The sequence below is a fragment of the Gopherus flavomarginatus genome, chromosome 1 (genome assembly GCF_025201925.1).
Source record: "Gopherus flavomarginatus isolate rGopFla2 chromosome 1, rGopFla2.mat.asm, whole genome shotgun sequence".
Taxonomy (NCBI): domain Eukaryota; kingdom Metazoa; phylum Chordata; order Testudines; family Testudinidae; genus Gopherus; species Gopherus flavomarginatus.
In genome coordinates this window covers 150448178-150589738 of record NC_066617.1, presented here as the reverse complement: position 1 = coordinate 150589738, position 141561 = coordinate 150448178, and the positions used below count along the sequence as shown (strand labels likewise).

At 49.5% G+C, this 141561-nt stretch overlaps 3 protein-coding genes, 1 long non-coding RNA gene, 5 other non-coding genes and 1 pseudogene across 10 annotated transcripts; 6 read left to right on the top strand and 4 right to left on the bottom strand.

Moving 5' to 3' along the window:
• Nucleotides 1-21502: 21502 nt before the first annotated feature.
• On the bottom strand, nt 21503-21575 carry TRNAF-GAA (transfer RNA phenylalanine (anticodon GAA)). Its single transcript has one exon. It is a non-coding gene; the product is annotated as a tRNA-Phe (tRNA).
• Nucleotides 21576-23099: 1524 nt separating this feature from the next.
• TRNAS-UGA (transfer RNA serine (anticodon UGA)) lies at nt 23100-23184 on the bottom strand. The gene has a single exon. It is a non-coding gene; the product is annotated as a tRNA-Ser (tRNA).
• An 8812-nt stretch (nt 23185-31996) lies between these two features.
• On the bottom strand, nt 31997-53986 carry LOC127043084 (zinc finger protein 883-like). Its single transcript, XM_050936790.1, has 6 exons — nt 53927-53986; nt 51285-51337; nt 50830-50860; nt 43477-43603; nt 36201-36314; nt 31997-34248 (listed from the first exon to the last, which is right to left on the bottom strand). Exons 1-6 carry the CDS (start codon nt 53984-53986, stop codon nt 32702-32704), a joined length of 1932 nt encoding a protein of 643 aa, XP_050792747.1. The 3' UTR covers nt 31997-32701.
• A 990-nt stretch (nt 53987-54976) lies between these two features.
• LOC127046896 (zinc finger protein 79-like) lies at nt 54977-67784 on the top strand. The gene is made up of 2 exons (XM_050944543.1): nt 54977-54991; nt 65022-67784. The coding sequence occupies exon 2, from the start codon at nt 65030-65032 to the stop codon at nt 65909-65911; it is 882 nt and encodes a 293-aa protein (XP_050800500.1). The 5' UTR covers nt 54977-54991; nt 65022-65029; the 3' UTR covers nt 65912-67784.
• Nucleotides 59758-67784, top strand: LOC127046700 (zinc finger MYM-type protein 1-like; annotated as a pseudogene).
• A 10115-nt stretch (nt 67785-77899) lies between these two features.
• On the top strand, nt 77900-77972 carry TRNAQ-CUG (transfer RNA glutamine (anticodon CUG)). The gene has a single exon. It is a non-coding gene; the product is annotated as a tRNA-Gln (tRNA).
• A 10010-nt stretch (nt 77973-87982) lies between these two features.
• LOC127047306 (uncharacterized) lies at nt 87983-89106 on the top strand. The gene is made up of 2 exons (XR_007773382.1): nt 87983-88120; nt 89037-89106. It is a non-coding gene; the product is annotated as an uncharacterized LOC127047306 (long non-coding RNA).
• A 388-nt stretch (nt 89107-89494) lies between these two features.
• Nucleotides 89495-89576, bottom strand: TRNAS-AGA (transfer RNA serine (anticodon AGA)). The gene has a single exon. It is a non-coding gene; the product is annotated as a tRNA-Ser (tRNA).
• An 11041-nt stretch (nt 89577-100617) lies between these two features.
• On the top strand, nt 100618-100691 carry TRNAT-AGU (transfer RNA threonine (anticodon AGU)). Its single transcript has one exon. It is a non-coding gene; the product is annotated as a tRNA-Thr (tRNA).
• A 10429-nt stretch (nt 100692-111120) lies between these two features.
• On the top strand, nt 111121-113995 carry LOC127047157 (cytosolic purine 5'-nucleotidase-like). 2 transcript variants are annotated; one of them, XM_050945165.1, is made up of 2 exons: nt 111121-111362; nt 113358-113995. In XM_050945165.1, the coding sequence occupies exons 1-2, from the start codon at nt 111133-111135 to the stop codon at nt 113395-113397; spliced, it is 270 nt and encodes an 89-aa protein (XP_050801122.1). In that variant the 5' UTR covers nt 111121-111132; the 3' UTR covers nt 113398-113995. The 2 variants fall into 2 exon arrangements, with proteins under 2 accessions (XP_050801122.1, XP_050801112.1); XM_050945155.1 differs by lacking the exon at nt 113358-113995 and adding an exon at nt 112276-112380.
• The last annotated feature ends 27566 nt before the right edge of the window (nt 113996-141561 follow it).

The following is a 141561-nucleotide window of genomic DNA, read 5'->3' as shown; positions in this document are numbered from 1 at the left end:
CTGTTGGACATGCGGCTCTGAGCGGCATGGTAAGGGGTCTGGAGCTGGGGGGGTTGGATAAGGGCTGGGGAGTCCCGGGAGGCAGTCAGGAGACAGGGAGCAGGGGACAGCTGGATGCGGTGGAGGTTCTGGGAGGCGGTCAGGGAATGGGGGAGTTGGATAAACCTGAGAGTCCTGGGGGGCCTGTCAGGGGGCGGGGGTGTGGATAGGGGTCAGGGCAGTCAGGGGACTGGGAGGAGAGGGTTTGGATAGGGAGTGAGGTCCTGAGGGCAGTTAGGGGCAGGGGTTCCTGGGAGGGGGCAGTCAGGGGACAAGGAGCAGAGGGGTTTGGATGGGTCAAGTGTTCTGAGAGAGGCAGTCATGGGATGGGAAGTGGGAGGGAGTGGATGCCAGGCTGTTTGGGGAGGCACAGCCTTCCCTATCCAACCCTCCGTACAGTTTTGCAACCCCAAAGTGGCCCTCGGGACAAAAAGTTTGCCCACTCCTGTAGTAGAGCCTCCACTCCCTTACTTTTCATTTTCACTTCTGGTGGAATCCATGTACCTCCCTCATTAGGCTTCAGATAGAAAGGGGCACTGTCCATTTAGTCCACCCAATTCCTTCTTTGGGGGCTGCCAGCTGAGATCATACCAGCATCCCTAATCCAGCCTGGGGAAGTCTCCTGAGGGTGATATCTGGGCCAAAGCCTCCTACTCGTTGGGCAAAATTGTTCCCCATTCATACTGCCACCCCCTTCTAGCAGCCAGCTCTCCATCCACAGCAAGCTGTGATGCATGGGGTCTCAGTGCCCCCTTCCCAGGTCCCTTTCCTGTGGCTAGCTGCCAGGGAATGCTGGGAAATGTAGTTCCTTCTCTGCTCCAGGGCTGGCTCTATAGGCAGGGATCTGGCCAAGGAACTACAGCTCCCAGGGCCCCTTGGGTTCTCAGCTCCCAGGCTGGATCCCTGCTGCTCCGAAGGAGGCTGTGCTCCTGCAGTGCTGTGAGAGAGGAGGAAGTGAGTGCTATGGGACCCTCCTGAGCTTGGGCCTGGCACTATGAAGCCATTGATGCCATGGTAAATCCAGTACTGATTGCTGGAACTTTTCTCCTAACTGCTCAATTTTTCATCAGTGACAATCGAAAGGAAGGTAACAGGAGAGTAACTCTCCATTTCCTGCACGACCTGCAGAGATTGCATAGACATCTCCAGCGAATCACAAAGACATGTGGCCCAGGCTCGTGTTGCAGCAATTGCACTCAAAGCAACTATCATGACAATGCCAGTCACAGCAGCCTTTTCATCATCTCCAGGCTTGTGATTTGAGTCTTTCCAATGCTCCTCTCCAAAGAGCCTTTTCCTTAGCAAGCAATTACTTGGATTGCCAAGAGAAGTCTCTTCTGTCTCCTAGAAAGACAGAGGAAAACGTGAGCAGAGGAGACAGAAGCTACACAGGCACCACTGGGCGTTGATCCCACGATCTTCAGTTTACTAAACAGAGGCTTTAGCCAGCTAAGCCACAGTGTCTGCTGCAAGAGTTTGGATGCAATTGTTCCACTTAATGGTCTAAGACAACACCTTCACATTCCAAAGTACAGATATTCCCCATTTCCCTCAAGACTTGCAGACCTTCAAGTGTCTGGCTCTCTGTGCACAGAAAACCACAGCTGAGTTGACAGAGGGCTTCTAACATGCGCTTTTCCCACCAGCCACTGTGATCATATATCAGAGGGGTAGCCGTGTTGGTCTGGAACTGTAAAAAGCGACAAAGAGTCGTGTGGCACCTTATAGACTAACAGATGTTTTGGAGCATAAGCTTTCATGGGTGAATACTCACTTCGTCAGATGCGTGTAGTGGAAATTTCCAGAGGCAGGTATAAATATGCAAGCAAGAATCAGTCTAGAGATAACAAGGTTAGTTCAATCAGGGAGGATGAGGCCCCCTTCTAGCAGTTGAGGTGTGAACACCAAGGGAGGAGAAACTGCTTTTGTAGTTGGCTAGCCATTCATTATGTGTCGTTGGTGTAGATATGTGGGCAGTGTTGGCATCGAGATTTGTTGCATGGATTGGTTCCCGAGTTAGAGTTACTATGGTGTGGTGTGTGGTTGCTGGTGACAATATGCTTAAGGTTGGTGGGTTTTCTGTGGGTGAGGACTGGCCTGCCTCCCAAGGCATGTGAAAGTGAGGGATCATTGTCCAGGATGGGTTGTAGATCACTGATGATGCATTGGAGAGGTTTTAGCTGGGGACTGTATGTGATGGCCAGTGGAGTTCTGTTGGTTTTTTCTTGGGCTTGTCTTGCAGCAGGAGGCTTCTGGGTACACTTCTGGCTCTGTTGATTTGTTTCCTTATTTCCTCGTGCAGGTATCATAGTTTTGAGAATGCTTGGTGAAAATCTTGTAGGTGTTGGTCTCTGTCTGTGGGATTGGAGCAAATGTGGTTGTACTTCAGTGCTTGGCTGTAGACTATGGATTGTGTGTTGTGTCCAGGATGGAAGCTGGAGGCATGAAGGTAGGTATAGCGGTTGGTGGATTTTCAGTACAGCGTGGTGTTAACATGACAGTCACTTATTCCTACCGTCGTATCTGGGAGAGGACCTCCCATGTAGATTGATTCAGGCTGAGGTTGATGGTGGGTTGGAAGCTGTTGAAATCATGGTGGAATTCTTCCAGAGTCTCCTTCCCATGGGTCCAGAAGATGAAAATGTCATCAATGTAGCATAGGTAGAGAAGGGGCGTGAGTGGACGAGAGCTGAGGAAGTGTTGTTCCAGGCCAGCCATAAAAACGTTGGCATATTGTGGGGCCATGCGGGTGCCCATGGTGTTGCTGGTCTGGAGGTATAGATTGTCACCAAATTTGAAATAATTGTGCGTGAGGATAAAGTCAGAGAGCTCAGCAACCAGTTGTGCTGTGGCATCATCAGGGATATTGTTCCTAACAGCTTGTATTCCATCTGTGTGTGGGATGTTCGTGTAGAGAGCCTCCACATCCATGTTGGCTAGGATGGTGTTTTCTGGAAGATCACCAATGGATTGTAGTTTTCTCTGGAAATCAGTGGTGTCCTGAAGATAGCTGGGAGTGCTGGTGAGGTAGGGTCTGAGTAGAGAGTCCACATATCTGGACAGACCTTCAGTGAGAGTGCCAATTCCAGAGATGATGGGGCATCCAGGATTTCCAGGTTTGTGGATCTTGGGTAGTAGATAGAATAATCCCAGGCGGGGCTCTAAGGGTATGTTGATTTTTTCTGGTGTTAGTGTAGGAAGTGTCCTGAGTAGACGGTGCAGTTTCTTAGTATATTCCTCAGTGGGATCTGAGGAAAGAGGCCTGTAGAATTTGGTATTGGAGAGTTGTCTGGCAGCCTCCTTTTGGTAGTCAGACCTGTTCATGATGACAACAGCACCTCCTTTATCAGCCTCTTTGATTATAATGTCTGGGTTGTTTCTGAGGCTGTGGATGGCATTGCGTTCTACACAACTTAGGTTATGAGGCAAGCGATGTTGTTTTTCCACAATTTCTGCCTGTGCACATAGGCGGAAACATTCTATATATAGGTCCAGACATCATTTCAAGAACTACCCTCGTTATCTCTAGACTGATTCTTGCCTGCATATTTATACCTGCCTCTGGGAATTTCCACTGCATGTGCCTGACGAAGTGGGTATAAACCCAAGAAAACTTATGCTCCAATATAAGGTGCCACAGGACTTTATTGCTTTAGATCCAGACTAACACGGCTACCTCTCTGATACCTATCCTAATAAGTTAAGTGATAAAGTCTTAAACAATATAATCTGTTTATACAACACATTTGATATTTCTCCAATGCCAATGAAAACACACTTCAGTTCAAGGTATTAAAGGTGTAAAGATTCAAAACAAGAAAACAAATTTAAAAATTGAATTTGCATTTACAAATGACTGATCTAAAAGTCTGTTGTAGCCTCTGGAAACTGTTCAGTTCTACAATGTAATATAGGAATCCTGAGTATGTATCTACAGTGACCCAACTGGATGTTTCTTTACCATGCCTTAATGAAAATACAATATGACACTCTATATGGTCAATGTTATTAAGCAATTTGCCCTCTAAAAACCATTGTTTTCAAGGGCACACTCAAATATTAAGGAAGTTAGTAAAGAGACCTGTTCTAAGGCTGGAACAAGCTGGTTAGACACTTCATACTCACCACAGCTCTGGTGGGAGTGTGGAGCAGCCGTTCGTTTTCCTGTTCGCACTCCTCTGCGGTGTGAAAATTGGGGAGGGGAGGTAGAAGCCCCACTTCCCTCTGTAAATGATGCCCAGTGGGGGAAGCCAGGACAACAGGGTGGGTCGGCAAGTGGTGGCCATACTCTCACCACCAGGGTCTAGTCTAGCTCAGGGTCCAGCTCAACCTCCTCCCCGTGCCACTGGCCCCCAGTCCCCTTCCAGCACCAGGTCAGCCTGGGAACTGAGGCAGGAATGGGGTGAGGAAGCAAGTCAAGCTGAGCAAGGCAGGCAAAAGTGAGACTTGTCTTCATGGGCTGCTCACAATGATGTCTTTTTTGTGTGCAACTGCTGCAAAAACATCCTGACCAGAGAAGCATCAAACACAGGCATCTTATGTAGCTGCCAAAGTAGCTCAGTTGGGAGAGCATTAGACTGAAGGTCCCTGGTTCAATCTCAGGCTTTGGCAGGCCCATTCATCCCTCTTTGTGCATGGGCAGCTTGTTCTCTGGGAGGGCAACAGCACCTTCACCTGAGGCAAGTACCTGAGTTTGAGTTCCCCAGCAGGACAACAGAGTGTGGGCTTCTGCCCCTAGTTAGCCCACCTGACCTGTAACAATGAGGAACAGGAGCTGTCTCTTCCACATGACTTATTGGTAGACCCAATATGGTGGGAAAAGAGTGAGATAGAATGGTCATTGGAGATGATGCCAGAGGGGGCAGGGACTGGGGAGGAAAGCTCCTCTGCAAAGCACAGGAAGGGCAGTACTAGGGAAGGGGCATCTGTTAAAGTGGCCACATGGAATGTAGCAGGGATTCAGGGGCCAGGAGGAGGTGTTTGATATTCAGTGCCTTGGAGCAGCTGGACTTGGAGATGGTGGGTGTTCAGAAAATGCACATTAACAACTCTAGGGTAGCTTGGTGGGCAGAGGGTGACTGGAGGAAGGGCCTGTCTTTCTGGGCCAAGGAAGAAGGATGGGGTTGGATTCTTGTTCTTAACATTCACGGTGCAAGTACAGAAGGTGGTGGAGCTCCAACCAGGGAGCTAATTACTGTTGGACTTAGTGCTCCATGGCACTGGTTACCGCTATATTAGTGTTTATGGTTCCCAGTTAAGGTGTGAAAGGAAAGATCTATAGTAGGAACTGGCTCCTTTCCTCTGGGCCACACAGTGTTTGGGGTTGGGGCAGATTTTAATTGTGTCAGCCGGCCTGAGGACCGCTGGTCCCGTTTTCCCGACCGTCAGAGGAAATGTTTTTACAGTGACCATTACCTGGTGCAGGTCTGTAGTGAGGTCGGCTTAGAGAACGTGTTTCTGCACAGTGGAACCAGTGGCGGGTGGGCAGTAACCTCCTATTCCTCTGACCCAAGCTCACACCAGCCACAGAGGGGATACACCTTTCTGCGGGGACAGACCAGGAGTCACACTGACCGGATTTACGTGAAGGAGAGCACATCAACAGCCCAGTGCAGGGTCGTGCCAATGGACTGTTCGGATCACACAGCTCTCACCGTATGCTCAATGTGGGCAATTCCCTGACCCACAACAGAGGATATTGGAAGCTGAACATCCAGAGCTTTCAAGATAAAGGAGCAGGCTGGTGTGGCCTGGCAGTGTTGGCAGAACGGGAAAGCATCAGAGGATTCTATGGCAACCAAGGGGATTGGTGGGAGTCTGTGAGGGAGGAGTTGGTGGCTTTGTTCCAGCGGTCAGATAAACACCACAACATTAATGAAACCAACAGTGCCAGGTCCTGCAGCATAACTTGTGGGATTTCCACAAGAGCATCCAGGCTGGGGAGCCAGTCAGCGTGTAGCTGTATGATGGGATCAAGCGACAGCTGACCGAGTTCCAGGAGATGAGGCTGCAGCTGTCCGATATGAGCAGGAGCACCGAGTGAAGGGAGGGGCAGCCTCCCCTGACATTTTTGTGGCCTGCAGGGAATGGCGACAAAGCAGGGGGATGGGAGAATTCAGAGCAAGACCCGCAGATCTGGTAGAGCAGGACTATAGTCATGGATCATAGATTATTAGGGTTGGAAGGGACCTCAAGAGATCATCTAGTCCAACCCCCTGCTCAAAGCAGGACCAATCCACAAATGGCCCCCTCAAGGATTGAACTCACAGGAGGAGGAGAGAGAGTCCTGTGAGAGGAAGCTGTTGGTGGAAAGCAATAAGTGCAGAGCAAAAAACAGCCAGTTGAGAGTGACAGGGGTCTAGAAACTAAAACAGCAACAGGTCCCATGGTGTAATGATCAGGACTCTGAATCCTAGAATCTGAGTTCAAATCTCAGTGGGACCTTCTGGAGATATGTTGGTTTGCTGCAAAACCCTGCAACTCAATATACTTGGCTATCCTCTCTTAAGATGAACTAGAGTGAGTTTTTTCCCTCCTGCTGGGTGAGTGATGCCCACTGGAGATAGGTCTTTGGTCTGGCTTATTCAATGGGCTGGTGGCTTTAGGTTGGGGTCCTAGAACTTAACAGTCTGACTAGAGATTCCTGTGGGTTGACCATATGGTTGTTTCTCGCTGCTTCACCTGATGTCCACAACTTTGGTCCCTGTAGCTGCAGCTCTTCCTCTTGCCTACATGACATTTAAAGGAAGGAGTGCCAGGGCCAGGCTTCATAGTCAGGGCTAGGCAGGAGGAAGGCAGAGTCCCAGGCTGGAGCCCAGCACACCTTTCATGCTCTGGGCACCTAGAGCAGAGGCGGCTGGTGCTGACAGCTCCAAAGGAAGGCTTAAAAGCCACAGAGCAACCAAGGGCAGGGCAAGAGGAGGGCAGGACCATGTCTATGCGTGGCCAGCAGACAGCCACAAAGACTCCTGGCCAGCCTGTTCCTTGCTCCCTGGCATGCTGAACCCCCACTGAAGGCCACCCTCTCTGTTCTGGGACGTCTTGTGGTCCCACCAGGAGCAGTATAGGCTCCCTAAAAGCAGGGCCACCCAGAAGATTCGGGGGCCTGAGGCAAAGCGGGGGAGCGGACATTAAAAAAGGCGCCACCCGCTGTGACGCTTGTACTCGCTGGGGTGGCGCTCCAAGTCTTCAGTGGCAGCAGGTCCTTCACTCGTGCTGTGTCTTCGGCAGCACCGAAGGACCCGCCGCGGAAGTGCATCCGAAGACCCAGAGCGAGGGAAGGGCCCGCCGCCGAAGTGAGTAAAAATTAAGAAGGCGCCTCTAGCCAGGCAAGGGATTCTTGGCCAGGGTTTGCGGGGCCCCTGTGGGGCCTGGGGCAAATTGCCCCACTTTCGCCCCCCCGGGTGGTCCTGCCTAAACGTAGCGGCCACCAGAGCCTGAACAGTAGCCCCATCCCTTCCTCTCGAGGCCACACCCCTGCCCCACCCCTCTCCCCAAGGCCTCACTCCTATGCTGCCTCTTCCCCCAAGACCCCGCCTGCCGCTCACTTCTCTCCGCCTCCTCCCCACCCTCACTCGCCCTTACAGTCACTACAAAGTGGCAAGCAGAGCCCTCTCATTTTTAAAAGTCCTGGGGTGTTGTTACCCCCTGTTCAGGCATCCCTGGGGCCCTGCACTTCACACAGCTCTCACTGATTTCAGCTGTTAGTGAGGAAGCCTCACTGCTAGTGCAGTGTTGGCAGTTTCTTGCATGAGAGACACTGTCCCAAAGCAGGACTAATGCTTAGGTTACACTAGTCTACAATTTTTGAGAAATCATCTGCTTCAGAGATAAAATGTGATATTTATTATGTATTTTGATGTGCTGAATTCAAATATGACAATTAAAAGAACTGATTGGCTACTGTTTCTAAGATATTTAAGTTTTTACATTTTATGTCTATGTCTATTGTGTAGATAGTAGAGTTTTAATCATAAATTGTAAACCTAGGTATTTTCATGTGCTTATGGTTGCTTTACATGATAATATTTCACCTGTCCTGTTTATGTAACACTTTAAAAATCAGCAAAAGGGTTATATAAATAAAATTTATTATGAAACAAAAGGCAAAAAAACTATTATGTACATAGTTTAGTCCTATTCAGTGTCTACTCGGCGCTTCTTGGCTTGTGTCTTGTATTCATTAAATGGAGCATCTCTTGTCACTGTCCAGCAATAGTCTGCAAGCATTGATGGGCTCCATTTGCCCTGATAGCCTGCCAGGAGATTCCACTGCTGTAGTCTGGAGCCCAACAGCTCTGCCTTACTCTTGGGTAGTTCCAAATCCCTGACAAGGTCATTCAGTTCACCTTGTGTTATGAGGTGTGGTTCAGAGGAGGAGGATGGGAGAAAATGTGGGTCCTGTGACATAGATGGTTCAGGACCAGAAGTTTCATTCTCTTCCTCTTCCTCATCTGACTCAAGTGAGAATGATTCTGGTGCATCAGGAACCAGCAGTCCTTCTCCATGGGGTACTGGGCATATAGCTGATGGAATGTTTGGATAATGCACAGTCCACTTTTTCTTCTTTGACACACCTTTCCCAACTGGAGGCACCATGCAGAAGTAACAATTGCTGGTATGAACTGTTGGCTCTCTCCAAATCATTGACACTGCAAAAGGCATAGATTTCCTTTTCCTGTTCAACCACTGGCAAAGATTTGTTGCACAAGTGTTGCAGCATATGTGTGGGGCCCACCTCTTGTCCTGATCTCCAATTTTGCAGCCAAAAGAAAGGTGATAGGCTTTCTTAACCAGAGAGATTAGACTGCGCTTTTGTGATGCAAAAGTCACTTCACCACAAACATAGCAGAAATTATTTGCACTGTTCACACAAGTACGAGGCGTCTCTGCTCACTTTGGCTAAACAGAAATGCGTCCCTTTGCAAAATCAAACACTGACAAATAAGAGAGCACAACACTGTATGATTTCTAGAGCTGATATAGGGCAATTTGTTCAGCAGAGTGATGTAAGCTTCATTATGATTGCATCATCCATGACTTCTAGGAATAACATGATGCAATTCGTATCATGTATGATGCAATACCAGCTTCAGATTGCATCATTCATTGTTTTGCCTAAAAAGCAAGTACTGTCCAAACCCAGTCACAGATTTATTCATAGATCCAGTCAAAGATGTATTTTAGTCATTTCTGGTTTAAATTGAGATCCCTTCCCTTTATAACTCACTTACCCTCCGCCATTCCCAAGTCAAGGGTCGTATATACTGACCCAATAGCATATCTTGAAAACTAGAGCCAATCAACAATTTTAAGCATCATTTTCGTTCTCAGTGACCCAGAATTAGTAAAGTTGGACTACATTTATTTCAGAAGCATTTTGGCTGTAGAGCAGCGTTATCAGTGATTTCAGATCTGTTGGTCTGCAGCAAGACTCTACATTGAGTCTTAATCAGCTCTATTATTACACAGGGAAGAGCAAAAGGGTCAAATGGTGCCTGGAATCCTTAAGAAGAATCCACCCCACCAAGTATCAACACCTGTCACTACCTGCTCTCATCTCCACTGAGAATGTTTTGGGGTCACTCCTTGCCTTTGTCAACCTAGAGGTCTCAGAGAATCATAACTAAGAGGTCCTCTAGTGGTGCAATTGGTTAGCACACAGCCCTTCTAAGGCAGTGCTGAGAGGAGCTATGCTGAGGTTGTGAGTTCAAACCTCACCTGGAGCACTGGTTTTCATTAACCAAGTGGCATCACCCCCTCATTTGCCCTGTGGAATGTAGAATATCAGCCCAGGGGACACTGAGAAATGGAGGAGTCAAAAATGCCACCTTGAATTATTACCTCCTTTCCAGAGTGCAAGTCAGAATCTACAATCCTTTCTCCCTCACTAGCCCCTGTGCCAGGATCCCTCAAGCAGAGTCTAGAGTCCACCCCTGGCATTTGTACTATTGACAAAGACAAAGTAACAGGGAAAAAACACTCAAATCCTGCCTGGTGTGGGCAGCCAGGTTTGCTAGTCAAATTCTGTCGTTGGTACATTTCCAGGTCTGGGAATTTCCCACAACAGCATTTAATGGGAAGCTGCCTGCAGAACAGTTACACCGCACAGAGCTCCTGTGGAGGAGGGGTGGGAATTAGTAACATTTTGAGGATTGTTTGGGAAATGAGCCTTTGCTGACAAGGTTTGTCTCTGTTCATATTTCACCTTCAGGTGTTATGTAGAGGGATCTTTAGTATATTTTTGTAAGATTAATAACTATCACCTCAACTTTATTTACTCAACTTAAAAATTGGTGTCACTTGATTTTTGCATCTCCCTGTGAAAATACAACTGACACGTGTGGCTTTCTCCAGGGTGTCATGATGTTAAAGTTGGGGAATTCAGTCTCTGTACTTGTGTGTGTGTGTGGGGGTGTTGCTTTTTTACAGCTGCCTCACGGCCAGGCACAACGGGCTGTTAGTTGCACCCACTGTCCTTGCCAGGGGCCCTGCTGAAACCTGGGGCTGCACTGCAGTGCTGGGGTGACTCTGCAGGGGGAGAAGCTGCTGTGGAGCAATGTAGAGCAGGTACAGGAAGGAGACGGGGTCACTATTTACATCCTGAACTGCACAATTTTCCATATTTGGGAATGGCTGAAAACAATACTAGGGGGAGGTGAATGTAGAGCAGTGACACTGGAGGTGCCCAGATCTCCAATGGGGGCGGCGTGGAAATTAATAATGGAACGATTATTTGCAAAATTGGTCATCACTGAGAAGATTTCTCTCCGTTCTTATTTCATGTTGTAGTGTTATTTAGAGGAATCAGAACATATTTTTACTATATTAATTAAACACTTAATTTTATTTAACCAAGCCAAAAACTTAGTGTCACTTATTTTTCCTCTGTCCTAGCAAGAATGAATTGAATTTTGTGACTTTTTGGAAAATGTGGAGAGATTAAATGTGGGGAATTCAGTTTCTGTGTTTGTGAGCTGATGTTTTCCTCTCACAGGTCAGTGCCTTCATTGAAATACCAAGAGGGATCTAAGTGCTGGTGTATGCTGGGCACTTAACTGGCAGAGCGATGTCTCTCAGGGTGTGAACCCCTACTCCCACAACCCATACAGTTAAGGTGACCGAAGTCTTGGTTAGATAGTGCTAAAGAAAAGGAAGAATTCTTCTGTCAATGTAGCTATCACAGGGATGGGAAAACCCCTCTAGTCACTATCTACTCATAAGTGCTATAGCAGTGCCACAGCAGCCTTTTAAGTGTAGACAGAGGGAAACCAGATCTGACCCCAGTTCATGCTGTGGATGCTCAGGTACTAAGACTAGAGTAATAACAGTGCTTCTGTAGTTGGCAGGATTTGAACCTACATAGAGAGACCCAAATTAATTTCTAGTCCACTGCCTTAACCACTCAGCCACAACTACTTGAAGGCCGTTTGTTTCATTACATGATGATTCTGTTCTCACCGAATTGTCACTTCAAATTGCTTGCTCAGACCAGCTTCCCCAGCACACTCACGGCTGTGCATCAGTGTAAGTGTGTCCTTGACTGAACAGTGACAATTCCTGCCCATTTCCCTTCCTGCTGGAGCAGGATGAGAGTGTGTTTGTGTGAACGACATTGCTGTAGATTGTTGTTCATTCCCCACGCTGACAATTCAGACAATCCCTTGTCTGAATGTGGGTGAAGGGCTTGGCTGAGAAATGATTTAACGGGTTTGTTTCAATTTATTGCCCTGATTAAAATCTATGGCTAAAAGGCAACCATGTTTTTAGTACTTGTACCTGTATAGGGACACCCCAGTGGGTGTCAAGTCCATTGCCTTCACCAGGGGCAGTCGATTATTTTATCAAGGCACAAATTTCTTGGTCAAGGCCTAGACTCCAGAGAAAAGAATACACCGATGATAAGAAGAAGTATATAAAAAGATTTTGCAGACACCATGGGCATAAGTGTGAGGTGCCGTGTTTCACTCTTTATATCTGGCACCACCTCCTTTCCCTTTAGCCTTGTAGTTGACCAAGGGCAAAGCTAAACGTCTCTTCAGATACCAGGGAGTGTTTATGTCCATTCCTGTGAGCTACACAAAGGTTTGATGTTGCTGCTTTCAGTCCTCTGGCTCTGCTGGGATAAGGAACAATTCAGGCTGTCACTGAACTGAAGGAGGAAGATCATTTTTTGACAGGGAGAGGGACGCCCCCTCTTAAAGGTGTTTGTCTGGCTGGCAGTCCTGGTTCCCAAGTCTTACCCGTGGGGCTCCAGAAGTTTTGGGACCAGGTCAATCCCTTGGCCCCACCTGCCGCCCCCAGGCGCTCCCCCTAGGGGCCCCGGCTGTGCAGCAGGGTAGGGCTCTGCCTCCACGTGCTGCCGCTGCCCTGAGCCCCTGCAGCCAATGGGACACTGCGGGGGTGATGCCTGGGGGCAGCAGCACATGGAGGCCCCCCCAGCCCGCCCTACCTAGGAGCCCCAGGTAAACGCTGCACCCCTGACTCCCTCCCATAGCCTGCACCACTACCCCCTCCCCACATACCCTCTCCTTCCCCCAAACTCCCTCCCAGAGCCTGCACCCCCCTCCACACATGCCTGCCCCCAACTCTCTCCCACAGCCTGCACCCCCTCCCTCAACACCCCCCCTCCCGCACACCCCAAATCTCCCTCCCAGAGCCTGCACCCCAGAAACCCTCCCCCACCCAAACTCCCTCCCAGAGACCAGCCTCTCACCCCTTCTGCACCCAAACTCCCCCCAGAGCCTGCATCCTTCCTGCACCCCAATCCCCAGCCCCAACCCAGGGCCTAAACCCTAGACCTCCTCCCCCCACCCAAACTACCTCCCAGAGCCTTAGGCAGGAGGTGCAGAGTTTTGGGGGGTGGGTTCTGGGCAGTATGAGTGACATTATTGGCCCACTGGGAGGATTGGAGGATTGGCACTGGCCCTAAGATAAATTGAGGCTGAGACTCTGCTTTAAGGGATTGGAGCAATGCTGGAGAAACTGACGGGCATGGAGCTGGGGAGCTGTGTGTGCTCCAAGGAGAGTTGTTGTTGTGCTCTGGTGACACAGAGTGCTTGTGGGGATTTTGTAAGCTGCGGTGTTTGAATAAAGTTTACTAATGCCCAGGTTAAAAACTGTACCTGCTCTGGGCCATAAGACTCTCTTTGTTGAGAGTATAGATCAGTAGTTGATTGTTTGCTTGCATGATAATGGGTTTCTAGTTCCAATCCAAGTGATTCTCTTAAAAAACTTTTTCAAATGAAACTTGGTTTCCAGACCCATCTCTAGTATGTTCAGGAGTTCGCTGAATGGGAGGGGCTTGAAATGAATTTAAACACTCAGCATTTTCCTATGCAAATGAATAAAAACCTAGCAGAGCAGTCCAGCAGCTGAAATCAGTTCCAGTCCTCGGCATCTCTAAGAGGAACACTCTGTATCTGAGGCATGTGGGACACCTCTATGGTGATGAAAGGTGAAAAAATGCTGGATTCAATGAAAGATGAGACCATAGGAGGGGAAGGTGAATGGCAGCACCACACAGGGTCATAACACTCAGACATGGGACTTCACTGTCACTGCCTCTGTGTTTTCCATCATTTATATCCTAAGAAACACACCCTCCCCCTCCCCCACACACTGTCACACACAACCTTCTCCCCTTGAGCCCAATCCAACCCTCCCCCTCTCCCACACACACTCCATGGGACACAGCCTCTCGGTGATTCACCCAGATGGGGGCTTGTCTCTGCACTTCCCAAACAAGGTAGCAGAGAGCCAAAAGGGCCACAGGAGACCAAGGGAGCTAGGCAGGAATAGAAAAGACTTCCCGCCTCTTCTCTAGAGTCCTGTTAATCTCACCCATGGGATGTTCCAGCACCAGGTGGGTTCAAAACACCAACCTTCCCCTCAGCAATAGAAGGGGGAACCAGCTCTATCACATAGAAGGAGGCTCCCCATCTCTGCTGCTGCTATCCTGCATTCTTTAATATGGATTTGTTTTAGCTAATGCAAGACCTCCACTCCTCTAATCTATCCATGAAACATGGAGACAAGACCTTATCTGTGGGCTCCAGTGGTGCAATTGCTTAGCCTACAGTACTTATGTTGTTGTGAGTTCAAATCTCATCTAGAGCACTAGTTTTCTTTAAGCAAATGGCTTCTGACAATCATTTTGCCCAGCAGAAAATACAATTCCAGCTCAGAAGACACCAAGGTCCCCTTGCTTTACAGAGAGCAGGGCAGATTCCACAGATCTACCAGGGTTTGCTCTCCACCAGCCGCCTGTGCCAGGAGGGGTCGAGCAGAGCCCAGAGCACTGCCCCCGACTCCCCCTCAATCTTTGCTCCCCAAACCACCTTTGTGCTCACCCTCTTCGCTGTGAGACTCAAACCCTGCCCAGCTTTCTGTATGTTGATGTGGTTTTCATCTGTCATGTTGATGTGCATGTGGGTCCTGTGTGATTTTGGTGGATGCATTGCATAGTTTTGTGTGTGTGTGTGGATGATTTTTGCACGGAGATTGTTTTTTTTTTTGCTTAGTATTCTTTTGGTATGTGGGTTTTGTGTTTCTTGTTGTGGGCTTTTGCTGTATTTTTTGGTGTGGATTTGTTCTTTCTATGTTTTGTGTGGTTTTCCCTTTTGGGTATATGGCTCTGTGTGCTGTGGGGGTTTGGTTTTTGTTTATGTCTGTGTGGGCCTGTGCAGTGTGTGATTTTCTCATTCTCTCTGTGTGTTTGTCTCTCTGTTTGTATCTTCATGTGTAAATTCACTGGAACTTTTCAAAATCTCCACAGCTTTGCCAATTTTCACCAGGAATTTTTCTCCATTAACAAATTCTCACTTGTTCCCTACCAGTTAGTGACCATTGCCCCAGGGGCATGTCAGTGTCAGGGTCCTGATTTCCCCTTGACCCTTCCCCCTTCTATTGGGACTGGGAACTAGCCAACCAAACCCTCCACTAAGTTTTAGTAAAGGGCCAATAGTCCCTTACACAAGACAGCCTTGTAAGAGTCACTCATGTCCAGAGAAGGTAGCGTAAGCTGGTCCCATAGTGTAATAGGCAGCAGTCTGAATCCTGCAATCTGAGTTCAAATCTCAGTGGGAACTTGTGTTAGCTTGTGGCAAAGGCCTAGTTCTCAAAGTGCTTTCCTGTCTTCAGCTATATAAGAGTGAGTCATTTCCCTCCTGCTGGGTGAATCCTCCTCACTGGAGCCAGGTCTTTGGTTGTGGTCTAGAACTGGCTATGGCTGCCTGGTGGTTGGGATTCTCACTGCTTCACCGGATGCCCACAAGTTGGTGCTTGTGGCTGCACTTTTCCTCTTGCCCACATGGCACTTGAAGAAAGGTGTGCCAGGGCCAGGCTTGATAGGCAGGAGGGAAGAAGAGTCTCATGCTGGAGCCCAGCACACCTCTCCTCCTCTGGGCACCTAGAGCAGAGGCAGCTGGTGCTGACAGCTCAAAGGGAAGGCTTAAAAGCCACAGAGCAATAATAATAATTGGAGATATACCTATCTCCTAGAAGTGGAAAAGAAAGGCCATCAAGTCCAGCCCCCTATCTTCATTAGCAGAACCAGTATTGATTTTTGCCTCAGATCCCTAAGTAGCCTCCTCAAGAATTGAACTCATAGCCCTAAGTTTAGCAAGCTAATGCTCAAACTACTGAGCTATTCCCCCCCGAGAATGGGGCTACATAATGGCAGGACCATGCTTATGTGTGGCCAGCAGACTGGCAAGAAGACTCCCAGCCAGCCTGCTCCCTGCCATGTCAAACACCTGCTGAAGGCCGCCCACAGACCAGCATGCGGGGCAGCTGCTGCTGCTGCTGCTCTGTGGCCAACATCAGAAGAAGGTAGGAAAGCAGAGCCAACCCCCTTGATGGGGCCTCTGTCCGTTCCCACTCACGGTGCTCACTTTGGCAGTGGGGCAGGAGATTTTACCCCAAGAGGCTTTTCCCTAGCTGGCGAGAAGCAGAGAAACACTCAGGCTCCCAAGGCGCTATGTAGCAATCCCCCTCAAGCACAGGGACAGGCGCACATTTGGAAGAGGGAAACTGCTCTACACACTAGCCCAGGTAGCCACCCATTTTCTTTGGCAAGTCAGGAATGGCAAAGGCTAGACTGGAAGCACATGGGGCTCATGCTCCAGCCTTTGTGACACCCAACCCCCAACTCCTTCCCGGGGCTCTAGCTGAAGCCAGAGCATTGGCCTGAGCCGCCAAGAAGAGGTTCCAGCCCTGAACGGAGCAGGACTTTCAGTATGAAGGTAAAACTGCAGAAACACAACCACAAAGGGACTTGAGCCTTCACTCTCTTGATCCAAAGTCAGATGCCTTATCTGTTAGACCATGTGGTCACAGGAGCAATGCTACTTCACGCATTTCTTTGGAAAAGGTGGACACTGTGTTTCTAGGGTCATCTACTGAAGGGGGCAAGACCCTCTGGGCACAAGAAGTAGAGTTCCCAGTGACATGTGTCACGGAGTCCGCGGGCGATGCTCTGGAACTGCTCCCCATCAAGCCAGTCAGGACTTTGGGGAGCCTCCTCTCCCTTGGAGCAGACTTTTTCAGGGCAAGAAGCTCACACGTCTTCACCTCCTGAGTCTCTCTTTGGAGCATTCAGCATCCTCTGCCCCTCCGTGCACTTCCCACAGCGAGTCCGCCCAGGCAGGGTCCTGGGGAAGCCACCAGGTCCTGCACTCGCACTTTGCAGTCAGACGTGACTCTTAGCCAACCAGTAAAACAGAGGTTTATTTAGATGACAGGAACACAGTCCAAAACAGGTCTTGCCGGTACAGACAACAGGATCCCCTTTAGTTAGGTCCATCTGGGGCCCCAGGGAGGCCACAGCCCCGTTGGGAGGCTCGAGGCCCACGGGGACTCCCCTCCATTTCCCAGTCAGCTTCCAAAACTGCCAACCCCCCTCCAGCCCTTGGTATGTTTCCAAGTTAACCAGTTTGCATCAAGCTCAGAAGCCCTCAATCCTGAATTTTGGGGGTGTGCAAGGGGCCAGCACATCTGGGAAGAGGAGAGCACATAGGGGCTAGCACAGACGTGTCAGCCAATGCAGGGTCCCTTCACTGGGATACCTTGTAACCGCGATGGTTTATAATGTCAGAACGCAATGAGGCACCTGAGGGGAGAGATCAAACAGCTGGTTTTTGGATCTGCAGAGTGAAGTTCAGCCTCACAGTTGGATCCCACGTGCATCGACCCTGTCCTCTAAGCGAAGGTGGACTGGACCCAGGAAGGGTTGGAGAGGGAGGACTCCACCATCCTATTTCCAGCCATGCTCCTTTCCCGAGCTCACGGTGGGCGGTGAGACCCCACACAACACGAGCCCTGGGAGAGCTCCCCCGTGTCGGGGTGTAGCTGACAGTGGGGGAGACACAACAGATATATAGATCCTGTCCAGACATTCTTATAAACTCCTGGGTAAGGAATTGACAGCGGACTGGCAGGGATCTGGATCCGGATCAGTTCAGTACCAGGGCAGGGTCCTTGCTGACAATGTTCCCCCAGAGATGGCATGTTTCTGCTCATGGAGGGGATCCAAGCTCAAGAATGGGTCTGTGGTTCCACTCAGTGCATCAGCGGCCACTCGGCTGTTGCACTTCGCAGCCACATCTTCATTGCAGTGCTAGATCAGGGGAGAGAGAGGAAAAGGACCCCGCTAATGCAAGGTTTTGTGCACCCCTGTCCATCCAGCAGGGCAGAGTCTAGGGAAGGCAAGTTGTGTGGTTGGATGTGGTCTATGGGGGTTTAAGAGTGGTTTACTTGGTCCTGCAGACAATCGCCCTGTTCACCGCTATGGAAGCGGTGTGCGAAGCAACCGCAGCTCACCCAGCGGGGATGTCACCATGTGGAAGAGCTGATTGGAGGTCAAAGGAGAGAAAACTCAGTGTCAGCCTGGGGCAAGCTGCTGCTTACACGTGTTGGGACTCCCCCAGCCAGCCAGGCGTGCTCAGGAATCCAATCCGACAGTGTCATGCAGGGATCGACAAGGATCTGTGCTGACTTCTCTCTCATGAGAGCAGGATCAGGGCCTCGGATGGCGGAGAGAGTCCCAGACCTGTGTCACACGTGCTAAGTTTAGCTGAGAAACATCTTTGGGGGCAGCTCCTCAGATGGTGGGAATGGTCAGAGCTGAAGTCATGTCAATTCACAGCAGTTGAGGACTGGCCGCTGCTTTCCTTTGGTCTTTTGCAGAGCGATCAGAGCCGCAAAGGGGGAGGGGGTTCCCAAACCCAAGTGCCTTAAAGTGCAGCCTTGCTAGCAAACGAGCCTCCAGTAACTTGTGCGGGTTATTGTCTAGCTGCGGTAAAACAACAAACAGAAAAACATCCCCAGCAGTAAGTGTAAATCATAGCTGCTTGGATGCAAACCACGCTAGTGTTATGGAAGAGGAGAGAGGGATTTGGGAGCTGAACTGTCCAGGTGAGGCTTTTTCATGGCTCTGGAACAGACTGAGCAGCACCCCCAGACCCCATTGTCCTAACCCCACTCCCTTTTGATCTGTAGGATATTTCCCAACCCTAGACATGTGAGGCATTCGCTGCAGGAGCAGGTTACTGGAAGGACGGTGCTGATGGGAAAGCGGGGACTGGGGGGTCAGAGGACATTCCTTCCAATTAAGGTGAAAGGGAAAGACACCAGGAACCTTTTACCAAAAGGAGAGAGAAGCGAGGAAAGAAACACTGGTGGTTTTTAGACTTTAAGGAGTGAAACTCTCTGATCTCGCTTCCAGTCTGGGTGGAAAGTGAAGTTGGAGGGGCATGCGCTGAAAGAAGAGCAAATGCAAAAGAGATTCTCCTTTAATAAGACAAGTTGGCCCCCTTAAACCAAGTAACGAATACAAGCCCCATCTTTCTTTTCAATCCAAGAGATGCCCTTGGAATGAGGTTAAAGAGCTATCAGCAGCCATTGCTGAGCAGAGTGGAAAACAACGCAAATCAGGGGCTGTGCAAACATCTGTAAAAGCCACAAAAAAGTGGGAGGGGGTGCAAATTTTTTTTTCCAAAACGACTAGAGCCGGATCTGCTTGGGTCACTGCAACACTGAATACTTCAATTGGATGGGGGCCCCAGCACCATGGCTATTCCCTGCCCCCCAGTGCTCACAGGGGGCGGATTGGGGGCACAGGGGTGCATGATCCAGTGCCAGCCAAGGGGGAGTTAGAGGTGGGGATGGGGGGGCCATGGTTTCTGCACCACTCAGTTCCTGGCACAGGCTCCTTTGAGGATTTGCATTTCTTGGTAGTTTTCACCCCATCACCACCTCACTTCGTCCAGGTATTGAGCTCCGTGTGGGAGTGGCGATGGATGGCACCATCAAGGTAGGCTCTGGAGATGGTACTCCAGGTGCAGGCATCTCAGCTCCAACTGGCACTGAGCTCACATTGGGCTGCGTTCAGTCCCTCTCTCTGGTGTGCACCCCAGCTCCACAAATGCCCCCACCCCCTGCTCTTTCCTTCTGGTACAAAAAAAATCCTCTTCCTTCGCCCCAGAGAAAGACACCCACGGTGCTGCTCAGCACATGCCTTCCCCCTGCCTTCCCCCACCTTCCCAGGAGCATGCAGGAAGGGGGTCAGAATTGGGGAGAGCCCACGTCCCGAGGGGAGGGTATGCAGGGCCAACAAGAGGTGGGGTAAGCTGATACAAATTATTGGAGCCCAGTGGTCCAGAAGGGGGCCCAGGATCTGGCTCCCCTGGCTTCATCAGCCCTGTTTAGCTGGCCCACCCTTGCTGGGGGGCCCAAAACCAAATTTTCACTTGGGCCCAAACCTGCTCTCGGTGGTCCTGAGGGTATGGGAGGGCTCGCCCCCTCCACAGAGCATGGGGGTGCCAATAGGCAGGGCCAGGACAGAAATGGGGGGCCTGTGACCCCAACATGGAGAATCTGGGGTATAACCTTGCTTAACAGGTCAGTCTGTCCTTTCTCTGACTGTCCCATTCCAGCTTCAACTAGCGCTTGTGGTTCATTTGTTCTTTTTCATTCCTTTCCTTCTCTAGCTTGTATGTTCTTGCTTTCTTTTTCCCTCTCTACTGTTTTCTTTCTTTCCTTCTTTTTCTAGTATTTTTTCCTCTCCCTTTATTTCTTTCTCTGTCTTTCACATTCTTTTCACTCTCTCTCTCAGGTTATTTTTTTCACTCACTCTTTTTTCACACCAGAGTAGAAAGAGAGTCCTTGGGGTCAGGCAGGCAGGGCCGGCTTTAGGAAGTGCAGGGCCCAATTCGAACAGTTTCGGTGAGGTCCTGGCAGGGATGAATTAAAAAAAATGTAAAAAAACACGCAGTGCTCTGAGTCTTCTGCAGCACTTCGGCAGCGGGCCCTTCACTTGCTCCAGGTCTTTGGCGGCACTGAAGGACCCACCTGCAGACCATGAAAATGTCAGGGGAGGCCGCCCCTCCCTTCACTCAGTGGTCACGCTCAAATCAGCCAGCTGCAGCCTCATGTCTTAGAACTCGGCCAGCTGTCGCTTGATCCGGTCGTACAAGTCACACGCTGACCAGCTCCGCTGCCTGGATGCTCTTGTGGAAATCCCACAGGTGACGCTGCAGGACTTGGCACCGTTGGTTTCTTTAATATTGCGGTGTTTGCCCGACTGCTGGAACAAAGCCGCCAACTCCTCCCTCACTGACTCCCACCAATCCCCCTGGTTGCCATAGAACCCTCTGATGCTTTCCCGTTCTGCCAACACCGCCAGGCTTTGCCGTCCTTCTCCTTTATCTTGCAAGCTCTGGATGTTCAGCTTCCAATATCCTCTGCCGTGGGTCAGGGATAGAGGTGGCTCCAAGCACCATCACACCAAGTGCATGCTTGGGGTGACCTGCTGGTTGCTGTGAGGCTGGCAGTCAGGCTGCCTGCACCGGCAGGCTTGCAGGAGATCTGCCAGTCCTGCTTTGGCAGCAATTTGGCAGTGGGTATGCCGAAGGCGCGGGACCAGCAGACCTCCCGCAGGCATGCCACCGAAAGCTGCTTGACTGCTGTGCTTGGGGTGGCAAAATAAATAGAGTTGCACCTGGTCAGGGAATTGCCCACATTGAGCACATGATGAGAGCTGCGTGATCCGAACAGTCCATTGGCACCATCCTGCACTGGGCTGTCAACGTGCTCTCCTTCACGTAAATCCAGTCAATGCAAATCCTGGTCTGTCCCCACAGAAAGGTGAACCCCCTCTGCAGCTGGTATGAGCTCCTCTAAGCTGACCTCACTACAGACCTGCACCAGGTAGTGTTCATTGTAAAAATGTTTCCTCTGACAGTCGAGAAAACAGGACTAGCAGTCCTCAGGCTGGCTGACACAATTAAAATCCCCCCAACACCAAACATCATGCAGTCCAGAGGAAGGGAACCAGTCCCTTTTATTGATCTTCCCTTTCACTCCTTAACCAGGGACCACAAACACTAATAGAGCAGCAATCAGTGCCACAGAGCTGTGCTCCCAGAAAACAACCCACCTCTGCACAAAGAGAGATGAAAGGACCTGCCAAAGCCTGGGATTGAACCAGGGCCCTTTAGATCTTCAGTCTAATGCTCACCCTACTAAGATACTTTGGCAGCTCTGCTTCTCTGGGATGTTTTTGCAGCAGTTGCACACAAAAAGGATGTCATTGTGAACAGCCATGAAGACAAGACTTGCTTTGGCCTGCCTTGCTCAGCTTGACTTGCTTCCTCATCCCGTTCCTGCCTGAGTTTCCGGGTTCACCTGGTGGTGGAAGGGGACTGGGGGCCAGTGATGTGAGGAGGAGGTTGAGCTGGACCCTGAGCTAGATTAGACCCTGGCAGTGCGAGTCGGGTCACGACTTGCTGCCCCATCCTGTTGTCCTGGCTTCCCCCACTGGGCGTCATTTCGGGCGGGAAGTGGGGCTTCTGCCTCCCCTCCCCGATTTTCACATCGCAGAGGAGTGCGAACAGGAAAACGAATGGCTGCTCCACACCCCCACCGGAGGAACCTGACACCCTTAGCTGTGGTGAGTAAGAAGTGACTGTTGGCTGACAGGGCCTGTCCCCAAGGAGCTGGAACAGCAGCTGCTGCCTGCCCCTCGGCTCCAGGCTGTGGGAAATGCTCATTGCGGGGCTGCTGCTCCATGCTCTGGAGAGCGTCTGTATTGCTCTGTCAACCCCCTGTCTTCACTGAGCCAGTCTGGTAAGGTCCCAAGTGCCCCCTCCGGCTCGGCAGCTGAGAGTCTGTGCAGATATCAGCCCCCCTGTCAGCCCCCACAGGCAGCAGCAGCGCCAGACCCCCAGCACTGCAGGGGCACTCAATACACTTCCTGTGGGGAAATGGCTCCTTGGCGTCCAGCTGCTAGAGTGAGAGCCAGGAGAGATCAGTGTCTGGCTCACCGTGGAGGAAGAGAAGAGAGCTGGTGAGTGTGGATCTCCCTCAGCCTCCCCCGCAATGCTGGTCAGTTTTATTGTCACTGTAAAAGTCAGTGCTTCCCTTCAGGGCCGGCCCTAGAGGGGTCCGGGGTCCGGAACAAATCCCCCCTTCCCATCCCAGGCCCTGCCCGCACTCCAACTCTTCCCCCAAGCCCCCACCCCGTCCCGTCCCGTCCCGTCCCATCTCATCTCTTCCCATCTTGCACCTTCCTGCCCCACTCCTCTCCCTCTTCCACCGTCCCTGCTCCTGCCCCTCCCTGCCCAGTGCCTCCTGCACCCCACTGAGCAGCTGATCACTGGCAAGTGGGAGGCACTGAAGGGGAAGAGGAGGAGCTTGTCGGCAAAGCCTGTAGTGGGGGGTGGGGGAGCTGGCTGCCAGTGGGTGCTGAGCACCTATTTTTTCTCTGTTGCTTCTGCAGCCCTGTAGCTCCCATGGAGTAGCTGACTTGGCTCCTTTCACATGCTAGAGATAGGAGCAGAACCAGGGCTATGGCTGATCTAAGGGGCACTAGGTGAGTGGCAGAGGCTTCAGGTGCTGAGAGCTTTCCTGAAACCTCAGGAACACAGTGTGAGGTGGTGTCCCAGGCATCTCTATGAAAGGAGCAGAACAGGATTTACTTGGGGTGGGGAGAGAACTGAGAGTGTCTCAAGGGGTTGTACAGAGGTATTGCCCGGGTGAGAGACTGGCTAAAACACAGGCCTCACTGTAAGCAGGACTTGAACCTGCACAGGGGAACCCCATTGGATTTCAACTCCAATACCTTAACCACTCAGCCATCAGCACAGTAATACCTCAATGCCAGAGAAACTGGTAAAGAATCACAATGCTCAGGAGTGTAGTCAGCTGAACTACAGAATTCCCACAGTAAACCTGGCTCCCAAAGCACGGCGGGGATTTGAGGTTTGTTCTCTTTGCTGAGCCATGTGCAGTCACACAGAGAGCGCGTTTAAAAGTCTCCTCTCCCACAGAGCAGGAATGGGAAATTATTCTGAACTGGAAGCTTGATGTGAATGAGGATGTCTGGACCACAGGGACTGGTCTTTGCTATAGAAACCAGTGACATATAGAGCCAGGCTTAGGAAAATGTTTCCTGGAGTCAATAACTGGAACAGCAGCAGTATTGTGCAGAGAAATTTCTCACAAGAGGAGTCAGCGCACTGGTGGTTCGGTAGCAGAAGTCACAACTACAGCGGGGGAGGTCTAGCTTTGGTTTCTGGCCAACAGAGGAATGAGTTTTATTGTCTCCAAATTTCAGTAGAAAAATTCAGACCCAATCCGTGTGTCGTGGGGGTTTCTCTGGTTTTCATTTGGTTTGATTTGTTTTTCTCATTTGAAATATCCTTGATAACTTGTCTGGGTAAACTATTTGGACAAGGCCAAGGAAGAGTAAGAACAATTACAAATCTCCATGGGAGTGAGGGGGTCTCTCAACACTAGGGGAGGGGTGGAGATTTTCATGGAGGGGAGTTGGGATAAATGAGAGTCTTTTGCTCCAGCAGAGGGAGGGGCTTGGAAGTTTCATTTTTTCCAAGTGAATCCTACCGCCCCCACATACACACATTGCTCCCCTGCTGCTGCTACCCCAGCTCAAACCCCACTGTCACCCCCAGCATGTGACCTACAGCTTCCTTCTGACAAAGCCCTTATATATTAGACACAAAATCCCCTCATCTGCCCCTTCTCCCAGCTGAGCCCTCCCCCCCCCCCCGCCTACAGAGCCCAGGACAACCCTGACCTAGCCATGCCGGGGGTTCAGGCTTAATCTTCAAGGCTGAGCACAAAACCTTCAGCCAGGCACGTTTCGCTCCCTTCCCACCTTGGCCCAAGTGGAAAGGGAGAAACGGATGAGACACGCCGGCTGGAAGATGCCTCTCTCCCACTTCTCTATAGCCTTCCGTGACATTATTAATATGAACTGGGACCATAGAGATCATTGTTGCCACCACTCTTATATATATGCAGCAAATATTGTGCAAAGGTTGGTTTGTGAGGTGTCTATGACAAGTTTATGATTTGCTGGTTATAATTATGCTGGCTGTATGTGTGCACCATTTTTGTATTTGAAGTTATGAATATGGGCTATGTACTTGTATCTCAAATGTATTTGATTCCAAGTAGCCTTAGTATCATCAGCTCCCAACTCCTTCAGGTGTCCATAGCAAAGAGAACCCCCACACACACTGTCCTGGACTCCCTGGGAGATGCCTCCCACCCACCCCACCCCACCCCAACCCAATGGAGCACCAAGGATTAAAGTGGCAGCATCTAATGTCAGTGGGGTTCAGTGGCTCAGGCCAGACACCTGAGCTGGGGACCCGCCCCCATAGCACTGCTTGAGGGCCTGGGTCCAGGGTGTTCACAGCCTCCTCCACACCCCTCCCTGAGCCCAGCCTGGCTCCTCACCTGGAACAAAGCAGAAGTGTCTGTCGGCCTCGCTGCTGTCCGAGTCTCAGGCACTCTTGCTGTCCCATGGGGAGTGGGCTTAGCTGCTGGGGCTGGGAGAGGAATCATCTACCTCCTGCCCTGAGAAAGCTGGAAGGTCCCCACTAACCGGGCAGGGCGATGCATCCTGCTGGAAATCGGGGCTGGGCTCCTGGTGCTGCTTCCAGAAGGCTGGGCACTTCCACCTCCTGGCCCAGTCGAGAGCTCCTTCCCCACCAGTGGGGACGGAGGGGCTGCTCTGCTCCCGGGGAAGATGGCAGCTGCTTCCCTCAGGCAGAGCCTTCTTCCTGAACATCCTCAGGAGCCCGGCCATCCTGGAACCGAGCGGGGAGCAGGCATGACTCTGGGGTCAAGGCAGCCTCTCACTAACCAGCCTTTTTGGTCGTTCCCCATCCCTGCCGCAGTCAGAGCAGCTCCTCCTCCCCCCACAGAGGTGCAGGGAGTGCAAGCTACACACACTGGCAGGAGTTCATTGCTCCTCATCATCCCTGGGGCTGCAAGATCCGGGGAGTCTCATCCTTTTGGAGCACTGGGGTCAGTCACAAAGACCATCGGTCACTTTGGACAAGCAGCTCCCTCCTGCCAGCCCAGGACACACTCACACTTCCCCCCACCCCCTGCACAGGCTAGAGAAGGAACAGAACCCAGGTGTCCGGACTACTCCTGGGGAACCATTCCCCACTTCAAAGTCCCTCGGCATAGTAAGGCCAGGGCCCCCTCGGTTCCCACTGATTTCCTTGCTCAGCAGCTCACCGGGTCTGGCCCAGCTCAGAGACTCTCAGCCTGGGGAACAGTCTCCCGCAAGGGAAGGGCTGGGAGCCCCATTGCTGGGACCTTGCCAAACACACTGGAGACGGCTCTGGAGAAGCCCCTCCCCGGTCTGAGAGTGAGGGGTTCCTGGGGGCGGTTTGCAAATCCAATCTCCTTTGGGAAAGATTCTTTCCCCCTCCTTCTGCCTCTCCCCAGACAGACAGGGGATGCCATCAAGGAACCCTAATGCCACTCACTTGCTCTGGTGATGGAGCGATGGATGGAGGATGTTCAGTGTCATCCCTTGCCCTTCTCACTCTCCAAGCCTAAGGCAGGCTGGAGAGGTGGGGTGGTGACCTGAGGAGTTATCCTGCCCAGCCATCAGGCAGGGTGATGACACTGGGCAATTGGCTGGCTGGGAAAACAAGAATCTGTCTTATTGCTAGGGAAAGGAGAAACGTGGCCAGCAGCAGGGGGTGCAGAACAGCAGCCTAGTGCGGGGGTGACAGCACCTCTGGGATCCTGAAATCCCAGCACTTTACACACCTTCCTGGAGCCTCCCAACCCCCCTGGGCTGTCAGGACTGCGACACCAACCCTACTGATGAGAAACAGGCCTGGGGAGGGGAAGCTACTGGCTCAGGGTCACATCAAGTGTCAGAAGGATGGATGGGACCCAGCAGTCCTTCTTTCCAGGCCCCTTCGCTAACCACTGCTGCACATTCCCTCTCACAGCTGGCAATTACAAGCAGGCCCTCATGGCCGCTCCCCCTGCCTTTGAGATGGAGTGTGCTCCACTGGAGTGACCAGACCAGGGGATTGGGAGTCAGGACTCCTGAGTTCCATTTCTGGGTTTCCTATCGGTTCCACTGCTGGTTGTTTTCCTTTTCCTGTGGGACATTGGGCAAGTTGCTCCCCCCTCTAGGGCTCTGTCCCCAGCAGTCAAAAGGGGATTAAATACTTTCCCGCTATTGGAAAGTGCTGGGAGACTCCCCCAGCCAAAGCTGTTCTGACAGTGCTAAGCAGCATCTGACCATTCAAGGTCGGAGCACACTGCCCAGGAGGAGGAGTGTTTGGCTCTGGAGTTTCACTTCAGCCCAGTCTAGAGAGAGGGGCCCAGCCACGGAGTTTAGCTCAAGAGGACCAATTCTCCAATTTGTTAAGGGCGTTTTGAATTCCAGTCCTGTGCTCCAAAGTGCTTGGTGTCATTTGCAAATTTTAGAAGCATGCTCTCCACTCCATTTTCCAAATCATTCATGAAAATATTGAACAGTACCGGACCCCAGACTGATCCCTGTCAGAACCACTAGGTGCACCCACTCCATTGGACAGCCAAACATGGAGAAGGGCTCGGAGTCTGGGCTTTCAACCAGTTCTGCATCCACATTACACTGATTCCAGCTAGACCACATTTCCCTTGTTCGCTTATGAGAATGTCCTACGGGACAGTGTCAAAAGCCTTAGTAACACCGAGATAGATCCCATCTACTGTTTACCCACCTCCACTAGGCCCGGAATCCTGCCAAAGAAGGAAAGAGGATTGGTTTGGAATGAATTGTTCTTGACAAATCCATGCTCACTAGTCCTAAGAACCAAATTATCCTGCAGGTGCTGCTGACAAACTGATTGTTGAAGAATGTATTCCAGTATCTCCCCAGCTGTGGAAGTGAGGCTAGCTAGTCTGTAAATCCCAGGGTTCTCTTTGTTCCCCTTTGAAAGATAGGTCCTGTCTTGTTCATGGATGGGAAGATGTTCTTTTTCAGAGATCTTAGACGAGAACTGGGGCACAACACCTGGTTTGTTAAGGCCACAAAAACAGAGGCAGGAACCTCTTCTCTCCTGCTGGCAAAGAACGCCAGGTACCTAAGAGACAGGGACTCACATCCCTGAATGGGCTTTAAAGAAGGCAGTGGTTAAAAAGTTTGGTCTCAACCATTTCTTGTTTTCTCAGACTAGACATTTTAGCAAATTTTAGAATTTCTTGGTGCTAAACACCATGAAACTCCCCTTTCTCCTTCACAGAGGGCTTTATCGCCCCTTATCTCACTCAGGCTCATGACTGCCCAGAGTTCAAGAACTGTTCCTGTTCCCATTGGACAGATGGGGAGGAGCCTGAGGTGCAGAGAAGGGAATTGACCTACCCAAGGGCCTACACAGCAAGGCGGTGGCAGAGAAAGAAAGAGAAGCCACCGGTCCTGACTCCTGTTCTAACTGACAACAAACCCCCAGAGGCAGGGATCGGGCCCAGGAATCGAGATGGTGGGGAAATTTCATTGAAACCGTTTCTGTCAGAAAATCTCATTCAGACTAAACCACTTTGTTTATCGAAATCATAACAAGTGGGATGAAAGTTCTTTGCAAAAATATGTTGTTGCAAAACAAAAGCATCTAATGTTTGTCAGAGTGTGTTAAATTGTCTCATCGCGCACAGAGGAGACACTTAGATCTCAAAAATTAGATAAGATGCTTCAGTCTGAGCTAAGTAGTTGCTGCTCTTAACTTCAAAATAAAAAAAAATACAAATAAAATAGACTATTTCAGCTATTCTATTATGTCATAATCTGCTCTGAGTAAACATGATAGGACACCTCATATTATGCGCTACTCCTAGTGACACTCTCCAATGGATCCCCATTCTCCACCCACCATGAGGTAGGTAGGAGAGCATCATTATTATACTTATTTAAAAGAGGGAGAAGCTAAAGCTGAGAAAGGAGAATTGACTTGTCTTAGGTCACAGAGCCAGTGGCAGAGTTGGGAATAGGACCCAAGAGCCATGATTTTCAGACTAACTATTGGATCTTGAATTTCAGACATTGAATGACCTGAATAAAGTGCTCTCACATGAGCTCCAGACCAACAACAGTGCACAGTAATTATTCAGCAAGTATTTCAGGAGAACTGCAATGTTAGAGAGAATCATGAACTGCTCAGAGACAATTAATGCGGAAAGCAACAAAATTCATCAAACATACAAATGTTTATGACTTATTTACTTGGTTTTAAAAGAGAAAAACAAGGACCTGAGTCTCCTTCCTGTCAATAACTCCCTGCTCAGCAAATCAGGGTAGAGACTGAGGACAGGAGGCTGAAGGTTCTCACCAGAGAGCCCAAAGGATGGCCCAGGTCACCGGTGGGGCTCACTGCCCGAGCAGTACTTCAGCCCCAAATTTTGGGTGGACCTCCCACAGTGGGAGCTGCCAAGCATTCCCCCACAAAAGACACACACACAGACGCACATCCGCTCCTGGTGTTGAGAGGGAAATAGGAGAAAGGACAAAAGAAGCAAGAGACAAAGAGAAAGGCAGGAGGGAGGGATGGAGGAAAAGGTGAAACAAAAAGGACAAACCCTAATGTCCCCAGTAATTCTAAGGGACAAAATCCCAGGTGCGCAATAAAATTCTGCTTCCTTAAACTCATGTTTTCCATGCCTAGAATTCAACTGTCACCAGATGGATCAGACTGAATAGGTTTCAAACCTCCAGGAGGCTCTTACCTTCTAAACAGGGACGGCTGTTTTCTAGTAAAATCACTAAAAGGGAAGGAGAAAACTCAAAAGAGGTTCCTCCTGGCAGCTCATGTACGTGAACCTGAATACTCTCTCAGCCCTCAAAGAGAGACCTGGAGAAGGAGACTTGCTGAAGCAAAGCCACAGGGGACTCTGAGGTTTCCCTGGCCCCTCGCCCCTGTCCTGCCTGGATGATGTCAGCATCTCTCTGTGAGGTCACCACCTCCCCACCACCTTTGACCAATAGTCTGAGGTCATGCAAAAGACCTTTGTGATGTCACTGCCACACCCCTCCCTTGCTCTGCCATGTCCTGCCCCTGGCCAGGCACTTTGGAGGTTTGAGCTACTCCCTGTGGATCACCCCACTCAAGGAGCGTTCGTTCTAGGAAGCAAGCCGGCTAGAGAGGAAAACATCAGACGCTGCTCCCAATGTTACACGCAGTTTTTCAGAAATTAGTAAACTTTATAGCCAGAAGAGACCATTAGAGCAGCTAATCTGACCCCCTGCATATCACAGGCCTCCTGTATGACACAATAGCTACTTTTGGGGCAAACACATTCCAGAAAGGCAGCTAGTCTTCATTAAATGACATCAGGAGATGGCAAATCCATCACTTTCCTCGGTAGCTTGTTCCTTTGGTGAATCATCCTCGCTGTTGAATATTTGTGTCTTATTTGTAATATGAATTTGTCTCTTTTCACCTTCCAGCCATTGGGTCTTGTTATGCCTTTCTCTGCTAGATTAAAGAGCCATTTCATAGCCAATATTTTCTCTCCATTAAGGCCCTTCAACACTTCAATGAAGTCACCTTTCAATCTTCATTTGGTAAATTAAACAGGTTGAGCTCTTTCAATAGCTTACTAGAAGGCATTTTTCTCCAGCCCTCAGAACATTTGTTGGCTCTTTGGACATCAGACTCCTGAAGTGCAGCTGGATGTGGTTCTTGTTCTTCTGCACAGCATAGCTCCTGGAGAAGAGGGATCTGCAAATGTACATTCATATGATACCTTTGTTTAATTGATGAAAACATAAACTAGACACTTAGAGGATTGGAACTGATTTTAGCTGATGGACAGGTTTGCTAGGTTTTTATGCATTTGGACAGCAAAATGTTGTGTTTACATTCATATCAAGCACCCCCTTATAGTGGAGCTCCTGAACATAATGGAGAATGGAAATGAAAACGTTTTCCTTTTTTTTTAAAAAAAAGAAAGAAAGTTATAAGAGAACAGTGGGGTTTAAACCAAGGACAACTTGATCAGCAATCAAGCACTCTATCACTGAGCTATACCCCAATGAGAACACTATCATGGAATCATGATTTCCAGGACTTTGAAGGACAGACCCTGCTTCATCGTGGTCCTTTGCCATTCCCAGACCACAGGGGGTTTTAAAAATGGGGTTTGATTAAACTTCCTAAATGTGGTAAACAGCACAGCTTGCACATCCACCGATATAGCTTCTCCCACTGACAGAGCTGCCACCTCTTGGGAAGTGGATTAACTACACCGACAGGAAAACTCTGTCCCATCAGTACAGAGCAGTGTTTCTCAAACTGTGAGTCAGGACCCCAAAGTGGGTCATAACGTTGTTTTAATGGTGTCACCAGGGCTGGCATTAGACTTTTGGCTTCAGCACCAGGCCCCAACAAGTCTGAGCCCCACCACCGAGGGCTGAATCCCTCAAGCTCTGGCTTTGCCCTCCCCCAACTGGGACAGGGCTCAGGCTTTCTCTCCCCTGCCTCTGCCCAGTGTGGAGGGGCTTGGTCCCTCTTTCCAGGGCCATGTAGTAAGTTTTTTTTGGCAGAAGGGGGTTGCAGTGAAAGGAAGCTGGAGAAACCCTGGCATAGAGCCTTTGAATATGTCTAGACTTGGCTCCCTGTGGCACTGTGGGTGATCAGATACTGAAAGTACAGCCATGGAGACATCACACACCAGCCTTGCCCAGAACGTGTGAATCAAACCTCCACAGAAAGACGCCCACTGCTTTCTAACCCATCTCCCTAAGCACTCAGCCACAACCACTTAACAAAGGGGCTTTTCTACACCATGGTTCTGTTCTCACTGGTCATTTCCAATTGTTTGCTCAGACCAGCATTAGGGAAAATGGTGCCCTGGGCAAAGCTTGTACTTTGGCACTTCCCCATTGCCCCTGGACAATCCCCACTCCCCCTTTACTGCTAGCTCCTGCACTCCCAAACCTTGTATCTCCTTCATCCCTATCTCCTGCCCCTCCTGTGCCCCCTTTGCCCTTAACTCCCTGTGCCACCAGCCATTGCCCCTCTCCTGCAGCCTCTTCACACGGTTCCAGTGCTGGGGGCCCCGCACTTGTTCTCCCTTTCCCTAGGCTTTGGCATCACTAGGCCCTGATTAGCGAGTAGGGTTCAGTGGTCCCCAAAATATGCGGCATGACTCCTAGGGGGACACAGAGGAACATTCATGGGGGTACCTCAGGGCCGGAGCCAGCCCCCATGGAGGTAGCACCACTCAGCCCCACTCTGTCCTAGCTCTTCTCCAACCCCACTCTCAGCCTGGGCCTCTGGCTCCCAGCTTAGCCTCGACCCCCTTACCCCTGTCTGCACCCCTCTCCATAGCAAGCAACAGCCCCACTCCCAGTCTTGGTTCTTGACTATGGCTTCCGAGGGTCCACAGCCATGGATAAGAGGATGTCAGGCGTGTCTGGCAGCAAAGGTCCAAATCCAGCTTGCTACTCACCCTGACCCAGGGCCTATGGGCAGTCCTCCACCGAAAACCCAAATAGAGATTTAAAAGGTCTCTCACCTGTCATATTCTGGCTGGGTTCGGTGGGGAACGGTCCGTGGTTTTCTGGTCTGGTGGACAGTCTGTGGATCTGAGTCACGGCACCAAGATTGTCATGGAAAAACGACCACGCACTGTGTTTGGATCAGAATCGCCTGAGGCCCCTTTATTTTCAAGCATGAAGGGGGGTGGGGGGTACCAGGAGACTGGCAGTCCCTCCAAATACAGATTTTTCAACAGCTTATATAGCAAAAAAAAAAACACAATTAGTAATACATACTTCCTGTGACAAAGTTCCTCCTCTACCTTGGTGGGTTCCTGTGCTTATTGGCAGATTTGCTCACCTCAGTGATCTTCCCCACAATCTGGGTCAATTCCTCCTCTGTCTGATCAGGAGTTGGGAGGTTTTGGGGGAACCCGGGCCCACCCTCTACTCTGGGTTCCAGCCGAGGGCCCTGTGGATTGCAGCTGTCTATAGTGCCTCCTGTACAGCTACAACTCCCTGGGCTACTTCCAGACTCCTGTACCTCACCGGTTTGGGTCTGTCACATTCTTTGTTGACATTTTTCCAATAATTGGAATACACTTTCCATAAAAGGAAGACAGCACCAGCCAGCTTTCCTGTTATTCCCAGTTCACCCTTTGTGGTATAAGCTTCCTCTAACACTAGTCGTAGGCAGTTATATTTTGCAAGCCTAGTGATTACAGAACATTCTGCTTTTGTACTTTTCCTTCACCCTGTCTCCAGAACCATAAAAAGGGGGTAATCATGACTATTGTTCAGGTCTCAATCAAAGTTTTAGGCCTGAGCCAACAAAGTTTAGGTCTGAACCAACTGATAGCCCTAGAGGTTTTTATGGTGCTGATCTCCCTTGCAGATTCTCTGATGCCTAAAATGGGCTGAGTGCCAAGAGAAGGTTTTCCCACACTCGCTGCATTCATAGGGCCTCTCTCCTGTGTGGATCCTCTGATGTTCAGAAAGGGCTGAGCTGCTAGTGAAGCTTTTCCCACATTCACTGCATTCACAGGGCCTCTCTCCTGTGTGGATTTTCTGATGCCTAATAAGGTGCGAGCTGCGAATGAAGGTTTTCCCACACTCATTGCATTCATAGGGTCTCTTCCCTGTGTGGATTTGCTGATGTTTAGAAAGGACTGATTTGCTAGTGAAGCATTTTCCACACTCATGGCATTCAAAGGGCCTCTCTCCTGTGTGCATTCTCTGATGTTCAGAAAGGCCTGATCTGTGAGTGAAGTTTTTCCCACACTCACTGCATTCATAGGGCCTCTCCCCTGTGTGGATTCTCTGATGTTCTGAAAGGGCTGACCTGCTAGTGAAGGTTTTCCCACACTCACTGCATTCATAGGGCCTCTCTCCTGTGTGGATTCTCAGATGTTGAAAAAGGCCTGATCTGCGAGTGAAGTCTTTCCCACACTCACTGCATTCATAGGGCCTCTCCCCTGTGTGGATTCTCTTATGTTCAGAAAGGGCTGAACTGTTAGTGAAGCTTTCCCCACACTCACTGCATTCATAGGGCCTCTCCCCCGTATGGATTCTCTGATGCCTAATAAGGTGTGAGCTACGACTGAAAGTTTTCCCACACTGATTGCATTCATAGGGCCTCTCCCCTCTGTGACTTATCTGATGGAGAAAAAGTCCTGCTCTCTGAGTGAAGTTTTTCCCACATTCACTGCATTCATAGGGCCTCTCCCCAGTGTGTATTCTCTGATGTTCAGAAAGGGCTGAGCTGCATTTGAAGGTTTTCCCACACTCACAGCATTCATAGGGACTCTCCCCTGTGTGGATTCTCAGATGTTGAAAAAGGCCTGATCTGTAAGTGAAGTTTTTCCCACACTCACTGCATTCATAGGGCCTCTCCCCTGTGTGGATTCTCTGATGTTCAGAAAGGGCTGAGCTCTTAGTGAAGCATTTTCCACACTCACTGCATTCATAGGGCCTCTCACCTGTGTGGATTCTCCAATGTTCAGAAAGGGCTGAGCTCTTAGTGAAGCATTTCCCACACTCACTGCATTCATAGGGCCTCACCCCTGTGCAGATTCTCTGATGCTTTGTAATGACTGAGTAGTCACTTAAGTTTTTCCCACACTCACTGAATGTATTTTTTCTCTTTCTCTTGAGGATTTCCTGCAGTGTTGTGGTTTCCTTGAGGTCCTTCTGAGTTCTCCGACAGGAAATACATTTACCCACTTTCTCCCCTGGATGGTTTCCGTGCTCTCTTTCTGATTTCTGCTGAATCTCACAGGATTGTCCCTGATCATGACTCCTGGTCACACTGCTTTTTGATCTTTGCGATAATGCTCTGTGTTTATCCACTTGCTCAACATTTTCCTGCTGACAAGTCTGCTCCTCTTTCTCACATACCATTGCGTCACCTGATGTGATAGAGACAGAAAACTCAAACAGGGATGGAAAGGGGAAGGCCAAACTGAAACAAGTGCTGGAGGGAGGTCAAATAAAAATCAGGAACTGAACTCCCCCAAACTCTTCCCCCAAATGTAGTTGTAGGATTTTATGTTTGTATTTTATATAATTTGGAATGAAGGATAACGAATAATTATGTAGCATGCATTAAGTGTATTGGTGTATGATCTGAGCACATCCTGCCAGCCACCCTTTTTGAGTAACAGAAAGGAATGGCCTAATGGGCCAACGGGCAGAGATACATCAGCCAGGATCTGTGTCTGGACTGATTTCAAGGCAGTAACAGACCTTTTTGTTGTAGGTTTAGCATTTTAAAATAAGTAAAAGAATGCCATGATTGTTTTCTTTTGCATGGCAATTTGATGTTCCTGTTCAAAATGTTGTATGTAAATTAATTCTGTTTTGTGTGTGAATGAGAAACGTAGGTATTAAGAGATAAGTGTGAAGGCCATCACTGAACCAAATGTACAAGGGAGGAACCAAAGACAGATGCAAGGGTGCCAGGAGGCTGCAACACACTCCTACTGAAATGTCAAAGGAGGTAGATTGACAACTCTAAAGATGAGACAGGCACCTATCAATGGGGACAAGACAGCTCTGATCAAAACCAGCCTGGGATAACTCCCTGAGGATCTTGATGAAAGAACAAAATAAAGGATGAGAAGGACAATTTAAGAAAACAAGCACTCATCAAACAACAATTGATTACAGCATGATAGTGCAAAACTCATTGGTCGCAATGAAGGAAAATCACTATATAAACAGAGTGCCTTGCCATGAAACTTTGGGTTCATTCTCCAAGACTTCCCCAGAGAATCATGTTGCAACCAACAGAACCCAGCTCCTCCTACATGTGATCAACCTAGCTGGCCCCCAGATTGATCTGGACTCTGGACTGGTAACTGTAACATCGACTGGCAGGACAGTGTGTGTGTGTGTGCTGTTATTGAATGCGTATGTTAATTGTTGTATCTTCACTAAACGCAGTGTATTGCCTTTTCCCCTGAAAAAGATCCTATGTGCTTATTATAAGCATAACACAAATAGGAGAGAGGAGGGGATCAATTTGGCCTTCACATCCCATCCAAATTTGCAAGGGGAAGGGAAGAAGCTACTGCCTGGTGTCTACTAGGATCTACAGCAGGCCCGCACAACTCGTAAAGCAGCGAGGGTCATATTACTTCAAAGAAAACAGCTGACGGCCGACCCCTCCCGGCCCCGCCGCCCCCCCGAAACACTACACCCTCCAGTGCTGCCCAGCCCCCCAAAATACTCCTCCCTGACCAGCACCGGCCACCCTAAGGAAACAAACCCTCCTTCCCCAGGGCTGCCCCACCAAAACAGCGGTATTGAACCTTGGTAATATGTTATAGTGGGTCCCTAAGGTAGTATAATTAAGGTAAAAGAAAAATGTCTTTTTGCTAGAAGTAGAATAAGATCTTCCCTCAACTAGGTAATCAATTGCCCTGTTGAATGAATGAGGTGTAAATGAAGAAGGCGTGGAAGGTAGGACCTCCAGACAGCTGCAACCCTTGGAGAGGGGATGGGAGCCAAACCAAATCAGTAGAAAAGGTCAGCCACCAACTCACAGCTCACCTCCTTAGCCTCCCTCCCCTGCCACTGGCTCACCCGCCCTGCAACTGCCTGCCCATACGCCTACTGACCCCCTGTGGGCCACACAATGAGCCCACCTACTCATCCCCTGCGGGCTGCACAGTGAGCCCAAGTGGGCCGCATGTTGTGCAGGCCTAATCTACAGGAAACCATGAACTAATTTACCCCGAGGATATGACCCCTGCTAGGGATAATAATGAACTGACAGAGCTCCAAAGGGCTTTGTAGGGGTTCCCAGATGTTTCCTTCAGGCACTTACAGATTCTGAGTTGGTTTAATGTTTCCTCACCTGTGCAGGGAGCTCTCAGGATCTCTCTTTCCTCTGAACCCTGGAGGTCTGGGACCAATGGCTCTTCCCATTGTTCCAGCTCTGAGATCACATCAGGTTTGAAAACTGGAAGCCCTGCTCAGATGAAAGGAAATAAAGGAGTTCACTTGATTTCATAACTTTGTCATAAAAAGTAAATCTATTCATTTAACTTCAGTGCTTAGTGTGAGCTGGTGTGCCTGGGTCAGTCCTCACTGAAAATGCCAGGGTCAGGGCAGGCTGAAAAAGGCAGAGCAGTTGCTCTCAAAACTGGTGGTTAACACTGAAGTTAAACTCACTGACCGGTCACAAACTGTGCTTCTGATTCCCCAAACTCGTTACTGAGAAGCTGAAAAAAGAAATCACACAGCCCTGTTTATTGCATCCCAGTTCTCTGACTCCCATTCAGCACCTAGGTCCACTACAGTGAGAGGTTATTTAAAAACTCTGCGTGCATAGACAAACTGTTCTTCTGACCCCAAAGGGTCAGCCACATCACCAGGTCGGTATATGTTTGGATCTCACTAAAGGACTGGCAGGCAACACGGTATTTTGTGAATCTAAACTAAAGGTTTATTATAAAAGAAAGAAAAAAGAAGGAATCTTTTAAATGGGAAAGGAGTCAGATACATTCCGAAATCTATATATCAGGTTCTTAGCAGTATTGGTGAGTTGCTGGCTTGAAAGTCCATTTGGAACACATCCACAGTTTGGATGGGTCATTCTGTCCTTTGTTCCAGGCTTCAGTTTGCAGAAAAGTTAAACTGTATGGGGAGACTTTGGCAAACCAGTAAAGTGCCTAAAACCACTATGGCTTACTGTTAAAAAGCAACCTAGTCAGCAAGCTGTAAATTGATCATTCAGCAAACTCAGCTTGACCAAGGCAGGAGGGGGTGGTTTTGGGTGCCACGGAGAGGGCAGCTTGACCCCGCATCCTTCCTGATAAGACTCCTGTTGAAGTTGTTGATACATGCATGTTAAAAAGAGTAGGAATGTTTATTAGGGGTCTCAGAACTGCAGACTCTGGAAAACCCACACCTGGTTAATCAATAGTCAGAAAGAACCTCTTGCTTGAACATGACAAGGTTTCTTTAAGGGATACGTCATTCTATTACTAATGTATAAATAAGGGGAAAAAGCTTGAGATAGTTGGACTCGTTTGGGGACTCTTTTGGACTCTCCCTCTGGATACATCTTGCAGTCCCCACCGGCAGATGGAAGATTTGGCCACCGGAAGCCTGCTGCTGTGTCACTCGAGAACCACACTCAGCTTTGGTAATTATCAAGAGTTCGGGGTATTTTACTAACTTGTTGCGGACGTGTGTAAGTGCTTGAGAGTGAAAGCCCTCTTGTGTTGTCCTGTTTGTGCCAGCCATCTATCGGTCAGATGGCCGTGTCTCCCCTGATTTATTTCCTGACACCTCCTCGCATAGAGTAAAGTTACCAAGAGCTTGGGGTTGAAAGAACTCCGGGTAACAGCTCCAGAGGGTTTGAAGACAAAATGGAGATGATGCAGCTGTCCTTTATATTCCTTTGGCCTTGTAGCTTCTACTTCCTGTGTCAAAAACACAAGCTTCACAGCACATGGCATGGAAAAGCCTTGCAGTTCTCAGTACACAGGCTGTGATGCACAAGGGAGTGGGGCAGATTGACCTGGGAATGTCGCTGGGGAGTTTTACTGGGACTGTCTGCATTAGGGATGGGATAGCAGGGGATGACTTCACTTGAGAGATGATACCTGAGCCTGTAACCTGAGCCAGGAGGGGAGCTGGGGCCAGGGGAACTGGACACGTTTGCCCAGAAAACTGGACAAAGGCTGGAGGAGGAACTGGGGGAAGGCTGGATGAGACTGCTAGAGGAGGTTTTCAGTTTGGAGCAGTCTGGGGAAGCAGAGGGAACCCCAAGGTTGGGGTCTAAACTCCTTGCCCCTCCCCTCCCCCCGGGACCTGACTGAGGGGTCCTGGCTGTACCTACAAGCTGTTTGGGACTGTGTTCCTGTCATCTAATAAACCTTCTGGTTTACTGGCTGGCTGAGAGTCATGGTGAATGAAAGGAAGTGAGGGTGCAGGGCTCTGACTCCCCCATACTCTGTGACAACTCGTGGCAGTGGTGGGATGTACTGCACCCCGTGGATAGCACTTCCTGCAGTAAGTGACTGGTGAGCAGTAAAACGAAGGGATTGATGGGGACCAGTGTGCTGAAGATTCAGAAAGGAGCAGTTTTGGGGGGCGGAGGAGCTACACTTAACCCCTGGGAGTGTATGACCAGCGAGGAGGACTGCAGTAATGGGGCCCCCCTGGGGACTGTGGTGAGAAGGCTCAGGGCAGAGTCATCTCCAGCTTCATCTTGGGAGACAGGTGGTGACCTGGAAAAGGTCTGGAACACTAGGGCTTCCTCCTGGAAACTGTGGGGAGCTCAGAGCACAGGCCTGTGAGTGGCCAGCAGGAAGATGTATAAGAAGCACTTTAAGAGCGACCTAGTCAAGCTGTGCAGGCAAAGGTGGCTGCGCATTGGGAGGCTCACCAAAGAACAGCTGATTGCCCAGCAGGAGGAGGAGGATCGGTCGGAGGAGCCTGTTCCTATCTCTGAGGGAAGCAGCCCAGCAGATGAAGGGCAGGCACCAGTATCTGTCCCATCTGGGAGTGGTCAGACGGCTGCAGAGGGCATCCCAGGACCCCTCCTACCTCTTCCTAGGGAAAGGACTGGGAGGAGCCCAGCAAATACTGAGGGCACCGTGACCCCAGCAGCCACAGCTGCCGCCATAACTGAGCTATGCAAGAAGGGGAAGCCAGACAAAGTGGTCTGGACCAAGGAGTGCCAGATGGCTCTCTGTGTGCTGAAGGAGGCTCTGGTCAGTGGCCCAGTTCTGGCAAACCCAGACTTTGACAAGCCCTTTATGGTGTTCACCGATGCCTCAGACATGGGACTGGGGGCAGTGTTAATGCAGGATGATGAAAAGGGGGAGATGTACCTCACTGCGTACCTGAGCAAGAAGTTGCTACCCCAGGAGCAAAACTACGTGGCCATCGAGAGGAAATGCCTGGCTGTGGTGTGGGCCCTTAAGAAACTAGATCCATATCTGTCTGGGCGACACTTCACTGTGTACACAGACCACTCTCTCCTGACCTGGCTACACAAGATGAAAGGAGCCAAAGTCAAGCTCCTGAGATGGAGCCTGCTCCTGCAAGATGATGATATGGACGGGATCCATAGGAAGGGGAGTGCCCACATGACAGTGGATGTGTTGTCCCAGAGAGGTGGCATTGAACTTCCCCAGGTCACTGGTCAGAGTGACCCTGCTCAGTTCAGTCTCGAAGAGGGGGAGAGACATGACAATAGGGAGTGTGGCAGATTGACCTGGGAATGTTGGAGGGGAGTTTCACTGGGATTGGCTGCATTAGGGATGGGATAGCAGGGAGTGACTTCACTTGAGGGATGTAACCTTAGCCAGGAGGGGGGCTGGGGCCAGGTCACACCTTTGCCCAGGAAACTGGACAAAGACTGGAGGAGGAGCCAGGGCAAGGCTGGGTGAGACTGCTGGAGGGAGTTTTCAGTTTGCAGCAGTCTGGGGAAGCAGAGAGAACCCCAAGGCTGGGGTCTAAGCTCTTTGCACCCTCCCCCAAGGGACCTGACTAAGGGGTCCTGGTTGTACCTACAACCTCTGTTTGGGACTGTGTTCCTGTTGCAGGAGGTGAGGGTGCAGGGCCCTGACTCCCCCACACGCCATGACACAGGTATATCCCTGCATGTCTTGCTGACTCAATAGGTGTATCCCCTTAGTTCTTTCCATGGGTTCATTGTACAGCTGATGACCCTGGATGGGCCATTAAACAGGCTAGTATCAGAGGGGTAGCCGTGTTAGTCGGGATCTGTAAAAGCAGCAAAGAATCCTGTGGCACCTTATAGACTAACAGACGTTTTGGAGCATGAGCTTTCGTGGGTGAATACCCACTTCTTCAGATGCATGCTAGGCATCACTGATACCAATATGTCTGGGGGTGTCACTGAGAAATGCTGCACAAGTCTGGAAATACAGATATACCCTACATATCTATAACTCACAATACAAAGTTGATACAAATATAGAAACAAAATGATCATACTTGGAAAATCATAACACTTTCCCTGACACCTTACATGGCATATCTAGCACAATCTATTGCAATCATTTTATTAATAAAATAGCAATACAAAGTATCTCACAATTCCATACAGTGTCAGACTTAGTAAAATGGTGAATTCCCAGGGCCAGCTCCCCAGGTCATTGAAGATGCCAAACACTTTGCTTCTGAGGGATTGAAATACCCACATATCTGCTGGGAACACACACAGACAGACACAGTGTCAGTCTGTACCCTATGTTCACTCTTCTAAAAAATTATGACCAATTTTGTACATAGTATGGCTTGAGGTATCATTTGAAAACATAATCTACCAAATATTATCCTCCTGTTAAAATGTGTAGCAGCATTGTATGTAAATGAGATTTTACAGTATGATATTACTGAAAAAGTTACAATTCTGGGGAACACCCACAGACCAGTTCCTCAGAGACAGCAAGGCAAATAGCTGGTCAAATAGCCATTCTCCGGGGGAGGGGGGAAGGTGTGAAGAGGACATTTACATTCCATCACAGGGACCACTTGAAGCTCATATCTACAACAGACAGCCTGGCACCCTGACTCAGCTGAGACTGAAGTTGTTTCCAGTAAAGGACTGAACTACAAAAAGGTGAGGAAAATGCTTGAGACTCTCTTCCCCCCTTTCCCTCTTCTCATGATAGCTCCTGAAGAGCTGCACTTGGGCAGCAGGGGCAGGTGAGGGGGAGTCCTGGCTGAAAGGAAAGCCAGCCTGTCTCACCAAGGGTGAGAAACATTTGCTTTCAATCCATTTTAGCTTGTTAACTTAGACGCTAGTTTTTATCTTGTATTTCTTTTGTAACCAATTCTGACTTTTATGCCTCACTACCTTAGTCACTTGAAATCTTCTTTTTCCCCGTAGTTAACAATCTTGGTTTATTGTTTATCTAATCAGTGTGGTTGGATTCAAGTGTGTTGGAAACTCCATTTGGGATAACCAGGCTGGTGCATGTCATTTTCCACCGATAAAATGACAGACTTCATATGAGCTTGCATTGTTCAGTAGTGTGCTGGACAGGGAAAGATGCACATTTCTGGGGGAAGTCTGGGACCAGAGAATTTTCTGGGGTTCTCCTGTGGGGTACTGTTATTCGTGAGTCACTGACTAGTAGCACTCAATACTGTGAAGCTGGGAGCGAGTTACATGCTGGAGCCTTCACGTTAACTGCCCAGGAGTGGCTGCTCTCACAGTAAAGCAGTGTTCAACAGTCCAGATTGTACTGTGGTTAACATCACAGACACTCAATTTTAAAGAGTCTCCTAAAACACAGAAAGTAAATCCATGTCCCAGAAATCTAAGACTCCAGACAGAAGACAAGTCTCCCTGGCACTGCTTCTTGCTGACAGAGGGGTCCAGAGACAGAGAATGAGAGAGTCCTGGGAAAGCTGGGAACAGTAAGCATGGGCTGGTGGGGTTCAGTGGAGAAAGGGAACAGGAAGGGCAGGGATATTACTGAATGCAGGATCTCAGCAGTGCTAGATGTCAGGATAACACACATTACAGTCCATTGGAAAACATAATCCCAACTACACATATAAAAAGATGGGGTCCAAATTAGCTGCTTCCACTGAAGAGAGGGATCTTGAAGTAATTGTGCATAGTTCTCTGAAAACATCTACTCAAGGTGCACAGACAGTCAAAAAAACCCAGAATGTTGGGAATCATTAAGAAAGGTAATAAGGCAGAAAATATATTGCCTTTATATAAATCCATGGTATGCCCACTTGAATACTGCATGCAGATGCAGTCACTCCGTCTCAAAAAAGATATAATGGAATTGGAAAAGGTTCAGAAAAGGGCAAAAAAAATGATGAGGGGTATGGAACAGCTTCTGTATGTGGAGAGATTAAAAAGTCTGGGACTTTTCAGCTTGGAAAAGAGATGAAGGGGTGTGTGAGAGAGGTCTATAAAATCATGACTGGTGTGGAGAAAGTAAATAAGGAGTGTTATTTACTCCTTCTCATAACACAAGGACTAGGAATCACCAAATGAAATTAATAGGCAGCAGGTATAACAAAAACAAAATGAATTATTTCTTCACAAAACGCACAGTCAACCTGTGTAACACTTTAATAAAGGATGTTGTGAAGGCCAAGACTATAACAGGGTTCAAAAAAAAAATATGATAAATTCATGGAGGACAGGTCCATCAATGGCTATTAGCTAGGATGGGCAGGGATGGTGTCCCTAACCTCTGTATGCCATAAGCTGGGAATGAGTGACAGGAGATTCATCACTTGATGATTCCCTGTTCTGTTCATTCCCCCTGGGACACCTGGCATTGGCCACTATCAGAAGACAGGGTACTGGGCTAGATTGACATTTGGCCTGACCTAGTATGGCCATTCTTATGTACTAGGGAATCTAGTGAGTCCAGTATAATGGGAGGGAGTAGGAAAATCCCTGGGCATGGAGAACACTGGGAAATTAGAAGCTGTAATTCAGGAGCAACAGACTAATTAGTCTGGAAAAGCAGAATGTGCAAAATAAGAATCAGATATGTGACTTAAGGAATAGAGCCTGCAGAGATGGAGATTGTGGCTATTACACACAGTGACAGGGGAGCAAGACTCTCCATGTCTCAGGAAATTTCACTACCAACCTAAGCCATTTTCACATGCTGGGGTGCAATCCAGAGCAGTGAGGAGTTGTGTCATCTGTAATCCTGGGTGAGAGCCAATGTTCTGCAGCTGGAGCTCCCCTGTCTGGATACCCCCAGCCAGCAGTCAAGGATGCACTGAGTGTCTGTGACACAAGTAACCCTGGACAGGCAGCTCTGACTCCTGCAGCCTACTTGTTACACCCCAAGAAAATTCTGGCTTGGGTAAAGAAGACTCAGAGTTTGAGAGAAGGTCTGGGGTGGGAAGCTTCTGTTGGTTATGCTGGACCTAACCCCCAGTTTTACTTATGCAAACAGGAGATATTTGACACTGTGTAATACTGCTCCTGTGCTCTGTTCCCAAAGTGTTCTGCAGCAGGGGAGGGTCTCTGGCAGTGAGTGTGTCACTGGCATATTGGGGTGATGCTGAAACAGGACAGAGAGGTGGCACTGTGGGGCTGGTGTGAACCTTATCTCTTTGTTTCCCCTTCCAAGAACTGAGGGGACAGTAACCCTTACCCAGCAAGGTCACATTCTCATAGTGCTCCTGCATGACGTCTCTGTAGAGGGCTCTCTGAGTGAGATCCAATAGAGACCCCTCTTCCCTGGTGAAATACACAGCCACCTCCTCGAAGATCACCGGCCCCTGAAACAGCAAGAGCCCAACACTCAGTACCTGCTGCATCACTCACAACCCCACTGTTCATGGGGCACAGGAGCCAAACAGAAGCTCTGGGTGGCTCGCCGTCAACAGAATCTCACCCCACCCCATTCAGAGCATCCAGAAAACCCCTTGTCTCTCCCAGCAGATCTATCAAACCCCTACTAGCCACAGATTGATACAGGAGATGGAGCCCCTAGCAGGATCCAGAGAGAGCTCCCTGGTAGGAAGCCCAACACCTTCCTCATTCTGAGGAGCTGGATATGAAGGGAGGGGAATCTCCCCTAAATCTGACTAGTGGGTGCCCCCTTCATATCTCACAGCAGCCGCTGATTAGGCTCCAGCGCTATGAATCTGGTCAGTTTTCCTAGCCCCATGTAAGTGGGTTATTTTCTGTTCAAAAATTAGGGCATTTCCACCACCACTGAACCTCATGGGTCTGTTCCCAGAATCTAGGCCACTTATTAAACTACTCCCAGTAGGTTTGCCCCTCCTGCCAGGCTAAGCCCACAGAGACATTTTTAACCTCCCTTCTCCCTCCCTCCATCCCATAACTAAGTCTCTGAACACCAGGCTAGAAAAGAGCAGAACCAAAGGAGTCACTTTCGACAATTCCCTCTGACATTGACCCCATGGCAGCCACACTCCAGCAGGAGGGATATGGAGTCAGGAACTGGGTCTTCCTCTGTCTGAGGTCTTGGCTACACTGGCGCTTTACAGCGCTGCAACTTTCTCACTCAGGGATGTGAAAAAACACACCCCTGAGTGCAGCAAGTTACAGCGCTGCAAAGCGCCAGTGTAAACAGTGACCCAGCGCTGGGAGCGCAGCTCCTAGCGCTGCAAGCTAATCCCCACGGGGAGGTGGAGTACCTGCAGTGCCGGAAGAGCTCTCTCCCAGCGCCGGCGCCGCGACCACACTCGCATTTCAAAGTGCTACTGCGGGAGCGCTCCCGCGGCAGTGCTGTACGGCTGCAAGTATAGCCATACCCTCGCACTTCAAAGCATTGCCGTGGGAGCACTCCCGCGGCAGCACTTTGGAGTTTCGAGTGTAGCCAAGCCCTGAGCCTCATCTTGTCCACAGGAAAGTGACTCTACCCAGGGTGCAGGAATACATCTGTCTGGGCAAATTGGAGATCTGGAAATCTCTCTCAAAACTCTTCTCTCCCATTGCCCCTTTCAATCTCCTTTTCCCTGTCCCCTCTCCCTGCCCATCTGCTCGGAAAGCCACATTCCTGGATTGTTTGCTCCCCCATGGCTGGATTTGCTCCTGCAATTGCTAATGGGAGCAGAAATGACCGGGAGGCTATTTGTGTAGAGTCAATTTAATGCCAGACCCCAGCATTTTCCCTTGGTTTCTTCCAGTTACCCGGAGTCTCTGGCTCAGAATTTAGTACTAACAGGGCCCAGGGCTGCCCCAGGGGGCTAGTACCAGATGGAGAAAGTCATCAACTAACAAAATCATCCAAAGCCCAAGATTTGGTGGTGATGGGGGACTTCAGCTATCCAGATATATGTTGGGAAAATAACACCGCGGGGCACAGACTATCCAATAAGTTCCTGGACTGCATTGCAGACAACTTTTTACTTCAGAAGGTTGAGAAAGCTACTAGGGGGGAAGCTGTTCTAGACTTGATTTTAACAAATAGGGAGGAAATCGTTGAGAATTTGAAAATAAAAGGAGGCTTGGGTGAAAGTGATCATGAAATCACAGAGTTTGCAATTCTAAGGAACGGTAGAAGGGAGTACAGCAAAATAGAGACAATGGATTTCAGGAATGCGGATTTTGGTAAGCTCAGAGAACTGATAGGTAAGGTCCCATGGGAATCAAGACTGAGGGGAAAAACAACTGAGAAGAGTTGGCAGTTTTTCAAAAGGACGCTATTAAGGGCCCAAAAGCAAGCTATTCCGATGGGTAGGAAAGATAGAAAATGTTGCAAAAGACCACCTTGGCTTAACCATGAGATCTTGCATGACCTACAAAATAAAAAGGAGTTATAAAAAATGGAAACTAGGTCAGATTAGAAAGGATGAATATAGGCAAACAACACAGGAATGCAGGGTCAAGATTAGAAAGGCGAAGGCACAAAATGAGCTCAAGCTAGCTATGGGAATAAAGGGAAACAAGAAGGCTTTTTATCAATACATTAGAAGCAAGAGGAAGACCAAGGACAGGGTAGGCCCACTGCTCAGTGAGGAGGGAGAAACAGTAACAGGAAACTTGGAAATGGCTGAGATGCTTAATGACTTCTTTGTTTCGGTCTTCACTGAGAAGTCTGAAGGAATGTCTAACATAGTGAATGCTTATGGGAAGGGGGTAGGTTTAGAAGATAAAATAAAAAAAGAGCAAGTTAAAAATCACTTAGGAAAGTTAGATGCCTGCAAGTCACCAGGGCCTGATGAAATGCATCCTAGAATACTCAAGGAGTTAATAGAGGAGGTATCTGAGCCTCTAGCTATTATCTTTGGAAAGTCATGGGAGACAGGAGAGATTCCAGAAGACTGGAAAAGGGCAAATATAGTGCCCATCTATAAAAAGGGAAATAAAAACAACCCAGGAAACTACAGACCAGTTAGTTTAACTTCTGTGCCAGGGAAGATAATGGAGCAAGTAATTAAAGAAATCATCTGCAAACACTTGGAAGGTGGTAAGGTGACAGGGAATAGCCAGCATGGATTTGTAAAGAACAAATGCTGTCAAACCAATCTGATAGCTTTCTTTGATAGGATAACGAGCCTTGTGGATAAGGGAGAAGCAGTGGATGTGGTATACCTAGACTTTAGTAAGGCATTTGATACGGTCTCGCATGATATCCTTATCGATAAACTAGGCAAATACAATTTAGATGGGGCTACTATAAGGTGGGTGCATAACTGGCTGGATAACCGTACACAGAGAGTAGTTATTAATGGTTCCCAATCCTGCTGGAAAGGTATAACAAGTGGGGTTCCGCAGGGGTCTGTTTTGGGACCGGCTCTGTTCAATATCTTCATCAATGACTTAGATGTTGGCATAGAAAGTACGCTTATTACGTTTGCAGATGATACCAAACTGGGAGAGATTGCAACTGCTTTGGAGGACAGGGTCAAAATTCAAAATGATCTGGACAAATTGGAGAAATGGTCTGAGGTAAACAGGATGAAGTTCAATAAAGACAAATGCAAAGTGCTCCACTTAGGAAGGAACAATCAGTTTCACACATACAGAATGGGAAGAGACTGTCTAGGAAGGAGTATGGCAGAAAGAGATCTAAGAGTCATAGTGGACCACAAGCTAAATATGAGTCAACAGTGTGATACTGTTGCAAAAAAAGCAAACGTGATTCTGGGATGTATTAACAGGTGTGTTGTAAACAAGACACGAGAAGTCATTCTTCCGCTCTACTCTGCGCTGGTTAGGCCTCAACTGGAGTATTGTGTCCAGTTCTGGGCACCGCATTTCAAGAAAGATGTGGAGAAATTGGAGAGGGTCCAGAGAAGAGCAACAAGAATGATTAAAGGTCTTGAGAACATGACCTATGAAGGAAGGCTGAAAGAACTGGGTTTGTTTAGTTTGGAAAAGAGAAGACTAAGAGGGGACATATTAGCAGTTTTCAGGTATCTAAAAGGGTGTCATCAGGAGGAGGGAGAAAACTTGTTCACTTTAGCCTCTAATGACAAAACAAGAGGCAATGGGCTTAAACTGCAGCAAGGGAGATTTAGGTTGGACATTAGGAAAAAGTTCCTAACTGTCAGGGTAGTTAAACACTGGAATAAATTGCCTAGGGAGGTTGTGGAATCTCCATCTCTGGAGATATTTAAGAGTAGGTTAGATAAATGTCTATCAGGAATGGTCTAGACAGTATTTGGTCTTGCCATGAAGGCAGGGGACTGGACTCGATGACCTCTCGAGGTCCCTTCCAGTCCTAGAGTCTATGAATTTATGAATCACCTGGGTCAGGCAGAGAAAAAGTTTTAGTTAAGGTCCCTTCCCAGCACAGAACCCCTGCTCGGGGAGCAGCAGTTGCTAAGCCTGGTCTCCCAGATCACAATGGACGCTGCAGCATCTGACTCAGGAAGCTGAACCCCAATATCCTGGGCAGAGAGGGACAGAGTTTGAGCAGCTTCCCTCCTTTAGATCTGTGGGGAGAGCAGCTAATGAGAGCCCCTCCTCACAGGGAGGAACTCATTTGCCCCACTGTCCATGTGGAGTCACTCCTTGTCTTTCCATGCAGTGATTCTGGATTATCATGGTCTCAATGAAACCAGAAAGAATGAGTCCAGAATGCTGTGGAAGAGACCATTGTGTAGCAGTGCTTACCACCTCCCTCACACCCTAGATATAGGACAAGGACGGTGGGGGGGGGGGGGGGGAGAGGAACTAATTTTCTCAAGGGAACTGGAAGTTCCTGCAGTTTTCAAGAGGTGAGAACAGCAAAATCTGTGATTTCACCTCACAGTGTTTGATAAGTGGATAGAAAGTTATCACAGTGACTGGGCCTGGCCGGGGAATGCCAGGAAGTGCTTGGAGCCAGGATTCTGGCACAAACTGATCAGAGAGAAGGAGCGAGGTCAGGAGCAGTTCCCAGAGCCTACCGTCAGGGTCCCCAGACACCCTCCCAGTCAGAGGCCCACCAGATATTCCCTGGACACAGCCCCCAGAGTCCCTGACCAGGGGACCCAGACACCCGTTAAAGCCCCACCGGCCAGGGAATCCCCACCAGACCATGACTGCCAGGTTGGGAATACCAGAGGGGTTTCCCCACCCCGCGGCAAGAACTCCCAGGAGCCAGGGATACCCTCCCCCGCTCAAGAGGACACCCCACTGGAAACTCAGTCCCTCACTGCTCGCCTGGGATTCCCCCACTCCTGCTTGGACCCCCACCTGACCTCCAGTAGGATCTGCCATGCCATTCACCTGGAGCCGCCTCCTCCCCCCAGCAGGACTCCCTGATGCTTTACAGTGGGACCCCTCACTCTGCTTGCCTGGCATCCCCTGACCTAGTTCCGGGGATCCCAACAGAAGCTAGTGGGGGAAGCCCAGACAGAGCCCTTGGTACAGCACCAGGCTCCCTCTAGCCCCCTGCTCCGCCTCCTCAAGAGACACCCCCTCCTGCAGTTCTGCAGCCAACAGGCCCCAGCGATACCCACTTCCAGGACCCGTAGCCTCAGGGCTGGGCACATCAGAACCACCACCCCAAAACCCCAAACCTCCAGAACCCACCAACCTGACTAGGGTACCCCCTGACATCCACCCACAATGTCCCTTCAGCTCCAATTTCCCCACACAATGGATAGAAAGTTATCACTGCCCCCTGCTGGCCAATCACACGGGCAGAGGGAGCCCTGGGGGATGTTTCTTTAACAGGAAAATGAAAGGCGTGGAGGGCCAAAATAGGTAAGAAATTTCCATGCCTCTCACTAGCAAATAATAGCCATCATGGATCCACCCCAGAAGTGGCTACATCTTAGCACTGCAGGAGGCAACCCCTCACAGAGACCATTTGTCATGGGGTTTGGGATACTTCTCAACTCACACTGCACTCAGAGTGACCTCCTCATCCCATGCCAGTTGGAAAAAAGAAGGGTCCAGCCAACTCTTCTGTTACCAGCTGGAACCACTGATCCCCCAAACACGGGGAGGCCTCTGGATTTGATGGGTATTAAATGTGTGTCTGATCTCTTTCTTCAGCAAACATTTTAACAGAGAAAAAGGGGGAAAGAAACGATTCTCAAAGGAGAGGGGAAAGATAATCACTGGGCAAATTTAGCCCCCTGCACCAACCAGGATGGAGAAGGACTCAGGGCAAAAGGTTCCCTCCAAGGAAGAGAAATTGCTGGTATTTAGAGACATGGGGAAGAGCACCAAACCCAACAGGATTTTTAATTGACATTTGATGATGACATAGAAAGAGGCAAAACCTGAGATTTGAGATCAATGTTTAGAAATAAAAAAGAAAGGGTGGAAATCTGAGGGATTTTGGATCCATTTTTCCAAATTAGTGAGAGGAAAGTGGAAATCAGAGGGATTTTTACCTCATATCAACAACTAATATAAATCTGTGTGTATTTCACATCAATATATGATAAATGAACACAGCAGAAATGGGCAACATTTGGAAACACTTTGTATTCATATTCAAGAATCTGAGAAAAGGTGTAAATCTCAGGGGGTTTTTTAAGTATTTTATAGTTAGAGAAGGAAAAACGCAGGGCATATTCACTTAGCAATAGACAAGTAGAGAGAAAGTGGGACAAATCTTTAGGGTATTTCATAACAATCTTTGAGATTTGCAGAGAAGACATGTCACAAGCTAAACAATTGAAAACATGAGAGAAAAACACCAAGATCTGAGGGGATTTTATATTGCTATTAACAAACTAGAGGGAAAAGGGGACTGTTTGATTGGATTTTATGACTGTCCAATACATAAACAGAAAGTGAGAGTCCCTCCCACCCCCACCATTCACGTGGGCAGCAGGGAGCCCTTTGAGGAGCTGCTTTAAAAGGGCAAAGGGGGGAGGGTGGGGGAGCTGGAAGGTCCCTGGATGAGGGAAGAGGGCAGCAGTGAGGGATGGGGACAACTGTGTTGGTAGTTAGGGGCAGTAACTGGGATTGGGAAACCAGGGTCTGGGCAGCCCCCATGGGGAACACGTGCCCCTCCCTTCCCCACCCTGGCAGAGAACGGGCATCTCCTCCCATCCCCACGCCAGGGGCAGCCATGTTCTGGGGAATGACCCAGGGCAACAATTTCCCACCTAAACAAGGGCAAATCGCTGCAGATAAAATGGGTGGGGAAACCCCCCCCCCATATCGGGGAGACTTTAAATGGACATTTGAGAATCATGGAGAGACCAGGGGAAAAACAGGGGAGTCGAAAGAGCGGATCATTGGGGGGGGGGGGGGAATCTGCCCAGATTTTATAGCCACGTGAGAGAGACAAAGAGAAAAGGGGCAGAACTAGAGACAATTTGTATCGGGGGCGAGAGGCACAAACTGGGACAGGATCCAATCAACTCTCCTTCCCCCACCCGCCACTTCCCCCCCGGGAATTTCCTGGCTGCCCAGAGGCAGTTCAACCCCCCCGCATCTCCGGCTTCTCCCCATCCCAGCGGGGCCGGGGCGGATCCTGCTGCAGCTCCCCTGGGGCCAAGGCGGCTCCGAGGCTTCTCCCAGGTCCCCGGGGCAGAGAGTCAGTTTTCCGCCCGCCCCCCCCCCGTGGTCTCTCACTCACCGGGGGCTCCGGGCCGGGGCCGGGGCCGGGGCTGGGGCGGGCAGAGCCCGGGGCTGCCCAGGGGGCGGGGCCCAGCTGGAGAAAGCCCCCCTAGGCCCGACACTGAGGAGTTAATGCCGGACCCCCCCGCACAGACCCAGGAGGAGCAGCAGCTGCTCAGCCCTGCCCGGCTCACACCGAGGCGGCAGCAGCTTTGCTCTCCCGCCCCCAGCGGGCTCGCATGGAGCATGCGCAATTTCAGCTGCCGAACCCCTCCCTTACCTGGGCTGGAGAGAGCGGACGCGCCCCGGGGCAGGCTGGGAGATGTAGTTCCGGACTCTCCGTGGAGCAGAAGCCTTGTGGTGGGGGCGCCTAAACGCCCCCTCAGGCAAGGGGGTGGGGGCGCGCGGGGAGGGCTGTCTGCAGTAACGGGGGGGAGGGGGCGCACCGGGGAACCGCTCCCCGGCCCAGCTCACCTCCGCTGAGCGCATAGCCCGGCTCCAAGTCTCCTCCAATCGGCGCCGCACGCCTGGGCGGGGAGAAGAATTAGAGCGGCGCAAGCGGGCTCAGTGGAGGGGGCGGTGACCCTGGTACCGGAGCGAGCCCGGGGGGCGGGATCGGGCAGTGACTCTCCCCTTGTGGGCTGCGGGGGACCCGCTGTGGCTGGGCGGGGGCTGCCCGGGCGCCGGGGGAAGACCCGGAAAAGGGGCGGATGGAAAATGTCTGTGCAGCCCGGACATGGCGAGGGGGGGGGAAGAGCTGGTGACCCCCGAGGGGCAGGGAGAGAAGGGGGGGGCTGAGATCTCCTCCGATTTACTGCTGCCCCCTCCCGTGGGGACCCCCTGTCCCCTCCCATCCTGCTCTCTTTCTGGAGAGCAACGAGCAACAGCCAGGGTGCCCACCCCTTCCCCCAAATCCCTAAGAAGTTCCATGTTCTCCCCCTGTTGTGCCCCATTTTCTCTCCACTTCGCCAATGGCCAGTTCAAATCTCAGGTTTGGGGTGTTTCCCCCCATTTTTACCTCCAGTGATTTGTCCTTGGTTAGGTGGGAAATGGTTCCCCTGAGTGATTCCTGAACTGGGCAGAGGGTTAATAGGTAGAGGCTGGGGGAGCCCTGAGACAGGGGCACCTCTGGGCTGGGCTGGGGCGTGGGGCACTCTCTGCTGGTAACAGGGTGTGGGAAGGCCCAGGAAGGGGAGGGAGGAACAAGCATTCCCCATGGAGACATCCCAGCCCCAGGTTTCTCAGTCCAGCTACTTCACCTCTGGCTGCCCAACCCAGCAGTCGCCCCCCCACACCCAATCACCTGCTAGTCACATTCCCAGACCCCACTGCCAGCCCCTCCCCACAACCAGTGACCTACTGGCTCCAGCCCCACTCCTTTCCCCTGTGAAAGCCACATCACCCAGGACAAGAAGAATCCATCCCATTCTGTTGTTGATTGAATATCCCTGAATAATCCCTTCAAATTTCCCCTCTTTTCTCTTGAACTGTTGAATGGTGACATAAAATCTCCCCAGATGTTGGTGCTTCTCTCTTATGTTGTCAAATATTTACTTTGTGCCCCATTTTCTCCTCAGTTCTGAAATACTGATATCAGATTCTTGAAAATCTTCCCGCTTTTCTCTTCAGGTGTCTGACTGCGATCAGGGCTCTTATCGTACTGAGTATGGCCCAGGCCTGGCCTGAGATCAGGTCCCCCAGTGTGCCGGGCACTGCACAAACCCTGACCGAGTTTGGGGCACTGGTTGTGCCAGGAACTGCACAGACCCCTGCAGAGAGCCAGGGACCTTGTTGTGCCGGGTGCTACAGTGACCCTGACTGAGCTCCGGGCCCCTGTTATGCCAGGCCCTGCATCAACACCAAGTGAAATCAGGCTCCCATTGTGCCAGGTGCTGCAGGGCAGCAAACAGAATCAGGGACCTTGTTGTTCCTGGAGCTGCAGAGACCCCGAGTGAGAACTGGGCCCTGTTCTGCCAGGCGCTGTGGAGACCCCAACAGAGGTCAGACCCCACTGTTGTGACAGGTGCTGTGGAGACCCCAAGTGAGATCTGTGCCCCTGTTGTGCTGGGCACTGTAGAGACCCCACAGACATCAGGCCTCCCATTGTGCCAGGTAAAACTGAGACCTGGAGCGAGGTCACAGCCCCCCTTGTGTCAGGCAGCACATGACTGTGGCACAGATTTCTGCCTTCATTATACTGGGCACTTCAGAGACCTTGACTGAGATCTGTGTCCCTGTCGGGCCTGGCACTGCACTGACCCTGACCCGAATCACGCTCCACCACTGTACTGGGCACTGCACAAACCCTGACAGAGATCCTGCCCCACACTGGTTCCCTCGCTGCTACTGGCAGAGAACTGCTAAGCCAGGGGTCTGTCAGGGCTCAACCCCCTGGCTGAGGCCTCGGGGCATTTTCTTCCTCTCTCGGGGCACCAGGTGAAACAGCAAAAGAGCCGACTGTCGGCAAACAAGGGTAAATAAAGGAATGAAAGAAAAGAAACGGGGGCGGGGGTGGGAGAGGAACTGTGGACAGCTCCCATGAGGATATGGGCCTCTCTTACTTTTGGGGTCCCTGGGAGTCGCTTAGTCCCCTTCAGAGTTTACTGGGTCTCCACCTGCTCCTGCTTTGAGCTCTGGGGATCCTCACCCTCCCTCAGTGAAGGCCAGAGCCCCGAATGCTGCCAGCCCTCTCTTTGGGGCTGGAGATGCTCCACAGACTGGTCCCTTCCTAGGGTTGCTCCCCCCTGAGTAGAGCAGGTCTCTCCTGTTAACTTCTGCTCCAGTCCTGGCATGGTTTGCAGGTGTGGAGGGGCTGGGCCTGTCCAGACTAAAGCAGCAGTTTAACCCCTTCTGTGCCAGCATGGGGTTTATTTAGCCCTTCACAAGCACCCAGGCCCAGGGAATGGCCCCCTATCAGCCCCATGCCTGATGCGATGGGGCGACCCACTGGCAGCATTGCCCTTGAGGGTGCTGCTCCCACTCCTTCCCCTCCCCCTTTGCTGCCACCACAATGCCTATCACCTTCACTTCCTGAGGAGTGACACCAGAAGGTGTGTTTTGTTATCCCTTTCCCTCCCCTGCCCCCCAGGAGCCGTTGTGCACCCTCCGTCACTCACCTCTGTCTCTGGAGACAAGGCGGTTCCTGGGGCACAGGTGATGCTGTGCTGGGGATCCATCGTCACTGAAGGGGCGGCAGCCTTGACCCCCTAGAAGGTTGCCGGGATGCTGACATGCACTGGAGGAGAACTGGGGCTTGACTGAGTCCATGGACCATTTGGCCCACCCTGTGTCACTGTAAAGCCTGCTCTGCAGTGCTGCAAATTGCTGCTGATGGCGTTGCGCCCGTAAGTCTCTGTAACGCTGGCTCCAGTGACTTGAGAGCACGAGCACCAGCCTCAGGCAGACTGGTGAGAAGCAGGGCACAAACCCCAAACTGGTTCTGAGGTCTGTATGGAGATTTCACTAATCAAGTATCCAGTGTAAACACTTCAGGCACTGCAACAGCATTAACATGGGATCACAGACAGTCCCCTTGGGACATCCCGTGTATCCCACCATGCAGAGGAGCTCACCTGTGTGACAGATGGTCCCGTACACCAGATGTTCTCAACCTATTTCTTTCTGAGTCCCCCCCCCCTCCGAACATGCTATAAAAACTCCTTGGCTCACATGGGCCACAATAACTGGTTTTCTGCATATAAAAGCCAGGGCTGGTGTAAGGGGGCAGCAAGTAGGGCAGCTGCCTGGGGCTCCATGCCACAGGGCCCCCCACAAAACTACATTCCTACCAGGGAGCCACCAGTGGGGTCCAGAGACAGCCCCATCTCTTATATCAAGCTCTAGCTAGTAGGTATGTGAAGACCCTGCCTCTGTCTGTCAGCTGGGAGACACAAAGCTTCTCTCTTTCTACCCTCTGATGCCTTCTGGCTGCTCTAAGCAAGGTGGGGGTGGGACTCTGTTAACATGTGCCTCCTGGAGCTTCCATTTACCTGGTGCTGCTGTTCTATGAATAGTGGGGCAGCAGGTACTGAGTGTTGGACTCTTGATCTTTCAGGGACCGGTGACCTTCGAAGAGGTGTCTGTGTATTTCACCAGGGAAGAGGGGTCTCTGCTGGACCCCACTCAGAGAGCCCTCTACAGGATGTCATGCAGGAGAAACTATGAGACAGTGACCTTGCTGGGTAAGGAGTCCTGTCCCCTGGGTTATTAGAAGCTGTTGGGGCTCTAAAGAACCTGAGTAGTGATAACTTTATACCTTTATGCATCACACAAGTTTTGACAAGTTTCCTTGTCCCCCTTTTTTTGCCTTATCTCCCATCCACTAGTATAATTTTTGGACATTTGCCTTTTCAGTGCCATCAGTCATTTTAAAATTGCATTTAATGTATCCTTATTGGATACGTTAATAACTACAGTTTTCATGCCGTCCTCATTTTAAGAGGAAAATATGCCACCTGTAGAATTCTAAATTGAGTAAATAGGTGTATGACTCATACATGGCTTGTGTGACAGTCAGATGAGCTCCTCTTTTGATACGAGAGTGTATAATGTTGCAATTCAGGACTCTACGGATGAAGGGAGAACGGAGCCATAGGAGGAGAGGAGAAGGGGGGGAGTAGATAATTCTGGGGTGCCCAGCTATAGGGATGGTGTGTGCAGGATTAGAGCTAAGAAGCAGCAGGGAGGGATGAGGTAGTGAGAAATGAGGAGAGAACACAAGAAGCTCCCAAGGTGCCGGGAGGTGGTGCTGGCTGAGAGTAATGAGAAGAATTGGAGGAGAGTATGGAGGAAGGGCACCAGGAGGTGGGCTGGGTGCGTCAGTGGGAGGGAGGAGAGGTTTGGGGATCTGGGGCTGTCGGGGATCCCAGACCTTTAACCCCAAATCCCTATCCAAGCCTTGTTGCTTTAGAGCAGGGGTAGGCAACCTCTGGCACTCGTGCCGAAGGCGGCACGTGAGCACATTTTCAGTGGCACTCACACTGCCCAGGTCCTGGCTACTGGTCTGGGGCGGGCTCTGCATTTTAATTTAATTTTAAATGAGCTTCTTAAACATTTTAAAAACCTTATTTACTTTATATACTGCAATTGGTTAATTATATATTATAGACTTCTAGAAAGAGGCCTTCTAAAAATGTTAAAATGTATGACTGGCATACGAAACCTTAAATCAGAGTGAATAAATGAAGACTCGGCACACCGCTTCTGAAAGGTTGCCGACCCCTGCTTTAGAGCCTACACTCCAGTTTTATTTCTGTTCAGTTTCACTTCATTTTACGTTTTTTCCTCAACTGTTATTTTAACTCTTGACCTCTCTCTCCCACTTATTGCCCCCTCCCCATATAACTTCCCCATCTCTGTGCACAGCGACCCGGCCGCTGATCCTGAGTCCTTGCTGCATTCCTCCCTCCCATGGCAGGGCCCCTGCCCAGGCACAAATGGGCAGTTTGATGATAATGTCACAGGGTGGTGATGTAGCCTGTACAATTTTTACACCTATAAGATTACATATTGGGGTACAACTTGCCCTGTACATGGCTACTCAAAGTGAATTGTGAAGATGAAATTTGGTGAAACACACAGAAATGTGATTTAATACAGACAGTTATAATTGAAATCGTAGGCAAGGATCAATACACATAACGATCAGTCTAAGATAAGTAGAGTAAAGAGGGTCTTGCACTGTGCATACTTACAAGTTATGGACACCATTGGAAACAGAGATCGAGGGGCAAGGGAGGCCATCAGAAGGGAGGCCCTGCTCCAGTTTACACTGTCTCAGGGACCTGACAAAATGAAAAAATAGTAACTAGGAGAGGTATATGGTAATAGGATGGCTTTATGGTAATAGGTAATGGCTTTATGGTAATAGGATGGCTATATGCTATATCTGCTCTTTTACTCTGACTACAATAATGTCAATAGCTGCCCCAACCCATATGTGGCCTTTGGAAAGTCCATAATTAAGCATCAAACATTAATACTCATGATTTACATCACTTATTTATTAATAATTCCAATATATGAATGAGGCCCAACTGCTGAGATACTGAATAGCAACCTAACTGCTTAAGACCACCCCAAACTTCCTTCTTTCAGAATCCTGTGGCGTGTTGCACCTGTTTGTGGTTCCTCGTTAGTCTCTCAAAATGAGGGTGCAGAATATCTGACCTAGGATTCGCTCCTTAGGCCTATTCTGGTAAATCCCAGACTTCAGCATAATTTATATTCCCACAGAACCTCCACCTAATATAAAGCCCTTAACTGTAGCAAACTTCATAACCCATTTATCTGTGTTCACCTCCTTGCCCCTCCATGCATGTTCCAAGCTAATAAGCAATTCTCTGATAATGATATTTTATCTCTAGCGAGTATAAAATTGCCCACAAGATGTGAGACTAGGTCCTAGATCATAAAATCAGGTCGGTGTCAACAGGTGTGAGAGTCTGTAGAGACTCTTGGCCCCCATTCCCCATCTGCAGCAGCCACAAGCTGTTTTCCCCCTGGGCTCCTTGGATCTTCGAGTCTGTCCCTCCTGAGGTTGCATGTCCCAGTTCTTGTTTCTTACATTCTCCTTTTCTGGAAGAATTAGAGGCTGTTGCTCCTGAATTTTAGTGTTTAATTCCCCAACCGTCTCCACACACTGGCGGAGTTTAATTCTCCCTCCCATTACACTTGAATCACTAGATTTCCAAATTCCACAACATGTGCTTTTGTGATGTCACAGTTCTGGGGTAGAGAAGCCTTTGTCCTGCCTCCATGGTCTGCTCAAGGAATGGCCTCTCGGGTATCAGATCTCTATCCAGTCCCTCTCTGTGGGTAGGGACCCACATGCCTCTCCTTTTTGACCAGGTTTGAGGATTGCAGCTTCTCCTACACTATGTTCACTTGACTAACCTCCAGTTCCTGTGCTTTGCTTTCTCACCAAGGGCTGTGAGCAGTGTGTGTGTGATAGAGGTGGGAATTTTGGTGATACTTGTATGATGCCAATACACACCTCAGTTTCCCACTCTGATTGGTATTGCTATGATTAGAAAGAGCAGGAGACATGAGTTGTTTCGTCATGTAGCTGTCATGGGGTGATATGAATGGGTCATTAAGGACTGGCTGGGACTAACCTACATCAATGGAATACCCGACAGAGACAAGGGAATAATTGTCACCTGTCCACGGGAGGATCTCCTCTTGCCTGAGTGAAGCATACATGGACTCGTTATGTTTTTGGGAGCAGGAAGAAATGGGCTCGCAGACACAGGGAGCTCTGCCGGAGCGAAGACAAATGGACAGATACAGTGAAAGGAAACCAAACTGTTTTCTACAGCAGCGTGGCTCAAGGGCATTGGCCAGTATGGACTATATTGTCTTCTTTGCTTCTCTGTCCTAATCTAAAGACTTTCAATGCTGTGTTTTGGTTGACTAGTACACCCTGCTCTGTTTTAAAAGTCTGCCCAGTGTCACAGCAAAAACTTGCTGAGGTGCATCGAACCATGAATGAGGAACATTCTCTGAACAGGAGTGTCATTCAGCTGGACCTGCTGGCAGAGATCACAGATGTTGTCAGATGCTACCTGTGTGGTGCTCCGCTCTGTTCAATGTTGATATCACTCGGCTGCTTGCGGGTGTTCCCTATGTGCTGTCCCAGCTCTTCAAAGATAGCTGACACAGCAGACCCGAAGAGAACCCCCAGTGACCACAGAGTCTAGTAAGGTACGAAGGCACTTCGGCCAGGTTTATTATCAAACGAAGCACAATAATAATTCCCTCTAGATTTTTACTCTATAGGACATAGTACGAGTATGTGCCCCCTGGCAATGGACTCAGCTCAGTCAGTGGCGGGACTTTCCACTGCCCCCTCGGCTGGACAAAGACACCGCCCCAGGGATGCATTCTTATACACAGGTACAAACAAGTTACACATCACTCCTGACGTATTGAGGTGCAACCCCTCTACGTAGCAAGGTGCAACCCCTCTACGCAGTAAGGTGACGCCTCTCACCTTGTACAGGTTGGTTGGAACAAAACTCTATCCATCATATTACCCTTTTGGCCCTGTCATTGGGGTGGCTCAGCCTATTCCTTGTTATCTGTGTGGAGTGTACAAGTATGCAAATGTTCTGATATCTGGTGTTCAGTACCTTTTAGATATGTCTCTTTTTGCAGCTTCAGCCCTTTCCTTGCCAGCTTCTGTGAGCAGGGCCTGCCTTTAGCTCACAGCTTAACTTTGCTTTATGTTAGCAAAGTCTTGACCATTACTTTACCTCAGGCCTCAGGCCTCATGCCGGGTCTTTGATACCGAGGTTTATATCTTAGGGCCTCCTCTTACTACAACAGATTGACATAGGAGTATTGAAACCAGAGGCTCAGTCTCAGGTGTTGAAGCTACATGGCTTATCCTTGTGGAAGAGTGGGAACCCTTAGGGGTGTAGTGCACTCAAGGGGCACCTCCCAAGGACTGTTTAAGAGCCAGGGCATTGCACAGATCCTTTGGATCCGTGCAAGTGTCATTGTGCCTTATGGGGAAAAGACATAAAGCAAGAAAAGCATCAAAATGCATATTTACCATCAGTCCTCTTGGCAATCCCCGATCATTTCCAAAGTGTATTAAAAAACCTTCTTTAAAAGCTTACATCTGGGTTATCAGGTCATGGCAGTTTGTAGCCCCAAAAGACCCCCCTCGGTCAGCTCAAACTCAGCTGTTTCTCCCCAAAAAGTCTGTCTGTCTTCTCCAGTCTCCTGAAAGAGGTAAAATCCATCACTGGCCCTTTCTGTGTGGGGCAAAGCTTCAGAAGATGGAGTTCTGTATAACCAGCCTTGAGATCCAGCCTTAGTGACACCAGATTGCACAGGAAAGCCATCCCTCAACCTCACCAGTATCATCTGGCCCATCTCAGCATCACAGTCTGTGACGTATTCATGCTTTCAAGGGCTGGCTCAAAGATACAGATAACAGTCATAAGTAGGACCAGTGTTTGCTGGCAACAAAAACAGAGTAATTGACAAGCATGAGCAATATATAATCCTTTACAGCCCAAAAGTGCATTGGGAGTGGGGACAGGAGCCAGCTGTGTGGGGAAGGTGGGGCTCAGACACTGTGCATTGAGAGCCTAGAGCCTGCTGTGTGCTGGGGAGATGGGATATGAACCAGCTGTGTGCAGGGGTGATGAGCAAGGGAGAAGTTCTGTTGACGCAGTCGAGAGCAGGTGCGAGCGCTGTCTGCTCTACAGCATGATGAGGGTGCCCAGCGTCCCACTGCCAGGTGCCCCGCCTCCCAAAGGGAAGCTCCAGAGTGTTTTTTCTGAACCCAGACTTGTTTGAGGAGGGAAGAAATTGGCAGCAAGTCTCAAAAGCAGCCAGTCCCCAGCCTCTGCCTTGTTCCCTGGGGAGGAGTCAGGTGTCTCCAGGCAGAAATCTGGGGTTTGTGACCCTGCATCCCCACCCACCCTCTGATCAGCTATTCTGGATATGAAGGGTGATTCCAGAAATGAAGAGTAATTTCGGGGGAAATGCAGTAATAGCGGCAATTTCCGGAAAACACTGACCCTAGTCATAACATTAAATACAATAGTCTCAAGATGTATGCCAGTGTTCATCAGATCTGTCCCTCTGCCTTCACATAGTTCACTCTGCTGGTGGGTTCCACCTCTTCCCCCATCTGTGTCTGTCTTGTCTATTTAGATTGTAAATTCTTCAGGGCATGGGTCATCTTCTATACTGGGTTTGTGCTGTGCCTAGCACAACAGGGGCCCACGGTTAGTTGGCTCTTGGGCGCTAAGGTCATGAATATGATTTATAAGAATAATAACTGTCCCGCCACTTTGAGCCAAGGAAGCCGGCCTTGGGGTGTTATGTCTTAAAAATGAGCTGGGGTTATAACCATGGAATATTCCTTGTGACAAGTATCCCACAAATTCCACGGACCTCCCTTGTTTTCTTCGTCTTCCCAGGGTTTCCATTTTCGAAACCTGATGTGATCTCACAGCTGGATTGAGGGGAACAGCCGTGGGTCTCAGACCTCTATGGCTCTGAAAAAAAGTGCTCCCAAGAGCTATGTGAACAAGGGGAGGAATTTAGTGAACCATCTCAAAAACTGTCCATGAATAAAGGAAACCTTTGGGATGCCCCACGGCCGGTGCTACATTAAGGCAAACTAGGCAGTTGCCTGGAATGCCAAAAAGCGGTGCCCCAATTTTTTTTACAGTGTTCCTGGGCTGGGCTGCCGGCGGCACGCTGACACATGCGGCTCAGACTCCCTCTCCCAGTGCAGCAGCCACTCCATGCAATTATTGTCATTGCCAGTGGGGGTACTGGTGGCTGGGCAGAGATCCGCGGCTTAGCACTCACATGGCACAAGCCCGGCGACGGGCACAACAGCAGGGTTTCGGCCCAGCCTCCACCAGAGGTGAAAGTAAGGCGGTCCGATCCAGTACGGCGTACCAGCAAGAGCTAGTACGCCGTGCCAGACCGCACCAGCTTCTATGGTCCGGATTAAAAGGGCTCTGGGCTCCCTGTAACGGCTGGTACCTCCGATCCCTTTAAATCCTGCCCGCAGCTTCGGCGGCTGGGCTGGGGCTGGGATTTAAAGGGCTCAGAGATTCCCGCTGCTGAGCAAAATTGGCATGTTATGAGGTAGTGCCTTTGAGGGACAGGTGTCTGTTTATGTCATCCAGTCATCATGTCCTAGGTCTTCGGAGGGAGGGGGAGGGTTTCCATCCTGCTTTCATTGGATCAAAGTCAAAGATTATTCTCACAGGGAAGTTAGTAGGCATTTAGAGCAGATGAGCATACCAGCACAGAGAGCACTTGGCAACCATTTGAGAGTGTATGACCTATTTAGTTAGAATATGGAACTTTTCATTCAAATTGAGTTTGTACCATTTGATGTTTTTAATCATTCAGAGGTGCATGGCTGGTTGGACAGAATGGGTTTTGCAGCACTCCCAGTCAGATTTTAATATGGAAGAAGGAAGGACGGAAGGAAGTATACATGACTAAAAAGAATGTATTTCTGATTACAATCAACATTGCTTAATTTTAAGGGAAAGTCATCTTGATCTCTTAATCAATATTTACGTCAAACAGTTGATGAAATTCAAATAGTGACTTATAGTAAGTGACATGTATTCTCTATCCTTTACTTTTAAAAGTGAACATGAAAAAGAACTGATAAGAATAAAATTTCATTTTTTTTCCTTTTCCGTTGATGCAGCCTCATGGCAGATAAAAAAAAATTGTCTGAGGCAAAATTTCGTAAGCGGAAAGCTGATAAGCAAAATGAAGGAAAAAAGCAAGAAGGTTTGTTTCTGAAATATCTCCATCCACTGGCCAGAGATGAAGGTAGTTCAATGCCAAAGGATCAAGCAGAGATAGAGGTGGGGATGGGAGTTTCACAAGCTGAAGAAAAGTTTGAAGAACATACTCTGAATATTGAAGAGGAATCAAATGAACCATACGAGGATTAAAACTTGGAAGACTGTGAAAGCAAAAATGTCACTCGTTTGAATTTGAGCTTTAGTGATCCTGCTACTTGGGCCAAATGTGATGATCAAGTCTGACAAATTCTGGTGGAACATGGGCCAGAACAAGTTCAGCAGTTCAATTTTCCCAAAGATAGTAAGCAAAGAAAATTCTTGACAATTCATTACAAACATAGACTTGTCAATGGAGAAGAAATGCCCCATCAGTGGCTGCAGTATTCCACATCAAGTGATTCTGTCTTTTGTTTCTGCTGCAAGTTGTTTGGCAGTAGTACTATTGGCACATCAGCTCTTTCTGAAAAAGGCTCAAGAGACTGGAAGAACATGTCTGAAATTCTTTCACGACACGAGAAAAGCAGTGAACATTTGACAAATGTTCAAACATGGAAGGAACTTGAACTGCAATTGAAATACAAGAGAACAATTGATGAAGAACATTTGCGCTTGATTAAGCAAGAAGAAAAGTATTGGCAGCAAATACTAAAACGTCTGATTGCTTTGGTCAGAGTTCTTGGTATGCAAAACCTGACCTTTTGGGGCACACATGACAAACTGCACACTTCTGATAATGGGAACTTCCTCAAATTTGTCGAATAGCTGTCTTTGTTTGACCCACTTATGGAAGAGCATCTTCGCGGGATTAAGGAGCGGGAGATGCATGTACATTACCTAGGGAAAGACATACAGATTGAGCTTATTCAGCTTCTCTCCAATGCCATCAAACAAAAAATCCTAGCATCTGCTCGTGCTGCAAAATACTTTTCGATCATTCTAGATTGTACACCAGATGCGGGCCATGTTGAACAAATGACCATGATCATTCAGTTTGTGGATAGGCCTACTTCAGAGACTGAGAATGAGACTGAATCAGTATGCATAAAGGAACACTTCTTGGGATTTGTGTCGCTTACGGAGACAACTGGAGCTGGTATGACAGAAACTATTCTTCACCAGTTAGAAGAGATGTCACTGCCTATAGAAAACTTGCGTGGTCAAGGCTACGACAATGGGAGCAATATGAAAGGGAAAGAAAATGGTGTCCAGCGAAGAATTTTGGATATTAATCCACGAGCCTTTATTGTTCCTTGCAGTGCACATTCATTGAATTTTGTTGTTAATGATGCTGCAGAGTGTTGCTTGGAGGCAACCACCTTCTTTGATTTAGTTCATCGTGTTTATGTGTATGTCTCAGCTTCTGCACATCACTGGGAAGTTCTAACATGCCACGTATCTAATCTCACAGTTAAACCATTGAGTGAAACAAGATGGGAAAGTCTAATTGATGCCTTGAAACCTCTTTGCTATCAGCTTGGTGACATCTATGATGCTCTGATAGACATCTATGAAGACACTACTCTGACAGGATCATCTGGCAATATGTCATGAGTTGATGCAAAGGCTCTTGCAAAAGCCATTTCTAGTTTCAAGTTTCTTGTTTCTCTTGTTTTGTGGTATGACATATTGTTTGAGATCAACATGACTAGCAAACAACTTCAGGCAAAAGAATTCAACATATGTGATGCCATTAATCAACTTGGAGAAACCAAGAAGTTTCTTGTGGGCCGCAGAAGTGACACAGCCTTTGAGAAAACGTTGGCAGACGCAGGTGAACTTGCGGAGGAGTTGGATGTACCGGCACTTTTTGAACCAGATCCAATCCGTATTAGAAAGAAGAGGAAGCAGTTCCCATATGAAGCAGATGGCGAACCTATTTATAATCCGAAAGAAAAATTCAAAGTGAACTTTTACTTTGCAGTCATCGACGCAGCAATACATTTGGTTAAAGAAAGATTCACATTGATGCAGCAAATTAGTTCAGTATTTGGCTTCATATATGATGTTTACAGTTTGCAAAATAAAACACCAAAGCAAATTATGGAACATTGCTTGAATCTGGAGCAAGCTTTGCAACATGGTGGATCCAAAGATATTGATGCCTTTGACTTGTGCAGTGAATTGCAAGCTATTGCAAGACAGGTCCAAAGGAGTTCATCACCGCAAGATGTATTGAACTTCATATGGGAAAATAAGCTGACAGATAGTGTCCCTAACATAGTTATTGCTCTTCGCATCCTCTTGACTCTCCCAGTTTCTGTGGCCAGTGGTGAGCAAAGCTTCTCGAAGCTCAAGTTGATAAAAACATACATGCGAACATCAATGTTACAACAAAGAGTTGTTGGCCTATCTACCTTGTCAATAGAACATGACCTTGCTCACAGCATTGAGTTGGAGGAACTTGTTTCTAAATTTGCTAAACTTAAAGTGCAGAAACATAAATTCTAAATTATAACATTACTCTGTGACAGTGTATTGTGTATAATGTATGTGAGTTATTTTGAGGGGGTGGCGCAAGGTGGAAGTTTTGCCTAAGGCACAAAATATCCTTGCACCGGCCCTGGGATGCCCTACAAAGACTTTCCAAGTTGTGAGCTCTCCAAGTTCAGGATTGTTTCCTGCAGATGAGGAATCATTAGGCAGATGTCATTCAAGGCTTCCCACCTATCCTGACTGACAGTTGGCATCAGGTCCCTCCCCAATCTCACTTTCCCCTGGTGAGCTGCATGCCCATAACTGATCCCTTCCTCTCTCTCCTTTGGGGAAAATCAGCTCCTGATAGGTTTAATCTGTCCCACACATATTTTGGCTTGTTCACACCTTTTCCCATTCCTCTCTCTGAGATTTCCTTTCTCTCCAGCACAGGGAGTGACCTAATGTCTGGATTCTCTCTGTCTCCCATCAGGTGATGAGATGGTGTGTGAGAACAAGGAGAATCCCCAGCAAGAAGATGCTGAGCAAGTAGAACTACCTGGGATGTTATCAGGAATATCCAAAGGGAAAGTTTCCAGGAGTTGTGCACTCCCAGAAAAAGCAAAAGCCTGTGAGACTAAGCACAGGCCAGAGGAAAACTTCAGTAGCTACTCAGACCTTATTACACTTGAGAGCATCAACTTGGAAGAGACACGCTACACAGGCCATGAGTGTGGGAAAAGCTTCAATGAGAGCTCAGACCTTCTCACACATCAGAGAATCCACAGTGGAGAGAAACCCTATATGTGCTCTGAGTGTGGGAACAGCTTCAGTCGGAGCTCACAACTTATCAGACATAGGACCATCCACACAGGAGAGACACCCTACACATGCTCTGAGTGCAGGAAAAGGTTCAATCGGAACTCAAGCCTTGTTAGACATCAGAAAACCCACACAGGAGAAAAACCCTACAAGTGCTCTGAGTGTGAGAAACGCTTCAGTTATAACTCAGTCTTCATCTGGCATCAGCGAATCCAAACAGAAGAGACACCCTACGCATGCTCTGTGTGTGGGAAAAGCTTCAACCAGGGCTCAAGCCTTATTAGACATCAGCAAATCCATGCTGGATGGACACCCTACACATGCTCGGAGTGTGGGAAATGCTTCATGGCTCATTCAGCCCTCAACACACATGAGAGAATCCACACAGGAAAGAGACCTTACATGTGCTCTGTGTGTGGGGAAAGCTTCAATCAGAGCTCAAACCTTATCAGACATCGGACAATCCACATAGGAGAGACACCGTACATGTGCGCTAAGTGTGGGAAGAGTTTTAAGCAGAGCTCTTCCCTGATCACACATCAGACAATCCACACAGGGTAGGTGCCCTACACATGCTCTGAGTCTGGGGAATGCTTCAGTTTTAGCTCAGCTCTCATCAGAGAATCCGCAGTGGAGAGACGTCCTACACGTGCTGTGAGTGTGGGAAAAGCTTCAGTCGGAGCTCAAACCTTGTTAGACGTAAGAAAATCCACATATGAGAGAATTGTAATAAATGCCTTGATTCCTGCTGGCCAAAGATTGTTTTTAAAAAAATCACAATTGCGAATTCCCACAGAGCGACCTTTGCACCATCTTCACCGTGGTCTCTCAGCTCTCCTAGATGAGTTCCCTGCTTCTGCCTTTTGCAGCTCCCTGTTCTTTATTCCCCATCACTATCCCAATCCCCCTGTTGTTCAGTTGGTTAGGTCAATATTTTTTCTAAAGGGCTGAGAAGACTAGTCTCTAGTAAATGGCTTGAAACTAAGCAAAATACCCGTGCATTTGACTATCAAAGCAGTTGTGGCCCAGGCCCTGCAGGAGGTGACTCCTGAAGAGATCGCCTTCCTAATCAGGTGCATGTTGCCTATTATTTGGGAAATGCAATTCCTATCTAGTTAGGGATGGGGGAAATGGAAGGGATGTTTCTGTTCAGCTCACCCGTGGGAGATGCTACAAATATGTAGAAAATGAAATCTGTGTTGAATGTGACATAGCTGCAGAAAGAGACCTATTTTCAATAGATACCTGACATTTGGTGCTTTACAGGGATTCTAAGCCTCACCTGAATTTAGTCCCTAATTTAAATCTGTGCCACCAGATTAAAGAAATAAAAGGGCATATTTGGGGGAGTTATATCTCACTATCACTATTGATACGTTGTGTAGTTGGTGAAGAATTCTACACCAGAGACGTGTAAAATTACTCTAAGAAAGGTCAAAGATTTGACAAGAATTCAGGTAGAAATTGTAGGTTTTGGTTTTCACCCTAGAGATGGAAGCTATGGTGACCTGTGGCCCAGGTAAACTATTTTTCGAACGCTGCACCCTAGTTAAGTGGCATTAGTCACACTCCTAGAGGATACCATGATTAAATTGGGAACAACTGTCTTTTACCATCTGGCTCCAAAGTTTCATGAAGCACAGAGAGAAACAGCTGATTCCTTCAGAGACATTCCACGCCTCTGGGTCCCAATCTGGCTGCCTTGTTGGACAAGAAGCACTTCCATGCTGGGCAAATGATGGTAGCCAATGAGGGAATGTATCAGATTCCAAGTTCAGACTGCAGGATACATGAATGCTGAGTCCTGACTCCATGGTTTGGTCTCTTAGTTTTGCTATTAAGTTTTATGCATTTGTATCACTTCTCCACCTGCTGCTACTTTGAAAGATTAGAAAATGTGAAAATAGAGCACAAGTGTTTTTTTCTCATGATGCAACCTTCCCAAGTAGCGTGAGAGCCCTTCCACCTACACTTGTGGGAGAAGACCCAGGGCAAAATGAACTCACATAAGTGGAAGGCTCTTCGGTTATTGTAGAATGTGACTTCACACAAAACTCAATGGTGGAAATGGGAATTAAGAGAAAACTGCCCTATAGGTTTATATTTTGTAATCTTTGAATAAGTTGTTACCAGCGACAATGAAATTAAACATGAAGTTAATTAGTGTAAAGTAAGAGGCTGATTATGTGATAACTTTCAGTGTTACAATATAATTCAGATTTTCTTCTAGTTCTCTCCCCACCCCTCCTACTATATCGAAAATGGTGGCTAATCCTGAAAAGTAAAACCTCACTCCAAAGAAATTAGAGTGGAGGAACATGTGAGAGAAATAGTATGTATGAAAATAGACCCCTAGTGTAGACTGTAATTATATCTATTTCAAATGGAATTTATTTTGATAAACTTTAAAATAAATATTCTGTGAAGAGGAAAATTGCTTGAGTCAAGATGTGTAAACTTCTGCTGAGTTAGAGGGTAACAGCCACAGAGTTCGCCAATTTGCTTGTTTGCTAAACAAAGACACATCTTACAGGAGAGGTCAGCATTTAAAATGGTGATGGATGCATGATGATTGATTTTTGCAACCAGTTATTTTTATGGGTGCTCAAACCCCTTTTCCTTTTGAGGAGGCCAGCTGTTTAGAGCCCAGCTGTTTAACCCTCAGGCCTGGCCATGGAAGCCTCTCTGTAACTGGCCTTTGTTTCTTTCATGTTTGATACCTTTGGGGTTCACACATCCACACTACATGTGGTTTACGACAGCAGATACTTTGAGAAAACTACCGGGTTAAATCGGGCTATTCCAAACTGACGTTGGCCCAAACTCTGCCTCACTTCATCTAGAGTGGGACATGTCTGTATCAAAGGATTAGTTCACACCTGATTTTCCCAGAGACCTCGCGGGAGGCATGGTAAGGTGGAGTAAGCTGGAATCCACAACAATAAAGTAAAAGGTAAGGGTGGGAGTCCAGCTTTCAGATCAACAAGCCTGTTCTGTTCATTCCCTCTGAAGCATCTGGCACTGGTCGCTCTCAGGCAGCACACTGGGCTAGATATGGCCCATTGGTTTGACCTAGTATGACCTGTCTTGTGTTCTTATGTAAGTCATCCAAGAGAGACTGACTTCCAAGATCCAAGACTGATCCCCTCTGAGGAATGAAGCACAACGGCGACAGGCTGTGCAGCCTTCACTAGTCTCCTGTACCTGAAAAGCCTGCTACCCCGAAGTGCTGGGCCAGCTATGCCAGTACCTGGTTCCTCAACTGCAGCTACAGGTCCTGCTCCATGCGACTCCAAAGCCGAAGAGCTGCAGAGATCCAACTCCTTGTAATCTTTGCCATTTATTTTCCTTTTTCTATTATTAGTGATGCAATAGTGAAATCTGAGGAGAAAACTAATTCGCTTTGAGGCTGCGGGCTAAATGTAAGCAATAATTTGGTTTCGTATTGAAATGTTCAGCTGGCTGAATCTGGGTTGCACTGCCTGGGTGAAAATCTCTGACTGGGTTTCTACATCACTAAATATGCACCTGCCTCCTTGGGTTGCTGTTCTAGGATTTATAAGGGTTGATTTTCTGCTGTATTCATCTGAGGGTTTGACTAAATTGACAACTTGATTCCAACGTAATATCCTTGTTAATGCGTTGATTTACTGATTTGACCTGAACTTTATCACTGGATTGTTTAACCCTTTGTTAGCTGAGTGGTATTTATAGTCGTTTAGCCTTAGTGATATGTGTTCTTGGTTTTATTTGTTCGTGTTAATAAAACTTGTAACTGGGATATTGAGTCATTTCTTTCAATAAGTAACAGGGGCTAGAACTGTGGAGAATGTGAGCGGAGATCAGCCACTCCCCATCTGAGCCTGATGAGAGTCCTCTAAATTAACACTGTGGTTCCCAAAGGGGAGCAATGGAGGGGGCATCTATCTTAGCTCCAGCTGTGGCCAGGTGGGGAGGGAGAGCTCAGACCATCACAGTGGAAAATGAGGTCCCCTAGCCAGGCTTTCAGGAATTCGGGGAGGGGTGCAGTGTGTCCGAGTGAGGAGAGATCAGTGAGGTGAGGCTGATCTGAGTAGGGGTCAGGGGTCTTGCGCTGCAGTCACTCTCATGGCCCTGCCCAGTCCTTACCCCAGTCTGGTTTGCCCAGGGATTGGGCCTCATTAGACCAAGATGGGGTTGGAGCTCTGGTTGGAAGGGCTGTAAAAGGCAGTGAACAGCTTGTAGATTTCAGCCAGCAGGGGGTTGGCAGAGTCAATGTGTGTGTGTTAATGGATGTTGCTGACAGAGGACAGGATGAAGGTGATGCAGGCACCTGTAACTGTGTCTCCTGCTTTTGAGAAGTTTAAGTTTTGCAGCTGCACAGGTTCTGCAAGGGGCTGATATTGCACCAGCCGATCTTAACTCTGCGTTAAGGAAGTGTTTTGCCCTTAATTAATACTGCTCCCTCGGTACTAACTGGGCTGTGAGGCTGACCCCCGAGCTAAATGCTTAGAAAGAAAACAATGAAAATATCCACTGTCCGTGACTCATTTAAAACAAATCCTGTCCCTCCTGTCTGCACTGGCAATGGTGAGAAGAAATCAAGCCACATGATTCATTCCCTTGGGAGAAGTTTAACCACTTCCATTCTCTGTATCTTTACTGTAAGGGAAAGGAACAGAAAAAGCAAATTGAGCTCACAGAGAGAAAGTGGCAGATTTCTTTTCTCTCCAAGGCCCTGGGAGCAAACCCTGTTCTCCACATGACCCTTTTCTTTATATTTAACTCCTGCCCATTGGGCTGGGTTACTGCTAGTAACAAACCTCGCTCTGCTCCCTTCAGCCTCTCAGTGTGGTTCCGATTAGATGAGTAATGTCCATCCTTTCCCCTTCAACTGGCCTCAGATAGAGATAAGGAAGTCTCCCTCACCAGGTGCCCTAACCATGTGTCTGTGTGTCCACCACCATCTGTCCTTCCACTGGCAATCTTCTCAGATCGCTGCACAGGGAAGAGAGCTCAGTGCCTGTAACCATGCCTCAGTGGGCCACAGCTGAGAGAGCCAAATTCAGGACAAACTGCTGAGAAATGGGGTAGATACACCCCAAGACTGGTGCCTAATCCCCCATAGCTCATACCAAACCAGCAACAAAAGGAAACTTCTGCTTCACCACACCGGCTAACAAGACGTCATAAAAGCAGTTTCCTTGGGCATTCCAGTCCTTGCATTACCACTGAAAACACTAGACTGAGAAATGAGTGGGTCTTTAAAACCTATGTATTCAACTAAGAGGTTCTTCTGATCCCAGAGGACCAGCCACCCACCCAGGTCAATATATAACTTAGATATTTCCCAAAAATCATGTTGATGCCAATCCTTTAGTATCTGAATTCTAGAGATTTATTTATAGAAAGAAAGATGAGAATTAAAAATGGTTAAAGGAATCAAATACAATAATTGCAAAGTTCTTGGTTCAGGCTTATAGCAGTGATGGAATAAGCTGCTGGCTTGATAAGTCTTTGGCTGCTTCCAGATCACTGGAAGGTCCTCAGTCCCTTGGTTAGAGGCTCCCATTAGTATAAGTCCACAGTCGAGAGGTTTGAGCAGGAAAGAGGCTGGAGCAGGATAGAGGCACAGTGGAGATGTTTCCAGGGCCTTTTATACCTTCTGCCATGTGCAGGGAAACCCATTGTTTCAATGTCCTCTGCACAGCTAATGGAAAATCACAGGTGAAAGATGGGAGCTTGGAGTCACATGGGCAAGTCCCCGTCCGTGCCTGATTTTGCTCAGTCATTGCAGGATGGACACTTTGCAGGATACTTCACAGAAAAGTCTGGTCAGTGTAGATGGGCGTCTCCCATGGTCCATTGTGAGTTGTGTCCTTTTGATGAGCTAACTACCTTGTGGGTGTTACCCCAGAAGCAAACATATTTGAAATACAGGTATGGATCCAGTGCTTATAACTTCAAATAAAAAAATGATACATGCATACAAATAGCATAATCATATTCAGCAAATCACAATCTTTTCATAGACATCTTTCATGCCACATTTTGTACCAGATTTGTTGCAAATATATAACAGTGGTTGCAATAATGATCTATATAGTCATATTTTAATCAGATAACATCAACTGATTTTTGTATCTCCCTGTGAAAAAAACAACTGACGTGACTTTCTACAGGGTGTCATGATGTTAAAGTTGGAGAATTCAATCTCTGTACTTGTGTGTGAGGGGGTGTTGGTTCTTTACAGCCGACTCCAAGCTTCCAACCTCGAGCTGCCCCTTCCTCACTGCCAGGCACACAGGGCTGTTTGCTGCACCCACTGTCTTTGCCAGGGGCCCCTGCTGAACCCTGGGCGGCTGCACTGCATTGCCGGGGTAACTCTGCAGGGGGAGAAGCTACTGTGGAGCAATGTAGAGCAGGTGCAGGAAGGAGACGGGGTCACTATTCACATTCTGAACTGCACAATTTTCCACTTTTGGGAATGTCCGTGAACAATTCTAGGGGAATTCCAATTCTTGGAATTCTTGGGACCGATCTTATTTAACCTTTTTATTACTGACCTTGGCACAAAGAGCGGGAATGTGCTAATAAAGTTCGCGGATGACACGAAGCTGGGGGGTATTGCTAACACGGAGAAGGACAGGGATACTATTCAAGAAGATCTGAACCACCTTGTAAACTGGAGTAATAGAAATAGGATGAAATACAATAGTGAAAAGTGCAAGGTCATGCATTTAGGAATTAATAATAAGAATTTTGGATATACGTTGGGGGCGCATCAGTTGGAAGCGACGGAGGAAGAGAAGGACCTTGGGGTACTGGTTGATAGCAGGATGACTATGAGTCGCCAATGTGATACAGCTGTTAAAAAAGCAAATGCGATTTTGGGATGCATCAGGTGGGGTATTTCCTGCAAGGATAAGGAGGTGTTAGTACCGTTGTATACGGCGTTGGTGAGACCCCATCTGGAATACTGTGTGCAGTTCTGGTGTCCCATGTTCAAGAAGGATGAATTCAAACTGGAACAGGTTCAGAGACGGGCTACGAGGATGATCCGAGGAATGGAAAAACTGCCTTATGAAAGGAGACTCAAAGAGCTTGGCTTGTTTAGCCTGGCCAAAAGAAGGCTGAGGGGGGATATGCTCGCCCTATATAAATATATCAAGGGGGTTAACGTTAGGGAGGGAGAGGAATTATTTAAGTTTAGTACTAATGTAGCCACGAGGACGAATGGGTATAAACTGGATATTAGGAAGTTTAGACTTGAAATTAGACGAAGGTTTCTGACCATTAGGGGAGTGAAGTTCTGGAATAGCCTTCCGAGGGAAGTAGTAGGGGCAAAAGACTTTCCTGGCTTTAAGACAAAGCTTGATAAGTATATGGAGGGGATGTTATGATAGGATCGTCAATTTGGGCAATTGATCTTGAATTACCACCAGACAGGTCTGCTCAATGGTCTGCGGGGAGATGTTGCATGCGATGGGTACTGAGTTGCTGCGGAGAACTCCTTCTTGGGTGCTGGCTGGTGACTCTTGCCCACATGCTCAGGGTTTAGCTGATCGCCATATTTGGGGTCGGGAAGGAATTTTCCTCCAGGGCGGATTGGCAGGTGCCCTGGAGGTTTTTCGCCTTCCCCTGCAGCGTGGGGCACGGGTCGCTTGCTGGTGGTGTCTCTGCAGCTTGAGGTCTTCAAACCATTTTTGAGGATTTCAATAACTCGCTTCTGGGATAGGGGTTGTATAAAATTGGATGGGTGGGGTTCTGTGGCCTGCCTTGTGCAGGAGGTCAGACTAGATGATCAGATTGGTCCCTTCTGACCTATGAGTCTATGAGTCTATGAGGAAGGTGAATGCAGAGCAGTGACACTGGAGGTGCCCAGACCTCCAATGGGGGCGGTGTGGAAATTAATAATGGGAAGAGCATTTGCAAAATTAGTCGTCACTGGCAAGATTTGTCTCTGTTTTCACATTGTGGTGTTATTTAGAAGAATCAAAACGTATTTTTACTATATTAATTAAACACTGATTTTTATTTAACCAAGTCTAAAACTTAGTGTCACTTTTTTTTCTCTGGCCTAGCAAGAATGAACTGATTTTTGTGATGTTCTGGAAAGTGCAGAGAGATTAAATGTGGGGAATTCAGTCTCTGTGTTTGTGAGCTGATGTTTTCCTCTCACAGGTCAGTGCCTGCATTGAAATACCAAGAGGGATCTGAGGGCTGGTGTAAGCTGGTCACTTAACTGGCAGATCAACATCTCTGAGGGTGTGAAACCACCCCCTAACCCATATAGTTAGGGTGACCTAAGCCCTGGTTAGATAGTGCTAAAGAAAAGGAAGAATTGTTCCATCAATGTAGCTATTACAGGGATGGGAAAACCCCTCCAGTCACTGTCTGCTCCAAAGTGCTATAGCTGTATTTTAAGCATAGACAGAGTGAAACTAGATCTGGCTCCAGTGGATGCTCAGGTACTGAACAGTCTACTGTTTCCATAGTTGGCAGGATTTGAACCTATGTGGGGTGACCCTATTGGATTATTAGCCCATCACCTTAACCCCTCAGGCACAACTCCTTAATGTAGGGTTGTTTTACTATGTGATGATTCTGCTCTCACTGAATTGTCACTTCAAATTTTTTGCTCAGACCAGCTTCCCCAGCACACTCATGGCTGCGCATCAGCCTAGCTCTGCCCTTGGGGCTTGGGGGCGGGGGGAGTCGATTGCAGGGTTCACCTCAGGCACCAGTTGCTGGCAGCTAGTCTAGGGCCAACCCTCCCCAGAGGGGGGCAGGATCCAGCCTGTGAGGACAGAGGGGGTGTTGGAAAGTTGCCCCTTCAATTCCACACACAAAAGGCTCTTCTTAGGAAAGGTAAAATCCTCAAGAGAAAAAGTAACACCAAGGAGGACTCCAAAGACAGAGATTTTTAAGACCTTGGGGAATAGTTGAATGCTTGACCAGGGACTTGAATCCTGGACCCTCAGATTAAAAGTCTAATGCGCTGCTGACTGAGCTGGCACAGCTCACAGATAAAGTCAGCAAGTTCATGCAGAGGAGAAACTACTGAAGAAAAAGAGAGCAGGAAACAATAGAGGAACCTGCTGGTCTCTCTCTTCCCAGTCCCAGCCCTGGTTTACTCCTCCCGTCAGCACCCTGAGGCATTTTGCCAGCACCACACCCCAGTCAGCTCCAACCTCCCCAAATGCTAGAAGGTCCAGCTCAGGAACCTATCTGCTCTTACAGCCGCCTCTTCCGCCCTGACCAATAGGGAGGAGGATTGAGTGTCCCTCCCTTAGGCCCGCCCTCAGCATTCCTGGGGAAAGACCAACACGCCAAAGTGACTTTGGGCCAGTAGGTCAACCACAAGGGCGGCCTTCTGTACCTGGCTGCAACCCAGCTGCAGAACTCAGAGTAAACCCAGCTCCCATCCCTCCCTGTAGGGCTCCAGACAAGGCCAGTCTGGTGGATCTGGCATCCCCTCTGGTGCACATTCACAACAGCCAGCAGGCAAAACACTGGCTCCCACATCATTTGAAACAGCAAGACAAAGCTTTGAAACTCCAACTATGATTAGGTATGACGCAGCAGGTCCCAGAGTCCCACTGAGATCTGAGCTCAGCTTGCACTATTCACTGTTCTGACAGCTGAAATTTATGCCACAGACCAGATGGTGTCATAGTCTCTAGACACCTGTGACCCTCAGCTGGCAGGTTTGCACTCTGCACTCACAGCTTCTCTGCAGCTGCTCCTGCTCTCTTCTCCCCTCGGCTTTCTCAGCACCTGGCCCCACAGCGCTTCTTGCCAACCAGAGACTGTGTTTTCTGGGCCTGCTCCTGCAGATGTGGGCTTCTATCCTGCTTCCTAAGGTCTCAGCAGGAGAGAGGGGCCTTTCCAGGAAATTGCTATGGCTTCTGGGAATCCATGTATGGCTCTGGACACGCCCAGGATGCGTTTGGTGACTGGCATGCACAGCAGCTTAAAAGCCAGCTGCTAAAACTAGGGCTCAAACACTGGATCCCCCAGTTAAAAGCCTCCTGTTCTTCCCACCAGTGGCTTCCTCTCGCATGATTCTCTTTCCTCCTCCATCAACTATAATCCTGATCTACCGCATCCGTGGGGCCTGCCCTGAGTCCCCGCTTCCCCCTACTTTGTCTTTGTTTCCTGCAGGCTGCAAAAATGTCAGGGGAGGCCACCTCCTCCCTTCACTCGGTGCTCCCGCTCATATCAGCCAGCTGCAGCCTCATCTCCTGGAACTAAGCCAGCTGTCACTTGATCCGGTCGTACAGTCACACACTGACTGGCTCCCGTGCCTGGATGCTCTTGTGGAAATGCCACACGGGGTGCTGCAGGACTTGGCACTATTGGTTTCTTTAATGTTGCGTTGTTTGCCCGACTGCTGGAACAAAGCTGCCAACCCCTCTCTCACTGACTGCCACCAATCCCCCTGGTTGCCATAGAACCCTCTTATGCTTTCCCGTTCTGACAACACTGCCAGGCCTCACCCCCCTGGTCTTTTATCTTGCAAGCTCTAGATGCTCGACTTCCAATATCCTCTGCCCTGGGTCAGGGAATTGCCCACATTGAGCACACGGTAAGAGTTGCATGATCCGAACAGTCCACAGGCACCACCCTGCACTGGGATGTCGATGCGCTCTCCTTCACGTAAATCTGGTCAATGCAACTCCTGGTCCCTGCAGAAAGGTGTACCCCCTCTGTGGCTGGTGTGAGCTTGGGTCAGTGGAGTAGGAGGCTACCGCCCGCCCTCCACTGGTTCCATTACGGAGAAACAAGTCCTCTAAGATGACCTCGCTACAGACCTGTGACCAGTAGTGCTCGTTGTAAAAACGTTTCCTCTGACGGTCGAGAAAACGGGACCAGTGGTTCTCAGGCCAGCTGACACAATTAAAATCAGCCCCAACACCAAAGACCGTGTGGTCCAGAGGAAGGGAGCCAGTTCCTACCATAGATCTTTCCTTTCACACCTTAACATCAAGTGCCTCCTCTTGGGCCTCTGAATCCCTGCCACATTCCACGTGCCAGATGCCCCTTCCCCAGTACTGTCATCACTCAGCTTTGCAGAGGAGCTTTCCTCCCAAGTCCCTGCCCCCTCTGGCACTATCTCTGAGGGCCATCCTGCCTCACTCTGTTTCTGCCATTTTGGATCGACAAATAAGTCATGTGGGGAAGACAGCTCCCATCTCTCATTGTTATAGGTCAGATGGGCCAGCTAGGGGAAGAAGCCCATGCTCTCTGTTGTGCTGCTGGGGAGCTCAAAATCAGGTACTTGCCTCAGGTAAAGGTGCTGCTGCCCTCCCAGAAAACAAGCCCCCCCTCCACAAAACAGGAATGAATGGGCCTGTCAAAGCCCAGAATTGAATCAGGGACTTTCAGATCTTCAGTCTAACTCTCTCCCAACTGAGCTACTTTGGCCCCTGCATGGGAGCGTTTTGGCCCACTGCTTCTCTGCCCGGCATGTTTTTGCAACAGTTGCACACAAAAAGGACGTCATTGTGAGCGGCCCATGAAGACAAGACTCGCTTTTGCCTGCCTTACTCAGCTTGACTTGCTTCCTCACCCCATTCCTGCCTTAGTGCCCAGGTTCACCTAGTAGTGGAAGGGGACTGGGGACCAGTAGTGTGGGTAGGAAGTTGAGCTGGACCCTGAGCTAGACTAGACCCTGGCGGTGAGAGTCTGGCCACCACTTGCCACCCAACTCTGTTGTCCTGGCTTCCCCCCTGGACATTTCGGGAGGGAAGTGGGGCTTCTGCCTCCCCTCCCCGATTTTCACATCAGAGAGGAGTGCGAACAGGAAAATGAACAGCTGCTCCACACCCCCACCAGAGGAACCCGACTCCCTTAGCTGGTCCCCTTGCTCCCCCCCAGCTATGCTACTGAGTGGAAACGTCCTGTGTCCATAACACAGAGGTCGATTAATCAAAACCCTCTTCTGCTAGCACTGGGCCTCCTTCTTTTTACAGTGGGCCTGCAAGAAAGAGGGTGGCTTGCACAGTGCCAAGAGTCTAACCTGTGAGACAGGAGATGCCCACAGCCTGCTGGGGAACTCCCAGAAGTTATTAAGGGACAGAGACTCCTAAATGCCCTTAGAAACAAGGTTTTGGGGTTCACCAGGGCCAGTAAGGGGGTCACTATGTTTGCCTTATAACCCTGGGGTCAGGTCACTGTGCAGCTTTGATCTAGAGCTAAGATCCTAACAACCAACCAGCAGCCCACAGCCTCACCCTGGTTCTACTGCACCTGGTTACTCCTTACAGGCTGACCTTATCCCACTACCAGCCCTGGATTAGTCCCCCAATCATCCTACTACCGCTCAGAGCCACAGACGTGGAGGTGCTGAAGGAGGGAGGGGTGACTCTGGGATGGGATTCTTCTCTCAAGATGGCTGGCAGAAAGGTGGTGCTCAGCTCTGTCAGCGACCTGCCCAGTTGCCTTGCTTCCTGGGGATGCAGACATTTCTGTAAGGCGATTAAATGGGGTATTTGGCTTCTGAGTGAATGAGGAATGTGCAATTATGAGAGGGAATTTGCATCCCTCTTTCTACTGCTCTTCAGGGCCCCAGTGGCCTAATGGATAAGGCATTGGCTTCTGAAGCCAGAGATTGTGGGTTCAAGTCCCATCTGGGGTGAAAAACTTTTTCTATACTGCAAAGAAGCCTTGGTGTTATTTTCACCAACAAAGCTGGCAGACATTTGAACACAAAGTACTGGATCTTGGGAACAATCCCCCAGAAACAGCATCTTCCACTTGACAAATGCTTTCTAGACCCATCAGTAGCAAACAGTTAATACTACTGTTTGTTTGCAAATAGAGGGAAGGGGAGTGTTTACTCTGACACCTCAATTAAAGAAACAGACAGAATGAGCAAGGCCAGTCCTGAAAGAGAATGGATCTGCCTGGAGACAAAGCAGACCCTGAGAATTAGCAACAGTGTCAAAAGAGAACTTCAAACAGGTGTTAGGTGTTAGTTAGTTTGGTCTGGCAAATTTCAAGAAAATACCAGTGCTCATAGACTGTTGCAGACACTGGCTGTTTCTGATCTTTTACTGAGAGTTCATTGAGAAATATTTTCCTTAACTATGTTATGGAATATTGGGTGAGCTATGAAGGCACCATTCCTTCTGCTTTCACCCTTCAAGACAACACAGCTACATGGCATGTGGCCAATGCACACCTTCCAGTCAACTGCTAGAGAAGACAACACAGATAGGGATGGCAGCAGGGCAGACTGGATCTCCATGGAGATGGTGGGACCAGGTCTCATCAATGGGGAGGTGGCCACCCCAGCATGCACAAGGCTGAGCCAGCAAGCCTGGTGTGTGCTTCACTGTGCCCCTACTCACTGCGAATGGTGTGTGTGTGTGGGAGGGCAGTTACTGAGTTAGGTTGGTCTGGCAAATTTAGGGCTTGGCTACACTTGCAGATGTAAAGCGCTGGGAGTTAAACCACAGCAGGGAAAATGCTGCTGTGTGTTTACACTGTCAGCGGCAAGCACACTGGAGTGGTCACATTAGCAGCTCTTGCAATGCTACAAAGAGCAGTGCATTGTGGTAGCTATCCCAGTGTGCAAGTGGCTGCAACATGCTTTTCAAATGGGGGGCAGGGGTGGTGTGTGACAGGGAGTGTGTTGTATGTATGTGGGGGGAGAGACAGTGTGTTTGGGGGGCTGAGAGTGTGTCAGCATGCTGTCTTGTGTGTTCGGACAGCAGCAGACCGCCCTCTCTCACACACACACTCACAACAGCAGCAGCATTCCACACTGATGGTTGCTTTGTCCCAGAGCCGATAAGCAGCTGGCTGTCAGAAACAGAGCTTTGAAAGGGGATATCCACATGCCTGCAGCCGATTTCAAAACAATGACCATAGTGGGCACTTGACTTCAGGGGATTATGTGATGTTTCCTGAGGCCAATTGAAGTGCAGTAACGCAACACGTCATCCACTCTGACGCCCAGGCATTTCAGCTGAGGCAGAGCGAGCTTTATGCTTCTCATGGAGGTGGATTACCCAGAGCGCTCCAGCTGCAGAGCCCAAGCGCTCCATGTGCCTTGCCAGTGTGGACACCTCAGGAGTTAGGGAGCCCAAGGCTGCTTTAATGCGCTCTAACTTGCAAGTGTAGCCAAGCCCCTAGACTTGTGACCTGACACCCAGGATTATAAGGCCGACATAGTGACCCCCTTATTGGCCTTGGGGAACCCCAAACCCTTGTTACTAAGGGTATTTGGGAGTCTCTGTTCATTAATAACTTCTGGGAGCTCTCCAGCAGGCTGCAGGCGTCAGCCGCCTCCTGCCACACAGGTTAGACTCTTGGCGGTGTGGCAGCCGCTCCCTCGCTTGCAGGCCCAGTGTAAGAAGAAGGAGGCCCGGTGCTGGCAGAAGAGGGTTTTGATTAATCGAGCTCTGTGTGATGGGCACAGGACACTTTCACTGTGTCCCTCTGCTGGCTTTTCTTTAGCAGCACCTAGTGGCCCTGGCTCCAGGCTAGTACCTGGTGAGCTCTGGCACTGGCAGGAAGCGTTGCAGGGTGCTGGGCAACTGCCCTGGCAAACTAGCTGCTGGTAGGTTTCTCTGTGGTATCATGGGTCAGTGAGTTCAGCTGTTAATGGAAAGGAGGGGGGGGTTATACTCCCCCAGGGATAGCACTGAAGGCTCCTCGTGAGCTCCTCAAGGTCTGCTGGGAGTTGGGAAATCCCCTTTTTGCCACCTCAAAGGCTCCCTCTTGGACACAGTGGGGTCACCTGCTGGCTGGAAGAGTGTGGGGGCTGCGCTACAAAATCCCCGTCTCTAAGCAGCCCCACCAGGTTCTTGGGCTTAATCCAAATGCAAAATCTTCATAGCTGCCTAGTGTCCCAAGAGCCTCCCTCGTGTTCTCCCTCAGCAGCCACCTGCCATTGTGGGTAGGAAAAGGGGACGAGGAAGCACTGCTACCTCAGGCCGAGACAGGAGGCCCTCACCACGCCCAGGCCTGCCTCTTGCCTTTAGCCCAGGTAGCCAGAGGTGGCGGGGAGCTGCCTGGCAGGCCGCCACCACCTCACCTCAGCCACCTCTTGCCTCACAGCCTAGGCTTTTGGTGCTCTGCTGGTCACTGTTTTGCTTGAAAGCCCAGAGTAAAAAGAAACAAGCCCCTGCATGGCAGAGAAGGGTTTTGACCTGTTGGCTTCTGGGCCCAGCACACTGCTGCTGCACCACTCTACTGCCTTTTCCCCTGGAGCTCATAGCACCCATCCTCCACCATCTGGACTTAGGGCCAGATTAACCTTTTGTGCGCCTCAGCACCAAACATATTTGTGGGCCTCCATGTAGTCATTGTGGGCTCCAAGTGTGGGCCTGGTGTGGCAGTGCCATCGTATACCCAGTACTGAATCTCAGAGACATTTTTACCACACACCTCTGCATGACTGTATGCATTGCCATACACAGCTCCCTCAGCCTCCAGTTCTTCTCACTGAGCTGTACTCCCATGTGGGTTTACTAGTGTCCACAGAGAGCAGAACTTTCATAGTGATCAGAGCAACTCCCCATAGATTTATCTCCTTCCTCATTCAGACCTTCTCTAGTCATGTCTCCAGTACCCCCCTATGTCACCAGTCACTGCATTTGGTCCTAATCTCAGCTCAGAATTCCACAGCCAGCAGATACCTGATCAGTTCTGACAAATCCCTCCCTCAGCACCCATCCTGCCATGTGAGCAAGTCACCTGCAAACACCATTTCCCCAAAGTGAGGACTTAGCCTTTGGAAATCTGAAGTCACCAGCCTTCTTCTCCCTCTGTTCCCATCTACATGCTAGTCTGCTATGTGATCACCACCACCTCTCCCCATACTAGTTTCCTTTCTACCCTGGACATGCTTCCCAACCAGCTGGGGCTATTCTCCCTCTGCAAGCCTGATCTGCTCCCGCTTCCCTTGACATTCCTTTCCTGCTGGTGACCTCTGTTCCTTGAGGTTAACTCCAGTCTCTTTATCTGCTCTAGCTTACTGGCCCCCATTTGTCACAGAGCCACCTGCAGCTTCTGTGGCTTTAGCCATGGGGCCAATTGCTAGTGGCCAGCCTTAGACAGCTGCAGCTACTAGCTGCAGGAGGGGGTGGCAATTCCAAGGCTGAGCATGCTTGAACCTTGCAACGGCGGCACTAGGGACTCTAAATCCTCAGCCCTAGCCCTAGGCAGCTGCAGACTCTGGAGTTAGGCACTTCCCTCATCTGGGGCATGGCTTTAAGTACTTGAGATGCCCATCACCTGCAGCAGAGGCCACCAATACCTACACACCCCTCAGCTAGCACATAGTCGTGCAGAAAGTGCAACCTGAATGATTTTGGAGGCTGGGGTGCCAGGAGGTTCCCATCCCTGAGCAGCAGCTCTGCAACAAGCTCACATGCCCCCCCTGCGCTGTGGGACCAGGACCCTGTGAAGACAGTGGAGTTACCCTGTGTATAACCAGTTCTGTCCAAAGCCTGTTGAAGTGAGTGGGAGTCTTTTCATTGTCTTTAATGGGCTGTGTATAGAAGCAAAGGGCCCATTCTAGACTCTAGAAGCAAAGTGCATTCTGTGAGGCACTGGTTTACTAGCGTAACAGGAAGGTCTCACATCATCCTAGTGAATAAGCAACACCTCCTACAGCAGCTAACGCTTTCTGAGAGGCTTCCCACCCAATTACTAAATGTGAACCTGCTTCGCTTACAAGGGCTGAACATATCAGGTGGGATGGTCACAAAAGCAGGGCACTGCTGAGTTCAGTAGGAGTTTGGGATGTGCACAGAACACAGACAGGACTGGTGCCCGCATGGTTCCAGAACTGCGGTGAAGTGGAACAATGTTCAGCTTTTGTGACTGGAGGATATCTGGATCTATCTTATAAGACTGTCCTACATAAATGAGGAAAAGTTGAGATGCCTTTGTTATTCTTTTGTTCCACTCTTCGTTTCTATGGGGAACTGGGCAATGCAATATTACTGTCTTCCTTTTCAACAAACCAAACTAAAACAAAATGGTAGTGGATGTTGAAAATAGCAATTCCAGTCCTAGTTAGCACTGAGAAGACCACAGCATTTGTTGCTCAATTTTATTCTACTTTTTCTACAGCAAGTTACAGTGGATCAGCATATTTGATTTGGGAGAAATGAAGTAGCAGCTGCCCAAATTGAGCTTGAGGACTCCTTAATGTTGAGAGTGTTCAAATCTGGAAGGCAGGTGCTAGATTCCCTTTCTGAATATTGGATAAATCTGGAAAGGAAAAGCCAGTTTCTGCTTCCATACCTCAGACGTGGAAAGCCTCTTACGTGCCTCGTACTGTGTCTAAAGCTGCCCAGGTCCTCTAGTAGAGCAGAGATGGGCAAACTATGGCCCGCGGGCCACATTCATCCCATGGGACCATCCTGTCTGGCTCTTGAGCTCCCGGCCAGGGAGGCTAGCCCCCGACCTCTCCCCTACTGTCCCCCCTCCCCTGCTGCTACACCGCGGCACGGGCAGCGCTCTGGGTGGCAGGGTTGTGCACTTCTACCAAGCAGCTCCATCCAGACGGCGCAGCTGCCAGACATGCTGCTCTGAGCAGCATGGTGAGGGGGCTGGGGCCAGGGGGTTGGATAAGGGCTGGGGAGTCCTGGGGGGCAATCAGGGAGCAGGGGGTGGTTGGACGGGGTGGAGGTTCTGGGGGGCGGTCAGGGAACAGAGGGGTTGGATAAGTCTGGGAGTCCTGGGGGACCAGTCAGGGGGAGGAGGTGTGGATAGGGGTAGGGGGACAGGGGGGCTGGATAAGCGTGGGAGTCCCAGGGGGCCTATCAGAGGGCAGGAGTATGGATAGGGGTTGGGGCAGTCAGGGGACAAGGAGCAGGGGCTGTTGGATGGGTCAGGGGTTCTGAGGGGGGAAGTCAGGGAGTGGGAAGGGGCAGATAGGGGGTGGGGACCAGGCTGTTTGGGGAGGCACAGCCTTCACTACCCAGCCCTCCGTACAGTTTTGCAACTGCAATGTGGCTCTCGGGCCAAAAAGTTTGCCCACCCCTCTAGTAGAGCCTCCCCTCCCTTACTTTTCATTTTAACTTTTGGTGGGATCCATGTATCTCCCTCATTAGGCTTCAGACAGAGAGGGGCACTATCCATTGAGTCCACCCAATTCCTTCTTTGGGGGCTGCTGGGCGACGTCACACCACATCCCTAATCCAGCCTGGGGAAGTCTCCTGAGGGTGATATCTGGGCCAAAGTCTCCTACTCCTTGGGCACACTAGTTCCCCATTCACACTGCCACCCCCTTCTAGCAACCAACTCTCCATCTACAGCAAGCTACGGTGCATGGGGTCTCAGTGCCCACCCCACTCCCTTTCCTGTGGATCACTGCCAGGGAATGCTGGGAAATGTAGTTCCTTCCCTGCTCCAGGGCCAGCTCTATAGGCAGAGATCTGGTCAAGGAACTACAGCTCCCTGGGCCTCTTGGGTTCTCAGTTCCCAGGCTAGGTCCCTGCTGCTCCGAGGCTCTGCTCTTGCAGTGCTGTGAGAGAGGAGGAAGTGAGTGCTATGGGCCCCTTCTGAGCGTGGACCTGGCGCTATGGAGCCATTGGTGCCATGGTAAATCCGGTACTGATCTCTGGGACTTTTCTCCTAACTGCTCAATTTTTCATCAATGACAATCAAAAGGAAAGTAACAGGAGACTAACTCTCCATTTCCTGCATAACCTGCAGAGATTGCGTAGCCATCCCCAGCTAATCACAAAGATGTGTGGCCCAGGCTTGTGTTGCCGCAATTGCACTCAAAGCAACTATCTTGGCAATGCCAGTCACAGCAGCCTTTTCATCAGCTCCAGGCATGTGATTTGATTCTTTCCAGTGCTCCTCTCCAAGGAAGCCTTTTCCTTAGCAAGCAGTTTCTTGGATTGTCAAGGGAGGTCTCTTCTGTTTCCTAGAAAGACGGAGGAAAATGTGAGTAGAGGAGACAGAAGCCGTACAACAAGGTACCACTGGGAGATGAACCCAGGATCTCCTGTTTACTAGATAAGCACTTTAGCCAGCTAAGTCATGGTGCCTGCTATGAGTGTTTGGGTGCAATTGTTCCACTTGATGGTCTAAGACAACCCTTCAAATTCCAAAGTACAGATGTTCTCCATTTCCCTCAAGACTTGTAGATCTTGAAGTGTCTGGCTCTCTGTGCACAGAAAACCACAAATGAGTTGACAGAGGGCTTCTAACATGCACTTCTCCCACCAGCCGCTCTGATCATATATCAGAGGGGTAGCCGTGTTAGTCTGGATCTGTAAAAAGTGACAAAGAGTCCTGTGGCATCTTATAGACTAACAGATGTTTTGGAGCATAAGCTTTCGTGGGTGAATACTCACTTCATCAGATGTATGTAGTGGAAATTTCCAGAGGCAGGTATAAATATGCAAGCAAGAATCAGTCTAAAGATAACAAGGTTAGTTCCATCAGGGAGGATGAGAACCTCTTCTAGCAGTTGAGGTGCGAACACCAAGGGAGGAGAAACTGCTTTTGTAGTTGGCTAGCCATTCACTATGTGTTGCTGGTGTAGATCTATGGGCAGTGTTGGCATTGAGGTTTGTTGCATGGCTTGGTTCCTGAGTTAGAGTTACTATTGTGTGGTGTGTGGTTGCTGGTGACAATATGCTTAAGGTTAGCAGGTTGTCTGTGGACGAGGACTGGCCTGCCTCCTAAGGCCTGTGAAAGTGAGGGATCAAACGACAGCTGGCCGAGTTCCAGGAGATGAGGCTGCAGCTGGCCGATATGAGCGGAAGCTCCGAGTGAAGGGAGGGGTGGCCTCCCCTGACATTTTTGCAGCCTGCAGAGAATGGAGACCAAGCAGGGGGCAGGACCACAGTCAATGGAGGACGAGAGAGAGTCCTACAAGAAGAAGCCGCAGGTGGGAAGCAATAAGTGCAGAGTGCACACCAGCTAGCTGAGAGTCAGAGGGGTCTAGAAGCAAACATAGCTGCAGATCCCATGGTGTAATAGGCAGCATTCAGGACTTTGAATTGTGGAATCTGAGTTCAAATCTCAGTGGGACTCCTAGAGCCCAATGTGCTTGGCTATCTTCTTGCTGGGTTACTGATGCCCATTGGAGATAGGTCTTTGATCTAGCTGGTTCAATGTGCTGGCAGCTATAGGTTGGAGTCCTAGAACTTAACAGTCTGGCTAGAGATTCCTGTGGGTTGACCACATGGTTGTTTCTTACTGCTTCACTTGATGTCCACAACTTTGGACCCTGCAGCTGCCACACTCTTCCTCTTGTCCACATGGCATTTAAAAGAAGGAGTGCCAGGGCCAGGCTTCATAGGCAGGAGGGAGGGAGGGTTCCAGGCTGGAGCCTAACATGTCTTTCCTGCTCTGGGCACCTAGAGCAGAGGTGGCTGGTGCTGACAGCTCCAAGGGAAGGCTTAAAAGCCACAGAGGAACCAAGGGCAGGGCAAGAGGAGGGGAGAACCATGCCAATGCGTGGCCAGCAGACAGCCACAAAGACACCCGGCCAGTCTGCTCCCTGCTTCTTAGCATGCCGAACCCCCACAGAAGGCCACCCACAGACCAGCATTCGTTCTGCTGCCAGCATCACAAGGTGGTAGGAAAGCAGGACCAGCCCCTCAGTGGGGTCTCTTACTGTTCCCACTCAAGGGGCTCCTTTCGTCAGTGGGGCAGGAGATATTTCCCTGAATAGGCTTTTTCCCAGCTGCTGAGAAGCACAGAAGTACCCAGTGTTTGCTCTTGTGGTGAAAGGGGTTAAAACATTTAGGCAGCCTGGCTAGCTCAGCTGGCAGCACCTCTGGCTCTTACTCTGAAGGTTGAAGTTACAATTCCCTGTTCAGGTGCTTGGGGCTCCTCTTCAACAATACAACACACAATCTGCTTAAGTACCCACCCAGTAACCTGGGGAAACTAAGCCGCCACTGGGTACCTCTAAGAGGCAATACTTTCCCCACTCACACACATTGAGTGTAGAAAGTAAACTTTAATAAAAAGGAGGAAAATCACCTTGTATTAACTTGGGAAAACACCACAATCGGGATTCATAACACAACACTATGAGCAAAACACCCACCCACAGTGCGCTGGGCAGTGGCCTTTTGCCTCAGGCTCTTAAATCCAGACACTAAAAGCTCTTTGGATGTGCCCCTCCCTTCACTGCACATCACCCACAGCTGCTGTCCTGGGTCAATGAAAACCCAGAGTTCACCTCTCACCTCCTCGGGGGAAAGCCCCTTTCTCCCTCCGCTGTCTGGCCACATTACCGGCCACTTGCCATTCCACCCTGTCACCACTCGGCTGGCCACCCTCTCTGCTCTGGGATGTCTTGTGGTCCCACTAGGAGTGGAACAGGCTCCCTAAAAGCAGGGCCACCCAGAGGATTTGAGGGCCTGGGGCAAAGCAGGAGAGTGGACATAAAAAAAGGCGCCACCTGCTATGGTGCTTGTACTCCCTGGGCGGTACTTTGAGTCTTCAGTGGCGGCGGGTCCTTCACTCACTCCGCGTCTTCGGCAGCACTGAAGGACCTGCTGCCGAAGTGCCGCCGAAGACCCGGACCGCCGCCGTGTGAGTAAAAATTAAAAAGTCACCTCTAGCCAGGGAAGGGATTCTTGGCCAGGGCTCGCGGGACCCCTGCAGGGCCCCGGGCCTGGGGCAAATTGCCCCACTTGCCCCCCCCCTCGGGTGGCCCTGCCTAAAAGTAGCGGCCACCAGAGCCCGAACAGTAGCCCTATCCCTTCCATTCAAGGCCACGCCCCTGCACCACCCTTTTTCCCCAAGGCCCCGCTCCTACGGTGCCTCTTCTCCCAAGACCCTGCCTCCCGGTCACTGCTCTCCGTCCCCTCCCCACCCTCACTTGCCCTTACAGTCATTACAAAGTGGCAAGGTAGAGCCCTCTCACTTTTAAAAGTCCTGGGGTGTTGTTGAGGCACCCCTGGGTCCCTGCACTTCATACAGCTCTCCCTGATTTCAGCTGTTAGTGAGGGAGCCTCACTGCTAGCGCAGACTCGGCACTTTCTAGCATGAGAGACACTGTCCCAAAGTAGGACTAATGCTTACACCTGGTTATCAGTGATTTCAGATCTGTTGGTCTTCAGCAAGACTCTACATAGAGTCTTAATCAGCTCTGTTATTACACAGAGAAGAACAAAAGGATCAGATGGTGCCTGGAACCCTTAAGAAGAATCCACCCCACCAAGTACCATCACTTGTCGCTACCTGCTCTCAACTCCACTGAGAATGTTTTGGGTTCACTCCTTGCCTTTATCAACCTAGGGGGTCTTGGCAAATCATAGTTAACTGGTGCTCCAATGGTACAGTTGGTTAGCACCCTGTACTTACAAAGCAGTATTGAAAGGTGCTATGCTGAGGTTGTGAGTTCAAACCTCACTTGGGGCACTTGCTTTCCTTAACCAAATGGCTTTACTCTCACATTTGCCTTGTAGAATTCCATCCCAGAGGAGTCAAAAATGTCTTCTTCAGTAATTACATCCTCTCTAAAGCACAGGTCAGAACCTACAATTCTTTCCCCCCACCCAACCCCTGTGCCAGGATCCCTCAGGCAGAGCCTGTAGTCTGCCCAGGGCATCTGTACTATTGAGTAAGTAACAGGGACAAAACACTCAAATCCTGCCTGGTGTGGGTAGCTATGTTTGCTCTTCAAATTCTGTTGTTCGTACATTTCAAAGTTTGAGCATGTCCCACAACAGCATTTAATGGGAAGCTGCCTGCAGAACAGTTACACTGCACAGAGCTCCTATGGAGGAAGAGTGGGAATTAGTAACATTTTGAAGATTGTTTGGGAAATGAACCTTTGCTGACAAGGTTTGTCTCTGTTCATATTTCACCTTCAGTTGTTATGTTGAGGGATCTTTAGCATATTTTTGTGAGGTTAATAACTGTCTCCTCAACTTTATTTACTCAGCTTCAAAGTTGGTGTCACTTGATTTTTACAACTCTCTATGAAAATACAACTGACACGTGGCTTTCTACAGGAGGTCTTGATGTTAAAGTTGAGGAATTCTGTCTCTGTACATCTGGGGGGGGAGAGTTGCTTTTTGACAGCTGACTCACTGCCAGGCACACCGGGCTGTTAGCTGCACCCACGGTCCTTGCCAGGGGCCCTGCTGAACCCTGGGTGGCTGCACTGCAGTGCTGGGGTGACTCTGCAGGTGGAGAAGCTGCTATGGAGCAATGTAGAGCAGGTGCAGGAAGGAAACAAGGTCACTATTCACATTCTGAATTGCACAGTTTTCCAAATTTGTGAATAGATTCATAGAGTTAAGGTCAGAAGGGACCATTCTGATCATCTAGTCTGACCTCCTGCATAAGGCAGGCCACAGAATCTCACCCATCCACTCCTGTAACAAACCCCTAACCTATGTCTGAGTTATTGAAGTCCTCAGATCATGGCTTAAAGACCTCAAGGTGCAGGGAATCCTCCAGTAAGTGACCCGTGCCCCATGCTGCAGAGGAAGACGAATGTCCGAGAACAATTCTAAGGGGAAGGTGAATGCAGAGCAATGACATTGGAGATGCCCAGACCTCCAATGGGGGCAGCGTGGAAATTAATAATGGGAAGATCATTTGCGAAATTAGTCATCACTGACAAGATTTGTCTCTGTTCCTATTTCATTCTATGGTGTTAGTTAGAGGAATCAGTACAGATTTTTACTATATTAAGTTAATTTTATTTAACCAAACCAGACTCTTAGTGTCACTTATTTTTTCTCTGTCCTAGCAAGAATGAATTGAATTTTGTGACTTTCTGGAAAGTGCAGCGAGATTAAATGTGAAGAATTCAGCCTCTGTGTTTGTGAGCTGATGTTTTCCTCTCACAGGTCAGTGCCTGCATTGAAATACCAAGAGGGATCTAAGGGCTGGTGTACCCTGGGCACTTAACTGGCAGAGCAACATCTTTCCGGGTGTGAAAAACCAACCCCCACAACCCATATAGTTAAGGTGACCTAAGCCCTGGTTAGATAGTGCTAAAGAAAAAGAAGACTTGTTCTGTCAATGTAGCTATTACAGGGATGGGAAAACCCCTCCAGTCACTGTCTACTCCAAAGTGCTATAGCAGTGCCACAGCAGCGTTTTAGGTGTAAACAGAGTGAAACTAGGTCTGGCTCCAGTTTGCACTGTGGATGCTCAGGCACTAAGAGTGAAATAATAATAACAACAACAACAACACAGTGCTTGTGTAGTTGGCAGCATTCAAACCTGCACTGGGCAACCCCAATGGATTTCTAGCCCATTGCCTTAACCACTCAGCCACAACTACTTGATGTATACATGCTTCACTATATGATGATTCTGTTCTCACTGAATTGGCACTTCAAATTGTTTGCTCAGACCAGCTTCCCCAGTACACTCACGGCTCCGCATCAGTGTAAGTGTGTCCATGGGTGAACAGTGAGAATTCCTGCCCATTTCCCTTCTGGCTGGAGCAGAATGAGAGTGTGTTTGTATTAATGACATTGTTGTAGATTGTTGTTCATTCCCTACTCTGACAATTCAGACAGTCTCTTTCCCATTCAAACCTCCAGCACATCATTCCAATAGCCGGGGGCAGGATTTCTCTGGGGGCACTGAAATATTTCAGGGGGCTGGTGCATGAACTCAGCCTTGCATTCCACCCTTGATGTTTCATGGACTAATAACAGCAGCAGAAAGAAAGAGCCGAGCCAATATCTCCCTGGCAGGGATGCAGGTGCCACGTCCTCTCTGTCTAACCATCACCATTGCAGGAGAGAAGGGTTCACTGGAATCGAATGCCCTGGCTCAGACCAGAGACACAGGAGGGTTTTGCTGTTCATGGAACTGTGCAAAGGAAATTGTGTCACTGTGTGAAATTGAAGTGGGAAATGAAACTCCCACATGGTGGCCCAATGCCCTAAGGATTGTGGGTGAAGGACTCGGGCTGAGAAATGATTTAACAGGGGTTTGTTTCAATTTATTGGCCTGATTAAAACTATGGCTAAAAGCCTCCTGTAACGGGGGCTGCAGGTCAGGACAGGCAGTTCTGCGTAGAGTGTTCAAAGCTGCCCTGTTTCTGCCCTTTCTCTGCACCGTCCCTGCTCCCAGAATGCAGCAGGCCCTGGACTGAACTCTTCCCCTGTGGGCCGAACTGGTTTCATTTCCAGTGATCCTGTTGTCCCACCCCAGAGCCAACGCCCCCCTGTCAACCAGCACTCTTAGCCCCAGCAGTACAGGTCAGCCAGGAGCTGTGCCCTGCCAGGCACTCAAGGGCAGCTACCCTGCAGCTGGGAGCTCTCCCCAGCATGGTCCGTGGGAGCTCGCACACTAACAGGGCAGTGGCAGCAGCCATGTGGTGGGTTGGGCTGGCGACGTGGGTCCATCTCCTGGGGTCGACTGGGTTCATGCTCAGGCGACTAGCCCCAGCCACCGGCCAAGCCCCACGGCCACACTGCTGCTGTTACCGCACTAGTCCCTCACTCCCTCATTCGCTCACTGAAACCAGGAGAAGGTTTGCAGGGACAAGGTGGGAAGGGTTTGACCCCAATATCCCAGAGCTGATTCTCCCCACAAAGGGGTGTGTGCATGTGGTGGGTGCTGTGTGCGATGCCCTGTGCCCATGAGGAGGGGACCGGAGCTCTGCCAGCAGGAAGATTTATTCCCCAGGAGCCCTGCCTCCCTCCCCCAGGGGTTCCCCTGGAGCAGAGAAGCTTTGAATCCTCACTGAAGACTAGAGAAGCCCCAGCAGCACAAGCTGCCTGGCAGAAGTTCTGGATCAGGGTCTCAGAGGCCCATTGGGTTCATTCCCTCAGGGTTGCCTTGCCCAGTGCCAGGGCTGCTCTCACTCCTCCAGCACAGAGAGGGCTGCAGGCTCTTTGCCAAGCTGGGTCCCAGCTCAAGGCAGATTTAACACTAGTAGGGGAGCCCAGGCACGTGCTGGTGCCGCTCAGGGAGGGAATCTGGGACAAAGACTGATTACAAATTGGGTTAACTCTAAAGTGGGACTAGAAAGACCCTTGCTGGGATGTAGCGGGGTAGGTAACCCCCATTGTGTACTGTGCCTTCGCCAAGAAGTCTCTGGGAGAGTGGATTCTTCTTGATGGGCCACCAACAAGTCTCGTTGGTCCTGATGTCAGCTGCTCCTTTGTTGATACTGACAAGCTAGCTGTGGGCCTTTCCCACTCACCCCATAGCTCCAGAATGCACAGAGAGCAATACGGGTGTGGAAGAAACGAACTCCACTCTCAGGTTGGAAGCAACAAAATCAGAGACAGCTTTATTCAAACAACTGCAAAGGAAGTGCCTCAGTTTCTCCAATGTACAAGCAAAATCACAGAAGCATTTATACTTCTTTGTGATGTGCATTAATTAAAAACATCTGCATATTATTTAGGCTATTTGCTATCTAGTCCAGTAGTTTCTCACTTTCTCTTCTCAAACATTGTTATCTCAAGGCTGGGTCATACTGACTACTCTGCTGTTTTCCACTTGCTTCTGACGTGGGCCCTGCTTCTACAGGTCCCACAATATTAGGCTAAGACTTAGCTCAACAGTTGCTCTGTCTCTGACACGTAAATGGCTGCACTTAAACCCTCTTTTTCTTTCCCTGCTGCCACACTTTGTAACTTCACATACAACGATAGCACATGCAATCCAACAGGAGAGTGATGTTCAATGGACCGTGACTTTTAAAATGACACCTAACAAGGCCTGTTTTGTACAAAGCATATCATAATCACAGCACAGCTGTGAACATGGGGGGTCCAGGGTGCTACTTTGAGCTCCAGAGTGTCACACTCTGCCAAAGCCTTTTTCTGCTAGCAGGGGCCTCTCTGTGCCCAGAGCTCCTAGTAGCTGCATGTCTGCAGGCAGTGGAGAACTCTGCATTGGCTTCTCTTTCTCAGGGCTTGTCTACATCAGAAAGTTGCAGCGCTGGTGAGGGAGTTACAGCGCTGCAACTTAGGAGGCGTACACATCTGCAGGGCACCACCAGCGCTGCAACTCCCTGTTTGCAGCACTGGCCGTACTCCCGTTTTGTCTCGGGTGTAGAGGATCCAGCGCTGGTGATCCAGCGCTGGTAATCAAGTATAGACGCTTACCAGCGCTTTTCTTGACCTCCGTGGAATAAGCAGGTATCCCAGCATACCTGAGGAAGCCTCTGGTAATCAAGCTGGTCTCCTTCCCCGGCTTGCTCTCGCGTTCCCCGAACCCCGAGCAAGCAGGTCTCCTTCCCTGAGGTTTGCTGGGTGGTTCCGGGAACGCGAGAGCAAACCGGGAAAGGAGACCAGCTTCGCCGCGGTTTGCTCTCGCGTTCCCCGAACCCCGAGCAAGCAGGTCTCCTTCCCTGAGGTTTGCTGGGTGGTTCCGGGAACGCGAGAGCAAACCGGGGAAGGAGACCAGCTTCGCCGCGGTTTGCTCTCGCGTTTCCCGGAACCACCCTGCAAACCGCAGGGAAGGAGACCTGCTTGTTCGGGGAACGCGAGAGCAAACCGCGGCGAAGCTGGTCTCCTTTCCCGGGTTTGCTCTCGCGTTCCCCGAACCACCCAGCAAACCGCAGGGAAGGAGACCTGCTTGTTTGGGGGTTCGGGGAACGAGAGAGCAAACCGGGAAAGGAGACCAGCTTCGCCGCGGTTTGCTCTCACGTTCCCCGAACCTCCCTTGAAGCCGCCCAACAGCGCTGCAGTGTGGCCACATCTAACACCACTTGCAGCGCTGGTTGCTGTAAGTGTGGCCACTCTGCAGCGCTGGCCCTTGTAATAACCTTAGTCCCAGATTTGGACCTTAGCGTCCAAAATATGGGGGTTAGCATGAAAACCTCCAAGCTTAGTTACCAGCTTGGACCTGGTACCTGCTGCCACCACCCAAAAAATTAGAGTGTTTTGGGGCACTCTGGTCCCTCTGAAAAACCTTCCCTGGGGACCCCAAGACCCAAATCCCTTGAGTCTCACAACAAAGGGAAATAATCCTTTTTCCCTTCCCCCCTCCAGGTGCTTCTGGAGAGATACACAGACACCAGCTCTGTGAATCCAAACAGAGTGAATCTCCCTCTCTGTTCCCAATCCTGGAAACAAAAAGTACTTTCCTATTCCCCCAGAGGGAATACAACATCAGGCTAGCAATCCAACACACAGATCTCCCCGATTCCTTCCTCCCACCAATTCCCTGGTGAGTACAGACTCAATTTCCCTGAAGTAAAGAAAAACTCCAACAGGTCTTAAAAGAAAGCTTTATATAAAAAGAAAGAAAAATAAGTACAAATGTTCTCTCTGTATTAGATGATACAACACAGGGTCAATTGCTTAAAAGAATATTGAATAAACAGCCTTATTCCAAAAGAATACAAATCAAAGCACTTCAGCACTTATATTCATGCAAATACCAAAGAAAAGAAACCATAGAACTTACTATCTGATCTCTTTGTCCTTACACTTAGAAACAGAAGACTAGAAAGTAGAACTACTTCTCCAAAGCTCAGAGCAAGCAGGCAGCCAGAAAACAAAGACAAAAACACTCTTTTCCCTCCACCCAAAGTTGAAAAAATCCGGTTTCCTGATTGGTCCTCTGGTCAGGTGCTTCAGGTGAAAGAGACATTAACCCTTAGCTATCTGTTTATGACACGCCCCCCAAATTGCAGACAGTGGGGAAGCTCACTGGCGGCGATTTCCTTCTAGAACTTGAAAATAAACAGATTAATACAACACATACCTCTTTACATATATTCCTAAGTATATAACTAACAGACTTCTACATTTTAAGAACACTTTTTAACTACTGAATTATGGGAAACTCTCACGGGAGAGTGCATCAGCTACTTTATTAGAAGCTCCTGTGATGTGTTGAATTTCAAAATCAAAATCTTGGAGAGCTAAACTCCAACGAAGAAGTTTCTTGTTGTTCCCCTTGGCAGTATGAAGCCACTTTAGTGCAGCATGGTCAGTTTGTAGTTGGAACCGCCGTCCCCAAACATATGGGCGTAGCTTTTCCAGGGCGTACACAATGGCATAGCATTCCTTTTCACTGACTGACCAGTGACTTTCCCTCTCAGACAGTTTCTTGCTGAGAAACACGACAGGATGGAAGTTGTGATCTGTTGCTTCCTGCATGAGCACTGCTCCTATACCACGCTCAGATGCATCTGTGGTTACTAGGAATGGCTTGTCAAAATCCGGGGCCCTGAGCACAGGGTCCGACATGAGCGTTGCCTTAAGTTGGGTAAAGGCCTTTTGACACTCATCAGTCCACTTAACTGCATTTGGCTGGGTCTTTTTGGTCAGGTCGGTCAGTGGGGCAGCGATTTGGCTGTAGTGGGGTACAAATCGCCTGTAGTATCCGGCCAAGCCTAAGAAGGATTGGACCTGCTTCTTGGACCGTGGGACAGGCCACTTTTGGATAGCATCCACCTTGGCCTGTAGGGGGTTTATGGTTCCTCGACCCACCTGGTGCCCCAGGTAAGTCACTCTGTTTTGGCCTATTTGACACTTTTTGGCCTTAACAGTTAGTCCTGCCTGCCTGATGCGCTCAAAGACCTTTTCCAGGTGTAATCGGTGTTCGGGCCAGGAGTCTGAAAAAATGGCCACATCATCGAGGTAGGCAACTGCAAATTCTCCCAGTCCAGCTAGTAGACCATCTACCAGCCTTTGGAAGGTGGCGGGTGCATTACGAAGGCCGAAAGGAAGGACATTGAATTCATACACCCCCGCATGGGTGACGAATGCTGACCTCTCCTTGGCAGGTTCATCTAGCGGTACTTGCCAGTACCCCTTGGTTAAGTCTATTGTAGAGATGAACTGGGCACGTCCCAACTTTTCCAATAGCTCATCGGTACGTGGCATTGGATAGTTGTCCGGACGAGTTACAGCATTTAGCTTACGGTAGTCCACGCAAAAGCGTATTTCCCCATCTGGTTTGGGTACCAGAACCACTGGAGATGCCCATGCACTGGTAGATGAGCGGATTATACCCATCTGTAGCATGTTCTGGATCTCCCGTTCTATAGCAGCTTGGGCATGAGGAGACACTCGGTAAGGTGGGGTTCTGATTGGGTGAGCATTACCTGTATCAATGGAGTGGTATGCCCGTTCAGTCCGTCCTGGGGTGGCTGAGAACAATGGGGCGAAGCTAGTGCACAGCTCCTTGATTTGTTGCCGCTGCAGACGTTCCAGGGTGGTTGAGAGGTTCACCTCTTCCACGCCACCGTCTTTTTTCCCGTCATAGTAGACACCGTCAGGCCACTCAGCATCCTCTCCCTGGACTGTAAACTGACAAACCTGTAAGTCTCTGGAATAGAAAGGCTTGAGAGAATTAACATGGTACACTTTAGGCTTTAGTGAGGAATTGGGAAATGCTATGAGGTAGTTTACAGCTCCCAGGCGCTCTTGGACCGTGAATGGCCCTTCCCATGATGCTTCCATCTTATGGGCCTGTTGCGCCTTCAAGACCATAACCTGGTCTCCTACCTTGAAGGACCGATCTCTGGCATGTCTGTCATACCAGGCCTTTTGCTCTTCTTGAGCATCCTTTAGGTTCTCTCTAGCAAGGGCTAAAGAGTGTCGGAGGGTGCTTTGTAGGTTGCTTACAAAGTCCAGAATGTTAGTTCCTGGAGAAGGCGTAAACCCCTCCCATTGCTGCTTCACCAACTGTAATGGCCCCTTAACCTCGTGACCATACACAAGTTCAAATGGTGAAAACCCTAAACTGGGATGTGGTACAGCCCTGTAGGCAAACAGCAACTGCTGCAACACTAGGTCCCAATTATTGGAGGATTCGTTGATGAATTTACGTATCATGGCCCCCAAAGTTCCATTGAACCTTTCCACCAGGCCATTGGTTTGATGGTGGTACGGGGTGGCAACCAAGTGATTCACCCCATGAGTTTCCCACAGTTTTTCCATGGTCCCTGCCAGGAAATTAGACCCTGAATCTGTAAGGATGTCAGAGGGCCAACCTACCCTGGCAAAGATGTCTGTTAGGGCCAGGCACACAGTGTTAGCCCTGGTGTTGCCTAGAGCTACTGCTTCTGGCCATCGGGTAGCAAAGTCCACTAAAGTTAGTACGTACTGCTTTCCTCTGGGCGTCTTTTTTGGGAAAGGGCCCAGAATATCCACAGCTACTCGCTGAAATGGGACCTCAATTATGGGGAGTGGCTGGAGAGGGGCCTTGACCTGGTCTTGAGGCTTTCCCACTCTTTGGCATACCTCACAAGACCGGACATACTTGGCAACATCCTTGCCCATCCCCTCCCAGTGGAAGGACTTCCCCAACCGGTCCTTGGTTCTGTTCACCCCAGCATGGCCACTGGGATGATCATGGGCTAAGCTTAAGAGCTTCTCCCGGTACTTAGTTGGAACCACCAACTGTTTTTTGCGGCTGCCATTCTTCCCGGTGTCCACCAGAAAGAATTTCCTTGTATAAAAGTCCTTGGTCTATAACAAACCGGGATCGATTAGAAGAGCTGAGAGGCGGTGGGGTGCTCCGTGCCGCCGCCCAAGCTTTCTGAAGGCTGTCATCTGCTTCCTGCTCAGTCTGGAACTGTTCCCTTGAGGCTGGGGTCACCAGTTCTTCCTCAGACTGTGGACTTGGGCTTGGTCCCTCTGGAAGCGCTGTAGGTGATGGGGTTGTTTCCGTTGCTGGTGAACCGCTCTCCGCTGGTGCACCTGAGGGCATTTCAGGCTCTGGCTGAGCCTTTTGGGTATGGCTGTCTTTTGCTTCTGCCAGTTCTGGCTCGCTGGCGCCCTCTGGCGTTGAGTTTGAAGATGTAGTTGCACTTGCTGGTGCTGGTTGCTGTTCCAGTTCCGGGCCTGGGACTGGAGATGCTGTGGCTGTTTCAGTGGTAGGCATGGAATCCGGGTCCACTACCTCTGTCTGGGTCTCTGGTAACACAGACGGGGCCTCTGTGGACGGTTCAGGAACAGGAATGGGTCTGGAAGCTTGCCTGGTTGCTTGCCTGGTTGCTTGCCTGGTTTGGCTACGTGTAACCATTCCCACTCTCTTGGCCCGCCTCACCTGGTTGGCCAAGTCTTCCCCCAGTAGCATGGGGATAGGATAATTGTCATAGACTGCAAAAGTCCACATTCCTGACCAGCCTTTGTACTGGACAGGCAGTTGAGCTGTAGGCAAGTCTACAGCTTGTGACATGAAGGGGTAAATTGTAACTTTGGCCTTTGGGTTGATGAATTTGGGGTCAACGAAGGATTGGTGGATAGCTGACACTTGTGCCCCCGTGTCTCTCCACGCAGTAACCTTCTTTCCGCCCACTCTCAAATTTTCCCTTCGCTCCAAGGGTATTTGAGAGGCATCCGGGCCTGGGGATCTTTGGTGTGATGGTGGTGTAATGAATTGCACTCGCATGGTGTTCTTGGGACACTTGGCCTTGATATGTCCCAGTTCATTACACTTAAAGCATCTTCCATCTGATGGGTCACTGGGCCGAGGTGAGTTACTGGAGACTGGTGAGGTTGAAGGGTAGGGTATCTGTGGCTTTACTTGGGTGGTATGTGGGGTCTTTGGCTGTCCTCGGTTGTAGGGTTTATGGTCTGTGTGCCCCCTGGGGTAATCGTTCCCCTTGACAGTAGCTTTCTTGCTTTCTGCCAGTTCCATCCATTTGGCTCCAATCTCCCCCGCCTCAGCGATATTCTTGGGGTTTCCATCTTGTATGTACCGTGTGATGTCTTCAGGAACACCATCCAAGAACTGCTCCATTTGTATGAGGAGGTTCAGTTCTTCCAAGGTTTGAATGTTGTTTCCTGTTAGCCAGGCCTCATAGTTTTTTGCAATGTAGTAGGCGTGTTTGGGAAATGACACCTCTGGTTTCCACTTTTGGGTTCTGAAGCGCCGACGGGCATGATCTGGGGTTATCCCCATCCTGTATCTGGCCTTGGTTAGAAAAAGTTTATAGTCATTCATTTGGTGCTTAGGCATTTCAGCTGCCACCTCTGCTAAAGGTCCACTGAGCTGTGACCTCAATTCTACCATGTACTGGTCTTCGGGAATGCTGTACCCAAGACAGGCTCTTTCAAAATTTTCCAAGAAGGCCTCGGTGTCATCACCTGCCTTGTAGGTGGGAAATTTCCTGTGCTGTGGAGCAATATTTGGCGCCGGGTTGTTAGGGTTGGCTGGCACATGCAGCCCAGCTTTTACCAACTCCAGTTCATGTTTTCTCTGTTTTTCCTTCTCTTCATTCTCTTTTTGTTGTTTTTCCATTTCTTTTTGTTGTTTTTCCATTTCTTTTTGGTGTTTTTCCATTTCTTTTTGGTGTTTTTCCATTTCTCGGTGGTGGGCCAACTCTTCTTCTGCTTGTTTCCTTCGGTAGGCTATCTCTTCTTCTTCTAGTTTTCTTTTGTGTGCTGCCTCTTGGGCTGCCTGTTCTCTTTGGAAGGCTGCCAGTTTCATGCTTTCTTCCTTTTCTTTCATCTCCATCTGTCGCCTGTGTTCAGCTTCTTTGATTTGTTCTTCGGCCTCAATTTTTGCCTTAGAAGTCATGGTTCCTGTTTTCTTGTGTTGGGGTGCCCTCCGGTGTTTATCTTCTGAACTGCAGGTTCTGTTGCCTCCTGAAGTCTGCCTAGCAACAGTGCTTTTTTCCTTTTCTCTCTCTAGCTAATGTTCAATGAAAGGAAACCAGAAAAACCACTTTATTTGCATGCCTATAAGTGCTGGTACGACTCTCAATGGGAGTGCTATTGTGACAAAAGACTGTTAATAGTCCTTAACGACTTCTGCTTAACATGCAAGCCACAAACTGCCAGAGAGAGCAGAAAAAAAAATTTCTCTCTGGTTCCCTTTTAAAACCAACTGCTTTTCTCTGCTAAAAAGCCCTTAGCAGAGAAAAGAAAAATATAATATTTCTACTGGCTTCTGGATTCTGTCTATCTCCCACCAGCTGCAAACCATATAATAACCTTAGTCCCAGATTTGGACCTTAGCGTCCAAAATATGGGGGTTAGCATGAAAACCTCCAAGCTTAGTTACCAGCTTGGACCTGGTACCTGCTGCCACCACCCAAAAAATTAGAGTGTTTTGGGGCACTCTGGTCCCTCTGAAAAACCTTCCCTGGGGACCCCAAGACCCAAATCCCTTGAGTCTCACAACAAAGGGAAATAATCCTTTTTCCCTTCCCCCCTCCAGGTGCTTCTGGAGAGATACACAGACACCAGCTCTGTGAATCCAAACAGAGTGAATCTCCCTCTCTGTTCCCAATCCTGGAAACAAAAAGTACTTTCCTATTCCCCCAGAGGGAATACAACATCAGGCTAGCAATCCAACACACAGATCTCCCCGATTCCTTCCTCCCACCAATTCCCTGGTGAGTACAGACTCAATTTCCCTGAAGTAAAGAAAAACTCCAACAGGTCTTAAAAGAAAGCTTTATATAAAAAGAAAGAAAAATAAGTACAAATGTTCTCTCTGTATTAGATGATACAACACAGGGTCAATTGCTTAAAAGAATATTGAATAAACAGCCTTATTCCAAAAGAATACAAATCAAAGCACTTCAGCACTTATATTCATGCAAATACCAAAGAAAAGAAACCATAGAACTTACTATCTGATCTCTTTGTCCTTACACTTAGAAACAGAAGACTAGAAAGTAGAACTACTTCTCCAAAGCTCAGAGCAAGCAGGCAGCCAGAAAACAAAGACAAAAACACTCTTTTCCCTCCACCCAAAGTTGAAAAAATCCGGTTTCCTGATTGGTCCTCTGGTCAGGTGCTTCAGGTGAAAGAGACATTAACCCTTAGCTATCTGTTTATGACAGCCCTATACAGCTGTACTAATACAGCTGTAACAACCAGCGCTGCAAAATTTTAGATATAGACATGGCCTCAGTGAGCATCGGCAGTGGTTCTTGCAAGGCCTCTAGAGAATGACCTTCCAGAGGAGCTGGCTGAAGAGCCTTTCTAGGAACCAGGAGCTCCCAGCTTGGCCTGCCAGTTTTTCATTGCGGAGCCAACTTTATCTATCAGACTCCCTTTTTGGTATCTCTTGCCTCTAAACAGAAAAGACCTTCCCGGACAATCCTGTAAATGCTTGTTCAAGACAAAGGGAGCTTTCCTGATAGGTAAGTCTTGGAATGAGGTAAATGGTGAGTCTGGAGCTGATGAAAAGGTGACTGTCACCCAGAGTTGAGCCGAAGCTACTGCGACCACAATGCAGCGAACTAACCCCTATCCAATCTCAGCTGCTAGCAGGAAAAGAGTGCCGTAGAAACCTTCTCTCCCCTCGGCTGTGGCTTTCTGTGTGCAGAGAGCCAGGCAGTGCGACGTCGGCAGGTCTGGCAGGAAATGATTTGGAATTTGGATGTGTTGTCTTGGAACATTAAGTGGAGCAGTTGTGAAACCCTTTTCAAGGATGGTGCCATGGCTTAGCTGGCTAAAGCACCTGTCTAGTAAACAGGAGATCCTGGGTTCAACTCCCAGTGGTGCCTTACTGCCTGCTTTTTGTCTCCTCTGCTCAGAGTTTGCAATGTCTTGCTAGGAAACGGAAGAGACCTGGGTCAGCAAGCCAAGTAATTGCTTGTTATGGAAAAGGCCTCTTTGCAGAGGAACCTTGGAGAGAATCAAACCACTCCCCTGGAGCTGATGAAAACGTGATTGCATGAGCAAGGAGGCTGCCTTGGCTGTAATTGCTGTGACATGAGATCCTGTGTCTTTTTTCTTTTTTGTTAATTAAAATATCAGCTCCATTAGAAAACCCCATTATACAAAGCACAATGCAATCCCAGCCAAAAATGCCATTGGAAATACAAAAACAGGAATAATACAATCGCTAGTAATGCACGGTTCCCAGGCCAATCCTGTGTCCTGAGTACCCACTAAGGGCCCTGTGTGCTCACCAGAAACCTGGAGGAACTGATACTGTGCCTGGACACAAAACTCAACCGCTCCCAGTTGCTGATGGAAAACCCCTTCCTGCCTAGTAACAAAGCCCAGCAGGAGGGAATCAAGGCCCGTCCTGGCCCCAGAGCCCAGCCCATGCCCGCCTCCACTCTGCTAGTCACTCACTTCTTTTCCCACCGCGGCCAGCCAGTCAACAGCCACAGAAACTCGGTTAGCCACTGCTGCAGGGACCTGCCTTTGTCGCTGACAACAGCTCTGGCAAAGGTGATACAATGCTCTGGCATTGAGCAGGCGGCGCAGTGTGTCCTGTGACACCTGCCTGCTATACGGCGGCCCCTGCTGAGGGTGTCCTTGCTGCAGCTGCAGCTGGTTCTGCTGGCACCCTGTGGTTGCTCTCATTCAGCCAGGAACAAGTCTCAGGTGAGCTGAAAAGAATCCTGTCCAATCAAGTCTGGCAGCCGCCATCATATAACCAGAAGTCCCCACACCTGCCAGGGAAACAAACCAGCTGCCAGAAAGTGATTCATTATCTCATGCAGTGCCAGAGCCTGACACAGCGCCCGTGGGCAACCTTTGCTCTGCACATGCCGGCCATGCACACGCTAGCTGGTTCCCATGAAAGATGTGCCACTGCACATATCAGTACTTAAACAGTACCTGTGCCACTGGCAGATACTTTAAGGCTCCCGTCAGTGGGTTCTGGAGACAGTTGCTCCACTTTCAGTGAATGTAACTGTATGTGCAGCTCTGTGCAGTCACATTGGATGGAAGCTTGGTTAATAAATTATACAAGAGGGTCAGGTAGAGTGTCTACTACAACCACTATGTTTTGTCCCGAGAAATCTTTACAGCTATTCTGAAGGCAAATGGGCCATTTTCCCACAGAAATGGTCTATAATGGATGGCTACAGGCAGCTGGTGGAGAGATAATCTCATCAAAATGTTTTGACTACTGGGTAATGTAATCAAAATCACTAAAGGAATGTCAGGGGTTTCTATTGGAACTTAACTTGCCTGCCCCGGCTGTCTCTGGATGTACAAGATGGACGTGTAATCAGGATACAGTTGTGTAAAAAAGAGTAATCACAGTGCAAGGGGTGTTAGGCAAAATAGAACTTTGTGTGTGATGATGTAAGGTTTTAAGGACCTAAACTGACACTCATGGTTTGTAAAACTCTTCTTTTGAAGGTTTGAGATGAATTGGTTTGGTTGGGGTCTTTTTTTATAATGCCACTGAAAATCCATTTGAATCATCCGAAGTGGCAAAACTGCCAGACACTTTTTGCCAGACACAAATAACTAGTGTTGTTTGGGTTTGGTATTTAGCATTTAACCCTTAAGGTACCTCACTACTCTATAAAGTTCAAGACCAAAGTTATGGCTGTAGTAAGTGGCAGCCAGAAACAGAAGAATGGAGAAAGAAACATTGGTTGGACAGATGGACGGATGGACAAACCGAATTATTAAGCCTCTGTTTAAAAAACCCCCACAAAAACGCTTAAAAACATTAAAAGGAAAAAAGGCACAAAATGTTTCCCCATTTACCAAAAAACCTCAGCTTAGATCTGCCCTTGGGGTTTGGGAGTAGGGGGCGCTGATTGCGGGGGATGCCGATTGCAGGGTTCACCTGAGGCGCCAGTTGCTGACAGCTAGTCTAGGGCCACCCCTGGCCAGAGGCCTTTATTTCTCCAGCCTGCGAAGACAGGGAGGGGTGTCGGGAACTTGCCCCTTCAATCCCGCACACGAAACCCCTTCTTACGAAAGGCAAAATCCTGAAGAGAAAAAGTAACATCAGGAAGGACTTCAGAGACAGTGATTTTTAAGACCTTGGGGAATAGTTGAGTGTTTGACCAGGGACTTGAACCTGATACTCAGCCAACTGAGCTAGCCAGGCTCACAAACAGACTGAGCACGTTCATGCAGAGGAAAAACTACTGAAGAAAAGGAGAGCAGGAAACAATAGAGGAAACCTGCTGGTCTCTCTCTCTCTCTCTCTTCCCAGCCATGGCCTGGCCTGCTCCTCCCATCAACACCCTGAGGCATTTTGCCAGCACCATACCCCAGTCAGCTCCATCCTCCTCAAACACTGGAAGGCCCAGCTCAGGAACCTGGCTGCTCTTACAGCCGCCTCTTCCGCCCTGACCAATAGGGAGGAGGAGTGAGTCTCCCTCCCTCAGGCCCGCCCTCAGCATTTCTGGGGAAAGTCCAATGCTGCCAAAGTGACTTTGGGCCAGTAGGTCAACCAAGAAGGTTGTCTCCTAGGCCTGGCTGCAGCCCAGCTGCAGGACTTAGAGTAAACCCAGCTCCCATCCCTCCCTATAGGGCTCCAGACAAGGCCAGTCTGCTGGATCCAGTGGCACCTCTAGTGCGCAAGTCACAACAGCCAGCAGGCAAAAGACCAGCTCCCGTATCATTTCAAACAGCAAGACAAAGCCTTGAAACTCCACCTATGCTAAGGTATGAAGCAACAGATCCCAAAGTGCCTCTGAGCTCAGCTTGCACTATTCAGCGTTCTGACAGCTGAACTTTATGCCACAGGACCAGATGGTGTCACAGTCTCTAGACACCTGTGACCCTCAGCTGGCAGGTTTGCACTCTGCACTCACAGCTTCTCTGCAGCTGCTTCTGCTCTCTTCTCCCCTTGGCTTTCTAAGCACCTGGCCCCACAGTGCTTCCTGCCAACCACAGACTGCGCTTTCTGAGCCTGCTTCTGCAGATGTGGGCTTCTATCCTGCTTCCTAAAGACTCAGCAGGAGAAAGGGGCCTTTCCAGGAAATTGCTATGGCTTCTGGGAATCTATGTGTAGCTCTGGACATGCCCAGGATGCATTTGGTGACTGGCATGCATAGCAGCTTAAAAGCCAGCTGCTAAAACTAGGGCTCATACACTGGACCCCCCTCCCCAGTTAAAAGCCTCATGTTCTTCCCACTAGTGGCTTCCTCTCGCATGACTCTCTTTCCTCCTCCATCAACTATAATCCTGATCTACCATGTTCACACGTCCTGCCCTGAGTCCCCACATCCCTCTACTTTGTCTTTGTTCCCTGCAGGCTGCAAAAATGTCAGGGGAGGCCTCCCCTCCCTTCACTCTGTGCTCCCGCTCATATTGGCCAGATGGAGCCTCATCTCCTGGAACTCGGCAAGCTGTCGCTTGATCCAGTCATACAGTCACATGCTGACTGGCTCCCCATCTGGATGCTCTTGTGGAAATCCCACAGGCGATGCTACAGGACTTGGCACCATTGGTTTCTTTAATGTTGTGGTGTTTGTCCTACCGCCAGAACAAAGCCGCCAACTCCTCCCTCACCGACTCCCACCAATCTCCCTGGTTGCCATAGGACCCTCTGATGCTTTTCTGTTCTGCCAACACCGCGAGGCCTCGCCCCCTACTCCTTTATCTTGAAAGCTCTGGATGTTCAGCTTCCAATATCCTCTGCCCTAGGTCAGGTAATTGCCCACATTGAGCACACTGTGAGAGCTGTGTGATCCGAACAGTCCAGCGACACGACCCTGCACTGGGCTGTCGATGCGCTCTCTTTCACGTAAATCCTGTCAGGGCGACTCCTGGTCTGTCCCCATAGGAAGGTATAACCCATCTGCAGTTGGTGTGAGCTCAAATCAGAGGAATAGGAGGCTACCGCCCACCCTCCACTGGTTCTGCTACAACGAAACATGTCCTCTAAGCCGACCTCACTACAGACCTGCGCCAGGTAGTGCTCATTGTAAAAATGTTTCCTCTGATAGTCGAGAAAACGGGACCAGAGGTTCTGAGGCCGGCTGACACAATTAAAATCAGCCCCAACACCAAACGCCGTGTGGTCCAGAGGAAGGGAGCCAGTTCCCACCATAGATCTTTCCTTTCACACCTTAACATTAAGTGCCTCCTCTTGGGCCTCTGAATCCCTGCCACATTCCACGTGCCAGATGCCCCTTTCCCAGTACTGTCATCACTCAGCTTTGCAGAGGAGCTTTCCTCCCAAGTCCCTGTCCCCTCTGGCACCATCTCCGAGGGCCATCCTGCCTCACTCTGTTCCCGCCATTTTGAGTTGACAAATAAGTCATGTGAGGAAGACAGCTCCCATCTCTCATTGTTATAGGTCAGATGGGCCAGCTAGGGGAAGAAGCCCATGCTCTCTGTTATGCTGCTGGGGAACTCAAATTCAGGTACTTACTTCAGGTAAAGGTGCTGCTGCCCTCCCAGAAAACAAGCCTCCCCTCCACAAAGCGGAGATGAAAGTGCCTGCCAAAACCTGGGATTGAACCAAGGACCTTTAGTCCAATGCTCTTCCAACTGAGCTACTTTAGCAACGGTGTGGCTTTTTTGGTCTGCTACAGCTCTGTCCAGGAGGCTTTTGCAGCAGTTGCACACAAAAAGGATGTCATTGTGAGCAGCCCATGAAGACAAGACTCGCTTTTGCCTGCCTTGCTCAGCTTGACTTGCTTCCTCACCCCATTCTTGCCTCAATTCCCTGGTTGACCTGGTGATGGAAGGGGCTGTGGGCCAATGGCATGGGGAGGAAGTTGAGCTGGACCCTGAGCTTGACTAGACCCTGGCGGTGAGAGTCTGGCCACCACTTGCCACCCCACCCTGTTGTCCCGGCTTCTCCCACTGGGCATCATTTCGAGAGGGATGTGGGGCTTCTGCCTCCCCTCCCCAATTTTCACACCACAGAGGAGTGTGAACAGGAAAACAAACAGCTGCTCCACACCCCCACTGGAGGAACTCAATGCCCTTAGCTGCTTCCCTTGCTCCCCCCCAGCTATGCTACTGAGCAGAAGCGTCCTGTGCCCATAACACAGAGGTCCTTTAATCAAAACCCTCTTCTGCCAGCACCGGGCCTCCTTCTTCTTACACTGGGCCTGCAAGCAGGGGAGGCGGTTTGCACAGCACCAAGAGTCTAACCTGTGAGGCAGGAGGTAACTGATGCCCGCAGCCTGCTGGGGAGCTCCCAGAAGTTATTAAGGGACAGAGACTCCTAAATGTCCTTAGTAACAAGGGTTTGGGGTTCACCGAGGCCAGTAAGGGGGTCATTATGTCTGCCCTATAACCCTGGGGGTCAGGTCGCTGTGCAGCTTTGATCTAGAGCTCAGATCCCAACAACCGACCAGCAGCCTACAGCCTCCCCCTGGGTCAGCCCCCCCTGGTTACTCCTTACAGGCTGACCATACCCCCCCTTCCAGCCGCAGATTCACCCCCTAATCATCCTACAGCCACTCAGGGCCACAGACATGGAGGTGCTGAAGGAGGGAAGAGTGACTCTATGGTGGGGTTCTTCTCTAAAGATGGCTAGCAGAAAGGTGGTGCTCAGCTCTGTCAGCGACCTGCCCAGTTGCCTTGCTGCTGGGGGATGCAGACATTTCTGTAAGGTGATTAAATGGAGTATTTGGCTTCTTAGTGAATGTGAGGAATGTGCAATTAAGAGAGGGAATTTCCATCCCTGTCTCAGGGTTCCTGTGGCCTAATGGATAAGGCATTAGTTTCTTAAACTAGAGATTGTGGGTTCAATCTCATCTAGGGTGAAGAACTACTTCCTTCTTGTATATTACAAAGAAGCCTTGGTGGTGTTTTCACCAACAAAGCTGGGAGACGTTTGAACATAAAGTACTGCATCTTGGGAACAATCCTCCAGAAATGGCGTCTTCCACTTGACAAATGCTTTCTAGACACATCAGTAGCAAACAGTTAATACTAGTGTTTGTCTGAGAATAGAGGGAAGGGGAGTGTTTACTATGACACCTCAGTGAAAGAGCAAGGCGGTTCTGAAAGAGAATGGATCTGTGTGGAGGCAAAACAGATCTTGAGAATGAGCAACAGTGTGAAAAGAGGTTCAAATGTGTGTTAGGTGTTAGGTTGGTCTGACAAATTTCAAGAAAATACCAATGCTCGTAGACTGATGCAGACACTGGCTGTTTCTGATCTTTTACTGAGAATTCATTGAAAAATATTTTCCTTAACTATGTTATAGAATATTGGGAGAGCTATGAAGGCACCATTCTTTCTGCTTTCACCCTTGGAGACAACACGGATACATGGCATGTGGCCAATGCGCACCTTCCAGTCAACTGCTAGAGAAGACAACTGTCATAAACACATAGTTAAGGGTTAATGTATCTTTTACCTCTAAAGGGTTGAGAAGCTCAGTAAACCTGGCTGACACCTGACCAGAGAACCAACAGGGGGACAAGATACTTTCAAATCTTGGTGGAGGGGAGTCTTTTGTTTGTGCTCTTTGTTTTGGGGGTTGTTCGCTCTTGGGACTAAGAGGAACCAGACATCAATCCAAGCTCTCCAAATCTTTCTGAATCAATCTCTCATGTTTCAAACTTGTAAGTAATAGCCAGGCACGGTGGGTTAGTCTTATTTTTGTTTTCTCAACTTGTAAATGTTCCTTTTTTTGTAATGTTCCTCAGCTTGTAAATGTTACCTCTGTTTGCTGTAACTTTGAACCTAAGGCTAGAGGGGGTTCCTCTGGACTATATGAATCTGATGACCCTGTAAAGTATTTTCCATCCTGATTTTACAGAGATGATTTTTTACTTTTCTTTCTTTAATTAAAAGCTTTCTTTTTAAGAACCTGATTGATTTTTTCTTGTTTTAAGATCCAAGGGATTTGGATCTGTGTTCACCAGGGAACTGGTGAAGTCCCTCAAGGCAACCCAGGGAGGGGAAAGTTTTGGAGGGACAGAGAGTGCTCCAGACACTGGAATTCTGGAGGGTGGCAGTGTACCAGATCTAAGCTAATAATTAAGCTTAGAAGTGTCCATGCAGGTCCCCACATCTGTACCATAAAATTCAGAGTGGGGAAGGACAACACAGACAGGGACAGCAGCAGGGCAGACTGGAACTCCATGGAGATAGTGGGACCAGGTCTCATCAACGGGGAGGTGGCCACCCCAGCATGCACAAGGCTGAGCCAGCAAGTGCGATGTGTGCTCCACAGTGCCCCTACTCACTGCAAATGGTGGTGAAGGGCAGTTACTTAGTTCGGTTGGTCTGGCAAATTTAGGGCTTGGCTACACTTCCAGATGTAGAGCGCTGGGAGTTAAACCAGCCCTCGGAGACGGCAAGTGTAGCCAAGCCCCTAGACTATGTTACTTGTGTGACTTACTTGTGCTATTATAATAAATGCAACTGATGTGCAATGGTCAGAAATCGCACCAGCATAGAAGTATATTGCCCTTCCCCTTTCTATTGGGACTGGGAACTAGGCAACCTAAAACCGCACTAAGTTTTAGTAAGGAGCCAACAGTCCCTTACTCAAGCCAGCCGCGGGAGGGTCACCGATGTGCAGAAAAGCCAGCATGAGCTGGTCTCATGGTGTAATGGGCAGCACTCAGGAATCTGAATCTTGCAATCTGAGTTCAAATTTCAGTGGGATTTTGTGGTAAAGCCCTTGTGCTCCCAGTGCTCAACTTCCTTGTCTCCATTTGTACAAGAACAAGTCTTTCCCATCCTGTTGGGTGACTCAGGCCTCTGGGTGGGATGGCTGCAGTGGGTTAGGGCTCTAGAACTGGCTACTGATGCTTGAGATTTGGGGCTCTTGCTGCTTCACCTGATGCCCACAAGTTTGGCACTTGCCACTGTGCTTTTCCTCTTGCCCACATGGCATTTAAAGAAAGGAGTCCCAGGGCCAGACTTCATAATCAGGGCTAGGCAGGAGGGAGGAAGAGTCCTGGGCAGGAGCCCAGCGCACCTCTCCTCCTCTGGGCACCTAGAGCAGAGGTGGCTGGTGCTGACAGCTCCAAGGGAAGGTTTAAAAGTCACAGAGCAATGGAAGGCGGGGCAAGAGGAGGGCAAGACCATGCCTATGCGTGGGCAGCAGACAGCCACAAAGACACCTGGCCAGGCTGCTCCCTGCCATGCCAAACCCCCACTGAAGGCCACCCACAGGACAGCATGCAGGGTGTCTGCTGTTGCTTTGTGGCCAACATCAGAAGAAGGTAGGAAAGCAGGGCCAGGCCCCCTGATGGGGCCTCTGTCTGTTCCCACTCACGGTGCTCACTTTGGCAATGGAGCCGCCCATTTTCTTTGGCAAGTCAGGAATGGCAAAGGCTAGACTGGAAGCACCTGGGGCTCATGCCTCAGCCTTTGTGATGCCCAACCCCCAACCCCTTCCCGGGGCTCTAGTTGAAACCGGAGCATTGGCCTGAGTGGCCAAGATGAGGTTCCAGCTGTGAAAAAAGCAGGACTTGCAGCACAAAGTGAACACAACCACGAAGGGACTCAAATCCTGAATCATCTGATCCACAGGGAGATGCCTAATCCTTTAGGCCACATGATGAGGGGATCTAAGCACTTCTTTGGAAAAGGTGGACACTGTGTTTCTCAGGTCATCTACTGAGGGAGCCGAGAAGCTCTGGGCACAAGAAGTCGAGTTCCCAGCAAGACGTGAGAGTTAATTCTATGGGGCCAGTTGCAGGGCTTTGTCAGGGAGGCTCAGGCATGGGGGATTGGGGTGCAGAGGACAGACCGGCTGTCTAGGTGCTTAGATTTAGTCACACTGAGGAGGAGGAGGAATCCTGCTGAAAGGCAGTGGCTGTGCAGAAAAAGAGGAGGGGTTCCTGGGACTTTTTTTGCCTCACTTTTGCCTACCTGCTCATTCTTGTGGTGAGCAGTGAAGATGTTCTCAGCAAGCCCAGGTAACTCAGTTGGTAGAGCATCAGGCTCTTAATTTGAGGGTCCAGGGTTCAAGGCACTCAGGTTTTTCAGTTGCCTTGTGTGCCAGTAGCCAAACTCTGTTCACAGCCACACACAGATTCCCAGAAGCCATGGCCATTTTCTGGAAAGGTTCCTTTCCTTAGCAATCAGGAGAGAGGCCACATCCACAGGAACAAACCTAGAAAGCACAGTCTCTGGCTGCCAGGAAGTGCTGTGGGGCCAGGTGTTGAGAAATCCCAGAGGGAGAGCAGCAGAGATGTGGGGAAGGGAGAGAGAGAAGCAATGACAACAAAGGCAAGTGTAAAGGGGGCATCTGGTCTGGCTATTGTGGCAAACTTCCCTGCCTTATACACAACCCTGGTGGAATTGACTAATAGAAGGATCTGAGTCCCCACCCCTTTACCCAGAGACTGCCTGCCCTTGGAGACCATTAGGATACAGATATTCAGGCCTGTATTTTGAGAATGTAGATGTATTTTTATCACTTACCTAGTTATAGAGGTATAAAAGAAAGAATCAAAAATCACTGTCTGTCTGTGTAATGGCCTTCTCTAAATATGACAGTCTGAGGCCTGGTTCTTTAGCTAAGCAGGAATGGCAGCCATAAGTTGGGAAGTCTATGGTCACATTCACACATTCCAAACTAGTCACATTGAAATAAGGTGCTATTGGGCTATTAGGAATACAATCCTGTCCTCATATTTCTATCACCTCCAGAGAAAGGGAAACTTAGTTTGATAGCATCCTGTCTGGCAAGAACTCACTTATCAATAGACACAGCTGGAAAACCCTTATGTCTGTATAGATGTAGTTGTGAAATGCTCACTTCTGTATTGTTTTGTATGTTTATTTGCACAGTCTTTGTCTGGTTCTGTGATTGTTTCTGTCTGCTGTATAATTAATTTTGTTGCGTGTAAACTAATTAAGATGGTGGGGTATAATTGGTTAAATAACCATGTTACAATATGTTAGGATTGGTTAGTTAAATTTCAGTAAAATAATTGGTTAAGGAATAGCTAAGCAAAACTCAGGTTTTACTATATGGTCTGCAGTCAATCAGGAAGTAAGTGGGGGGAATGGGAACAGGCACTGGGGATGGGGGAATTGGGATCATGTTTTGCTAAAGGGGGAAATTGAAACGGGATGGGAACAGAAACAGGGACACAGACAAGGCTCTGTGGACTCAGAGCTGGGAAGGGGAACAATAAGGAAGGAAACTGGAATCATACTTGCTGGAAGTTCACCCCAATAAACATTGAATTGTTTGCGCCTTTGGACTTCGGATATTGTTCTCTCTGTTCATGCGAGAAGGACCAGGGAAGTGAGAGAGTGAAGGAATAAGCCCCCTAACATCTTGGTGCCGTGACTCTGATGCATCACATCGGATGGCCCTTGGATAGCGGCAGCAGCGAGCACCCGGACATCAGCTCCATCAAGCGTCAGATCCAGAATGTCACCCACGAGATGGATATGTGCTACAGGAAGATGGGCAGCCTCTTCCACTGTGGTTCCCACCAGACGCTCTTTGCCAATCAGCTGATGCGCTATGCAGACCTCTATGCTGCCTCCTTCATCAGCTTCCTCCTTCCCCCATCAGATAGGTGAGTGGCAGCCTGTAAGTCTCTCTCCCCAACAGTCCGTGCAGCTGCTTGGAGCGGGTATAGTGAACTCTCGTGATGGTAGTTGTGAGTTCTGGCAAGCCAGGGTAAAGGATTTTTTGGATAAATGGATAAGGAAGAACCAGGGCCCATACCAGGTGCAGGGGTCAGCCTGGGATGAGATTAAAAATGAAATAGAGGAAGTGTTAGGGGACCCAGAGGGATGGGGGATGGCTGAGGAGCCCACCATCCTTTGTTATATGGGTAGTGGAAGAAGGTCCCTGCCCATGGGGACTGGATGCCTTCCAGGGAAAGGAGGCACTTCAGTCCACTTCTGAGAGGTTTGAAGTAAGGGAAGCATTATGGGAAGCTGCCAGTAATCGTTCAAGTTTGGTGCTGTTTCAGCAAGGGCTGCTGAAGCATTGTAAATTAGCTAGGGTGGTTAAAGATGATTTGGCATAACATGGTTTAAAGTCAGAAGCAGAGTTAACAGACCACCTTTAGAGACAGGAGCTGGGACTTGGTCCTGGGGGAGTGGAGGAAAAAAGAAAAGGTTTCAAAGTGAAAAATGGCAGGGTTTGTAGGAGCTGGTAACAACACCTCACTTGTCTGCTAGGGCCAGGATGAGAACCTGGGGATAGGGGTTCCCAGCTGGGGAGCCTACTCTTGGTTCAGAGCTAACTATATCCCTTCCTTCTGTTCCTCCTTTTCCTCAGTTTACTTAATTTGCTGATAGCAGCCTGTACTTTAAACTGACCTAACAGGCTTAATTGATTTCTTTCCACCTCTTCCTCCTCCTCTCCCCCTGCCTTTCCACACCTTTGTTTTTCTGAAGTTTTAATGGAGGGTGCTTTGGATACTTATGCAAAATGTTTTTGGTTTTGTTTGTTTGTTTTTTGTTTTGTTTGGGACAAAGGATGATCAAGGTCTGCTGTATTGCTCTGGAATTTTTGAAGTAAAAGATCCATGGGCACCATGGAGACAAATGTTTTACTGCCTTTTCAATAGTCTCAAGGTAAAAACAGCACAGATTAAGACAACTGTGTGGTAATAATTGTACTTAGTGGCTGAGTTGTTAGAGACAAAGTGCACTACCTTAAAGAACTAAATGTAGGAGTAAGTGATTTAAAAAAGTAAGTGAAAAGTTAAAGATACCTTTTGCAAAAATTAATAATACAGGGTTTGGAGGAAAGTAAACATTTGGAGGTTGTAAAAATGGTACAAGTAACAGTTGTGAAGATGTTAAAGGTAACAGTTGTGGTGTTACAAGAAGAAAGTTTTTAGTTTAATAATAAAACCCAGTTATATAAATGTAACTGTATGTGCAACTCTGTGCAGTCACATTGCATGGAAGCTTGGTAATTAAATTATACAAGAGGGTCAGATAGAGTGGCTACTACCACCACTATGTTTTGTCCCGAGAAACCTTTACAGCTATTCTGAAGGGAAATGGGCCATTTTCCCAAAGAAATGGGCTATAATGGATGGCTACAGGCAGCAGGCAGAGGATCAATCTGAGCAAAATTATTTGACTACTGGATAATGTAATCAAAATCACTAAAGGAATGTCAGGGGTTTCTATTGGAACTTGACTGCCCCTGGCTGTCTCTGATTGTACAAGATGGGAGTGTAATCAGGGTACAGTTGTGTAAAAAAATAATCACAGTGCAAGAGATGTTGGACATAATAGAATTTTGTGTGTGCGCACAGGAAAAGGAAAAGGGGAGCAATGATGGGAACACTGAGCCTTGGGGTAGCTCTGGGGGATCGGACTGTTACTTTGGGGGTGCATGGAAACTCTGTGGGCACACGGAGGCAGTTACACCTTGTGTAAAATTAATATGGTTAATATAATGTTATGGAGGTTAAACTATTTCCCAGGACCTGTGCAGTGTGTATTGCAGAAGGGGTAAAAGAAATGCAAACAAAACATGTTACTTAATTAAAATCCTGTTAGGGCTCCACAAGGACCCATAGTAGATTGTGCTTCTTTTTCAGATCTGTGCATTTTGAAGCAGAAGATGGAAGTGGAAAGTAATCAGAACTGTGATGGAAGTGGAATGTGTCCCTGTTAAAACAGTCTCTGAGCTGCTGATAGCTTTGGATCCAGAGGCAAGCAAAGAAAGCCTGTGTGTGTGTGCAAATTACCTAGCTGATGGGGGAAGGAGGAAACTGCCCTTTGCAGCACAAAGAACCTGAGAATAATAAATACATCTGGTCAGAAAACAAGCTACTAGAAGACTCAGATTATGGCCCTCCAGAAAAGGGAGGTGAAAAAACAAGTCAAGCCTGAAAATAAGGAGAACAGGTTAACCCTAAGTTGTGTGTGTGTGTGTGCAGGAACTATATAGCGTGCAGAAATGGGAGGGGAAAGGATGTGACAAACTTGCTGAGGCTTGTGTAATCTAGAGTGTGATGGGTTGTCACCCCGGGGTGCAGTCTGGGGGCTTCTGGGAACCGCTGTGCCCTCTAACCCTCAAGCTGGGCTGGCCGTTCTCACACTGCTTTGCTGGAGATTCAGCCAGCCTCTTCAGGCCCTGTTATCACCCAACACAACAGCAGGTGGCGCCATGCATCCAACTAAGCTACCTGAGTGCTTTACCTAAACCACTCAAGGAGAGAGAGAAACCAAAAGCCAATTTCTCAGCAATAAGTGATAGCAAACAGATCAAAGCAGATTACTTAGCAAATAACCAAAAACCCAGACTAAGGGCCTGGCTACACTGGAGAGTTGCAGCGCTGGTGGTGGGTTTACAGCACTGCAACTTACTCACTGTCCACACTTGCAAGGCACATAGAGCGCTGCATCTCCCTGGCTGCAGCGCTGGCTGTACTCCTGCTCTGCCTGGGGAATAACGATTGCAGCGCTGATGATGCAGCGCTGCTTCCCAGTGTGGCCACCAAAAGCACTGTAATTGGCCTCCAGAGTATTCGGAGGTATCCCAGAATACCTGTTCAGCCGCTCTGCTCATCAGTTCGCACTCTACTGCCCTGGCCTCAGGTGACCCACCCTTTAAATGCCCTGGGAATTTTAAAAATCCCCTTCTTGTTTGCTCAGCCAGGTGTGGAGTGCAATCAGAATCTTTCCAGGTGACCATGCCTCCACGCGCCAAATGAGCCCCAGCATGGAGCAATGATGCATTGCTGGACCTCATAAGTGTTTGGGGTGAGGAAGCTGTGCAGTCACAGCTGTGCTCCAGCCATAGGAATTACGATACCTATGGGCAGATCTCAAGGGCCATGCTGGAAAGGGGCGGGGAGGAGTGCCTATTTCAAAGCCCGCGAGGGAAACCACTGCTCCGGCGCTGCCCCCACGACCTGCCGTTTTTACAAGGAGCTGGACGCGATACTTGGGGGTGACCCCACTGCCAATCTGACGACCACGATGAATACTTCAGAGCGGGGGGGCAGGGGAGATGAGGAGGAGGAGAGGAAACCGAGAGTGAAGGTACTGGGGTGGAGGGAGACACCCCGGAGTCCCAGGAGGCATGCAGCCAGGAGCTCTTCTCAAGCCAGGAGGAAGGTAGCCAGTTGCAGCAGCCGGTACTTGGCGAAGGACAAGCAGAGGAACGGGTTCCCGGTAAACGGCTTTTATTTTCAGGATGGAAATGTTTTGGGAGAGGAGGGAGGTTTAGGGTTGCATGCATGCATGCCTAGATATAGAATAGCCCATTGATGTGGCCTATCACATTGTGGTAATCGACCTCAGTAATCTCTTCAAAAGTTTCAACCAGAGTGTGGGCAATGCGCTTGCGCAAGTTTATAGGGAGAGCCACTGTGGTCCTTGTCCCAGTCAGGCTAACGCGTCCGTGCCACTGTGTCGCGAGGGGTGGGGGGCCCATTGCTGCACAAGGAAAGCTGCATAGGGGCCAGGACGGAATCCACATTGCTATAGAAAACCCTCCCGCTCTTCCCAGGTGACCCGCAGCAGCAAGATATCTTCCAAGATTAACTCTTGTGGAAAATGTTGAGAGACTGTTCAGTGTAGATGCCCCCTGCAGCAGTTTGCTTTCCCCAATTCACAGAAACCCCTGCACATACCTGAAGCAATCAGTCCCCCTTACTCACCATTTCGTGGCTCCTGTGGGTTATGTGCGCTCTGTTTGGTATGGGAAAAGTATGCTAAAGTGAAGACTGTAAACTCCTTCACTGTGTGGGAATAACTGTTTGGGTGAGATTATAAACAATGCAGCCTCTGTTAACTGTTGCCATTTTTGCCTTTCGAAAAGTGTCCTTGACTACTCGACTGGCCGTATCATCCACTGCTCAGAGGCTACAAAACCTCAGGAAGAAGCCGCGAAAAAGCAAAGAAGACATGCTGAAAGCAGCTATGGATCACTCTGCCAGAGAGAGTAAAAAACTGCAGGACTGGAGGGAAAAGGAAAGCAGGCTCCGCCAGAGAAAAGCAGCAGCTAAGAAGAAAAGCACAAAACAGCTGATAAGCATCCTGGCGTGCCAAGCGGACTCTATCCAGTCACTCGTAGCCATGCCGGCAGAGCACTACCGTGCTGGCCCCCTCCCATCCCAAAGCTCTTTCCCTTGTGCCCCAATGTCAGCTCCAAACCCCCTTCCCCAGCATCCAGGTTCTTACCACCACCAGCTGCCCTCAACGCCTGTATGTTCACCAACCAGCCCAGAGAACTACGACCCTTACCCTCTGCACTCAACCCCCATCACCATGCAGTGTTTTCATCCTGAAGTGCAGCAGTCATTGCACAGCACTCCAGACAGGACATATTCAAACCTGTGACTGTACAGTTCACCACCACACCCCCCTGCCCTTTTAGGTTCCCAAAATGTTGTGTGTCTGTCAAGAAAGCTATTTTTTTTTCAATAAATGAATTCTTGGCTTTGAAAACAGTCTTTATTATTGCAGAAAGTTAAAGATACCGTAGCCCAGGAAAGAAACAGGCACTGCAAATCATTTCAGGAAAAACAGATTCCTACTAACATTGTAACCACTGCACTTCACTCCCGTGCAAGGCACCAAACATTACTGTTGGTTTTCAGCCTCAAATTCTTCCCTAATCCTTGTAGCCCTGTGCTGGTCCTCTCTAGTAGCCCTGCTCTCTGGCTGTGCAAATTCAGCCTCCAGGCGTTGAACCTCAGAGGTCCATTCCTGACTGAATGTTCCACCTTTCCCTTCACAAATATTATGGAGGGTACAGCACGCGGATATAACCGCAGGGTTGCTGCTTTCCCCCAAGTCTAGCTTCCCATACAGAGACCTCCAGCACCCTTTTAAATGGCCAAAAGCACACTCCACAGTCATTCGGCACCGGCTCAGTCTGTAGTTGAACCGGTCCTTGCTGCTGTCAAGCTTCCCTGTGTACGGTTTCATGAGCCAAGGCATTAACAGGTAAGCGGGGTCTCCAAGGATCACAATGGGCATTTCAATGTCCCCTACTGTGATCTTCCGGCCTGGGAAAAAAGTCCCTGCCTGCATCTTCCTGAACAGGCTACTGTTCCGAAAGATGCATGCATCATGCACCTTTCCAGGCCAGCCTGTGTTAATGTCAATGAAATGCCCAAGGTGATCCACAAGCGCCTGGAGAACCATAGAGAAATACCCCTTCCAATTAATGTACTTGGATACTAGGTGGGGTGGTGCCAGAATAGGAATATGAGTCCCATCTATCGCCCCTCCACAGTTAGGGAAACCCATTTGTGCAAAGCCATCCAGAATGTCCTGCACGTTCCCCAGAGTCACGGTTCTTCTTGGCAGGATGCAATTAATGGCCCTGTAAACTTGCATCAACACGATTCCAACGGTCGACTTTCCCACTCTAAACTGGTTCGCGACTGATCGGTAGCTGTCTGGAGTTGCCAGATTCCAGATTGCAATAGCCACCCACTTCTCCACTGGCAGGGCAGCTCTCAATCTCGTGTCCTTGTGCCGCAGGAAGGGGACAAGCTCCTCACACACTCCCATGAAAGTGGCTTTTCTCATCCGAAAGTTCTGCAGCCACTGCTCGTCATCCCACACTTCCATGACGATGTGATCCCACCACTCAGTGCTTGTTTCCCAAGCCCAAAAGTGGCGTTCCACAGTGCTGAGCATTTCCGTGACTGCCACAAGCAATTTAATGTCATACGTGTCAGGCGACTCGATATCATCATCGTACTTCTCACCTTCACTTTGGAGCTGAAGGAAAAGCTCAACAGCCAAATGTGATGTGCTGGAGACACTCATCAACAAAGTCCTCAGCAGCTCGGGCTCCATTTCCCACAGAAATTGCGCTGCACAGAAACCGTTGGGAGACTCACAATGGCACCAAACGTGCACGGAAAAACAGTGACTACTGGGATGTGAAGCGATGCATCATGGGGTGTTGGGACAGGAAGCGGAATGACCTGCACCTTTCTGTCCCCTTCCCAGAATGCACGGCTCCAAAATGGGATGAGGTGCTCTGTGAGATAGCTGTCCATAATGCACCACTCCCAACAGCACTGCAAATGCTGCAGATGTGGCCACACTGCAGCGCTGGTAGCTGTCAGTGTGGCCACACTGCAGTGCTTTCCCTACACAGCTGTACGAAGACAGCTGTAACTCCCAGCGCTGTACAGCTCTAAGTGTAGCCATACCCTAAGCCTAACATACTATCTGGATAGAATTTGAAATAGCAATTTCTCACCCTGACAGCTGATACAAGCAGTCTACCAAGTTTCCATACACAAGCTAGAAATCCCTTTACCCTGGGACCAGCACTTCTCCCACTTCAGGGTTTGGCTACACTTGCAGCTGTACAGCGCTGGGAGTCAAAGCTGTCTTCGTACAGCTGAGTAGGGAAAGTGCTGCAGTGTGGCCACATTGACAGCTACCAGCGCTGCAGTGTGACTGCATTTGCAGTGGTGTTGGGAGTGGTGCATTATGGGCAGCTATCCCAGCGTTCAAGTGGCTGCAACGTGCTTTTCAAAAGAAGGGGGTGGGGTGGGGTGTGACAGGGAGCATGGGGGAGAGAGAGGGTGGATTTGCCTCACAAGTTCTGATCCCTTGCTTTCTTTTAAGTTTGTCCAAGGCGATATTAGTGCAACCCTCGGCTCCTCTCACCTCCTCGCTCATGCTCGGTGAGATGAGGGATTTTAAAGTGTATGAAAATTTTTAAAACATACAATTCTCTCTTTGGAGATTTAGTACTGAAATGTCCTTTGAAAGAAGGGTGTCGCTTGTGCAGAGAAGAAAGCTAAGAGGTGAGGTATGGAAGCTACTACCCTACTGCTTTGTTTGTCCCCACGGCCAGCTTCTGAGCTCCATTTAGTTTCAAAGGGTGGCCACATTATAATCCATCTAGATGAACCAGAGCTCCTGGATGTTACTGCATTCCCCCTGCTGTCCACTGGAGATTCAGAAAGCACCTCGCTAGGATGAGGAGTGCATGGCAAACACAAGCCTTATAAACAAGAATGTGATACGTGTCAGCAGGGGACAGTGGCCCCTTTTCACTTGCCCCTTTCCTGTTTCCCCAGCTGTTCTTGTGCTCAGGTTTTTCTTTTTTCAGTCTAACCATATGTTTCCATACAGAAACCCAGCACGTGTGGGGGAAGGGATCTGTGGTCCAACACATTGGTCCAATAGCAGGAGGCAGGATTTCTCTGGGGCACTAAATATTTCAGGGGGCTGGTGCGTGAGCTCAGCCTCGCACTCCACCTTTGATGTTTCATGGACTAACAGCAGCAGCAGAAAAAAGGGAGTGGTTGTTATGTAAAATGCACATGGATTTTAACCCTTTAGTGTCAGTGTGTTGTGAAGGTTGTTTTGTGTCTCATGTTTTGCTAAGGGTGGGGAATGGGAACAGGGACTCAGGCAAGGCTCTGTGGCGTCAGAGCTGGGAAGGGGAAACTGGAATCATTGCTTGCTGGAAGTTCAATCCAATAAACATCTAATTGTTTCCTACTTTGGGTATTCCTGCTCACGAGAAGGACCCAGGAATGGGAGGGTGAAGGGATAATCCCTTTAATAACACTAACAAACACCTAATACACATTTGAAACTCTTCTTTTCACACTGTTGCTCATTCTCAGGGTCTGCTTTGTCTCCAGACAGATCCATTCCTTTTCAGGATGGCCTTGCTCTTTCTGTCTGTTTCACTCACTGAGGTGTTGGAGTAAACGCTCCCCTTCCCTCTATTCTCAGACAAACACTCGTATTAACTGTTTGCTACTGATGGGTTTAGAAAGCATTTGTCAAGATGTCATTTCTGGGGGATTGTTCCCAAGATCCAGTACTTTGTGTTTAAACATCTCCCAGCTTCCTTGGTGAAAATAACACCAAGGTTTCCTTGCAATATACAGAAAGAAAGCAGTTTTTCACCCCAGATGGGACTTTCAACCCACAATCTTTGACATACAAAGCCATTGCCTTATCCATTAGACCACTGGGCTCCTGAAGAAAGAATGGCAATTCCATCTCCTAAATGCATATTTTTCATATTAACTTGGAAGCCAAATACCCTCTTTCTGCACCTAACAGAAATGTCTTCATCCCCTGGCAGTGAGGCAACTGGGCAGGTCACTGACAGAGCTGAGCATCACCTTTCTGCCAGCCATCTTTAGAGAAGAACCCCATCTTAGAGTCACACCTCCTTCCTTCAGCACCTCCACGTCTGTGGCTCTGAGTGGCAGTAGGATGATTAGGGGGAGAATTCGGGGCTGGAAGAGGAGTAAAGTCAGCCTGTAAAGAGTAACCAGGGGCAGACCCAAAGGGAGGCTGTGGGCTGCTGGTCAGTTGCTGGGATCCGAGCTCTAGATCAAAGCTGCACAGGTACCTGACCCCCAGGGTTATAGGGCAGACATAGTGACCCCCTTACTGAACCCCAAACCCTTGTTACTAAGGACATTTAGGAGTCTCTGTCCCTTAATAACTTCTGGGAACTCCACTGCAGACATCAGCTGCCTCACAGGTTAGACTCTTGGCGCTGTGCCAGCCACCCCCTCATTTGAAGGCCCAGTGTAAGAAGAAGGAGGCCCGGTTCTGGCAGAAAAGGGTTTTGATTAATCCACCTCTGTGTTATGGGCACAGCATGCAGACGCTGTGTCCCTCTGCTGGCTTTTCTTCAGCAGCGTCTAGCTGCCCTGGCTCCAAGCTAGCGCCTTGCGAGCTCTGGCGATGGCAGGAAGCAGTGCAGGGTGCTGGGCAGTGGCCCTGGCAAACCAGCTGCTGGTAGGTGTCTCTATGGTATCATGGATCAGTGAGTTCAGCTGTTAATGGAAAGGAGGGGGGGTTATGCTCCCCCAGGAATGCCACTGAAGGCTCCTCGTGGGCTCCTCAAGGTCTGCTGGGAGCCAGGAAGTCCTCCTTTTGCCGCCTCGAAGGCTCCCTCTTGGACACAGTGGGGCCACCTGCTGCCTACAAAAGTGTAGGGACCGTGCTGCGAAAGCCCATCTCCAAGCAGCCATGCCAGAGGCTCAGGTTTAATCCTCAAGGCCGAGCTCAAAACCTTCAGCCGGGAACATTTTGCTCCCTTCCCGCCTCCACCCAAGTGGCAAAGGAGAAGCGGACGAGACACGCCAGCTCAAAGACACCTCCCTCCCACTTCCCTATAGGCTGTGCAAAACTCTTGGCCTGCCTCATGCCTCAACCGGGAAGCGCAGCCATGCTGCCCAAGCCTGAGTCACGTCCGCAGAGCCACGTGAGTCAATGGCAGCACTGAAACAAGCCTCTGTTGCAGACAACTGGCAGGTAGCTAATGTAACACCAAAATTAAAAATAGGCTCCAGGGGTGACCCTGGCAATTGCAGGCCGCTGAGCCTAACTTCAGCAATGGGAAAATTGGTAGAAACTAGAGTAAAGAATGATCAGACATCCCGATAAACAGGCTATGTTGGGAAAAGGTGAACACAGCTTTTGTAAAGGGAACTCATACCTCACCAGTCTTTTAGAATTCTTTGAGAATCTCAGCAAGCATGTGGATAAGGATGACTCAGTTGATGTAGCGAACTGGGATTTTCAGAAAGCCTGTGACAGGCTCTCTCACCAAAGGCTCTAAAGAAAACTAAGTGGTCATAGGATAAGAACATAAGAACGGCCATACTGGGTCAGACCAAAAGTCCATCTAGCCCAGTATCCTGTCTTCTGCCAGCGACTAATGCCAGGTGCTCCAGCGGGAATGAACAGAACAGGTAATCATCGAGTGATCCATCCCCTGTCACCCATTCCCAGCTTCTGGCAAACAGAGGCTTGCTAAACACACCACTGGCTAAGAGCCATTGATGGACCTATCCTCCATGAATTGAACTAGTTCTTTCTTGAACCCTGTTATAGTCTTGGCCTTCGCAACATCCTCTGGCAAGGAGTTCCACAGGTTGACTGTGTGTTGTGAGAAGAAATACTTCCTTTTCTTTGTGTTAAACCTGCTGCCTATTAATTTCATTTGGTGACCCCTAGATCTTGTGTTCTGAGAAGGACTAAATAACACTTCCTTATTTACTTTCTCCACACCAGTCATGATTGTATAGACCTCTATCTTATCCCCTTTGGTCATCTCTTTTCCAAGCTAAAAAGTCCCGATCTTATTAATCTCTCCTTGTACAGAAGCTGTTCCATACCCCTAGTCATTTTTGTTGCCCTTTTCTGAATCTTTCCAATTCCTATCTATTTTTCTTTGAGATGGGGCGACCACATCAGCACACAGTATTCAAGGTGTGGGCATACCATGGATTTCTATAGAGGCGATATGATATTTTCTGCCTTATTATCTATCTCTTTCTTAATGATTCCCAACATCCCATTGCACATTGAGTGGGTGTTTTCAGAGAACTATCCACAATGTCTCCAAGATCTCTTTCTTGAGTGGTAACAGCTCATTTAGACCCCATCATTTTATATGTATAGTTGGAATTATGTTTTGCAACGTGCATTACTTTGCACTTATCAACATTGACTTTTATCTGCCATTTTGTTGCCCAGTCACCTAGTTTTGTGAGATCTCTTTGTAGCTCTTCGCAGTCTGCTTTGGATTTAACTATCATGAGTAGTTTTGTATCATTTGCAAATTTTGCAACCTCACTGTTTACCCCTTTTCCCAGAGCATTTCTGAATAAGGTGAACACTGCTGGTCCCAATACGGACCCCTGGGGGCCACCTGGGGATAAGAGGGAAGATTCTCTTCTGACACTGGCAGACCAGGTGCCAGCTCATGCCAAGGCCTCTAGGCCTTACTGAGAAGTGACAAATGCATGGCTGGAAACTAATCTTGCTCACCTGTTTGTGTTGTTTAAGATTTATAAAAATGTGTTTCATGTTTAAACTTTATGAAAAGCTTGTGAGTTGCTGCATGCATTATTCTCACTTATAATAACTGTATCCCATGGTATAAGGTGATATATAAGTGTTGGTACTAAAACTGTAAACCTCCTCGCTACTGCCCCCGACCCGAGTCAGGAGAGAAGCATTACCAAGTGTGAAATGCTAGTTTACCAGGAAAGGAGTCATGTCCTTTCCAACAAGAGAAGGCCCTGACTGAGACATGGACAAGCCACTGTGGATCATCGGTGGACAAAAGACTTGCTTGATTGCTCCCACCACACACACACCCACACCCTCAGGTGGTGGAGACGTTCGCAAACACTTGCCCCATCAGTTTGAGCTCTGGGGGAATGGAATAAACATCCCTGTCAGGGCTTGTCTACATCAGAAAGTTGCAGCGCTGGTGAGGGAGTTACAGCGCTGCAACTTAGGAGGTGTACACATCTGCAGGGCACCACCAGTGCTGCAACTCCCTGTTTGCAGCGCTGGCCGTACTCCCATTTTGTCTCGGGTGTAGAGGATCCAGCGCTGGTGATCCAGCGCTGGTAATCAAGTATAGACGCTTACCAGCACTTTTCTTGACCTCCGTGGAATAAGCAGGTATCCCAGCATACCTGAGGAAGCCTCTGGTAATCAAGCTGGTCTCCTTCCCCGGCTTGCTCTCGCGTTCCCCGAACCCCGAGCAAGCAGGTCTCCTTCCCTGAGGTTTGCTGGGTGGTTCCGGGAACGCGAGAGCAAACCGGGAAAGGAGACCAGCTTCGCCGCGGTTTGCTCTCGCGTTCCCCGAACCCCGAGCAAGCAGGTCTCCTTCCCTGAGGTTTGCTGGGTGGTTCCGGGAACGCGAGAGCAAACCGGGGAAGGAGACCAGCTTCGCCGCGGTTTGCTCTCGCGTTTCCCGGAACCACCCTGCAAACCGCAGGGAAGGAGACCTGCTTGTTCGGGGAACGCGAGAGCAAACCGCGGCGAAGCTGGTCTCCTTTCCCGGGTTTGCTCTCGCGTTCCCCGAACCACCCAGCAAACCGCAGGGAAGGAGACCTGCTTGTTTGGGGGTTCGGGGAACGAGAGAGCAAACCGGGAAAGGAGACCAGCTTCGCCGCGGTTTGCTCTCACGTTCCCCGAACCTCCCTTGAAGCCGCCCAACAGCGCTGCAGTGTGGCCACATCTAACACCACTTGCAGCGCTGGTTGCTGTAAGTGTGGCCACTCTGCAGCGCTGGCCCTATACAGCTGTACTAATACAGCTGTAACAACCAGCGCTGCAAAATTTTAGATGTAGACATGGCCTCAGTAAGAAACTGCCCCTATGCTGCTTCGACTTCAGGCAGATGGAGCGACTTCTAAGCATAAGGGATCCCGGCTGTTTGGCTAGGGGTAGCCCTAAGGGACATACAGAGCCTGCATGTTACAGCAGCTTCTATTACTGTTTGAAACCTGAGACTGTAACTCCTTTGTGTGTATATTTACCTGCTCTAACCTGGTAAATAAGTTTCTTATTTCTTTTCCTAGTCAGTAAAGATTTAGCTCTAAGCTGCTTCCATCAGCTTCATTATTCCACTGGCCATGAGAGGTGATAGCTGTGTTAGCAGGAGAAGCTCTCCTGCAGACATAGCGCTCTCTACAACAGCACTTAGATCGGGATAATTTACGTTGCTCAAGGGTGTGGATTATTCAGCCCCCCCCCCCCGAGCGACATAAGTTATACCGAAGTATGTTCTCGTGTAGACAAGGTCTAAGATACCAGAGCAACTGCTGCTGCTGCTATTTGAACAGGAAGAGAAGGAGGAGGCTGCAAGATGGTGAAGGAGAGAAAAGCAGCACTGCAGCAGCCAGAGAAGGTAAAGTACAGGAGAATCCAGAAGCCAAGTCTGGTACAGGGGACATCTCTGCAACCTCCTCGAAGCTCTCATTTTAAGAGGGGTCTGGACTGTAGAGTATGAAGCTTTCTCCCATAAACTGTGAAGAAATAGCTTTACACTCTAATGCTCTAGGTAAGGTCAGTTCGGTGATGGGATTAATGAGGGGTTCAATGCTATTTAACGAATCCACTTTCAACTCACACATTTTGCTAATCCAAATTAATTTTGCTGAGTGTCCCCCTGTACGCAAGCTCTGAATTCGACGCTCTGATCCATCTCTTCAGTGCCCAGGCTTTGTGGTATAGAAAGGGCAGCAGGCCAGATCCCGGGCAGTGTCTTCAGCAGGCTAAGCAGGCACTTTTAGGCAGTGGGGCTTTCTTACTTTTTATAGCAGGGGTGCTGAAAACCTGTGAACTGTACCCAGGTGTGTTCACAAGCAGTGTGAAAACGTGCAATTCCCGCTCACACTACACAGGGGCAGCACAGCTACAGGGTTCTCCTGAATCATACAATAATGTTGGCTTTGTTCCCACAGCACCTGGAGCTTTTCACTGTGAGACATGGGGGTGCTGCAGCACCTGCCACACCCCTCGTTCCCGCACCTCTGCTTCTCTGCAAGGAACTTGTTATGCCATGAGGGGGTGCAGGGAGACTGTACAGGAAACCCAGGCACACACCCCGAGCACTGCAATTCCAGTGCTGTGTTCAGGATTCATTTCTGCTCTCTGATAAAACTGCCCCAGGCTTCTCTGTCCAACTAATACTCAGCACTGTTAGTATCTGTCCAGAGCTTTTGCCAGCCCTGCCACAGGAGAGCTGGGCACTTGCCCTGCTGTAGGAGAGCCAGGCAGGCCCTAAGCGGGGCGGCAAAGGGCACTAGAAGGTGACTCTAGGCCAGTGGTGCCAGAACAATCTGTATAGTGGGGGGGTGCTAAGCCGCTGAACCAACTGTAACCCCTGGGTGTGATGGAAACCACGTCAAGCCAGGGGCTGCTGCAGCCCCCCCAGTTCCAGCACCTCTGCCCAGGCAGCTCCCCCAACCAGACACACACACACAGCCCCTGCACCTGCCCCACCCCAGGTTTCCTCAGCCCAGAGGTGAGCCCACTGGCTGAGTGGGGAATCAGAAAACCCCGAAATTATCCTGGAATCAGCATGATCTGCCTCCGACCTGCCCTGCCCCACATATATTTGGAGTGAGTCAGTTTCCCTGTCCCAACGTGTGTCCCCCCCTCCACGTATCTCTTCTCTTCCCCAGTTCCCTCCAAACCACCCCATTTCCCCTGCACCCCTGGCTGGGTCTCTGCCAAACCCCCTTCTCCCCTTCTGTTCCCAGTATCTCCCTGCCCCTACAGGTCTAGGGCTGGATCCCTCTCTCTCCCCTTCTCCCCTCATTTCCTGCCTCTGGGGGTCTATGGAAATGGGTCTCTCCTCTGCCATCCCCTCTCCTGGCCCCCCATATCCCACTGCCTCTAGGGTTCTATGGGAATGGGTCTCTCCTCCCTCCATGCCCTCCCCTACTCCCAATATCCTTCTGGGACTCTATGGGGCTGGGTCTCTCTCCCTGCCCCTGTGCTCCCCCCTTGCACAACATGTCCTGGGAGTGACTCAGTTTCCCTGGACTGTTTCACCCCACACACAGGTGTCTCTTCTCTCCTCCTAGCTTCCTCCACCCTACTCTATTTCCCCTGCACCCCAGGCTGGGTCTCTGCCAACCCCCTCTCCTCTCCTCCTGACCCCAATATCCCCTACACCTATGGGTCTATGGGGCGGGATCTCTCCCTGCAGCCCTGCCCCCAGCCCGGGGCTCACAGACAATCCCCGCCCGCCGGCTGTGTGCTGGGGCTGTGACGTGCTGTGGGATTGTGACGTGCGGTGACGTGTCACTCCCCGCAGGCAACTCACACAAGACCAGAACGGCAGAAGGTGTCACATGTCTATGGGCGGGGCTATGCAGATGAGCAGTGTCTGGCTGCAGTCCAGAGAGCAGCGAGATTAAACGAAGGAGCCAGGTGAAGAGAATTCTCTGCATGTGGACAGAATCCAATGTGGAGAGTTCGTGCTGTGAGTGCCTGCACCGGAGTCACTTCAGAGCAGTGATTGCCACTGAGCTACGTAGTGACCAAAGGCGTGTGAATGGGCTGTTGTGCCTGGCGGGGAGCAGCTCATGGTGATAAGGAAAGCAGTGGGAGTAAGGGGTCCTATTCTAGCAGCAGGTGGTGTGGGTGCAACTAGACTCCACCTTTTTGGGGTTGGGTGGGGTTTCTATTTTCTGCTTTGGGTTGAGAGAAGGTTCAGGTTCCATGTCACAGCCCATGGGGGAGGGGTTTGAATCATGTTTCTGAAGTGGGAGAACAACTTCCCTGCTCCCACTCACTCTCCACTAGGGGGCGGGGCTGGGATACTTAGTGGGGGAAGCACAGGAAAAAAAAAACCCAGGAGTCCTGGCTCCCAGTCCCCCTGCTCTAGACCCCCACCACTTCCAGAGCCAAGGAGAGAACCCAGATGTCCTGGTGACCAGATCCCTCCCTGCTCTGACCACTAGACCCCATTCCTGTCCCAGGGTGGTGGAAGGATCACTGAGTCTGTGTCCCAGCTCTGCTAAGGGCCTTGACTGATTTTCCCAAAATGCTTTCTCCTGAATCCAGCACATCTGCCCGGTCACTGACCACCCCTGTGTGGGGGCACCAGCGCTGTGCCGGGTCGTGATGGGAAATTGGCCAAGCTGGCCCAGGAGAGACGTGTGTGTCCCTGCTGCCCCCTGCTGCTGGGGCTGAGCCCTGGGGTGGGTGGGTGTGTGTGTGTGTGTGTGTGTGTGTGTGTTGGCTTTGCAGGATTTGGTATCCTGCAGCAAGTGACACACACACACAAACATTGACACACAAAGGGACTCACACAGTCCCACGAATACTCACACGCAACACACCCAGAGGGGCATGCTAGCCCAACCCCCAAAGAGAAAAACAGTCACACCCCCAGCCACACTCACAATCACCCACACACACACCCCAGAGTATTCACAATAGTGCTCAGAGACGCAACTACACATAGTTCACTCCCACTCCTCCCAACACAAGGACCTCCTGCCCCACACAGCATGTGCCGAGGCCTGTGGAACTCACTGCCACTAGACAGCTACCAATGAGAATGGACCTTTCCAGGAGACCAATAGACATGGCCATGGTGACAGAGGGGGCTGGCTCCCAGGGTCTGACCCGGGCTGAGACTGGTTCTCACCTAGAGGGGTCTATCCAGCAGGGGGCAGCGTGACCCACGCACAAAACCACCAGAAGCTCCTTTCTTAGCGAGTCTCCCAGGCCATCCTCCACCCTGCCCCGGGTTCGGTAACAAAGTGACAGTACAGGACTCTGGGCCGTGTTGCAACCCCGCCCCAACCCCTCGCTCTCACATGCTGACGAGTTGGGTAACTGCCGAGGGATTGCACAAGAGAAAGTCAGAACCAGGGAGAGAACCCAGGAGTCCTGGCTCTCCCTCCGACACACAGTCTAACCACTGGACCCCACTCCCCTCCCAGGGCAGGGGAAAGAACCCAGGAATTCTGACCACCAGCCTCCATCCCACTCTGACCACTAGACCCCACACTCGCCTTTTAGATTTTAGTCCCTCTGCCTCTTCTATCCACTCCGCCCCCTGTCCATCACTTTGCTGCAGGTTTCTGGGGTGTCACCCCTGCTCTGCACTCCCCCAGTGCAGCCCAAGGCTTTTCCACCCCCCAACCACACATCCTGTCCCTCTTCGTGCTGGATCATCTGCTTGGCCCCCTGCCCCCTCTTGGGGTGCGCTGTGCAGCTTGTCTGGGGATTGTGCAATGGCCCAGCACCAGGCAACGCAGAACAGACACCACACGCCCTGCCTCACCTCATGTGAGCTGCTCTCCAGGTGCATCGGAGCCCAGCACCCCACACCTGGGCCTGAGCTGCAGCTCCCGCCACACTCAGCAGAGGGGAAAAGGGTCAGGCCAGCCAACCCTTGTAAGATGGGGAAATCACCACCAGGGTCAACAGTATGGGGGCTCAGACATACAGAGAAACAGTTGTTGTGTTGGCAGAGGGCAGCAGAGCATACACACACACACACACACAAAATTGCAAACATACACAAACACATGCATGTATCCAGCCACACACACACACATAATTGCTAATATACACAAAACCCCGCACAAATCCAGCCAACATCAACACAGTTGCTAACAGATGCAAACACATGCACAAATCCAACCACATGAACACACACACTTGCACAGCCACAAACACAACCCCCACAGCTGTAATAATACCCCCACACACCCAAACCCACACCCAAAACCCTTATAGAAAACCACACATCCACAAATACATGCAGAAATCAATCCATCCATCCACCCACACATAGCCCATCCCCATTCTGTGCACACACCTTGGGTCACTGTGACACTGAATACTCCAATTGGATGGGGAGCCCAGCACCATGGCTATTCCCTGCCCCCCCGGGCTCGTACGGGGTGGATTGGGAGCACGATCCAGTGCCAGCCAAGTGGGGGTCAGAAGTGGGGATGGGCCCGTGGTTTCTGCACCACCCGGTTCCTGGCACAGGTTCCTTCAAGGGTTTGAAATTTCTTGATAGTTTTTAACCCCATCACCGCTTCCTGCCAGCCCCCTCCTGCTGTGCAAGGTGGTTCAGAGGGGAGGGGAAGAACCCAGGAGTCCTGGCTTCCAGCCCAACCTGTGCTAACATATGAGACTCCACTCTTAACCCCAGCGCTGGGACTGGAACCTAGGAGTCCTGACACCCATCTTCCTTTTCTCTAACCACTAGACCCCACTCCCCCCCTTTTGGGGAGCCAGGACTCCTGGGTTTTGTCCCCAACTCTGGGAGCAGAGTGGGGTCTAGTGGTTAGAGCAGGAGGAGACAGGACTCCTGGGCTCTACTCTCAGTGCTGCTTTGTGACATTGGGCCTTTGTTTCTCCTCCCACTTTTTGGGTATGGAGCCTGTAAACTCTCTGGGGCATGGCCTGTCTCTCATTGTGTCTGGGCAGCGCCTGGCCCAATGGGACCCTGATCTCAGCTGGGGCAGGGACTGTCTCTGTGTCTGTGCACCTCCCAGCACAACGGGGGCTTTGATTCTGCCCCGGTCTCTGTGAGTGCTGCTGTTGTACAGATAAATAGTTGTGATACTAAAAGGTGTGGCAGTGCGTGAGTGCACCACCATTGCCGTGCAAGAGATAAAAGTGATCTCCCATGCACCCTTCCCTCCCCCCCAATTCTCCACCCTGAGTCCCCTTTCCCAATGCACCACCTCACCTCATCCAGAGAGGTCTAGGCAGGAAGATCCGTATGGGAGCAGCAAAGGACAGCACCATCAAGGTAGGTTCTGAAGATGGGCCTCCAGGTATGAGCGTCTCAGCTCCAACGGGCACTGGGCTCACACTGGGCTGCCTTCACTTCCTCTCTCTGGTGTGTGCCCCGGCTCTGCAAACACCCCCGCCCCCTGGTCGTTCCTTCTGGTACAGAAAATATCCTCTTCCTTCGCCCCAGAGAGAGACACCCACGGTTCTACTCAGCACACACCTTCCCCTGCCATTCCCAGGAGAGTGCAGGAAGGGGTTCATGACTGGGGAGAGCCCATGTCCTGAGGGGCAGGTATGGGGGGGCTTGCCCCCTCCTCAGAACATGGGGGTGCCAATAGGCACCTATGGATGGTCCCTCCAAGCAGGACAAGGATGGAAATGGGGGGCCTCTTCCCCCAACATGGAGAATCTGGGGTGCAACCTTGCTTAACGGGTCAGTCTGTCCTTTCTCTGACTCTCCCATTCCAGCTTCAACTAGCGCTTGTGGTTCATTTGTTCTTTTTCATTCCTTTCCTTCTCTAGCTTCTATGTTCTTCCTTTCTTTTTTCCCCTCTACCTTTCATGCTCTTTCTTTCTTTCTTTCTTTCTTTTTCTAATATTTTTTCTTGCCCTTTATTTCTTTCTCTGCCTTTCACGTTCTTTTTGCTTGCTGTCTCACAAGTTATTTTTTTCACTCGCTCTTTTTCCTCGCTCCTTCCGAGCCAAGCGGGTTCTCCTCGCACACACATTTTGACAGGTTTTCCTCCTGATCAGCAAGTGGATTAAGCACATCATGAGTGGGTGTTTGCCATGCCAGGCAGCAGGCTGGCCGGGTGTCTTTGTGGCCATCTGCTGGCCATGCATAGGCATGGTGCTCCGCTCCTCTGGCCCTGTCCTCGGTTGCTCTGTAGCTTTTAAGCCTTCCCTTGGAGCTGTCAGCAACAGCTGCCTCTGCTCTAGGGGCCCACAGAAGGAGAGATGTGCTGGGCTCCTGCCTGGGACTCTGCCTCCCTCCTGCCTATCAAGCCTGGCCCTGGCCCTGCTTTCTTCAAGCACCATGTGGGCAAGAAGAAAAGCACAGCAGCAAATACAAGGGCCATACTTGTGGGCAATAGGTGAAGCAGTGAGAATCCCAATCACCAGGTCAAACCACAGGACTGCAGGCATCAGCAACCAGGGTAGCAAGTTCTAGAGCCCCAACCCATTGTGCCCATCCCAACCAAAGACCTGGCCCCAGTGGGCGAGTCACCCAGCAGGAGCAGAAAGATCCAGTTTTGCACAGCTGGAGACAGGAAAGTTGAGCACTTTGAGCTCCAGGGTTTTATCACAAGGTCTCACTGTGATTTGAACTCAGACTGCAGGATTCAAAAAGTCCTAAGTGCTGCCTATTACACCATGGGACCAGCTTTATGTAAGGGAAAGGCACTGGGAATAAGGGGCCTGTCACTTAGAGCATGAGGCCACTGCCAGAACAAGTGTCCAGGCTGTGGTGTCCCTGCAGCACAGCCAGGGCCTGGGAAGGAGGCCTGGGACATGTGAGGGAAAGACCGTGACCTGCCCTGGCACTCCAGAGACGTTGGTTGTGATCTCCCTGCACCACAGGCCAGGGTGACATGTTTTGCTTTCCCATCTTTCCTTATGTTTTACATTGATTGCTGGGTACTAAATGGTATTTGCTTGAAGCACATTACACGAGGAGTGGATCAGGGAAGTGCCCAGAGTTGAGAGAGTACCCCAGAGTGGGGACACTGTAGCCCCTGTTCAAGTGATCATGACAAGATTGGGGGTCAAACAGCCCAGGAATCCTGGACCCAGCCTTGTTGGGGTTATGAGGTCTTTGCCACACACGAGAGTAGAAAGAGAGTCCTCGAGGTCAGGCAGCCTCTGGGTAAAGGGGTGGGAACTCAGATCCTTCTGCTGGCCAATTCCACCAGGGTCGTGTATCAGTCAGGGAAGTTCCCGACAATAGCCAGACCAGACTCTCCTTTACTGTTGCCCTCTGTACTCACTACTTCTCTCTCTCTCCCCAACTCACCTCTGCTGCTCTCCCTCTGGGCTTTCTCAGCACCTGGCCCCACAGCACTTCCTGGCAGCCAGAGACTGTGCTTTCTACACCTGCTCTTGTGGATGTGGCCTCTTTCCTGATTGCTAAGGAAAGGAACCTTTCCAGGAAATGGCCACGGCTTCTGGGAATACTCATGTGGTTGTGAGCAGAATTTGGGTCCTGGCACACAAGGCAACTTAAAAAGCCGAACACCCAGACAGGGGCTTGAACCCTGGATTCTTAGATTAAGAGCCTGATGCTTTATCAACTGAGCTACCTGGGCTTGTTGAGATCATCTTCACCTTTCACCACAAGAGCAAGCAGGCAGGCAAAAGAGAGGCAACAAACATCTCAGGAACCCCTTCTCTTTTTCTGAACAGCCACTGCCTTTCAGCAGGATTCATTCTCCTCCTCAGTGAGACTGTATCTAATCACCTAGACAGCCGGTCTGCCTGCTGCACCCCAATTCACCATGCCTGAGTCTCCCTACCAAAGTCCTGCACCTGACTCCAGAGAATTAAGTCTCACATCTAGCTGGAACTCTACTTCTTGTGCCCAGAGAGTCTTGCCCCCCCTTAGTGGATGACCCAAGAAACACAGTGTCCACCATTTCCAAAGAAGTGCATGAAAGGGTATTGCTCCTGTGATTACATGGCCTAATGGATAAGGTATCTGACTTTGGATCAAGTGATTGAGGCCTTGTCATGGTATAATTCCCCACTCTGAACCTTAGCATCCAAAAGATGGGGTACCAGCATGTATTCCTCTAAGCTTAATTACCAGCTTAGAATCTGTAGCTCTGCCACCAACCAGGAATTCCAGTGCCTGGTACACTCTGGTCCCCCCCAAAACCTTACCCGGGGACCCCCCAGACCCTCTGGATCTTAACACAAGGAAAGTAAACCCTTTCCGTCACCGTTGCCTCTCCCAGGCTTCCCTTCCCTGGGTTGCCCTGGAAGATCACTGTGATTCAAACTCCTTGAATCTTAAACAGAGAGGAAAATTCACCTTCCCCCTTCCTTCTCTCTCCCCCTCTCAGACTCTCCATGAGAGATAAAGTAATCCTAACACAGAGAGAAATTAACCTTTCTCTCCCTCTTTTCTCCCCACCAATTCCCTGGTGAATCCAGACACTGTCCCCTGGGGTCTCACACCAGAAAAAAAAACAATCAGGTTCTTAAACAAGAAAAGCTTTTAATTAAAGAAAGAAAAAACAGTAAAAATTATCTTTGTAAATTTAAGATGGAATATGTTACAAGGTCTTTTAGCTATAGACACTGGGAATACCCTCCCAGCCTAAGTATACAAGTACAAATTAAAATCCTTTCTTCAAAATACACATTTGGACTCCTTCCAGCCAAATACACATTTGCAAATAAAGAAAACAAACATAAACCTAACTCGCCTTATCACCTAGTACTTACTATTTTGAATCTATAAGAACCTGTATCAGGGAGATTGGAAAGAAACCTGGTTGCACGTCTGGTCACTCTCAGAACCCAGAGAGAACAACCACCAAAAACTAACAGCACACACAAAAACTTCCCTCCCTCAAGATTTGAAAGTATCTTGTCCCCTGATTGGTCCTCTGGTCAGGTGACAGCCAGGCTCACTGATCTTGTTAACCCTTTACAGGCAAAAGAGATATGAAGTACTTCTGTTCTATTAACTCTTATTTATCTGTTTATGACAGGGCTCAAGTCACTTTATGGTTGTATTGCTGCAGTTTTACCTTTGTGCTGAAAGTCCTGCTCCCTTCAGGTCTGGAACCTCTTCCTGGCCGCTCAGGCCAATGCTCTGCCTTCAGCTAGAGCCCTGGGAAGGAGTTGGGGGTTGGGAGTCACAAAGGCTGGGGCATGAGCCCCACATGCTTCCAGTCTAGCCTTTGCCATTCCTGACTTGCCAAAGAAAATGGACGGCTGCCCGGGATAGCATGTGGAGCAGTTTCCCTCTGTCCCTGTGCGTGAGAGTGGTTGCTACATAGCGCCTTTGGGGCCTGGGTGTTTCTCTGCTTCTCACCAGCTGGGGAAAAGCCTCTTGAGTAAAATCTTCTGCCTCACTGCAAAAGTCAGCACTATGAGTGAGAACAGTAAGAGTCCCCACCAGGGGGGCTGGCCCTGCTTTTCTACCTTCTTCTGATATTGGCCACAGAGCATCAGCTCCTGCCCTGAATGCTGGTCTGTGGGTGGCCTTCAGTGGATGTTTTGCATGGCTGGGAGCAGACTGGCCGGGGGTCTTGTTGCCTGTCTGCTGCCCACACATAGGCATGGTCCTGTCCTCGTCTAGCCCTGCCCTCAGTTGCTCTGTGGCTTATAAGCCTTCCCTTGGAGCTGTCAGCATCAGCTGCCTCTGCTCTAGATACCCAGAGGAGGAGAGGTGTGCTGGGCTACAGCCTGGGACTCTACCTCCCTGCTACCTATCAAGCCTGGCCCTGGCACACCTTTCTTCAAGTGCCATGTTGGCAAGAGGAAAATTGTGGCCACAGGCACCAAACTTGTGGGCATCAGGTGAAGCAGTGAGAATCCCAACCACAGCCACTTCTAGACTCCAACCAAAGACCTGGCTTCAGTGGGGAGGAGCCACCCAACAGGAGGAAAATGACTCACTCTTATATAGCTGGAGACAGAAAAGTGCTTTGAGCACCAGGTCTTTACCATCAGCTAATACAAGGTCCCACTGAGATTTGAACTCAGATTGCAAGATTCAGAGTCTTAAGTGCTGCCTGTTACACCATGGGACCAGCTTGTGTTAGTTTCTCTGAACATTGGTGACCCTCACGGGGCTGGCTCATGTAAGGGACTGTGGACCCTTTACTAAAACTTAGTGGGATTTTTGGTTGGCTAGTTCCCAATCCCAATAGAAGAGGGAAGGGTCAAAGGGAAATCAGGACCCTGAGACGGAGAAGTCCCCTGGGGCGATGGTCACCAACTGGTAGGAAACAAGTGAGAATTTGTTAATGGAGAAAAATTCCTGGTGAAAATTGGCAAAGCTGTGGAGATTTTGAAAAGTTCCAGTGAATTTACACATTAAGTTACAAACAGAGAAACAAACACACAGAGAGAATGAAAAAATCACACACTGCACAGGCCCATACAGACATAAACAAAAAGCAAACCCACATAGCATACAGAGCCATATACACATAAGGGAAAACCACACAAAACATAGAAAGAACAAATCCACACCAAAAAATACAGCAAAAGCCTACAACAAGAAAGCACAAAAAACACATACCAAAAGAATACGTAGCAAAAATCAATATTCATGCAAAAATCATACACACACACACAAAACTATGCAAGGCATCCACCAAAATCACACAGGACCCACATGCACATCAACATGACAGACGAAAACCACATCAACATACAGAAAGCCGGGCAGGGTTTGAGTCTCACAGCGAAGAGGGTGTGTACAAAGGTGGTTTGGGGAGCAAAGACTGAGGGGCAGTCGGGGGCAGTGTTCTGGGCTCTGCTTGATCCCTCCTGACACAGGCGGCTGGTGGAGAGCAAAGCCTGGTAGATCTGTGGAATCTGCCCTGCTCTCTGTAAAGCAAGGGGACCCTGGTGTCTTCTGAGCTGGAATTTTATTTTCTGCAGGGCAAAATGATTGGCAGAAGCCATTTGCTTAAAGATAACTAGTGCCCCAGATGAAGTTTGAACTCATAGCCTCAGCATCACTCCACTCAGCACTGCTCTATAAGAGAGAACAGTAAAGAGTTTTGTGGCACCTTACAGGCTAACAGACATATTAGAGCAGAAGCTTTTGTGGGTGAATGCCCACTTCATCAGACACATGACTATAAGTATTGTGCACTAACCCATTGTGCCACATTGAAGGACTTGTCACCCTCTTTCCTGGATGGATTAGAGGAGTGTGTGTGTGTGTGAAGGGGGATGAATTGGCTAAAATAAATCCATATTAAAGGCTGCAGGCTGGCAGCAGCAAAGTTTGGGAGCCTCTTTCCATGTGATAGAGCTGGCTCCCCCCTTCTGCTGCTGAGGGGAAGGCTGGTGCTTTGAGCTCACCCGGTGCTGGAACATCTCATGGGTGAGATTAACGAGACTCTTGTGAAAGTAAAAAAAAAATATTGTAAAAATAGAAAGGATTAAAGAAATGCTGTCTGTACCTTTAAGCAAAATTGTTGGAATGCTGCAATCCAGGTGTCAGGAATACAGACATTAACATAGAACTATTGCACCGTTTAAGGGCAATTGGTGAAGTATTAGCCTTAAATCAATAAGAGTTAGTAAGGAAGTAGGATATGCATGCTGTGCCTCAGGTGAATTTTACTGTTTTGCTTTCTTTGTTCCTTTGTCTAATTCCTGCTCTTTTATCTGTATAAATAAGACTGTTTGTGTCTTGCATGGTGCTCACATTATCTGGATGTTATTAGCAGAGTGCTGTGTTAATAAAACAGAGTGGTCTGACAAACTGTGAGTCCTGAGTCTAACTTTGACACCCTTAAGAAGGGAAGGGAAGGGAAGTATTTTCTATTCTTGCTTCACTCCATTGGTCTCCTGTGGCCTTTTCAGCTCTCTGCTCCCCTGTTGGGGAGATGCAGAGACAAGCCCCCATCTAGGTGAGTCACCGAGAGGCTGTATCCAATAGTGTGGGGGAGGGGAGGGGAGGGGTGGGATGGGGCTCAAGGGGAGAAGGTTGTGTGTGACAGTGTGTGGGGGAGACGTGGTGTGTTTCTTAGGATATAAATGATGGAAAACACAGGGGCAGTGACAGTGAAGCCCCACGCCCGAGTGTTATGACCCTGTGTGGTGCTGCTGTTCACCTTCCCATCCTATGGTCTCATCTTTCATTGAATCCAGCATTTTTTCACCTGTCATCACCATAGAGTGTCCCTCTTACAGACGACGAGGACTGGAACTGATTTCAGCTGCTGGACAGCTCTGCTAGGAAAATGCTGAGTGTTTAAATTCATTTCAAGCCCCATCCATTCAGCAAACTCCTGAACATACTGGAGATGGGTCTGGAAATCAATTTTCATTTGGAAAACTTTTTCAAGGGAATCACTTGGATTGGAACTAGGAATCCATTACCTTGCAGGGAAACATTCAACCACTGATCTATACCCTGAATAAAGAGTGTGATGTATAGTCCACATTAGGAACAGTTTTTAACCTGGGGATTGGTCCTGCTTTGAGCAGGGGGTTGGACTAGATGACCTCTTGAGGTCCCTTCCAACCCTGATTTTGTATAATAAGGGAGGGGGGGATAGCTCAGTGGTTTGAGCATTGGCCTGCTGAACCCAAAATTGAGGGGGCCACTTAGGGATCTGGGGCAAAAATCAGTACTTGGTCCTGCTAGTGAAGGCAGGGGCTGGAATTAACAACCTTTTGGAGTCCCTTCCAGTTCTCTGAGATAGGGATATCACCATATTATATCTCTATACAAACACCACAGCCTGCAAACTCCCCACACCAGCTCTGTGTCACCAGAGCACAACAACGCTCCTTGGAGCTCACACAGCTCCCCAGCTCCATGCCTATCAGTCTCTCTAGCTTTGCTCCAATCCCTTAAAGCAGAGTCTCAACCTCAATTTACCTCAGGACCGGTGCTAATCTTACAATTCTCCCAGTGGGCCAATAATGTCACTAATACCCTCCCAGAACCCCCCCCCCAAAATCCACCCCCCACCTGCCTAAGGCTCTGGGAGGCAGTTGGGGGTGAGGGGGTGCAGAGGGAGGGGGTGCAGGCTCTGGGAGGGAGTTTGGGGGCTGGGTGTATGTGGAGGGAGGGGGTGCAGGCTCTGTGAGGCAGTTTGGGGCTTGGGATGTGTGGGGAGGGGGTTCAGGCTCTGGGAGGCAGATTAGGGGCAGGAGGGGATATGTGAGGAGGGGGTGCAGGCTCTGTGAGGCAGTTTGGGGCTCAAGAGGTGTGGGGAGGGGGTTCAGGCTCTGGAAGGCAGATTGGGGCAGGAGGGGGTATGTGAGGAGGGGGTGCAGGCTCTAGGAGGAAGTTTGGGGCTCGGGAGGTGTGGGGAGGGGGTGCAGGCTCTGGGAGGCAGTTTGGGGGTGGAAGGTGGTATGTGGGAAAGGGGTGCGGGTGCAGGCTCTGAGAGGGAGTCAGGGGTGTGGCACTTACCTGGGGCTCCAAGGCGGGGTGGGCCACGGGGCCTCCGTGCGCTGCTGCCCCCAGGTATCACCTCCAGAGTGTCGCATTGGCCGCAGGAATTTGGGGTGGGGGCAGCACGTGGAGACAGAGCCCAACCCCACTCCTGGGCCATGGAGGAGCCGGCAGTCACTAGAATGAGCAGGCAGATGCCGCTCAGCTCCACTGCTCTGCCAGGGCCCCTGTGGGGGAGCGCCTGGAGACGGCAGGTGGGGCCAAGGGAGAGACCCGATCTCAAAACTGCTGGAGCCCCACGGGCCACATGGGGAGGCTCATGGGCCGCAGACAGCCTGCGGGCAGAGAATTTGAGACCCCTGATATAATTGCTTCAGCCGTGTATTATTTTCTCTGGAGTCTAGATCTTGACCAAGAAATTTGGATCTTGATAAACTAATCGACTACCCCTGGTTAAGGCAATGGCTTGACACCCACTGGGGTGTCCCTACACAGGTACAAGTACTAACAACATGGCTGCCTTTTAGCCATAGTTTTTAATCAGGCCAATACATTGATATAACCCCCTGTTAAATCATTTCTCAGCCTGAGTCCGTCACCCATATTCCGTAGGGCATTTGGCCACCATGTGGACGTTTCATTTCCCTCCTCAATTTCAAACAGAGACACAATTTCCTTTGCACAGATCCATGAACAGTGAAATCTTTCCGTGTCTCTTGTCTGAACCAGGGCATTCGATTCCAGTGAACCCTTCTCTCCTGCAATGGTGATGGGCAGACAGAGGGGTCGTGGCATCTGCATCCCTGCCAGGGAGATATTGGCTCGGCTCTTTCTTTCTGCTACTGTTGTTAGTTCATGAAACATCAAAGGTGGAATGCAAGGCTGAGTTCATGCATCAACCCCCTGAAATATTTCAGTGCCCCAGAGAAATCCTGCCTCCAACTATTGAAACGATGTGCTGGAAATTTGACTAGGAAATGAACTGTCTGAATTGTCAGAGTGGGGAATGAACAACAATCTATAGCAATGTCGTTCACACAAACATACTCTCATCCTGCTCCAGCCAGAAGGGAAATGGGCAGGAATTCTCGCTGTTCAGCCAAGGACACACTTACACTGATATGCAGCCGTGAGTGTGCTGGGGAAGCTGGTCTGAGCAAACAATTTGAAGTGCCAATTCAGTGAGAACTGAATAATCATGTAGTGAAACAAATCTTTTTTAGTAGTTGTGGCTGAGTGGTCAAGGTGTTAGACTAGCAATCCTATTTGGTTCAACCTGTGCAGGTCAAATCCTGCCAACTATGAAAGCAAGGGGTTGTTATTATTACTGTAGTCTTAGTACCTGAGCATCCACAGTGTGAAGTGGGGCCAGATACAGTTTCACTCTATCTACAATTAAAACACTGCTGTGGTGCTGCTATAGCACTTTGGAGTAGACAGTGACTGGAGGGGTTTTCCCATCCCTGTAATAGCTGCATTGATAGAATAATTCTTCCTTTTCTTTAGCACTATCTAACCAGGGCTTAGGTCACCTTAACTATATGGGGTGCTGGGGGGCAGGGGGTCCACGCCCTGAGAGACTTGGCTCTGCCAGTTAAGTGCCCAGCTTACACCAGCCCTTAGATCTCTCTTGGTATTTCAATGCAGGCATTCACCTGTGAGAGAAAAACATCAGCTCACAAACACAGAGGCTGAATTCCCCACATTTAATCTCGCTGGACTTTCCAGAAAGTCACAAAATTCAATTCATTCTTACTAGGACAGAGAAAAAATAAGCGACACTAAGTTTTTGGCTTGGTTAAATAAAATTGTGTTTCATTAATATAGTAAAAATCTGTACTGATTCCTCTAAATAACACCACAATGTGAAATAAGAACAGAGACCAATCTTGTCAGTGATGACCAATTTTACAAATGATCTTCCCATTATTAATTTCCACGCTGCCTCCCCCTCATTGGAGATCTGGGCACTTCCAGTGTCACTGCTCTGCGTTCACCTTCCCCTGGAATTGTTTTCCGCCATTCCCAAATATGGAAAATTGTACAGTTCAGGATGTGAATAGTGACCCCCATCTCCTTCCTGTACCTGCTCTACATTGCTCCACAGCAGCTTCTCCCCCTGCAGAGTCACCCCAGCACTGCAGCGCAGCCCCCAGGGTTCAGCAGGGGCCTCTGGCAAAGACAGCAGGTGCAGATAACAGCGCAGTGTGCCTGGCCATAAGGCAGCTGTAAAAAAGCAACACCCCCCCTCCACAAGTAAAGAGACTGAATTCCCCAACTTTAACATCACGACCCCCTGTAGAAAGCCACATGGGTCAGTTGTATTTTCACAGGGAGATGCAAAAATCAGGTGACACCAATTTTTAAGTTGAGTAAATAAAGTTGAGGAGATAGTTATTAACCTCAGAAAAATAAACTAAAGATCCCTCAACTTAACACCTGAAGGCGAAATATGAACAGAGACAAACCTTGTCAGCAAAGGCTCATTTCCCAAACAATCCTCAAAATGTTACTAATTCCCATCCCTCCTCCATAGGAGCTCTATGCAGTGTAACTGTTCTGCAGGCAGCTTCCCATTAAATGCTGTTGTGGGACATTCCCAGACCTGGAAATGTACAAACGACAGAATTTGAAGAGCAAACCTGGCTCCCTGCACCAGGTGGGATTTGACTGTTTTATCCCTGTCACTGAGTCTTTGTCAATAGTATAGACATCATGGGCAGGACTCCAGGCTCTGCTTGAGGGATCCTGGCACAGGGGCTGGGGATGGGGGAGAAAGGATTGTAGATTCTGACCTGCACTCTGGAGAGGAGGTAATAATTGAAGGGGGCATTTTTGATGCCTTCCCTCCTCAGTGTCCCCTGCGCTGGAATTCTACATTCCACAAGGTCAAATGAGGGGGTGACACCACTTTGTTAATGAAAACCAGTGTTCTAGATGAGGCTTGAACTCACAACTTCTGCATAGCTCCTCTCAGCACTGCTCTACAAGTACTGTGCACTAAACAATAGCACCACTGGAGCACCTGTCAAGTTCAATTCTCTGAGACACCTAGGTTGATAAAGGCAAGGAGCAACCCCAAAACATTCTCAGTGGAGCTGACAGCGGGTAATGACAAGTGTGGGTACTTGGTGGGGTGGATTCTTCTTAAGGGTTCCAGGCACCATTTGACCCTTTCATTCTTCTCTGTGTAATAACAGAGCTGATTAAGACTCAATGGAGAGTCTTGCTGGAGACCAACAGATCTGAAATCACTGATAACCAGGTCTAAGCATTAGTCCTACTTTGGGACAGTGTCTCTCATACAAGAAACTGCCCAGTCTGTGCTAGCAGTGAGGCTCCCTCACTAACAGCTGAAATCAGGGAGAGCTGTGTGAAGTGCAGGGACCCAGGGGTGCCCGAACAGTGGGGAACAACACTCCAGGACTTTTAAAAATGGGAGGGCTCTGCCTTGCCACTTTGTAACGACCATAAGGGTGAGTGAGGGTGGGGAGGGGATGGAGAGCAGTGAGCAGGAGGAAGGGTCTTGGGGGAAGAGGCAGCATAGGAGCAGGGCCTTGGGGAGAAAGGGTGGTGCAGGGGTGTGACCTCGAGAGGAAGGGATGGGGCTACTGTTTGGGCTCTGGTGGCTGCTACTTTTAGGCAGG

Coding starts and splice junctions, on each gene's coding strand:
- LOC127047157 (XM_050945155.1), top strand. CDS start 111,133: ATGCATCACATCGGATGGCCCTTGGATAGCGGCAGCAGCGAGCACCCG. Junction 111,363..112,275: donor CTCCTTCCCCCATCAGATAG/GTGAGTGGCAGC, acceptor TTTGGGACAAAG/GATGATCAAGGTCTGCTGTA.
- LOC127043084 (XM_050936790.1), bottom strand. CDS start 53,986: ATGGATCCCCAGCACAGCATCACCTGTGCCCCAGGAACCGCCTTGTCT. Junction 51,338..53,926: donor CCTTGTCTCCAGAGACAGAG/GTGAGTGACGGA, acceptor CTCCCCGCCCAG/GCGTGCGGCGCCGATTGGAG. Junction 50,861..51,284: donor GGGCTATGCGCTCAGCGGAG/GTGAGCTGGGCC, acceptor TGCCCGCCCCAG/CCCCGGCCCCGGCCCCGGCC.
- LOC127046896 (XM_050944543.1), top strand. CDS start 65,030: ATGGTGTGTGAGAACAAGGAGAATCCCCAGCAAGAAGATGCTGAGCAA.